We start from the raw sequence: 144,179 nt of genomic DNA, 5'->3' as shown, positions 1-144,179 counted from the left end.
AGTGACGTTCCTGGGACGACTTGATTACATTTGTTCGTCTGTATGTATGTATGTACCACACTACAGGCGCAATTTTCGTTCTTTTAACATTAAAGTTTGAGGATAGAGGCACAGACGTCCGGAATTTTTTATATAGATTTTGACTGCGATCCGACGTAAAATTTCAAAATTAGTGGTTCGAATCTCGCTTTAAATAATAAGCCCTGTCTCATATAGCCTTGCTGCTGATGTAAACTTGTAATCAATCAATCCAAAAAAAAAAAAACTTATGCATTTCGAACAAATCTGGCTTGCAGGATAAATTTGGCTTCAATTTAAGTTTGTTTTAAATATTTTTAGACATGGTGTGTGCAGAGCACAAGGGATCCAAGCACATTTTCAAAAAGATTCATTTTTGCTCAGCAAACGTAGTATCTTCCTAGCCAAGAGTGCGAAATAAGTGAAACAAAAACCACGTGAAAGGGTGTGGTGTGGGCTAGAGTTTCATAGGGCAACCGCTAGACAAGGGCGTTTCTGGAACGTGGGAATAAGAGGGCTAATTCCCCCCTCCTTGCTCATAAATTTAAGATATTAATATTATATTGTGTACGCTGCGGCGTTGGAAAGATTAACAAGTCAACCTCCGACTGCCATAGTCAGTGATGCATAATTACGTTAAATAAATGCAAGGTGTGTCAAAAAGAATACACCGACGGAAAACGTCAGATCTTGTCAACCACGAATCCGAAACGATAGAAAGAAAAACTACGTCATAAGATGCAATCTAGAGTTTTATATAATTGCCACTAGAGAGAGCGTCCATTTAGAGTTCATCCACCATCACCCCTAATCTGAATTTCAGATTTTGGGGACAGTAATGGAGATAAAACCTTTACTGGGCGAAGTCCAATAGAATAAATTTGAAGTTCTTACAACGAATAAATACTATTTTGATCAGTTACAATTAATTCCCATTGGCCGCAAGGAGCTACATTGCTATATTGCCTATATTGCTCTTTTGAATACTTTTGGTCCTAGGATTCCAAAGGTGGCTCTACTTTCGAGTTTCGGGTCTGCTTATGATTCTGGAAATTGGGCCTAAACAAATTTCCAGTTTTGATCATCTGTATTTGCTCCGTATTTATTCGGTGTAAGGTCTTGAAACTTGTTCTGATCGACTTTGCTTATCAAAAGGTTTCTAAATCTGCCTTATTGCCCCCAAAATCTAAAATTCAGGGTGGGGGTAAGGGTGGCTGCCCTCTTCCCCCCACTGACCACCCAGTGTAGCGGCTGTCATATGAAACTAGCCTACGACCGTTCACGTGGTTTTAATTCTATTTATTTTGGACTCTTGACTGTGAAGATATTATTTTTTGAAGTACAATTCATTTGCTGAGCAACACTGAACCTCATTGAAAATTGACTTCGATGCATTTTGTTCTCAATGCCCCAAATATTACTTTTCTTCAATAAAATGATTGACTTAAAAAGCAACTAACATGTAGGCTTGCAGAAAATATTCTAAACAGTAGAAGCATAAAATATGTTTCAAAAAGTAGTTCTCGAAAATGTATTAATTAAAATAATTTTATTCGCATCAGTGTTCCGAAATAGCAATCAAAATTTTCAACTAAAATTTCACCCGTCTCCAAGTAACCAATTGAGTAAAAATTTTGCACATGTGTGTACAATTCCGGTAACAATACAATTACTTGAACCAAATGCCGCAAAAAATGTCATGTTAATTTCAATGGTTATTCGAAAGTTATTTTGCAAAACACTGATGCTTCACAAATGAAATTAGGTAAAAAAGAAAAACGTGCGTTATCAGTAATAGCTTACAGCATTTTGAATCCGATAAGGACACTCAAAAGTCATTTTCAAAATCGCGCCTGCTACGCATACGAAATTTGGTGTATTAAGGTGCATTATCACTAGTGGACTACGAAAATATTAAACTTTTTTTTTTAGAAAATCATCTTGAATGCAATATGGCCAACAAAACTTCATTTGAAGCAACTATATAAAAAACATTTTTTAGTCAAATGGTTTTATTTCCAGGTCCGCCCCCCCCCCCTTTGAGACCAGAAATGAAAAAAAAGGAAGGAAAAAACAAAATGAAATGAGGAAAAGATGGATCAGTGTTAAAAATAATATTAAAAAAACTGCAGGAAGTTTTTGGTTACTCTTTCTTATGAGGAGATTTGTATTAGTTACAATACATGGTGGTTAGGTGAGCGAGATATCCTGGAAAGAGTCAGGAAATTTCTCAGAATTTCTGCTACTAGTCAGGGTGATTTCAAGCTTCCGAAAGCATAGTGCCGTTGTGTAACTGCGTGGACATTTTTTATCTAATTTTTCGTCATCGATCCTTGCAGTATCAAACATGTTATTTCAAATATAATTTACTACTGCTCCTTTAACCTGTCATTTGGAACAGACAGTAGTTGACGGAACAATAAAAAGAAAAAATTATGTGGAAAGAATGTTCTCTTAACATTTGATTCAACAGAGATAGGAAAGTAGATTTTGTAAAATATTTTACAAGACCTAATTGAGTATATACTTTTTTATAATATTCAATGTGTACTTTTTTTTATAATAGTTGAGGTCATAATGAAAGGAAAATTGTTATATTTGAATAAACAGAGGAAGGATGTAAATATTGTAAAATCTTCTTCAAACCTTTATTTTTTATTTATTTTTATTTATTTATTTATTATTATTATTTTTGTATTTTACTCGAGATTTCTTCATAGTTTGTTATTAAAATACTTGATAGTAAAGTAGTTTAGATTGACCAAGCTCCTGAGCCTTCAGAATTTTGTCAGGCCCCCCTTCCCCCACCCGGTAATGAAATCCTGGCTAAACGAACCAATATATGTTGCAGTAAAATAGTTTAGAAAAATCGAGCCCCTGGTGTGATGACCAGAGCATTTCATGTCACGGACCACCTCCCTTAACGAAATCCTGGCTACGTGCCTGTACTTCTGTTATCAATGTCGCACTAATCGGTATATATAGGATGAATCTGTAATATCGGTTGCAAGTAAAGAGCAAAAAGTTTTAACAAATGTTATTATATGATTTTGAATATATGATTAAAATCATGTTTTCAAGCTGTTCAAAATGTTTAAAACATGTTTCTTTTTGTATGTGTTTTAAAACATGTTTAAAACATTTCGAACATCTTTTTCATGTTTTAAACAGATGTTTTATTCTTTCTTTTTTTTAAAAAAAATGTTTTACCAACCCTATTTCAAAGTCAGACGTACTCGCCAATCCAAAAACGATGGTAGCCAGTATCACTCAGGTACAAATTATGAAATCTCTCCCCTTACTCCCTACGGCCCTCGGTTTGACCAAGAAAGATTACGTAAGGGCATAAAATTTCAAAACCAGACAACTAGTTTAAGGATAATCAATTTTGAATTGGGTAATTCACATACATACTTTTTTTTTTTTTTTTTTTTAACCTTAAGACTTCACGTTTGGGTAACACCTCTCTGCACTGAAGTACCAGCTGTCGATTGCAGTTTTCGGATCAAAGTTCTTAAGTGAAGGACTATTGATGGAAGTTGTCAGCAAATCATCCAGTGTGTCAGTCTTCATTGAAGTTCTGTAGGCAGTCTTTTGAGACTGCTGAAGCCTCTCTCACATGAAGCAGTACTCACAGCAAAAACTCTACAAAATGTAACAATTGGAAGCAAATTTGGGAATCTCGTAATGAAGTTTTCGATTGAGGGTGGAAACGGAGGAGCAAATTAAAACCTTGTGAGGATGTCACTTTGCATGTCCGTTGTGAAGATTTCACATTCCTTGTTTTCTCTGACTCAGTGACAATTATTTTCGTGCGAAATAGAAACTGCGTATTCCTGTGAGTTTAGGCAGAAACCATTTTTACTGAACACTGATCACAAGCTCTAAATTTCTAGTCGCCGATGGCGACCGGGAATTTTGCAACCATATATATTTTTGGCATTCAGAACAAAATATCCGGTCGGATATGCATAGGGCGCAAAATTTCCGGTCGCTATCGGATATATATGGATATCTTACTCAAGGTGGGTGGGAGGGGGTTAAAACCAGCGACGGTTATTTCATGTATGTAAGGTAAGCGGTGCATACCCAAATATAAAGCTCACATACTTAATATTTATTTAATTTATTTTGTTCCCAGTGATTTTCAAGATAGCCATTTTGCTTTCTTTCCTTGATATTGGTACTATTGCTGCGAGTTCCTTATACTATCACTAATAGTAGCACAATAGCACAGACCATAAGCAAGTCTTCTAGCGCCATTCTATGGCATTCTTGAGGATCTAGATGTAATTATCTGTATTGCTTACCCGTGCCGAAATTGGAAACAGAAAGATGAAAAAGTGTCCATCCTTGTGTTACAATTGGACAAAATTTATACCTAAATTAGTAAAAAAAAAAAAAAAGGTAATCCTTTAAAAATTATATTGACATATGCTTGTCTTACTGGAATATTCGGTGTTTTTATTAGTTTAATGATATACTTGAATTTTATACAACATATGGGAGGAAGGTATGCAGTAGCTCTGTCTGATTATTGAAATGGAAGTGAGAAGCTTGTGAAAAGGAGCTAGAGCTGGAACCTAGGGGTAATTTGTGATATTCGCCAATTTAATTTTACTTCTCCAGCATTCGAAAACAAACAAATAAAAAAGAAAAGAAAAAGGAAATTGTGTGGAATGGTCGTCCAATTCCTTCATTAAAATGAAAAGTGTTTGAAATTTTAATATTAATTTACGTGTCAATAATTCATGGTTATGTGGATGTTGTTCTACTATATATATATATATATATATATATATATATATATATATATATATATATATATATATATATATATATATATATATATATATATATATATATATATATATATATATTTTGTTGGAAGTCTGGTGCTGGGTTAAAACCCCTCTTGATCAAGGTATTATGGAAAAATAAACAATTACCATATTAATATTTTTGTAGTAAAATATTGTCCTGAAAAGATTGAGATAGTGTGCTTCAATCCACCTTTGATAACATTCTGGGTACACGACTGACTGTTATCATTGTCCACTACTTTTTTCAAGTTTTAAGAATACACTATGTGGAACAATGAAAGATAGAATGACATCAGTAATGTAAGTCAGAAACAACATTAAATATAGGTTGGAGCTATAATTTCTTCCAACCTATACTTAATATTGTTTCTGACTTACATGCGGCTTAAAAAAAAAAAGAACAGTCTTTCTCAATGTCATCTACAAGCGATAACTATGAAAAAAAAAAAAAAACACTTCTGGAAGATCCAGGATTGTATATATGCATCACGAAAAAGGAAAGCGATCAGCAAAACTAGACATGTACGCAAGAATCTACGTATTTCAGAAGGAGTTAAAAGCTTTTTTTTGGTGGGTCCAAATTCAATATGAAGATACATTGTATTAAACTTTATAAATAATCCCTAAGATTAGACTACATTTACAGAAAAGTCTGATTTACCAGAGTCCACCACTACGTACGTCCCTGAACAACACAATCAGCGCGTTCATAAACACAGAGACATTATGAAACGTTTCATTGATGTTTGTTATTTCCTGGACAAACAAAAACAGGTTTTCCGGGATCACAATAAGAGTATAGATTCCTCAAACAGAGGAAATTACGTAAAACTGGTAAACGTTCATTATAGCTTTGCAAATATTTAACATGTGTTAATGAAACAAAAGCACTATATATGTTATTATCACTTGTGTAACTGTTTCGCCAACGTAACATCGCCTTCCTAACACACGTTATAGAAACTAGATCAAGTGATTACAGATTAGCTGGTATCAGTAACTGTTAAATGTTTTTAGAAGTTGGAGAAAAGAGAATACGAAGTTCCATACCATTCCGAGGCGGCTCGTGAGAGGAATCACACTGATAAAAAGTAAAGTTTTACCTTTTAAAAACTATTGTAATAAAGGTTAACTAATGTGTTAATTACTGTTTGTAACAATTACTACATTAATAAAGTTTTCTACTCTTAGTTTCAAGAAAAAAAACTTAATTTTTAACGGTATGACGTCCTTCACGGGTAGCTTGCTTCACGTCACCATTGCTTATGCACAGTAAAATTTCACCACACGCCACTGGTTAGATCCCAAACACCCCCTTGCATACGCCACTGGTTGAAGTATTTTAAATTCTTCGGAAAGATTTTTTTTCCAGAAATCATCCAATAGACTGTTGTTAACTGTCGAGAGACAGCAAAAGATTATTGCTGAACGTGTTGTCAAAACCATAAATTAAAAAAAAAAAAAAAGTTAAAAAACAAGCCTGGGAAAGGTTTCAAATATTTTCACGTTGTCACTTTGTGGTTTTGTTGTAATCGTTGTTCCCAACGAACTTTTCGAGTGGCGGTGGTGATGTTCGCCTTTTATGTGTGACCTCTCGGCTATGGTTGGATGAACGCAACAGGATATAGCAGATATATGATTTTTATATATATATCGTCCACTGGGTGAAGTGAAAAGTTGTTTGCCGCAATACATCACTGACTTTCACATATCGACAAACTAGGATTTTGAATCCGAAAACAAAGCTTCGATTTACGTTAGTCCATATAGAATCAACTTTTTATGTGTTCAAATTGTTTTGCAAGACAAATCTCATGAATTGAAATGCACATAATAGAAATTACAGTTCAACCTGTTTGATACATACAACAAATATGCCTTATTTTAGTGATTCCCAACTTTCTTTTTCTTTTTTCTTTTCTTTTCTTTATTCTTTTTCCTTTTCTTATTTTTACTGATTACACGCTTTATAGAACCTTGATGACATCGTGACACACTTAAGCACATGTATGTATGTGTGGGTGTGTTTTTAAATATATATTCGTATGTTGGTAATGGGAGTGGAAAGTATCCCAGTGAGCACTGGCGCGAATCCCGGGAGGATGAGGGGTCCATGTTCCCTCCAATGTTGGAACTGGGGAGACCCTCCACCCAATAATCCGATTTGAAATATGTTTTTGGGGAGAAATGTGGTGATTTGTGTCCAATTGCTACGAAGGAAAGTGAGATGAAATTGATGTTCCCCCCACAATAAGCCTCAAGTCTGCCCGCCTCCCAGTGTTGAAGACAACTCTGCTTCCCTTCTCCTTCACAGCATTGTTTTTCAACTTCGTAATATTTTGAACATCGCTTAAAAAAAAAAAAAATGGAACGATCTTACCCGTTTCCTCCAATGTTGAAGACAGATTTGTCCCGCTGCCAGTGAATATGAAATATATTGAACATGAATAGGCACCAATACACTAATTAGCTAGTTTCAAGTGACTCACCATATATTTACTGTAAAAGTAAGACAAGTAATCAAATAAAAAAATATGAAACGTATCTAACTTAATCATGAAGTCTTCAAAGATGATTTCGGACATAGAAATCTTCAGATTTTTGGAAATGAAATACTGCTACCTTCTTCTTCCACTTATAATCAAATTTATTTATTTATCAAGTATATTTATTTATGAAATATTAACAATGTTTTCGGAAAATTCGTTTGAATAAAATTCAGTCTCAAAAATAAACTACCGTTAGTGGACTTTTAAATGACAGATAACTATCACGCATTAAGGTTATTTATGTTGCATTTGTTTATGAGATATAAACAAAATAGCAGGAGTAAATTTGAGGATATAGTAAGTAATATTAATAATAAAATGGAAACTAGCCTTGTAAACATTTTCCTGATAAGTGATTTGGGCAACATTGTAGAGTTATTAATGACAATGAACAAAATTGTCTGTCTGTCTTTTTAAGCAAAATTCGACTCCAGAAATAAACAGTTTCTTGTGATTTTTTCAGGGCAAATGAGTTATGCCATATTTTAAGGTTATTTACAAAACATCTATTAACGAAATATAAACAAAGTAACCTTAGTTGTGGCACCTATTCGGGTGGTGAAGTGCACCGAATGGCAGATCTGTTTTTGAAATGAAGCCTCACACCTCTCCCATCCAAGTCCGACTTCGCCTTCAAGTGGTGGTGCTGTTAACCCTTACCGGAGGCAGGGTATAAAACCTCTGTGGTAAAAATCCCTGTGGAAAGTAAGGGGACGGAAGAAGTCGGGCCTGGTCCTCCAGGTTGGGGGTTGGGCGTCAGGCCGACAACTTGGCCCCGGAAAAAAAAACTACTGTTAGAAGACCGGAAGAATCGCCTCGAAATGGACGGATTAAGGGAAAGCCGGACCGGAAACGAAAAAAGGACAAAGAACTGGTACTTGGAACGTGGAATGTTAGAACACTACATAGACCGGGGGCCCTGCAAGAACTAACAAACGAAATTCAGAAATATAACATAGACATATGTGGCATACAAGAGATGAGATGGGACAACAAAGGCATTCACCAAAGACAAAAGGAAACCATCTATTTCAGTGGAAACAACAAAAAGAAATAATTTGGAACGGGATTCATAGTCAGGGGTCAAATACGTAGTAAAATAATTAGCTTCACGCCAGTCAGCGTCAGGATATGTAAAATCAGAGTAAGAGCAAATCCATACAACATAACCATTATCACAGCCCACGCACCAACCGAAGAAAAGGATGATAGAGTCAAGGACGAGTTCTATAACCAGCTGGAAAAAGCATATGACGAATGTCCGAAGTATGATATGAAAGTAATAGTAGGTGACATGAATGCAAAAATCGGTAAAGAAAGCTGCTTCTACCCAGTGATAGGGAAATATAGCGCGCATGAAACAACAAACGGCAACGGCATAAGGTTAATTGACTTTGCAGCTTCCAAGAACATGGCCATGTAATGCACTCCTTCCACAGTACAACACAGTTTTGTTGACATTTAAATGAAGTTAGTGTATGAACCTTTTAATAACTGATAATGTTGCTGTCAGCTTTTACACGTCGACGTAAAACATATGGTATTCTGGATCCAGTAATTCTCTGACAGTACAACAATAAAACGTTACAGTTCTTAGGTTAAGTTATTTTAATTGTGGGCTCGGTTTCTGCAACAGGACATTTCCTAACAGGAACTGAGCCGAAGTTTGGCCCGGCGTCAACGGAGTCGCCACCCTCACACATAATGGTTCGGGAAATCAATCAGAAGAAAACAGACTCGACGACATGTGGAGCAAAAACCTGGGAACTTATCCGAAACACAAATAATATGGAAACAGAATATAGATTTGATATATATAACTAAATTTGCAATATTACCATCGATTGAAATATCATTAACATTCTGAATTCAACATTTTAATACATACAGTATAGAATATTACAACAGGTAAGTGATTTGTTTCATTACATTGAATCTTTGATAATACGTTGTTACTAATACATATATATTTCTTTGTTTGACTTTGTTAGATTAGGTTAACTTCTTAGTAGATTATAGTTTAGATTTCATATAAAATATTTATATGTAGATGTTCCTGCGTGTATATATATATTCGATGCTTTTTTTTCATATTTCAGCTTCGGCGCAAGTATATTTATATAATTTGTTCAGGAAACAATATTAAACAGCGGGAATAACATCAAACACGAGGTAAGTATTCAACCTTTAACTTTCCTTTTAATAATTAAAATACGTCGTAAACATATGCATGTAATATTTGCAATATTTTATTTATCTCTCTTCTTCTCATATAAAATTATTTTCGTCTATCTTTTCTTCTCATTATATTAAAATACATTATTCTTTATTTATTTATTAATTAATTATTATTATTATATTTTTACAGGTACGCTGAGTCATCCGCTGCAACCACAACTGTTAGTTCCCAAATAATCACAAACGTCAAGCTACTCTTTGCATTGTCTCAAAAGAACCATTCGTCTGGTATTTAAAATATTAAATAAATTGGTGCGCCAGAATTCCACATTTCTACAGAACATCTACAACTGTATTATTAAATTCAAATTCCAACTATTCATGTACCATGTGATTAAGTTTCATAACATATAATAAATTTATCGCACAAGTTTGATTACTCAAAATATGGACACGTAGTAAATACTGAAGAGTTTAATGTGAAGCTTAAGATTTTGACTATTTTAATCATATTTTACTTTAAATCATGTCATCCTAAAATAATGGCAGATTATAATAAGGGGAGAGAGAAGTGAAATCTCTCCCGAACAAACGTAACACTAGCTATTCATAGCTAATTCTTTTCTCACCTTTTTAAAACTTCCGACATTTTCATTTTATCTTATCTCATTTTATATCCAAATTATTTATTTACGATTCGAAAACATTAATTACTTTTCCTAAATTTATATCATACGGTGCGGATTGGAATCCTTATCACCACTTTATAAATATGTAATGCGCTGAGGTATAGATTTGGAATAGCGGCGCATTACAGACTCCCCGGTGTCTAAACAAAAATTTTATCACTTGATAAAATTTTTCGAAATTGAATATTCACATTTTCTCTAGAGTTTTGTGACTAAATAAGGACCAACTCATATGAAACAAATTTTATACATTTCCCAACAGTCATCATTTTCTTGTAAAATAACGTAATCACAGTAACAACAACCAGTTTACTTAAAACTTAATGGCATTATTAATGGTTTTCAAATTGAACAGGACACTAAATATCAGAACACTAAATAACATTAACACATAATATCAAAACAGACATACCAAAATATAACATCTTTGGAAGTTTAGGGTTAGCTTAGGATGATTCAACCTGTATCGAATACAAATCCTTGCAGTCTTATCCGAAACCATGCTTTACTAGTATCTGTTATATTTTTTATTTTTCTGTGTTCTTTGTTAATTTCCAAATCTTTCTTTGCTTTATGTCTGTCATGTTTCCAATCTGTTTTTGACTTCCTCCTTCCCATTTTCTTTTTTCCTTTCTGACTTCGACCACTCTTCTTCAGTATCGCTTCTTTTCTTCCTTTCTCTTTGCGACTTGTCTTTTTCAGTATAGTTTATTTTCTTGTTTTCTCTTCGCGACTTTTCTTCTTCAGTATCGTTTCTTTTCTTTTCTCTTTTCGACTTCTCTTCATTTTTCTTCGAGTCTCTCTTACATTTTGCGGAATCATTTCCGATAATTGTCGTCTCTTTCTTCTCTTCTTTGTGTCTATGCTTCATCTTTTCTTTCTCCTTTGATTCACTCTCACGATTATATTTATGTTCTCTTTTAATTTCTTCTTCTTTATCATAACTTTTATGTTTTCTCTTCTTATTATCTTCTTTATTACTTTCACTTTTGTTTGATTTCTTCTTTTCCTTTATATATTTTGCATTATCTTTTACTATTTTCTTCTCCTTTTTCTCTATATCTTTTAATTTGATTCTTTCTTTTTCTTCTTGGTGTTTACGTTTTTTATCTTCTTTATCATCGTCTTCAGAATTCTTATATTTACTAATATTACGAACAATTGCCATTATTTTCTTCTGATTATAGCTCGGAAGATCTTCATCTTCTTCCCCTTTTCATATCTGCCATTTTTTCTTTTTTTTTTCAAAATATTCAAATTTATTTTCCCAGGTTACTACCACATTGTTCCTATTTTCCACAACGTTGTTGTCACAATCCAATCCTGGCTGGGTCGCCATTTTACTGTAATGCACTCCTTCCACAGTACAACACAGTTTTGTTGACATTTAAATGAAGTTAGTGTATGAACCTTTTAATAACTGATAATGTTGCTGTCAGCTTTTACACGTCGACGTAAAACATATGGTATTCTGGATCCAGTAATTCTCTGACAGTACAACAATAAAACGTTACAGTTCTTAGGTTAAGTTATTTTAATTGTGGGCTCGGTTTCTGCAACAGGACATTTCCTAACAGGAACTGAGCCGAAGTTTGGCCCGGCGTCAACGGAGTCGCCACCCTCACACATAATGGTTCGGGAAATCAATCAGAAGAAAACAGACTCGACGACATGTGGAGCAAAAACCTGGGAACTTATCCGAAACACAAATAATATGGAAACAGAATATAGATTTGATATATATAACTAAATTTGCAATATTACCATCGATTGAAATATCATTAACATTCTGAATTCAACATTTTAATACATACAGTATAGAATATTACAACAGGTAAGTGATTTGTTTCATTACATTGAATCTTTGATAATACGTTGTTACTAATACATATATATTTCTTTGTTTGACTTTGTTAGATTAGGTTAACTTCTTAGTAGATTATAGTTTAGATTTCATATAAAATATTTATATGTAGATGTTCCTGCGTGTATATATATATTCGATGCTTTTTTTTCATATTTCAGCTTCGGCGCAAGTATATTTATATAATTTGTTCAGGAAACAATATTAAACAGCGGGAATAACATCAAACACGAGGTAAGTATTCAACCTTTAACTTTCCTTTTAATAATTAAAATACGTCGTAAACATATGCATGTAATATTTGCAATATTTTATTTATCTCTCTTCTTCTCATATAAAATTATTTTCGTCTATCTTTTCTTCTCATTATATTAAAATACATTATTCTTTATTTATTTATTAATTAATTATTATTATTATATTTTTACAGGTACGCTGAGTCATCCGCTGCAACCACAACTGTTAGTTCCCAAATAATCACAAACGTCAAGCTACTCTTTGCATTGTCTCAAAAGAACCATTCGTCTGGTATTTAAAATATTAAATAAATTGGTGCGCCAGAATTCCACATTTCTACAGAACATCTACAACTGTATTATTAAATTCAAATTCCAACTATTCATGTACCATGTGATTAAGTTTCATAACATATAATAAATTTATCGCACAAGTTTGATTACTCAAAATATGGACACGTAGTAAATACTGAAGAGTTTAATGTGAAGCTTAAGATTTTGACTATTTTAATCATATTTTACTTTAAATCATGTCATCCTAAAATAATGGCAGATTATAATAAGGGGAGAGAGAAGTGAAATCTCTCCCGAACAAACGTAACACTAGCTATTCATAGCTAATTCTTTTCTCACCTTTTTAAAACTTCCGACATTTTCATTTTATCTTATCTCATTTTATATCCAAATTATTTATTTACGATTCGAAAACATTAATTACTTTTCCTAAATTTATATCATACGGTGCGGATTGGAATCCTTATCACCACTTTATAAATATGTAATGCGCTGAGGTATAGATTTGGAATAGCGGCGCATTACAGCCATATCTAGCACATGGTTCCCACATAAAAGAATACACAAGGTAACATGGAGATCACCGGACGGGAAGACCGAAAATCAGATTGACCATGTTGTAGTAGACAGCAGACACAGTTGCAATATACAAGACGTGAAAACAAGGAGGGGAGCTAACATAGACTCCGATCACTATTTGGTAGTAACCCGTATCTACACAAAAATAAGCACACAACGGAAGCCCAACATGCCCCAAGTCAAGAAATGGGACATAGAGAAATTAAGGGACGGACAAAGAGTCAACGAATATAGGAGCAAAATCACTCAATATATGGAGGAAACACAATGGACAGGAAAACAAAACGTCAACGATACATGGACATCAATAAAAGACAACATAGTTAGAGCAGCAGAAGAAACAATAGGAGAAAGGAACAAACCTCAACGGAACGACTGGTTTGACAGCGAGTGCGAGATAGCAATAAAGGAACGGAATATAGCTAGGAACAACATGCTAACTCACAGAACAAGGGAAAGACAAGAAATTTACAATGAAGCCAGGAGTAAAGCCAAAAAACTACTCCGACAAAAGAAAAAATCTAGTATACAGAGCAAAATAGCAGAACTTGAGAACGTACGATATAGAGGGGAAACAAGGTTCTTTTACAAGGAAGTTAAGCAACTAAAAAGAGGGTTTAAGCCATACTGCACTGCAATTAGGGATGAAGGCAACAGCATACTAAATTCCAAGGAAGAGATACTGAACCGGTGGTCTAGATACTACGAAAGAACTTTCCACGACGAACCAGATGAAACAGATCAGACAAATTTCGAAAACAAAGAAACTAGAGAGATGCAAACAGAGACCCCCAACACTTCAAGAGGTTAAAGAAGCAATAAAAAATCTAAAAACAACAAAGCACCGGGAATTGACACAATAGCGGCAGAGCTACTTAAGAAAGGAGGAGAGGAAATAGTGATTGCTCTACACAAACTGATCTGCAAAATTTGGAATGACCCGAGAGACATACCTGAAGAATTGAAAACAGGGATAATAAACCCCATACATAAAAAAGGAGACCAACTATCATGCGATAACTATAGAGCAATCACATTACTCACAACAGCATATAAAATATTTACAACCATCATACGCAATAGACTGGAAGCATATTACGAAGCACTGGTAGGAGAATATCAGGGTGGCTTTAGAAAAGGACGATCAACCACGGACCAAATATTCACAATCCGACAGACACTTGAAAAATTCTGGGAAAAAAACATAACCACGTGTCACTTATTCATAGACTTCAGAACAGCATACGACAAGATAAATAGGAAGCAAATGTGGAATGCACTCCAGGAATTAGGGATACCCGGAAAGCTAGTTCAGTTATGTAAAATCAGTACAAAGGAATCGAAAGCCCAAGTAAAAATAGGAAGCGATATGTCAGAAGCGTTCCCAGTGCAGAAAGGTGTCAGACAGGGAGATGGACTAGCCCCCATACTATTTAACCTGGTACTAGAAGCAGCAGTAAGACGATCAGGCATAAAAAGAACAGGGACCCTAACGACCAATAGCCATAAAATTCTAGGGTATGCAGACGATATTAACATCATTGGAAGAAGTCTGAAAGCAGTAAAAGAAGCGTTTATAGACCTGGAGAAAGAAGCGAAACAAGTAGGACTTGAAATAAATGAAGGAAAAACCAAACTTCTAGTCGTATCTAAGAACACAGGACATCTGAAAAGAATCGGGACACACATAAATATAGAATCACACTACTTCGAAATAGTGAATGAATTTATCTACCTAGGAACAACAATTACATCAAATAATGACCAAAGTGAGGAAGTCAAAAGAAGAATCACCACTGCGAACAGAGCATATTTTGCACTGCTGCCCCTTCTAAAATCAAATCTCATCTCTTAAATTACAAAAACCAGGATATACAGAACATTAATCAGGCCCGTAGTAACATATGGATCAGAATGCTGGACTATACGGAAAGAGGAAATGCAACTACTAGGGAACTTTGAAAGGAAGATTTTAAGGAAAATATATGGAGGTGTGAAGGTAGACCAAAATACATACCGAATAAGATATAATAATGAACTCTACAATAAGTACGACGACGTAGACATAGTAACGCACATCAAACTTAGCCGTTTGCAATGGGTGGGACATATTGTCAGAATGGGGGAAGAAAGAGTAGTGAAAAAAATCTTCTTCGCTAACATCGAAGGAAAGAGAACGAGGGGAAGACCAAGGAGGAGATGGTGGGACACGGTCCTAGAGGACATGAAAAAAATGGGAATACGGAACTGGAAGGCGAGTGCGGCAGACCGAAAGAAGTGGAGGCAGATTCTGACGGAGGCGAAGGCTCGTCAAAGAGCTGTAGTGCCATGAAGAAGAAGAAGAACCTTAGTTGTATTTAAGAAAGCTGTCAAGGAAAAACTCACTCTGAATAATAACTAATCCCTGTGGATTTTTTCGAGACAAATGAGTTATGTCACATTATCAGGTTATTAATGACATACTTATTTACAAATATGATCAAAATCGCCTGTGTCATTTTTGGGAAAATAGTCCGGGAAATATCCTAAGGATAAACTATCCGTTCTGGATTCTTCCTACAAAAATGACTGGAATATTGGTTTATGAAATATGAATGAAATCGTTTGAAATGTTTTTGAGAAAATCGTAAATTTTAATTTTTACCTTTCAGTAAATTACTCTTATTTTTAGGGGTAGGAAGAAAATTGAAGAAACGCCTTTAGATAATCATTTAAAAATTTTAAGTTTTTAATTTGGACTCGATACGTTGAACGGTAATATGGCCCCTAGGTGAATGAACCTCCTTACATCGGGACGAACGGACAGACGAACCAATCCAAAAGTCCGGTTTTCGACATGCAGAAGGCCTAAAATGTGAGAACCAACTGAAATCAAGAATTCGATTTTTTTTTTTCGATCATCATACTTTCTTCTCTCCCATCGTTGCTTGAAGGTAAAAATGGTAAAAATAAGAGAAAAATCAAAGCAAAGACAAGATCACTCTCAGTCAGTTATGTTATAGCCTACCAGACTGATAAAATACTACAGTGTGCATCCAGTTAGGTAAATGAGAGTAACAAAGTTAATGATGAATTAGTAGTCTATCAATGGTGTAGGCAGGAGGCTAACTCGGCTCAAGTTTTTCCCTCCTTAGTACATTGATAGCAAAATGGATTCTATTATCATGCAATACGTTCCATTTGTGACTCATTTAGACATGTTACGACTATTTTATATATATAGATTTGTCACGAATAACAAGTTTCACATAGGCGTGCTTAAAGAAAAAAATATTTCTCATACACAAGAAGCTTATAAAAGATTTAAGCACGTTAGTTATATATTATATTCTTAATCTTTTTCAACTTTTTTATTAACATAGGCATTAAAATTTATCATCTACGAGATCATTAGAAAATAAAGTTGGAATTTAAATTTACTATTATTATTATTATTATTATTATTATTATTATTATTATTATTATTATTATTATTATTATTATTATTATTATTATTATTATTATTATTATTATTATTATTAAATAATATTATTATTATTATTATTATTATTATTATTATTATTATTATTATTATTATTATTATTATTATTATTATTATTTTGATCCGGTTTAGCTGGCATAAGCGACCTCGGTGAGCATAGTCCCTAGTTCTACTCTCGTTGGTAGTACTAAAATCTTCTAATATTGGCCCAGCATCATGAAGCAATTGGGGAACTGTCTGTATTAAGAAATGTCGAACTTAGATCTAGAAATCCATAAATGATGGCCTCCAGGAACCGATGTACTGTCACTCCGCCACTCATCACCGAGTTGAACGTGAGCCATCAGACTGTCATAGTCTTTCATGGCTGTAGCGTCAGGAAGTTTAACTTATTAGTTCTTAGCAAATGTCATCAATATTTCAATACTGCGAAACTAAAGAAAACCGAAAACAATTTAACTTCTTTCTTATCTGTCTTAAAGTTCGTCAGTTGGTGGTTAATGAGTGCTGAAAATATTTGTTTGATATACTCCCACAATGAATTGCCACAAGATACTAGATCGGGACTTCTGAGAGGCCGGTCCAGAGGTGCTGTGGAGAATCCTGGCCAATCCAACTGTCGGGAAACGCTTCATTGAGATATTCATTCATGACAAGTAAGTAACATGCTGGTACTAGATCTTGCTGAAACCATACCTGATTGATAAGACCTCGATCTCGCAGTTCAGGGATAAACCAGTCTTGTAACATGTTTGATTATGTTGCGGAATTAACAACACCGTCTAGTAAATGTGAGCTGAACAAAGTTGTTACAGACATTGCAGCCCAATCATCACATGGGGAGTTCTGTTCCAACTCTTCAAAGAAGTGGAGATTTTCTTTGTTCCATAGGTAAATTTTCTTTCCACAGGTAAATTACGGGGTTATCTGAAAAACATTGACCAATCACTCACATTGAATACACCAAATGAACTAAATACAAATGCAATGGAATAGTATCCTTGTACCTGCAATGAAACATACCGCAATTATATTACTATCCACAATAAAACGCTTGCACTTATACAGGATATTTAGAAACAACACCGACAACGTTTGGGAGATGATTCCTGACATCAAGATAAGACAAAAAGTATAGACCAACCTGGGTGCACAAATGCTTGCTTTTGGAGTTATAGGCTGCCGAAAACATGATCAAATGAATTCCATAGTTTCAATACTATGGGACCTACCGTAGTCGGGTCAATACTTTATTTAGGAACTAGTATGTGCCCTATCCAAATGTCCATGTTTTAGAATACGCTGGTACTTCCGCAACAATTTTTGTAGAGGTAGTTGATCAGTACTTCAAATTATATGCCAAAGTGCCTCTATAAATTTGTTGCGTGAGTACCTTAAGATTCTGAAACATGTATTTTTGGATAGCGCACAAAAATGCAACTGAATCAATGCTAAGTAACAAAAGTACATCCTCAAAATTGGATGACAAATCTTTGAATCATTCTGATATAGGAATGAAGCTTGAGGAACTCTGTACTGTGCTCAAATAGCTCAATTAACAGCTAGTGTTCAATTTATGCCTAATCAACACGACGAATTGTTGAAGAAACTTGAACTAGAGATTAAGGGTAATATTCAACGGGATAAGGATATAGCCAAGCTGAAAGCAGAAAACATAGAATTGAAAAAGCAATTCAAATTACAGGATGTAGAAATAAATTATCTTAATCAGTATGGACGTAATAAAAATATTGAAATACATGGTATTCAGGAGCGTACTGGTGAAAATTTAAAGGAAGTTGTAATCGACATGGCTCAGAAATTAAGAATAAAATGTGGAGAGGAGGACATTGATGTTGTTCACCGATTATCAAACGGTAAAAATAACCAAAAGCAATAAATGTACAATTTACAACGCCCGCGGTGAGAGAAAGGTACTTGACTAGAAGGAATACGAAAAAAAAATGAAATCTTTGAGTTTTAGGTCCCACGGTTATGCCGGTTATGCTAAAGGAGACGGTGATGATGAGAGATGAGTGAAATGGTGGAATGAAGAAACTGGGAGGAAACGGGAGAACCCCGAGAAAACCCATGATCACGGTGTTTGTCCACCACAAAGTTCACTTGGCGGGGGCTGGGATCGAACCCGGGACCCCAAGCACCAGAGGTGAACGCTCTACCACTGAGCCACCGCGCCCCCGTTAGAAGGAATACGAGTTTAGTAAGTAACAATTTAGTATTTGGAAGTAATGATAGTAGAATATTTGTGAATGTAAATTTAACCCCTAAAAATAAGGAATTATTTTGGAAGGCTAGAACAGCTGCAAGAAATACACAGCATAAATATTGTTGGGTAAATCGCAATAGACAAATTTTAATTAGAAAAAACGAAAATAGCCCGGTTATGATTATTAAAACTGAAGAAGATGTACAAGGATTTCCAAATTCTGTCCCAGTGTAATCTTGAAATATGTAGGCTATAATTTAAGATAGCAGTAGTTAACAGTACGTTTGATATATATTACCAGAATGTTAATGGGTTAAAAACAAAAAATAACGAATTTTACCTAAGCTCTACCATGTTTAATTTTGATAGTGTTGCCATTACTGAATCATGGCTAAGAGATGAAATATTTAATAATGAGTTATTTGACGATAAATATTTGGTCTATAGAAAAGATCACAACTTAGAGCGTAGTAATACGAAAGATGGAGATGGTGTTCTCTTAGCTGTTTCCAATAATTATATCTCTGAAAGAATAACAAAATTTGAATTGCCAGATAATGAGGATGTGTGGGTTAAATTTCAATTATCAGATTTAACATGTATATATGTTTGTATAGTGTACTTCCCGCTACATAGTTCAGAAGAATTATATTTAATTTGTTTTTAATATTGAACTAACATTATCTCAAACTGTTTTTATTATGGGAGATTTGAATTTGGCGCGTTTAACAGATTATTTGGATGGTAATTATTTTTTAAATTTGCCTAATTTGGAGAACAATGTCTTACATAAAGTATTTTTTTTTTTAATTTCTCACAAATCAATAAAGTAAGAAATCTAAACAATAGAATTTTAGATGTTGTATTTACTAATGTATTACACGTTGACGTTCTTGAATCTGATGTTCATTTTGTTCGACCAGATCGTCATCACCCACGTTTGAATATTAGTATTCCGATTTATAAAAGCTGTAAGACACGAAATGAAATGGACGACGTAGTCTACAACTTTTGTAAGTGTGATTTTTTTAAACTTTATAAGTTATTGAGATGTAAGAAATGGGATTCCTTGTATGAGATTAAGGATATTGATAATAGTGTAGAGTTTTCCTATTCTGAATTATATGGAGTTTTAAATGAATGTACACCTAAAATTATAAAGAGGAAACGTTCATATCCAACATCGTTTACTCCTGAAATAATAAGAAACTTAAAGAAGAAAGAACGTTATAGGAAGAAATTTAAAAAATCAAGACTTTACTCAGATTACATGCAATTTGTTACACTAAGGACACAAGTAAAAAATAGTATTGAAATAGATATTCGTGATTATAATAACGCAATGGAAGAGCAAATCGTAAGGGAACCTAGGAAATTTTGGAACTATATTAATAAGAAAAAAAATCTTCAAACATAAATCAATCAATACTTGAATATAACAAATAAAAAATTGTTGACAATATATTGAAATGCGAAGGTTTTGCTAAGCACTTTCAATCAGTATATAGTTCTGAACTACCTAATATTAAACTATCTGATATTTTTCTGAATGATGTTTCTTCGATTGTAGATACAATGTCACTGGATAGGATGACTGAAACAAAAGTAATCGAAGCTATTGACAAAATGAAAGGTAAAAGGTCAATTAGTAATGATGGCATACCATCTTACATTTTTAAAGGTTGTAAGGAATTTCTTGTTAAGCCATTGACCTATATATTTAATCTGTCTATTTCTCTGTGTTATTTTCCTACAAAATTTAAAATATCAGCAGTATGTCCAGTTCCCAAAATTAATCCTGTAAACTTAATACAAGACCATAGGCCGATAAGTTTGATTTCTTCTCAGCTGAAATATTCGAATCAATAATTTGCAAACACCCGTTTAATCACATTTCACGATATCTTTCTGATTCACAGTGTGGTTTTAGGCATAATAGATCAACAGTAACAAATTTGTTGAATATAAGTCAAGCAACTAGTGAAGCTCTTAACGTAAGGTCTCAAATTGATGTAGTGTATACAGATTTTAAGCGAGCCTTTGATTTGATTAATCATGAGATAGTTCTTTAAAAGATTAAAGGATTTGGTATTTCAAATGAATTAATCCGACTATTTTAGTCATATTTAAGCATCAGAATCCAATATGTAATAGATATAACAATTGTAAATCTAAACAATACTCTGTCGAGTACCCAAAGGATCCAATTTAGGTCCTTTACTATTTTTAATTATGATAAACGATTTACCTGAAGAGTTCCAATATTCGTCATGAATAATGTTTGCTGATGATACTAAATTATACAAATTGCTACAAGAGATGATTGTGAAAAATTACAAAGAGATCTGGTGAGGTTGGGTGAATGGTGTGAAAGAAACAAATTTGAATTCAATATTTCAAAATGCAATGTTGTAACGTTTTCGATCACAAAGAAACCTGATATATTTAAATATATTATAGGGAAACAAGTACTGGAAAGGAAAGAAGTTGTCAGGAATCTGGGAGTATAGTTTGATGCAAATCTTAAGTTTACATATCATATGAATATCAAAACAAATGAGGCGTCTAAAATGCTTGGATTTATTAAACGATCGTGCTGTCATTTTAAAAACATAAAAACAATATTAACATTATATAACTCTTTTGTTAGAACAAAATTAGAGTATGCTTCTATAATTGGGGAACCATTCTACCAGAAACCAAAGCAACAAATAGAAAAGGTACAAAAGAAAATGTTAAAATATATTAGTTATAAAATTGATAATATACTAACTAGTTGTGTATCTTACAATATACTTCTCAGGAGATTTCAGCTTTTGTCACTGGAGGATAGAAGGTTCATTCAAGGTGTGTTGCACTTGAAAAAACTTATTGATAACCAAGACTTTCCTAGGTAAATTACCATTCTATTGCCCTCGTCAAAATCTGTGACTCAGACAAAGGTTTTATATGCCTGATAATAAAACGAATTTAGCTAAAAACTCTCCGTTGTATAGGATATGTGATAGAGGTAAAAAATACATTCTATAGGTCTGGATATATTTCAATTGAAACGTTCAATATTTAAACAAAAATGCGTCCAAATGTTACTTAATAAAGTGTAAAGATTATTATTATATCTTGTACTTATTAACTGCAAGTGAACAAAATATAAGTAATGGTTAGTTGTTGGAATTACTTTTCAGGTAACACATTCTCCACCATTATAAAATTAACAATTTGTACTTTCTAATTGTCTTCGGGTGTTAAGTACAAATAAATAAATAAATGAATAAATATTATTATTATTATTATTATTATTATTATTATTATTATTATTATTATTATTATTATTATTATTATTCACGTATTAGTTCGTTAGTGAAGTCTTGACCCGACTATAGTAGGTTCCATGGTTTTGCAGCTATGGACCATTAAACTTCATTTTCTCATGTTTTCTGCAGCCTATAACTCCAAAAGGAAGCATTTATGCACCCAGGTTGGTCGGTACTTTTTGTCTCATCTTGTTGTCAGGAATCACCTCCCTAACGTTGTAGGTGTTGTTTTGAAACACCCTGTATTTCACATAGATAGGGGGTAATTCGACTCACTCTTTAAAGACCGGGAACAATTTCGTTGGCCAGGAGCACTAGAAAGATACTTCTGGCATAGGCTTAGATACAAGATAGCACTGTCCCATAAATAAAACATTTTTTTTTATATGTGGTCACAAGAGAAATATTTATTTTCTGGTATCTCGATTCGGCTTCTTGGCTTGTGTGTTCATATTCTTATTAGTTCAAATTAACAGTTGTACTGTACATCTTTTTATTTTCTTACACACAAATAAGTTCAACAGACCAATATACGAAAATGAAGATGAGTCGATTTTTTTTATTATTATTATTTTAGAACCTTTTATTGTTTTTAAGTCAGAACATTTAAATATTTTGGATTTCTGGCGTCTCCGAACATTCACCTGAACAATGTAATTTCTCCTATTGACCTAAGAACACAATGCATCATTTTGAAATGGAAAGTAGAAACGCAACCGTTGTAACCTTGAAACATGGAGAACTTGTGCCACAAGCAATGCAGGTATTATAATTTCTCACGCTCACGTAATACATTTCGTAACGAAGGCGTCTTTCAATTAGCACAAATGAATCATGTTTGTTCTACATAATGTGGCATCTATGACATCTACAGCAAATAGCCTACGGAATTGAAATAATTTCTGAATAAGAATAAAATGAATTCAAATTAATACGGACATAACAGACGTAGGCTATGATATAAAGTGTATTAGACCGCATAGGTATAGTATTATAGGTATTGAAGCGTCTTCCAAGTATCCAAGACTCCTTATGTAATGATGACCATATATTGCTTAAATTACTTACTGTTAATTTTTACCATTGCATTTTACATTGGGCATAGAAGAACCTGGAATTACTACTCTAAGCTCCTGTATTTTATATTTATTTTCTCTCTACGGAGTAACAAATACGTAGTACTGTGCCTTTGCGACATATTTTTGCCAGCGGTTCTTCATTTTTCATAAGCTTATTTTGTAAAAGTCTGCAATTTGGCTTTGAAACTACAGTTCAGCCTCAGAAATGTGAAAACTTCATTTCTGGGAAGAGGAACAAGTCACTTGGTGCTAGGTCCGATGAGTATGGCAAGGTATGGTCCAGGAAATATTTTATATCCTAATTCCACTGCCTTCATCATTAATGCATGGGCAGAATGAGTTGGTGCATTGCTTGCCAAACAGTAGCGCCCCTTTTGCGACCAATCCCCGACGTTTATCTTCAGTTTCTCTAATAACTTAGGGGATTGGAAGTAGAGATCTGCACGGGCCAACTCGGTTATTTCTTTGGACCGGGTCGGGCTTGGGGCCGATTATTTACGATTCTTTAATAATTATTGACTTTCGTTAAACGATAATCGGAATAAAGCCAAACGTTGAAGAAGTGTGCCCGTGAAAAACGTTACAAAAAATGCAATAGCTATGTACAGTTTGTGTTGCTTAGCGGCTCCACTTTCACTATAGAGGATTGCAGATATTGCGCGGTAAATTGAGCTCTGACCTTGACCTTCATTCAACCCAAAATATGACAAGAAGGGGTGGGAAAGTTTTTCCTGTCTCTAAACTGTATTGCCATCTTCACTTTATGCTAAATATCAATTAAGTTAGATTTTTCTTACAGGAAATAGAGTTTTTGTTCTTTCGATAACAGGTAAAGTTCTAGGAGGCAATGGTACCATTCGGGAGGCAAGCGTCAGGTTGTGAACCAGAGTTTAGAAAATGTTTCTGAGGGTTAGGTCAAGTTTAATACTAAATTTTGAGAAAGATTGGGGCTTGAGCTATTAAAAAAAAACTATCGGGTCGGGGTCGGGCCAAAAACTTTTAAAATTTATTGGGCCCGGGCCGGGCATGGGCCAAAAATTTTAAGAAACTTATCGGGCCGGGACGGGCTCCGGCCGAAAATCTCCAAAACTTCTCGGGTCCAAGCTGGGCCGGGCTTAGGTACATTCGGGCTGGATTGGACTCGGGCCGAAAAAATCGGCCCGTGAAGGTCTCTAACGGGAAGTAATAGTTTGCCCCGGTGGTAGGTAATCTATAATGATGACCCTTTCATAGTCCCAGAAAACGGAAAGCATCGCCTTGGCGGCAGACTTCTGCAATTGCACCTTCTTAAGGGTGGGGGAGAATGAGTGTTTCCATTGTTTCTACATTTTCTTTGTTTGTAGGCCAGAAAAATAAAGCCAACTTTCATCCATTGTTACTAGTCTGCCAAAATAGTTCTCTCCATCCACCTCACAGCGATGCAACATTTCTCTTACAGCGTCCTCACGATTTCTCTTCTGGAAAGGTGTAAGCAGTCGTGGCACCAACTGCGCTGATACTTTCTGAAAATGCAGCTGGTTATGAATGACATTCCAGGCAGATACATAACTCATACCTATTGCAGAATATTAATTTCAATGGTTATCCTCCTGTTTTTCATCATGATCCTCTCAACTTTCTCCGTCAAGGGGGCATCATCAGTGAAAGATAGTCTTCCAGATCCAGAGGCGTCCGCAATGGTCATATCTGAAGTTTGGAATTGCCATTTCCACTTGGATATCATCCAGGGGCGTCATTTCAGACTTTGCTTGGGGGGGGGGGGCAAGAGCACCACCGACATAAGAATTTAACGTTTTGTACTAGTATATTAGTAGGCATCGACTAAAATATATGCATTCCTCAAACTCTTTGGGGGGGGGGCAATTGCCCCCTCCTGCCCTCCCTAAATGACGCTCCTGGTATCATCTCATAGGATGGGTTTTTACTCCCATACACTTCTTTCATGTCTTAGTGGATCTGTTTTGCTGATTTTTCTTGAAGACAGAGGAATTTAATGACGCTTCTTGCCTCAAACTTGTCAATCACCACATCTTCAGTGATTTACCTGCAAAGCGGATTCGTAGTTTGTCATCTTCAGGTGATTGCACGAACTTTTTGGTATCTCTTCATATCATTGTCAAAGAGCACAAAATACAAGAACGATACAAAAAGTCTTGCCTTATCTCAGTATTTAAACATCAGGGTAGGGTAATTTTTCTAGCAATGACTTCGATAGAACATTACCTATAGCTCAACAATATTCTAGAGGGACAACAGTCTTCTACGGGAGCAGGAGTCTAGTTCCGTTAGTTACTTCTATGCTGTACAGCCGATCTAAGCTTGAAGTAAAAAAAAAAAAAAAAAAACTTGGATTCAGTGTTTCTTCCAGACATGGTTTTTTGGGGTACTGCCCCCCGGAGCTCTGAAAGTGCCCTCCCCCCGGACGAGACCAAAATAATACGACTTCAATATAATAATAAATAAAATATTACCAGCACTGTCCCCCTGGAGTACTACGTGTGCCCCCCGGAACATTTTTTCTGAAAGAACGACTGCTTGGATTTACAGTTTTTTCTTTCTTTCTCCAACATTGGACAAATAAGGGTAAGTGTAAATTTAAAAACAAATAAGAGCCGTATATCCATACAATGTACTTTTTCTTCTAACAAAAAGTAAGTTGAGGATTTTTAAGCTAACCATCATTATCAATATAAGCATTCTGCACTACAATCCCAGTTCTTTAAAGTATATCAACCTAGCTTATGCACTGAACAAAGTCAAACAATTCTCTTCTACGGAAACTATTTTCGTTAAGACTTTCTGCATTTCTGACGAGTATCAGGCAGTTCCTCCACCGAATTGGCAAAGCTGCTTTCCCTTGCAAATTTCGTTTTCGTTAAAAAAAGAAAAAGAAAAAAAGAAAGAAAAAAGAAAACTGTCTAGTCTGCCGGTAAATAGTGCAGTTCCTGTTTTATTGCGCTTCATGCATATTAAGTAGTTACCAAGACCTTGATGACTGCAAAAGCGTGTTTAAGTAGTTGGTGAAATTACGCAAACCAAACCATATATTTTTCATACCTGAATATTACTATTGGTCGGCAAGATATTAAAGGGAAAAATTAAATGAAAAAATGAATTTTAGCAACCTCCTATTAATATAAAATTGTGTGGGAATACATAGAAAGAATTCGAAAGAACTGCTTGTTATGTTGTAAATAACTATGGACACTTTTCCACGTTTTAATTTTTGGTAAAATTACTTTAACTGTCTGCAGTTTCTCGTACTTATAGAAGGCAGTAAACTGAGTAAGGAAATACTAAATTAATTAAACCATATATATATATATATATATATATATATATATATATATATATATATATATATATATATATATATATATATACGAAGGAAGGAAAAAAGTTCCCGGAATTTTGTTGCAGCTCACCACCACATTATAAGTATACATGTGCTTATTCGTCTTTAAAGTAGGCATCTTCGATTGCATTGATGCTCTGACAAGCTGGTAGAACTTTGCAGTGCACGATGCCGCGATCACCGTTGTTGCCATTACTGGAAACACCGACAAAAGTCTTCTTTTGACATATTTCGAAGTTCAACCGTAGTATTGATTTTGATCTACGGTGACGAAACGGGTACCATTGAAACTCCTTTTGAGTTTTGGGAACAGCCAAAAATCCAACAGTGCTTCTCAGGGGCGTCATTTAGGTAGGGCAGGAGGGGGCAATTGCCCCCCCCAAGAGTTTGAGGAATACATATACTTTAGTTGATTGTCTACTAATATACTAGTACAAAACGTGAAATTCTTATGTCGGTGGGGTTCTTGCCCCCCCAAGCAAAGTCTGAAATGACGCCCCTGGCTTAGAGCCGTAGCTAGAGATTTCGGCGTCCGGGGCGAAGTAGAATTCGGCGCGACCCCCCACATACTCATAAGACCAAGCTTTTCCTCCCATTTTCTTTCTTTTTTTCTTTTTTCTTCTTTTCTTTTGCATATAAGAGAAGCAACTTCTGTCGTTATACTATGTTGATTTATTTATCAAACTGCTTGGACAAACCATTGCAACAACCAAAAGCGATCATCTATTCTTTTATAAATGAAACCTGTTTTCAAGAGGTGTATTTTGAACTTTTAGTTGAAATTGACAAAACTACCTTTGGTTGGTATATAGATGCACTTGGTGATCAGTTATGGACATTTACAGTACAACTGTCAAAGTAACAAAGAAACTTATGTTGCTTTTTGTGGAGGTCTGTTCAATTGGCCCTCACACCGTGAGTTAAATGTGAATGGAGATAAGGCGGTCACTTGTTGGTATGAGTATATCCAACATACTACCTGGTTGTGGCAGTTCAGTTGCGCCGTGAATACCAAATTTATAATGGATGTTATGCATTTCTTTTATGTTGGCATAATCAATGGAAATTAACTACTTAGTGTACGAAGACTTCTTTCGTCCAACACAAGGGTAATGTTCTACCGCAGTGTATACTATTTGTAAGTAAGCATCTCTTATTTTAGTATGACATTTAACATCGAAGCGAATGAGAATGTCGACTGATTTTGCTTTTTTTTCTGGTTCTTTGTCAAAAACAAAGAAGATAAACAGATAAAGGGCAGAGATTAAAAGGAACGTTCAGATGGTGAGGTCAATGCATGCACATTACAGATTTCGATTAATTAGATCTTGCTGTACTACAAAGAAAAACGAGCCTGGAGCTTTTTACTCGGAACGCAGACTATTGCAATATACGGTATTCTGCAGTTGGTAACTGTTGTTGAGAGATGTTTCTGTAGTAGTTTCACTTGTAGCCACTATCAACTCACCGTATGTCGACCTATAGCAGTATCACTCTTTGTGGAGGGGCCACTAGGGGGGCCAAGAATTTGAGTAAGGGGACCTGGCCCCCAGGCCCCCCTTGGCTCCGCCACTCCATCTACTTACAATTTTACTTGCATAAAGACTTGACTCAGAGCTACCAACTGCTGTTAGTGCCGAGAAAAGTTACGTGTAAGTTGGGTTGTATCTGTCTAGGCGTTCTCACAACTGCAAATGACCTGGACCCCAAGTAATGGAATTAGAGCACTTAGGGGGGAAGATACTTTTGTGAGTGGCTGTACCAAATAGTAACCGGTGGCCAATAGTTATATCTGCATTTTCAGTATATATACAGTGATAGAAAATGACAGCTCAAGATATCTAATTCAATAGATCTCCTAATACGCAGGTTCCAAATATGTATTATCTATTAAATTTAATCAAATAATTAAATATACAATTTCATATAAATTTCGAAAAGATTTTCTTTTTAAGTTCGTTTTGGCAATGCTCACGGAGCATTCTCAACTGGTTAAATTCTAAAATTTCGCCACATACCTTACGGGGACTGTGACACAATGTGTCACGATACATCGGTTGAGAACGACTATATCTCAATGAAGAAAAAAAGACGCTACCTGCTTACTGTAACCGGGGCCGCGGTCGCTCAGTGGTAGAGCGTTCACCTCTGGTGTTTGGGGTCCCGGGTTCAAACCCTGCTCCTGCCAAGTGAACTTTGTGGTGGACAAACACCGTGTGCGTGGGTTTTCTCGGGGTTCTCCTGTTTCCTCCCACTTTCTTCATTTCATTCATCTCATCATCACCGTGTCCTTTAGCCTAACCGGCATAAACGTTGGACGTAAAACTCAAAAATTTCATTTCATTTTTGCTTTCTGTAACCAACCAGTCATTCGATCAAGGAAATATGGATATCAGTATTTTCAGAGTGCATTTTTTTTCACTCTCAGCATATTGAACTTTCCTGGAGAAAAATCTGGAATCAGAATTTGTCATTACCAATTGGAACATTTTGTCTATGATTGGCTGGTTAAAAACGTCACAATGCAAGTCTATATGTTTACTGTAGCGTAAGAAAGTAGGACAAATTAAATTTGCTCCGCATTTTCGCGCGTTTTTTCTTTCTTTTTTAATCATCTACCGAACAGAATAAAATAGTTAAGTATTTTTATCAGTAACACTTTAAATAACAACGTGGACTTACGAAAAATGGCCATTTACGTCAGTTTTGTATGCGTACGTATCGCAGATCCTCATCAGCTGACAGTCAGCAGACGATACATAGTAACTCTCGACATCTAGCGGTAACATTTATAAAATAGTATTGGATGTGTGCAAAATGCTATTCATTTGTTTCCGAGCATGACACAAGAGCTAAGAGGGAAAGGAGGTAGATTATTTTACTCGTAACGAAGTGAATAATGTTTACATTAAAAACATAACACGAATGATGTACAGAAAATGTTTCTACTTTAGTTCTTATGTTGTGTAATACAATAATCAACAATTGAAGAAAATGATGCTGTATTTAATAGTGTGAACTTACAATGTAGTTTGAATGTGTGCATAACAGAATACGCGACGTTCGACACGGGAGTTAAATAAATGTTACAAGTGTGCTTTCAGTGCGTTCAGACAAGTGTGATACATGTGGAGTTGAAGGATATAAATATATATTTATTTCTACCCGTATTTTGTGATGTTGATTAATTATTGGTACATAAACTTACTTGTTCTCTTAGAATTGTGAGAAATATTTTGTCAAACTGACGTTCAAAATCGCATTTTTGTTTGTATTTCTGGGCCTTGCCTGTCATTCTTGGATTGGAGGAATTAGTTTGCTCTCGTTAGGCGATGCAATACAGATTATTTTTAACAGTTTCTTCCCAGATGTGAATTCTGTTGGTTATAACAGTAGGGAAAAGTTAACCGAGTCTGCTTTCAAAATGGATAATTTAAGGTAAGTACGGTATTAGATATTTGCAATTTTAAGGGAAGAGTTTGGTATGTGGTAATTTATTTGAGAAAGTCGTACTACAGAGAGAATGCGTTTCATATGGGAAAGTTCTAGAACACAGATCTCCCCATATAGGTTAGTAGCTAGGTTGGTTCCTTTCTGTACCGAAGTTTAATATTTAATTTACATAGTATTGCCGAGCAAGCGACAGCGAGTGAAGGCCGATTAGAGCACCGTAGGGCACGTTGTTTTCTGTCTTTATTATAATTAAAAGGGAAGGGGGACCTGTGTTCTAGAACCTTGCCGTTTCGTATATTGCCATGTTCAGTTCTAAAATTCACCTATTATTAGTTTCGTATTAGTTTACTTTTGGCGCACCACTAGAAAGAATTGTTGAAAAATTATATTTCTTTCACAAATTTCCCTCCCCCTAAAAGTTATATTTTGGGTGACAAGGAAATATGTCACTTGACATAGATAAATTTCAAGAGGGCGACCAGAATTACCGGTAAATGTTGAAAATTTAAAAATGCGGCTTCCGGATGTGTGGCACAAAAACACAAAGCAAACTGTGCCAGGTGGTCACTGAAAAGTACGAATGCTATGTAATCTAGTCAGGGCAGGGTGAAGCTGGATTGCCTTCGCGATAGCGCGTTCGAAGAAAACGTGTCAGGGATGGTGGGTACGTGCGTAAGCAAGAGTAGTGAGAAAAATGGCAATGATATAAGTTTCAACTGCACTTCTCATGGTTTTGTACTAGCAACGCTCCATTTGTAAACATACAATTGCTACTGGTTCTGTATACTGTACAGAAATATACCGCCGGTGGAAAATATCATCTAATAGAGCCATCTTTCGTATGTGCTCACTTATTTTATCCGTTGTAGAGCACTTGTAATGTTTTTACACTAGTAACCCTACACTTGTAAACCTAAAATTCAGCTGTGTTACTTTGTATTTAATTCTTTCTCCAGCAGAATTTTGTCCCTTATAAACATGTCTATTCATGTAAAGTATTGAGTTTTAGTTCCTGTAAATCTTCCTAAACGTGGTGCTCCAAAACTACACCAGCACCGCTAGCTTACCTATTAACCAATGTTTATTTGATGAGGGCCAACCTTTTCTTCGATCGAATAAATGGTACATTTTCACTAATTTCTGTTAATATTAGGTTAGATTAGTTTTGGCCCCTTCATCGACACGCTAACCATGGTCCTAATTGAAAATGACAAACCTAACCTAATATTAACAGAAATTAACGATATTGTAAGATTTTTCGATTCGAAGGGAACTCTGCCCCCCATAAACATTGGCCACGACTTGTGTTGGATGGCCACTAAAAGCGAGTATGCTATGCTATCCAGTCGAGTTAGAGCAGGATAGCTGGCGCGGGAGTGCGTTCTGGTTAAGCTGGCACGTTATGGATGGAGGATATGCTCATAAACGAGGATAGTGCAAACAACAATTCATATCGCGTAAAATCACATAGGTTAGGAGATTTGTAATGGTTTCGCATACTTTCACACTGGTAACTCTTACATTTGTAAAATACAGGTTTCTTACATCGTGTAACATTACACTTATAAACATAGAATGCTGGTTTCCTACGTTGTGTAAAAATGCTCCGACAATATAAATTAATATCCTAGACAACTGTTTCTGGTGTGCACTCGGTCATTTTAACCATAAAATTGCCGTTTTTATGACATGTTCTGCATCGCCACTCCTCCATAAGTAATCCATTATGTAGCGTATGGAAAGGTAAAGCCAGTGTGTGAAGTAATGAAGCGGAACCATAGTAACTTAGTATCACTGAAGAAAGTACGTGTATACTGACGATTATACATTGTGTTGATGTGATTGTAATGGTGGAACAGATATTGTGTACAAGAGTGGTAAATCTGCAAGTTAGTACAAGTAAGTTTTCTTATGGTTCGTAAGTGAAGGTGTATATGAAGACACCCGACATATGTTTTTATCGCAAATGAAGTATTTTCCATTATCCTCTTTTACACGTATACCCATCATCGTTTCACCCAGAAGGAGTGAATGTTTAAGATACAAAGAGTAGATTTAATGAAAAAGTAAATATGCTTTGAATGTATGTATGGATCTCTATTGTAAATGTGTACCGTTTTTTTACTTGATAATAGCATTAGTATGAAGTAAGTGTATGATAGTAGACCAAGATGCTAAAGTTCTACTCCATTGCTTGAATATTCGTGCTCATAAAGTATGCCGGCGATTGTAATTAGTGATTCTTTTTTTTTATTATCCTATAGCTGCGCGGTTACGTTCCTTTAAGTAGGCCTATATTAATTTAAAGTTAATATACTTAATACTAAAACATTAGGTATTCAAAAGTGGTCCAGACCTAATGTGCCCCGACCTAAATTATTAACCTAACGTACGGCATTCTATTTTTACCTACCTTTTAAGTCGTGTTCATTTCAACTACTTTTGTGAGACTTGTGGTAAAACATGTAATAGGCCTAATAATTTTTCTTAGGTGGATTACTTCCTATTAAGCTAAGCTCTTCTTAATTGTTAATTTGATTGACTGCAACGGAGTGAGAAATATTGTTCAATTAATATAGTGCAAGGTACATTGTGTTAAAGCTTCTGTTTTAGTAAAATGCGGGTGCTATAGGAGTAGATAAGAATCCGTTGACGTTTGTAATGAATTTGGCGTATATTGCACCGTACGTATTTGTGTAGATCTTTAAAATATAAAGTGAATTAGATGTCACGACTGTAGTACTTAGGTTTAATATATTATTAAACAGGGCGGGATAATAAAAAAATGAATTTGATTTGCGAATGAAACGTAAGCGTAATACCTAAGTATTACTGTGGTGAAGAAAATTCGTCAAATGATTTCACAGGCAAGGGCGCCCATCAGGGGGGCAAGGTGGGGCGCTTTCTCCCCCTCCCCCCTAAAAGGAAATTGTGCTTGGGAATACCGAAAACCCAATAGAATTTTTACATTAGTTACAGCAAAATTTGAAACTATATTTGAAACGTTGCTTATACTTGCCCCCTCTTGGAAACCACAACATGGGCGCCCTTGTTCACAGGTCTACAAAAATAAAACATTGTTAAGCTGTTTCGGTTTAGTTAACTGATTCGTATATATTGGGGTGCGCTAAATCCAGGAATGACAACCGTTTTGTCCTGGAACGTCTGGGTTTTGAACAATCGGGTGGTCATTTGTTGAACAAAAATTTGAACACAAATATGCGATTTACAGAAACACCACTAACAGCGTAACACAAATTAATGTACAAAAACACGCACACATGTGAAAACAAAAAAAAAAAGTAATACCACCCTCGATCAGATTGCTTGTGAAATCGTCTTCTTTTAAAGGTCAAACTTCGTTTGGAACTTGTCCTTTTCTAGCTGGCTGCCGGAAGGTCCCTAAACAACATCCAGCAGTAGTCTGCCATCATCGTAACACTCCAGTTCCCCTGATACCGTCGTTCCATTTCTCTGATATCTTGATGGTAACGATCCCCCTGCTATTCACTCACTACTCCCACATTGTCAGGAAAGTAATCAAGGTAGGAGTTGAAGAAAATGAACTTTTGAACTCATGGAGCAACCAAGCTTTCGGAACGCGTACAACATTTTTTCCATCATTTCCTTGTACTGTGGGTCCTTTCGGTTTTCCAAAACCGTTTTGATGACCACAGTAAAGACAACCCAAGCCTCGTTTTGAGTTGGAGTCATTGAACTGATGAAGTCTTTGTCGGATATGAGTTTTCTAATATCAGGGCCAACAAAAACCCGCGTACTCGTAGTATTTGAGCAACAAACAGTGTAGCCAGAACTACTCACCAACGTTTTACAAATCTGAGATGTAATCTTACTAAATTTGTTTTATGTTGTTGGTGTGATTATGATTGGCAGATTTATTGTTGTTGGTTTTTCTTTGTAATCTCGTATTCTCATTCATGGCACATTACGATATGTCAGTGATCCCCATCCGGACCAATATTACATGCTCATGAACATGAGTATTCATGTTTCGGGGCGCACGAATGCATTTAATCTTCCATGTTCATTTTTGTTTTCGTGTGATACATTTGCAATTTATCGATTTCCAGCTACCTGTTTGACCACGTTCCATTTCGATTGTGCAAGAACTTGACGTCCCAGGAAGAAACGGGTATCATTTTCGACTTCGGTGCACCCAGAATCGTAAAAATCTTCTAAACTTATGCAAGCAGCTTTTTGGTTGCAGAACTGTGCTATCAGTATTTTGATCACACTTCTCGAATGTTCATCCTCGGATGATTTTAAAGCTTAAATCATTTACGTAGCTAGCTGGCCAAATGTTATGATGTTGCTCTTCAGCAGCAATAAAGTAATTACAAGGACCTAGATGATTTTAGATGGATCTACTTAGTGGCTGTGTTGTTTGTAGAATTATGATACATTTTACGTATATGAAATTTTTATACGTAGTTTTAAGATCAGTAAATAGACTATAAAAAATAATCATTGACTATAAATAGAGCACTATTCTATCATCAGTATGATAGAACTATTTATTTGTCTTACCTGATTTTGATCATTTGTATTTTAGTTGGTGTTGCCTTTTTAAATTTGCTTGAACGTAAAGTTCTGCCACCTATAACCAGGGCTTGAAAGATCTTGCTTGCAAGTACTAGCCAGCCAAAAAATCTGCTAATACTGCATTGCAGTATTACGTTTCTTTTTATTTGTTATGTGGAATAAAATAAGTTTATAATTGACCGAACTTTACTCGCCAAATGCAAAAAAGTACTCGCCACTGGTGAGCATGCGAGTGGATTTTTCAAACCTTGCCTATAAAAGAGCTCTTGCTCCTTTTACAATAGGCATTAAATATATAAGGATGAACTTAACATTATAAATAAGTACAAGATGATACATAATAATAATAATAATAATAAAGCAAGCTAAAGGAACTCTGGCTATACTCTGAAACTCTTACTATAATAAAGTATAGTAAGGAACTCTGGGAAATAAGGGTACTTGAAATAAGTGTGTAATAATAACACATTCTATAAGCAATTTTCCTTAGTGTATTTACATACTGGTATCAATACTGTCATATTAAATAACAGGATTTGTCGAATTACTAGTGTACATGGAACGCAATAATCTGTGATAATTTAGACTATGTTTTTAGTCATTCGAACGTGTTGATTTCAAAATTGACTGTAGACATTACTGGATTCATCCAACTGTATTGTGCTTAAAGCAGCTCGTACTTACGTACATTTTTCTAACTATTTTCAGTGCGAAAAACAGAAATTTTAATTACAAATCGACGGTACTTTGCAGCTACCTCGTATCTCGAACACAAAACACAACTTTACAGACGAACAAAAAGTTTAAAAAGTTGAAGATTAGGTGAAAGTCAGCAACTTTTCTGGTGGAGAAGTCAATTACGATAACAAATTGACTTCTCCATCAGAAAAGTCGTCGACATTTTAACTAATTTCAACTTTTTCGAACTTTTTTTTCTCTTCTTCTGTAAAGTTATGTTTTTTATATATACAAGGTAGTTTCAAAGTACCGTCGAAATGCTATTTTGTAAAATTCAAGATCTCACTTTGGTTTGAAGATAGGATCCATGTTGTGAGATGTTACAGTTGTTAAAGTATTCCTTCCAAATGTGAGAGCTATATGTTCAGGTAAAAGCTCACACTCGCGATCATTAAAAAATAAATAAAAAATAAAAGGAAGTTGGATATCTTTTATATGAATTCTGCATGATAATCTTCAGAACTTACATGAAAGAACTTGTAATCCGGTTACGTAAGTAAAAAGTGCAACAAGTGTACTAAATTTCCTTTGAAAGGCGTTGTACTCTTATTTAATACGTGGGATTATGCCTTATAGTATGTGTTAATATCTGAATCATGTCGAATGAACTACATTCTGACTTAGGAGCAATCCTCAGAAGAAATGCAGGAAGAGTTGCCATATTATCTGACATTGCAGCAGTATTGTTCGATCAAAATAATATATATATATAAAATAGTAATTAATCATGCTGCAGTTTTATTCCATCTTAAAGGACACAATTTCTTAGTTTAAAGACATTATGCAAACATTTTCCGTTTGTTTGCAAATTAACATGATTTTTGGACACATAGGTTATGTGAGCTGTACCAGTACGTCTATAGTTATGGTGAAATCCAAACCATTGCGAATACGCTCAAAGCTCTTCGGCCAGGAATCCAACCTGGAACCTAGTAAACCAAAGGCGCAAGCACTCTCCACTACGTCAGTGGGGAGAAACATGCAAATGTGTGAAGTAGCTTAGGGCCATATGCATAGTCGACCACGTAGGGGTCCCCTAGACGAACCGTACCTGTGGGCTTCCTCAACCATACCCTTGACTGTGCAATGCATAAAGCTTCCAAAGTGATCCCTCAGGTACGGTTAACACTGAGGGCTGATTGGTCTAGTCACACCTCGAGCGAGGCTAAAATTTTGTCAAAAAAAGTTGAAGGTAAAACTCCGGAGCTCAATTCTACTATGATAAAGAGTTAACATCGAAACAGTAACTGCATGGATACAACGTATGTGATATCAAAAAATGAAATAAATGTTCTGAACTTTGTTCTTGCAAAGGCGGAAAAATAACGGTGTAGATTATGAATGCAGTTCTTTTTTTAATTTTCAGATAAAGTCTGTTAATTTGCAAATAGTTATAAAGTGATATAGAAAAGCGGAAAAATATCGGTGTAGATTAGCATTACATTTCTTTTTTTAATTTTTAGGTAAAGTCTGTTAACTCGCAAAAAGAAATAAGAAGGATATGTAGCTAGAAAACGTGTGAGGCTGTAGCTTTATAATAGAGATCCCACTAGAAATAAATTACGTATACACTATTTTTTTTTTTTTTTTGACAAAATCAGGCAATAGTGTTTTTGAGAATGTATTTTCTAAACAATTTGCTAGTAAAAGTTAACCTTAGGAGAGCATAAATGTTATGTCTATAAATACAGTATTTTTGGGGGGGAGGGGAATTCCATGCAAATAACGTGAAACTTCTTATCTACTTATTCCCAGAGTGTTATCATCCAATTGCGTACAATTGTATAAGACATCCTACATGCATATAGTGGAAGCCACAGGTCTCAAAACCACGCACCAAACTTTGCAAGCTGCTTATTACAAGCGATTTTTGTATCTATTACGGTTTATGCCAAGGTGAAGCTGGAGGGCTATAGGCGAGGTACGTCCGTAGGGAACGGGCGAGTTAGCGATGGTGGTTATACGTGTAAGCGAATTAGGGGTTCACTCGAGCAGGCACTTCAACGAAATAGAAAATTTATAGGTAAAATACGATGTGAATCCCTACATTTTTCGTGAAGGAATGAGAGTAAATAAAATTAATTACTATCAATGGCAGCATATTGAAATGAATTTTAAGTGATAATGAAAGTATTGTATGTGTAAGTGTGCTCTTCGATTATCCTTGTATATACGTATACTCCCCATCGCTGACTCGCCTGCTCCGTATGAACGCACCCGCTCACTATCACTTGGGGCCCCCTGATGCGCTCCTACCATAACTCAGTTAGGTAGCATTCGTGCTTTTAGCCACACAAATTGATTTGTATCTTATGCACTGTAGTTTTTATGCCATATGCCCACACTGTATTTATACTGAGCCCCCCTGAAGTCAATCTGCAAGTAGTAATGCAGCTTTTCATATAGTGCATGCTTTGCTAAAAGAAATACAAAGCTCTAACCTATCCTGAAAATGTAAGAAATATGTCAAAATTTGGTAGAACTGTTTGCTTGAATAATGATCAAATTAGTATAAAAAAATATGCATCAATCTGTAGTAGATGGTCACAGGCAGTGGCGGCGGTTGGACGTTAAAAGTGAGGGGGCAAGACATGATCTGAATATTTGTATATAAATGTTAGTTTTCCTGGTTGTTTCTAACATTTTGTTTCATGAAAGGTTGTATAACTAATAGGATACTATATTTTCAGTTAAAATACCGTATATCGTATATAATAGTTTATTAAGTAAATTGAGAAGAACAACGCAAGTAGATACTAGCCCTTTGTACTCTTAAACAACGAAAGTGTAAGAAGAGATTTGATTCCTTGCTCATGAACATCTTAAATTTCTGTCTGGAAAATTGTGTGATCAGATTACTTAATAAATTTGCAAAACAAATAAATAGAAAGGATAATATTAATCATAGTAATGAATAATGATGCTTGTTTTGCAAAAGTTATATTGAAACTGAGGATTAATGAAAAACTTAATATTTAATTCCACACATGCTATTAAATGTATGTTATTACTCTTAGAAAATGAAAGACAGTAAATACTACAAGCATACGCTACGACATTTAAAGAAATATTTGCTTTTGCAACTTCTTGAAATATGTTCGTTGCCATTAGGTGCAGATTTCACTTTCTTGGAACACATCAAAACACAACAATACTTACAATCCACACTTCAGTTATACAAAATAAACTTAAAACCTAGAATTATGTTCAATTTACTAAATTTTATTGTATATACACTCGTACATCCTTAAACACAACACTTCACTCGTATATTACACTACAAAACAATGGAAAAGGTAGAAGTTGTTTCTTATCACGCTCTTTTTAATCGATATTCCTTACTTTAGAAAGAAGAAAAGACATTTTAGGAACTGTCATTTTTTGTGCAATTAAAGAATAACTTGTGAAATAGGCCCTACTTTTTTGCATAATGTTCTTTCGATTAGCTTCAAAGCGGCTCACTATCATATCGAGCCCTTGTAAGAAGAAATGAAAGTATGCTGAAATTGTGCTCCAATAGGTTATTTTTTGGGGTTATTTTCTGTGGCGATTAAAACGCAATTACTGTATCTTTCTTTACTCCACGGGAAGACAACCAATACGTATTGACGCAACAGCAAATATTATATGGCAGCATTTTTTCCTATTAATCAGTAACACATACAAAATCGTTACATTTCCAAATGAAACTATATACATTAATTGGGTACTTAAAAAAAGTGCGGGGGCAACTGCCCCCCTTTGCCCCCCCTAATCGCCGCCCATGGTCACAGGTACATGTGAACCGATGCATACTTGAGCAATTACAGCACCAAACTGGAGGTCGATGATTCCCACTTGTCTTTCCTTATATACATACCACCATCGCTAATGTGCCTGCTTCCGCGGACAAAATCACGCGTTATCCCTCAAATTGTTCCCAGCTTGAAATCGGAATATTAAATGCAAACTTAGCTTGTGTTGGGCATGGTTTTTCGCACTTGTTTGTTTAGAACATATACGTTTGCAAGCATATTATAAATGTGTACGCAGCTGGTGGTCAGGTAAGAAACCAAGAATGCAGAAGACGATAGATCATAAGTGGAAAAAAGGGATGGTAGCGCTCCTCAACTTTACGATGAAATATGTATAACTGTTGAATCAATTTTTCCCATCAGTGATGATTCCAGTTTTTTTTTTCTTTTTCTTGGTGGTGCTGGCGATTTCAATATACTGCGGAATACTGAGAATTCACATTGAGCACGATAGGTTATGTGGTCCTGAGGGAATGTCATGGTTCTCGGTGAGAAATTCCCCCCGCCCGATCCTTGAAGCCCCCACTGGTACCCTAAAATCAATTCTTAAGCTAATCTAAAATCTACTACAGTACCAATATTGTAACAACAAGTATCTCTCGCTTATTTTATTTCAGGTAGAAGTTGTTAGTCCACCCTTTGATCTTGTATTCAATATTTGTACGAGCGAAAGCAAAATATCCTGCAATCTTCTTTCAGGAATTGGTATATATTTTTAAAATTGGTTGCCATCAAAATATGTCATTTATTATTTTATTATTGCTTAATCAGCTCAAAGAATGCGGTAAACTCATTAACATACTCAAATATTTTGTCAGCACGGAGAATATGCATTTTATACAACAACAGAAAGAGCTACGGGCTAGCAAAGGGTGCGTTGAAGCACCCCTAGCCATTTCCTTGACTTACGGGGAGGTTGCGGGCTTGTTTGACCCTGCGGGAGAACTCTGCAACGCAAATTATCACGTGTTCCGTACGTAGCCCCTAAGTAACCCGCAGAATAACTATGCATACGGCCCTTAATGATACTATAACATACATGTCTGGCTAGCTCTGAAAAGGCGAAAGGGCAATGATAGTTCTCGATTCATACAGTGTACTTTCAGGCAGGCCATATAATTAGGCTACAACTGGAATAAGAATAGTTGATCAGTTTTACAGTTTAACTTCCCTTTTCAACTATGAAGCTACGGGAGACGCAGGTCTCGCTTACTAAGAGGAGCTCTCTAGTAATTTTTGTATACATACATGCTGGGAAAGGCATACGTCTTTGAGGGGAAAAAAGTTGGTTTTTTGCCGTTAAAAATCGTAGCAGCTGATGAGAGAATGTAAACGTTCCATAACCAGGTAGTGTCATTATATATAAAAATAAGACTGGGTTTTAAATCAGAATTTCAATTTAAAATTTACAAAACAGAAGCGTTTCGTGGAAGGAAACAAACACTTGTCCAAAAACCTACAAACTTATTTTGTTTTTAAAAAAAAAGTGTCCAACCATATCACTTTGAATATTTGTACTACTTCCAGAAAGATTTGTTCCAAAGGCTCTTTTCTTTTATATATTTTGCATTTTTACAATACCGTCATTAATAAGCGAGTAATTGGTTAAATTTCTTCTAATTTGGGCTTTTCTTGCTTTCTATTCAACACATTGATGGGGATTAAAAATTTCCTAGGAAATCATTACTCCCCGTCCGGTTTTAGTTACTTCAAAGGCAGTGTTAAATTAGGGATGGTATCGAGACGAGACGAGACGAGACTTTGTACAGTCTCGGTCTCGTCTCGGTTTAAAAATAGCTGTCTCGGTCTCGGTCTCGTCTCGAGTCAAAAATCGCCGTCTCGGTCTCGGTCTCGTCTCGGTCAACAAATGCTTGTCTCGATCTCGGTCTCGGTCTCGAGGGCCAAATCTCGGTCTCGTCTCGGTCTCGTCTCGAAAGTCTCGAAATAAATAGGTGAAATTAAAATTGTAAAAGTATTATTATTGTAAAGTCTGTCATTTCTGCTTCTTATTTTTGGCCTTATTCTTGACTTAGAATTATAGTATGGTGTACTTCTTCAGAACTAATTTGCTAGCGCTGATGCCTTCCATGCGTGTGTTCCAGTTTCAATCATCAGTGGGTATATCATATCTAATAATAACCCATATTTCACTTTCAGCAAAAGACTTTCTCATATGGCCTCAGTACTGCCTATATAATTAAACTCTATTAAATTAACTTCAGTACTATACAGTAGTTTATTTCCTTCCTTAGAATAAGAATTGTTCAATACATTCTAACTTATAACGCAACACATAGCAGCATGAATGTATTTAATCGTACCGAAATTGAAATTTTACAATTTCTCATTTATTGTCCAATACATTTTGTTTTAACTGTCATTTTAAAAGCATAATATAACGTTCATTATCTGAACAAATAGGGTAAATTATTACTACAATATATTTTGTTTAAAATTGATCAAATGCTTTATTACCGTTTCACATCTACGTGTTTAATTGACACCTTATAACACGAAATACCTGAACTTTGTGATGGGAGCTACGGCACTCATCTTTGCTATGTGTGGCCTCGGGTTGCATCACGAAATAAGTTAGATTCAAAGTCAGATGTTTCGCATAGTTCGCTTCTAAATTTAAGTACATTCTGTTTCTTATACAAGTTCCCAAATTTGTAATGCATTACATACGCATACGTATATCCACTGTCGTAACATAGATTAAGCTTATTCCTGAGCTCTTAGCGGTGCATGTGATCTTTATTCGAGAAAACCAATTGTGCGTTCATTACGTTGAAATTTTATATTGATTGAAAATTACTTGCGAAACATAAACATACATATTATATAAGTATATAGGTAATTCGAGCTAGCTGTATCTATTTTTTCTCTCTCGCCAAAACAAGTGATTATTAACTTTCTAGTTTTCTTTTGTATTCATTTTCTTAGTTTTGCAGCAACATGAAGTATTAAATAGTCAAAAATATATTTTTTTTCGCTGTATGACTTTCGTTAAATTTTGGATCCAATTTTATCCCGCCTTACCTAGTAAATTTACACAGTGTATATATATATATATATATATATATATATATATATAGATATAGATATAGATATATATATATATATATATATATATAGATAGATAGATAGATAGATAGATAGATAGATAGATAGATATAAACATTAATGGTAGACTATGTTAAGTCACTTTTTGGTCAAATTGAGTTAGAATATTTTTTTAATAGACTGTGTTCTTTCTAGTGGTGTAATAATGTAAGCCTAAAGCCACCTTACTACTTTGTAACTACTTAGTATAGTTTGAAAAACAGTATTATAGATCTTAGTTAAGGAACCGGTTTTTCGCTTCTCCTGTAAAATTACGAAATTATGACTTGGTTTAGTTTACCTCTCAGGTCTTGATATAAAATCATCACCATCACCATAATCAAGCATTATCAATCCACTGCTGGATGAAGTCTTCCCAAGTTTTCTCTACAACTATCTAACTTGGGTAATTCTGTTCCAGGTTACTCCCGTATGCGGACATTTCCTAGGCTGTTTTTGTCACGTGGTATACAATCTAAAATTGTTTTTGTCTATCGATCATAATTTCGTCTTGCAATACGTCCATAAGATTTTCCGATCTATTTTAAACATTATTTCATTAGTACCAGTCATTAGTTGCCAAATAATTCATTTCTATATATTTGGGCTACAAATAGTTCATATCCTCTACTTTTGGAGCACAGACACGCTACTTTTTGATCTTCGGATCTGGCAACACGGACTCAATTATTTAAATCAACACAATGTAAGAACCCCCATTTACTATAATGGCTAGTACGCTTGATTTTGGTTCGCATGGTCCCGAGTTCGATTCCCGGTGGCGGTAATGTTCAACGACCAAAGTTTTTCGGATTCCCCTATGATCAGTAACTCCACGTCTCCTTTAGCCGCCCTAGCATAATCGTGAGACGTTAAACTAAAACAAAACAAACCAAAAATCAACACAATGTGTATTACTAACTGTAAGTCTTTGAATAATTGCATATAGCTATATGATATGGATCGAGTTTGAGGTGGTTGGTGGTCAAACTATAACAAATGAAATGCAGTTAGGGCGTAATTAAAATTTTAATAAATAAGTTTTTTAATCTAAAAAAAATACACCAGGCCTAAGGCTTAGGGAGAACAACTAGTGCTACTGAAAAGTTGTCAGTTACGTTTAATTTCAGTTACAATTTGATTTTACATGTATTGCTGGAACGAAAACTTTGACATTAACATTATAAGTAGCCCAAAGACTATGAAAAACATCGTGTTTTGAAAACATTCTTGCATCATAAAACAAATTACGAGTAATTTAAAAATATTTTGCACTTTAGCTACGTTATTTGCACTATATTTATAATAATATTTAGCAATTTATTTAAGTTCGCAACACTGCTTAAAATGATGTAACTGCGACTTGTTGTAATTAAAACTACTGAACACTAATGTTATAATGTTCCTGCCGTTTGAGTTATTAGAGATCTCCAAAATGTTGATGTTAGTGATATGTATTGTCCTTTGTTACACTGAATAAGATATGTGCTTTTGTGGTTTAATTTAATATCTAAATTAGAAATATGTAGAGCTCTTTCGCGGCTAAGCAGTTAGCCTATGGCGTGAGAGAGCCGGGTTAGATTCCCGGCGGGAGCTCATGTGGTTTAAATTCAACGTTAATCAGTAGATTCAGTCTCATATAACCTCGCTGCTGAAAGAGGCGTTAAACTCAATTAAAAATGAAATGAAATTTTTGAGTTTTACGTCCCACGGTTATTCCGGTTAGGCTAAAGGAGACTGTGATGATGAGAGATGAATGAAATGGTGGAATGAAGAAAGTGGGAGGTAACGGGAGAACCCCGAGAAAACTAAACTAAATTAACTGAACAGAAATATGTAATATCAAACGTAGTGCAATTTGAGAAATTACAACTTTATGTTGCGTTGGCAACATTGCTTGTTTATCTAGTGGTATTGCAGAGTATCTGGAAGAATTTCCCCTTCCATATTTCACACAGTATGTTAAAAAAAATCAGCATTTTTAATATTTATGACTATTACTAGATGAAATACTCATTTTTCGCATGGGACCAGTATTTGGAAGTCAAGGCCTGTGGGAGTACCACTATCTCAGCAACCGCGAAAACTACTGTATGTATTTGACACTAATATCGGTCATTTTGTATTATTTTTACATGTCTGGGTACCCCCTCCCCAGCAGGTGAACCCCGACCCGCATGCACTGGTAGCTGAATTTGAAAGTCATCGCTAATGGAAGTGACACCATTGATCTCAGCGACCGCAAAAACTATACATTTGACACTAATATCGGCCATTTTGGATTACTTTTACATGTCTCGGTATCCCTCCTGTGAACTCCGGCCCGCAGCTGAATGGGGTGAATTTGGAGGTTAACGCGATCGGAGTTCCACCATTGATCTCAGAAAATGCGAAAACTATTTGACACTAATATCGGTCATTTTGTATTATTTTTACGTCTCGGTACTCCCCTCCCCCGCAAGTGAACTTCGGCTCGCATGCACTGGTAGCTGAATTTGAAAGTCATCGCTAGTGGAAGTATCATCATTGATCTCAGCGACTGCGAAAACTATGTATTCGACATTAATATCGGTCATTTTCTACCCTCCCGATTTAAAAAAAAAAAAAAGCTTCTTCTTGGTCTGAGGCCTGGGACATAATACTTGTCACTCAAATTTCGTAACTCTTGGACTCTCGTCTGGTCCCCAGGCCGCACACAGGCAATCAGAAAGACAGGCATGCAGACACACAGACAAACAAACTCTTCCTTTTACTTATATTAGATATCTATACAGGCGAGGATCCAAGGGATTATACGCACTGGATAAAATGTCAAACTATGGTTTAGCCCCTCCCTCGATCATATCCTTGATCCGCTAGTATATATATATATATATATATATATAAAAGTGTGTTTGTGTGTGTGTTGAGAGAGGGAGAGAGAGAGATGACTATACACATCAGCAGTGGATTTTGTTTTGGGAGAGGCTTGAGAACGATTAAGAAATATTTGTGTTGTACGTGCAATGCGAAAAAATGATTACAAATCTATTTCGGGAGGGGTTTCAATCCGATAGCCATCCCCTAAATACGCCACTGAACATTAGTCAACCGTTCCCATATTACCTAATACAGCAACGAAAGGAATTTTGAGTAAAGGTCAATCTTAATAGTTGTCTATATCAATATTCGAGACGAGACCGAGACTTTCGAGACTGACCTAAGTCTCGTCTCGGTCTCGTCTCGATTTATAGAGGCCCGTCTCGGTCTCGGTCTCGTCTCGGTAGATAAAAGGCCGTCTCGGTCTCGGTCTCGTCTCGGTATATAAAAGGCCGTCTCGGTCTCGTCTCGATAATTCGAGACGATACCGAGACGAGACCGAGACTAGTCTCGGTCTCGGTACCATCCCTATGTTAAATGTTACCATACCAAGCAATATCATCACATATTTTCTATTAGAACATGCTCTTTCTTTCGTCCTCCTGCTTCCTATCCGAATGTGTGACCTCCTACCAGCTTTTGATGACAATTCGATGTTCCGATATTAATTAGTACCATTTAATAGTATCTCTTAGAAGACGCATTCACTTTAACTCCGTCACCTTTTTATCAGATACAAAACACAGGAGCAGTAAGACATCTCACAAAGGATAATATCGAATGATATTAATTAATATCGTAACACTTATTTTTGTCTTTGAAGTAACCGGAATCCGACAAGGGGGTAAAATTTTCCAAAGGTTAAAAAAAAAAAAAAAAAAAATGACACTCAGGGCTGGTCCGAGGGAAAACCCTGAGAGATGAAAGAGTATGACGTGACGCCTTCCTTCTCTCTGTAAAGAATAAGACCAAAATTTCTCAGCGAGTGGGCATGCCGGAATTTACATACAGGAATGTAAAGTTGTTACTATGATTTTATATTTGTTCAAACATTTCTGATATCGAATTAATGGGTATCTGAAACTAATGAAAAAAAAAAACTTTGAAAAAAAACTCTATCGTCATGCTCATATGAAAAATGTTTCTTATGCTTTTCGTTGTCTTACTTAAACTCATCCGAGAATTCTGGACTGATTTCCAATTTCTCTGTCAGTTCCCTTTCTTTAGCTATGACGTTGCTCAGACCTTTCTCCGATCTCAACCTTCCAAGGTATTTTTTACACTGACATTAGGTCTAAGGCTATTTGTAAGTTCAAAGCACTTTTGAAGGAATATACTTGCTAAATTTATTCTGAACAATATCCCGTACCATGTCAACAAACAATACAAAAATGAGAAGTCTTTCAGCTTCTTCCGAATACAACTATGTCTTTCCTAAAAGCGTCAATTTTTGGATCAGTTGTGGCTTCCTATACTTCATCATATATTGTATCTTAGGGGGTCGAGAGCATATTGTGCTTTCCCAAGAGTGTCATTTTGTAACATTATTCGTTAGATTCCTACCTATGTGTTGAACGTAAGTAGAAATAATAATAATAATAATAATATAAATTTTCATGGGAAACTGAACACGACATAGCAGCATCATTCACACCATGTCATTTTATGAGTGGCTCCCACATTGCACATAAATGCTCGTGGATTGAGGTCAAAAATTCTTTTTTGAACACCAGTATTTTTGTCTTTTATGTTTGAACCTTCATCGAACCATTTGTTGCACATGTTTTCAAAGATATATTCATTTTCGCAAGTTGATTTAACAAAGTTAGTCAATTCCTCACAGGCAGTATCTCTTACTTCAACAAATTCATTTTATTTCACTACGACTTCTTGGCCTGCGTCTCTATATTGGGAATAAACCTGACTATCGCCTCCTGTATCGTCGACGGCGCCCTTTACTTCGGCGTTCGATGCCGCCACATCTTTCACATGGTGATTGAGCCGACCCTAGTGACACTGGCACCCTTTTTTTTTCTTAAAAAGGAAAAAAATATTCTTCAGTATGTTCCGTTTGTCTCCTAATATTTTCATTTGGTACTTTTTCATACATCTACCGATAATTTATATCCTGTACCAAATTTCACATAAGTAAATCCCCACGTTAAGCGGGTTTGCATATCCAGGCTCCTAACTATGAAAATATTTACGATCACTCCAACCCCAAACATTTCACAGATTCAACCTGTTGTATATAAGTTATTAGGACGTAAAATTGAATGTAATTTATACGAAAAACCCTTTTATGCATTGCAAGACCTGTAACGTCCAAATATTCACCACAAACTTATAGTTGTATCGACATAAACAAACAAACAAAAAAAAAAGTGTGGAGCAGGAAACCACTTTACACAAAAGTCAAAAGAGGTCATTGAAGACATACGAACTGGTCGAGCGGTTTGTGTCACTAGTCTATCAATCAGAAGTTTCTGTGTTCAAACCCTGTAGAAAATATTCGGTTTTTTTTTCTGAAACGTGTGTTCCTATTTTCATCAGAGGACTGAGAACATTTCTTTGAATAAATCTTTGGAAACTACTTTTCTCTCAAATTCGATTAGAAGCGAACATTATATGAATTGCTAATCTAAAATCCACAGCTGAGAACAAAATATTAAGTATGTTCAATATGTCATTATTATCATTTGATTTGTAATTAAAAACTAATTATAAGCATTGACGATTTCAGAAGATTCTCCCCGGTAATGGTCAAGATATGAATGAGAAAAAACTGATAAAACATTATTAGTCTACTTTGAGTATGATCGAAAATAACTTATGGCCACGAAGGGTAAATTTATGTCGACAGGGTCTCAAATTCTCCGACGGGTCATGACCTAAAATTATCATTGTTTGAAAGGTTTCCTTAACAAATAGAATATTACATTTATTTCTCGTTCTACGTTTTGAAATGGAAAAATCATAATTTTAAATAGAATTATAATACGATAAGCATAAAGATTTATACAACTAATGAAGTAAATATTTTTGTGTAAGCTATCGATTTCTATTCGGATTAAAACTCGAATACTCGTTTGCATCACACTTTAAAGTAATTCCTCTCTATATATATATTTCCTACTGGAAAGCATGTTTAACTCCAATTACTTAATCAATATTTTTAATAATATATTTTTATTGTAATACTCTTACTATTCAATGTTGTATGCACTTAATTTCTCAAAGCAAAACCTCACAAATGTATAATTGACTAGTAAATATTATCAAATAAATTATCATTTAGTTTACGTAAACATTGCATCGCCTGATTTGAAACTTCGTATTTTAAATAATAATAATAATAATAATAATAATAATAATAATAGTAGTAGTAGTAGTAGTAGTAGTAGTAGTAGTAGTAATAAAATCATAGCCATATCTTTATCAGAATTTCAGGCTTAGTCAATAAATGAATTCAACATAGTCTCTATTCGAAGCTCTATTTAATCGAATCAGATAGAAATACGAAGATGAACTTCGAGAACAGGTAAAAGAAAAATGTTACTTTGGTGGGTTTGGAAGTAACTTTTAAGTTTTTTTTTTTTTTTTTTTTTTTTTTTTTTTTTTTTTTTTTACAAATTACAGACAAATGCCTTGGACACTTTTTTCTTTTCTTTAAGTTAACTGATTCACCGAACGTATCTGACATATGAGTAACTTGTCTCTATTTTCTACTCGGTTATACACGTTTTACACTCTTTTCCATTAACCTTGAACGACAAGAACACGAACACAAAAACATCCACATAGGTATGACAGTTAAAATTCCTAACTTTCCCCACGGGGAATCGAACCCGGGACCACATATACCTGAGGCGCACGTGTAATAATAATAATAATAATAATAATAATAATAATAATAATAATAATAATCCCAGGAATTTATATTTATTTCCAGCAAGACTTTTGCATACCCTCCTAGTGCAATATGATGTTTTTGTAAAACGGCAATTATAAAATTGTCAAGCTGAATTTGAAAGTCATAATAAGTAGTGCTTTATTTATTTATTGCACAATTCTTTTATGCCAGTAGGTTTCCCCACCTTACTCGCTCTTCATGCTTACTCTGGAGGAAGCTGCGGGTCCCTAGGTTGGGAACTACTGCTTTCCACCAAGGAATTCAGACATCCTGTTAGAAATTTGTGTTCTGACCAACATCAGAAAGTTGTGTTCTTCTGTTTTTACTGCGCATGCACCAGTGAATTTCCATGGAAGATCATGAATAATTCTGATAATTTATATAATATTTATGGCCGAATATGTAATAAAACCTATATCAATAATATATATCATTCCTCAAAGTAACGAACACGGTAAACATTAAAAAATCAATAGACATACTACAACAGGGTGAAATAGCTATCAACTTCAGACACTACAAAATACATTTCATTTGCTCTTCCCGCTGGTCTAGTGGCTAGCACGTGCGCCTCAGGTGTATGTGGTCCCGGGTTCGATTCCCCGTGGGAGAAGTTAGGAATTTTAACTGTCATACCTATGTGGATGTTTTTGTGTTCGTGTTCTTGTCGTTCAAGGTTAATGGAAAAGAGTGTAAAACGTGTATAACCGAGTAGAAAATAGAGACAAGTTACTCATATGTCAGATACGTTCGGTGAATCAGTTAACTTAAAGAAAAGAAAAAAGTGTCCAAGGCATTTGTCTGTAATTTGTAAAAAAAAAAAAAAAAAAAAAAAAACTCTTAAAAGTTACTTCCAAACCCACCAAAGTAACATTTTTCTTTTACCTGTTCTCGAAGTTCATCTTCGTATTTCTATCTGATTCGATTAAATAGAGCTTCGAATAGAGACTATGTTGAATTCATTTATTGACTAAGCCTGAAATTCTGATAAAGATATGACTATGATTTTATTACTATTATTATTATTATTATTATTATTATTATTATTATTATTATTATTATTATTATTATTTAAAATACGAAGTTTCAAATCAGGCGATGCAATGTTTACGTAAACTAAATGATAATTTGTTTGATAATATTTACTAGTCAATTATACATTTGTGAGGTTTTGCTTTGAGAAATTAAGTGCATACAACATTGAATAGTAAGAGTATTACAATAAAAATATATTATTAAAAATATTGATTAAGTAATTGGAGTTAAACATACTTTCCAGTAGGAAATATATATATATAGAGAGGAATTACTTTAAAGTGTGATGCAAACGAGTATTCGAGTTTTAATCCGAATAGAAATCGATAGCTTACACAAAAATATTTACTTCATTAGTTGTATAAATCTTTATGCTTATCGTATTATAATTCTATTTAAAATTATGATTTTTCCATTTCAAAACGTAGAACGAGAAATAAATGTAATATTCTATTTGTTAAGGAAACCTTTCAAACAGTTAAGATTTTAGGGCATGACCTGTCGGAGAATTTGAGACCCTGTCGACATACATTTCCCCTTCATGGCCATAAGTTATCTTCGATCATGCTCAAATGGACTAATAATGTTTTATCAGTTTTTTCTCATTCATATATTGACCATTACCGAGGGAGAATCTTCTGAAATTGTCAATGCTTATAATTAGTTTTTCACTACAAATCAAAGGATAATAATGACATATTGAACATACTTAATATTTTGTTCTCAGCTGTGGATGTTAGATTTTCAATTCATATAATGTTCGCTTCTAATCGAATTTGAGAGAAAAGTAGTTTCCAAAGATTTATTCAAAGAAATGTTCTCAGTCCTCTGATGAAAATAGGAACACACGTTTCAGAAAAAAAAACCGAATATTTTCTACAGGGTTTGAACACAGAAACTTCTGATTGATAGACTAGTGACACAAACCGCTCGACCAGTTCGTATGTCTTCAATGACCTCTTTTGACTTTTGTGTAAAGTGGTTTCCTGCTCCACACTTTTTTTTTTGTTTGTTTGTTTGTTTATGTCGATACAACTATAAGTTTGTGGTGAATATTTGGACGTTACAGGTCTTGCAATGCATAAAAGGGTTTTTCGTATAAATTACATTCAATTTTACGTCCTAATAACTTATATACAAAAGGTTGAATCTGTGAAATGATTGGGGTTGGAGTGATCGTAAATATTTTCATAGTTAGGAGCCTGGATATGCAAACCCGCTTAGCGTGGGGATTTACTTATGTGAAATTTGGTACCTACCACCACATTTCGAAGGCTTTCGATGTCCATTTTTATCTTCTCGAAGTAAAGAAAAAAAATCCCTAAATTATGTTACAGTTCTGCAAGAAAGTGCTTTAAAAAATTATAAAATGTGTAGTAATGTGCGTCTGTAAATTAATTGTTATCATCTGTTGTAACATTGTATTAAAAGTTTATTATTATTATTATTATTATTATTATTATTATTATTATTATTATTATTATTATTATTATTATTATTATTATTATTATTATTCCCAATAAAAGAAAGGGGAAACAAGTTACAGTTCTTGATAAAAATTATTTCCATGACTACTGAAGTTCTCTTGAAAAGTATCACGGGTTCTTAGGAAGGATTTTTCATCTTCTGTGGCCTCGAGTTGCGGTGGAAGGAACTCTTTGTCCTTGGAAGATGAGAATTGGTTTTGTACAGCAATATGCCAGATGTCTTTTTTTTTTTGTTTGTTTGTTTGTTTGTTAAACAATGCAAGGCAGAATTCTATTGAAGTCTTGTTGCGTGCATTTTCTATATTAAATAGAAATGAAAACGCATGTATTAATTTCAGTTTGAATTGCAATTAATCAAGTTGTGTCAGACTTACTCGGAAGGCCATGAATGTAGTCTTTTTGTATTCGTGGTTCTAATTATTTATCTACTTAGTACCCCATTCTAATCAGATCACAATAAACATACGCCACGTTATGTTTCGTCAGCATGTTGAGAACAACGATGTTGTGTTGATTCTATAATGATCTTGTCGAAACAGTTGGGGCGCAGTGGCTGAGTCGTAGAATGCTCACCTGTGGTTCGATTCTAGGCCATGTAAATTGGTGGACAACATCATGTTCGTGGATTTTTTCGGAGTCCTTCTGTGTCTTTCACATTCTCATTTCACCATTAGGGACCGCGGTAGCTCAATGTTAGAGCGTTCACCTCTGGCGTTTGGGGTCCCTGGTTCGATCCCAGCTCGCACCAAGTGAAATTTATGGTGGACAAATACCGTGTGCATGGGTTACCTCGGAGTTCTTCCGTTTCCTCTCACTTTCTTTATTCCACCATTTCGTTATTTCTCGTCATCACCGTCTCCTTTAGCCTAACCGGCATAAGCATGGGACATAGAACTCAAAAGATTTCATTTCACCATTGCTTTAACATTCATTCAGATTGATTAATCATTCGCAGTGGCGTCTTCCTTAACATGATTGACTTGGTGAGTTACCACATTTTTTAAACCGAAGTAGTTGTCGATGTAGTCACTAAATTGTCATATTTTATGAATTTTAAATCATATTATACTTTTCATTTTGTTTTTCTCGGTGCATAAAATCAACTATTTTCACGTTACTGGCACAACTGATTTTCCAGGAAATTCCGAGTGGCAACCTCGCTATTTCTTCTTTCGTAGGATAGCGATTCCATTCAGATGTTACGCGGAATTGGTAAGTCTGAGTGGCGTCACTATGGTTACTATACCAGGTTGAAATGCTGCTTAAGTTTGTTGGTTTACGATTCTGCAGTTCGGGTAACGTCACAAAAACTTCTCTGAACTTAAAAACACAGTGTCGCACACCGCCATAACTGGCGCAGCAAGCGTTAATATTTGGACCCCCAAGAAAAATATGAAGTTCGATCCCTAGGAATATATGAAATATTAAATTTTGGCTTTCTAGTATTTAAAACGTTAATAACAATTTTTATTACTTCTAGAGGCCCCATTTTTTTTCTAAACTAAGGCCCAGATTACATTTATATTTATCTTAGTGGGAAATATTTTGTTCAAATGATGGGGCACGAGCACCACCTTGAATTATTTTCAATTTATTAAAAGTGGTATGGTGGGCCCACTTCAAAATTCACAGTTAAAGTTGAGACACAATATTTGATACAACTTACAGCCTTAAGAGATATATGAGGCACATGTGATTAAAAGACATGCTATTAAAGAGCAAGAAAATGATAGGAGAAGAAATTTATTATGTTAAATATGTAAGTATATATACCTTGGCTATTTTATGACTGAGTCACTATGAACCTCCAGACATCTCTGTTAGCGTGGCACAAGCTTCCGTATATCCCCTGTGTAAAAATCTGCCGCTTGAGAGTGCAGCCAGTTTAGAACTGATATCTTGAGCACTTCACCTCTTGAAACCCTTTGATGCAAGCAACCTTTTCAGGCAAAGAAAGAAATCGCTGGGAACAAGGTCGGGGTTGTAAGAGGGATGATTGAATAGGTCCCATATATTGAATAATTCCCATCCAAATCCTTTAATTGTCTCAACAATATGAGAAAGTTAGGATTTAGATTTCTGGGCGTTCGGCATCTAAGGCCATTTAGCCCGTCACGTTTGAGGGATGACGTCCCTCGGTAAGCACGCTATCCGGGGAAAGGGAAGGAAGAAAGTATTGGAGAAGGAAGGAAGCGGTCTGGGACCCATAAGTTAGGTATCACCCCGGCATTTGCCTGGTGTGAATGAGGAAAACCTCATTCAGTAAGTCGTGAACTAAACTTAAAAATAAAAAAAAATCGCATTAAAAATTTCATTAGCTATCCGCGTTTCGTGGGACAACTGAAAATTCCTCTAGTTTCCCTCAAAGTACGCCAGGCAAATCCTGGGATAGTACAAGTTCAGCAGTCAGAGATATATATAAAAAAACGACTTATTAAATGAACGCGTACTTTAAAATAAGAAGACAGTTTTTAATTTTTTTAAAATCTGAAATGTTGGATTTTTTATATATTTTTTTATTTTATTTCTTAGTTCCAATTGTTAGTTGAGAATACGGAAGTATATCTTTAGTAATTTCCTCCTTTAAATGAAGCGTTTTTAGTTTGTAATTAACGGACACATAGAGAAAGATCCTTTATTATTTGTTTGTACTAGTATGCCAGTATGTACTGCAAAAACAAAGGGAAAAATCGCATTGCTTTTTCTTCCAGACTAGCTCAAATGTCTGTTCTTTGCACGGAGAGAAATACAGGGTGTGATTGAAAAGTACCGGAACTTTTCTCGCCGCGCGGCTCCCTGGCGTTCGAAAAATGTGAAGGGTGGAGGAAAATGTGCGCGGGACCTTCCTCTTTCAAGCGAAACTTGGCCCAGTGCGCTGCGAGCAGCGGTTGAGAAAGCATCGCTGTCCGCGCGAACGTCGTTTTGGTCGTCGGTCACGTTTTTTGAACGCCGAAAATGGAGTCAAAGATTGACCAACGCTACGCCATCAAGTTCACCGAGGGGTCGTACTCGTAGCACCATGTTTCATCACCACTGATCACACTGTCTAATAACTCTTCGTCGGCTACCACACAATCCAGCACTTCACGATTCATTTTCACTCGCAGTTCTTTTTGCTCCTCGGTCAACACCTTGGGGACCAGTTTGGCGCACACCTTCCGCATGTTCAATTCTTCAGTCACAATTTTTTGCACTGCATAGTATGTCAAATTAAGTTCTTCGCTGATCTCCCGGAGGGTTGTCCGACGGTCCAGGTTCAGGTATTCGCGAACTCGGTCGACGTTTTCATCGGTTTTCGACGTCGACGGCCTCCCAAAGCGTGGTTCGTCATCGATCATCATCGTCCTCCCGGCCTTCCCTGAAGGCCTTGTGCCACTCAAAGATCCGAGTACGGGACATCACATCTTCCCCAAAGGCTTCCTTGAGCAGGTCCTGGTTTCGGTGAACGTCTTTTTTTAGTTTGACACAAAACTTGATGGCGTAGCGTTGGTCAATCTTTGACTCCATTTTCGGCGCTCAAGAAACGTGACCGACGACCAAAACGACGTTCGCGCGGACAGCGATGCTTTCTCAATCGCTGCTCGCAGCGCACTGGGCCAAGTTCCGCTTGAAAGAGGAAGGTCCCGCGCACATTTTCCCCCACCTCTCACATTTTTCGAACGCCAGGGAGCCGCGCAGCGGGAAAAGTTCCGGTACTTTTCAATCATGCCCTGTAGGTTCATTGAAATGTTTGAAGCCTTCTCTCTCTCTTAGCGTATATGCCGAAAATATTGTATTTTTGACGGACATTTTAAACTCCCTTCTCCCTTGCTCTTTAAGAGAAGTTATATGGTAAAATTCAGCTTGAGGTAGGCACTAACTATTTTCAAAAACTCATATTTTTGAACTGTTCAGTTGTTTCCCAGTGATGCGATCACAAACAATAGGCAACGTCGATTTAAATGTGAAGAAAGAAATTAAGAAACGTACAGGAAATGTTCTCTTCCCCTTTAAACGAAATTTTCAAAAATGAGGAGAGGCATGTCCCCTGATTTTTAATAGGAAGTTTATATACACCAAGTTTCATCTTCCTAACTTGACGAGCTCATGAAATACTTCTTATATTTCTGTCGAAATTTTGGACTCCCTTTACTTCCATTAGGATGCACCCTTTAATCAAAGTAACATACTAAAGACTCAGCTCAAGGTAGCTATTTATGTTCCAAAATTCATTTCAAACTGTTCAACCTTTTTCCGTGATGCAATCAGAAACGACAAGGAACATCGCTTTCAATGTGAAGAGAGGAATTAAAGAAAGTCCTCTTGAAACATTTTTTTTTTTTTTTTTTTTAAATGCTGGAACACGTGTTCACTTATTGTTAATGTAGAGTTTATGTACCGAGTTTCATCTTCCTAAATTGGTAGGCTTGTGACTTACTGTATTATTTTTACATACTTTGAAACTTCTCTATCCGAATCAAAGTAATATGATAAAAGACCATCTCAAAGTACATATTAACTGTGTGCCGGAATTCATTTTAAACTGTCCAACCGTTTCCCTGTGATGCAATCACAAACAACAGGCAACACCGCTTTTAATGTAAATAAAGAAATTATGGAAAATGTCCTCCTTTCCTCTCTTAAAATGGGAATTTCAAACAAAAGTCCACTTATTTTTAATGAGTTTATATACCAACTTTCATCTTCGTAACGTGACAGAATCCTGAGATATTATATTTTTCGCATAGATTTTGACCTTTCGCTTTCCCTGATAGATTTGAATAGATGATTAGAAATGATAGTAATGATTAGAATGACGCATTTTAATTAAAGTAACATTGAAAAACAATACGCGATAACTACATCCAAAAATTAGTTTCAAAAAGTTGATCCATTTCCTCGTGATGCGATCACAAACAAAATCCTTTTCTCATTTTTATATAATACATTATAGTTAAGCAATGTTACAGCGAATTTGATCGAGCGCAAACAAAATTTGTTATGCATGATTCCCAAACTTCTTTTCAATGGTATTTTGTTCTGATGGTGATCTTTTGATAAATACATATTTTAAGCCAATTCTGAAAATAGGGGTGTACTAAGAATCACGATTGAAAAAGTAAGTACATCACATTAAGGCTACTATTTCAATTCAAATTTTGAAGTAGTGGGCGTTATTGCGTCTTATTCTATCCCCCCCACCCAAAAAAACCCGGGATTTTTGTGCTTGAGAGAATTCCAACAATCCCTGTTTTTATCCGTACAAGATTAACATTTCCTTCCATTTATGGATGTGATCATGAATCGATTGTTTTCATAGCACAGGAGCAGCTGCAACGTTGATTATTATTATTATTATTATTATTATTATTATTATTATTATTATTATTATTATTATTATTATTATTATTATTATTATTATTATTATTATTATTATTCTCGGTTCTTGTGCCATCCATTTGTCCATTTCTAGTTTCTCCAAATGCAGTGCTACGGTCGAATAAACAGCGCTGAGTTTCTCTGCAACCTCTTCTGTCGTTTCCGCGGATTTGCTTCGGCGACCACGTTCAATTCATCATCATCAACAGCGGTGTCCGTCACCTTCTCTACCTCTAAATATATGTCACCACAATAGAATATTCGGAGCCAACTTTACATTGTATATTCGCTCACACTGCTCACAGTTCATTAATGTTTCGAGCTGTGTAGGCGTTTCTTTCGCGAAAATCGTGTTCTGGCGTTCTATTCTTCAGTCCTGAAAATAGACGAAACTAGGGATATTATTTTCTACCTATATATCCAGTGAATACAGAACTTAAGTCTTCATCCCGGCGAAATTAAAATATCGCTAATTTTGCAGTAATTTTGTGATATCTTCAAATAGATAAAAGATAATCGAAATGTGGAACAAGAGCGTCCTAGACAATTTACTTGAAATACCGTTATCACGACTCACTTATCTGCTTTCGATTTCGAGCCATTTTGATAATCTGCATTTATTTTCGCGTTCCTAAGCGGCTGAAAACGGAAAGCCACTGAGTGACTTGTGATAACGGTACCTCACGCAAAATTATATTGTCTAGTGCGCTCTTGTTCCACATTTCAATTATCTTTCGTCTATTTGAAGATATCACATAATTACTGTAAAATTAGCGGGAATGAGGCCTAATTTTAATTTCGCCGAGATGAGGCCTCTCAAACTTTCGAATGATACATAACAAGTAGTATACAGACAGTGCTTACAACCGTGTGCAAGAGTGAAAATAGCCGAAATCCTACATCAACCCAATAAATGATGTTATCCTATTAGCTATGCAATCCATCAGAAAATCATATAGTAGTTGGAAGTATCCAGGAAAGTAGTCACATTGTTTTGTGTTGCGCGAGTCATGCTATATTTCGTCAGGAGCCGTTACTGATCATCCGCCTCCTCTAGCTTAGAGGGATGATCATGGGAATAGATAAAATGAAGAAATAGAAATTTAGATTCAAAATTCTTGGTAATTCGTTTTTTAAAAAATATTTTCATTTCTATTAGAAATTCATGGTGTTCTTACAAAGTAACTAAACCTGTTCTAGATCTCTAAATTTTATACTATACATGCTTGAAGTGAGCGGAAAATGGATTTTTTTTTAAAAAATAGTTGAGTTGGATCGATAGCGAGTTTAAACAAAAGAACAGGCCGGTAGCCAGCCCAAAAAATTAGGGGGGGCCCGATCCAACAATATTATAGTTCATTTGCAATCCTACCGTGAAAATTTTAGGGGGGAAGCAAAAATTTAGGGGAGGCAGGCCCCCTAGACCCCCCTGGATACGGGCGTGCAAAAGAATCGGCTGGATTTGTTTGTAGGATTTCTCTAGTTCATACACTTGATACATTTATAGATTAATAGAAATATATTTGACATTTTCAGATTCTTTTTCAGTTTTGTGGGACTCAGGAATATATTTGTGCGAAGGCTTTTTTCTTTTTTTCTTTTTTTTTTTATTTTTTTTATTGAAGGCATAAATATTACTGCGACAACAATAGTGTGCATACCTTCGTGCAGCTAAGATAATGTCTCATAGTTTTCTTCTTCCTTTTTATCACATAACAGTGATGACACGATACGGTTTTCTTTTAATCATATGATCCAGATCACGTGTTGGTAGTTTAAATTGAAGATAGAGCATAACTTCCTTTCTTTCTCCTTTATCCCCTTTCCGCTTGAAGCCAGTACGTGTGACAGCACACAACATTGAATTGAAATGAAATCTTTAAGTTTTACGTCTCTCGGTTATGCCAACATTGAATTGATGGTAGCAGGTTCGCTGTTTGCAGTTTTCATGTTTTTGTAGTGCATTTACTTTTGAACTGTGTATCAGTCCCATATTATCGTCGTACATTGAAAAGAAAAAGCTGTTGAAAGAATAATGTTTTACAGAATGCTTTAGATTTGCTGAGCTGTGCTCTGAAATACTGAATTAGCAAATATTTGAGTGTGACAAGGCTAATTTACATTTCAAGTCAGCTTATTTAGTTAACAAATGTTTTATCAGTAGGTGCTCAGTAGTAACGTTTTACATAACTAAATAACCCTTAATCTTCGTATTTCTACAGTTATGACTGTGTATTCCAACAGTTGTTTTAATAACAAGCTGTAATTTTACGTGGTATCAACATTCCAGAAAGACTGAAGTCTTCATCCCGGCGAAATTAAAATACCGCTAATTTTACAGTAATTATGTGATATCTTCAAATAGATAAAAGATAATCGAAATGTGAAACAAGAGCGCCCTAGACAATATTATTTTACATGAGATACCGTTATCACGACTCACTTAGGCCTATCTGCTTTCGATTTCGAGCCATTTTGAAAATCGGCATTTATTTTCGCGTTTCTAAACAGCTGAAAACGGAAAGTCACTAGGTGACTTGTGATAACGGTACCGTACGCAAAATAATATTGTCTAGGGCGCTCTTGTTCCATATTTCAATTATCTTTTATCTATTTGAAGATATCACACAATTACTGTAAAATTAGCGGTATTTTAATTTCGCCGGGATGAAGACTTAAAAAGGAGCGCAATAGCTCAGTAGTAGAAGTAGCGGCCAGGTTCGATCCGAGAGCACATGATTTGCTGCTGGATCCCCTTTTCTTGTTGTTCTCTCGTTTCTTTCTACATCCTTATTTCGCCAATTCTTTTACGATCATTCACTTTCATTAATCATCTGTCTGCTTTATGGCGAAATAGTGTTCGTTCTTGTCTTTGGTGTGAGTTTACGAAAAAGTTTTATATATATATATATATATATATATATATATATGTGTGTGTGTGTGTGTGTGTGTTTACACTGTTTGTCCGTGCGTCTGCTTGGAAATCTCAAGAAATCTTTATATATATTTTCGTAATACAAAAATAACTCACGTGTCTTGTAAACTTTTGTTGGTAGGCCTAATAAGTTTTGAAAGCACTTAGAAGGTTGATGAACTTGCAGTTACAGCCGGTGCACCGCAGCTATCTTCTGTAATCAACATCAAACTAAAACAGCACTTTTGTGTGAAGTATCTATATTTCAAAATTATGTCTTATAGGTAAAATCAAATGTGAATACAGACATAATGAGATGTGGATAGCAACATAAAATATAAATTACATAATATCCCCCTCTCTGATCAATCGGTATGACGCATTCCCAATATCTGTACCACCGCCCTTTCCATAGAACCAGTCCACCTTTTTGGTTGATGCAGTGAAATTCCAACTATATGCGCCACTACACTTATGAGATACCAACGCCAAAGAAGTATTAGCTAAAGTTTCTCACTTTCCTCTAATCTCTCTTCATGTCTGTACTTGCTTTTTAGAACATTTCCTGAAGCGGAATGAAATGGCGGAACATCTGCAGGAAAATAGCTTCACTGAAGCAGGAGTAGAGCACAGAGTGCTGCACGGACAAGGAATGTTTTATTTGTCTGTGATAGAGAGCGTACGGTTGGATAAGTTAGTTATATAGTATATCAGTTAAAGAAAGTGAAGTTCTTCCTCTCCGGAAACGCATGTCAGATTACTGTCAATCCACAGCGTCATTCAAGTTGTGCAGTCATCGAGCCATCATCGACACACTTATGCACTCTACAATTACATGTCGCTGCACTGTGCAATGTGTTTGTAATTGCGAGCTTGTGTATTGTGTTTTTCTGTGCATAAGCTTAGTAATTATATTTGTATGTTAAATTAGGGATTAATATTTTGTTCGAAACACACAAACCTATATTCTATTTTGCATTAGATTTCTAAAATAACGAAATACATTAATAACCTATTTAAAATGTTAAATACGGAATTGTTTTTAAGTAAGTGTTTTAAATAATCCATTAGATACAAGCCCCAGCGCTAGAAAATAGAATATATTTTAATCGGCCGACAATATGAATGACTCGGTTAGAACAGTTATTCGGCACACATCAGCCTGGAACTTCCGCAATCAACATTTCCTTAGTAATGACCCTGCCTGCAACCCCCTTTGCTACACCACTGGTGGCTGATAACAATCCTTCTATAGGCTATATAACACTTTCGATATACCAACTTGAACTTGTGAAATTATTGATAACGAAGCGAGAACTCTAACCGCTTCATTTAATAGGAATTTTAGAGCATGTACTCCCACCAAAGGTTGAACTCGGCACGAAAGGCATTAAGAGGCCCTTGAGGCGACAAAGATAGTTGTATATGTGTATATTTCGTTCTTCTGCTTAATTGAACGTAAAATTTCTCATAGATAAATAATGCAAAAAAAAAAAAAAAAAATAGAAAGAAAGAAAGAAAAAGAAAAAAAGAAAAGAAAAGAAAAAGTTACGCAAGATTTTCTTTCGACATAACCTTGACCAAAGTTCCACAACCAAATAAATTATTTTCTACTGGAAAGTTGCATTATTATGATGCTATATCTTGCTTTGTGGACGCAGAAATATATTACGTAAAAGAATTGTGAAATGAGAATGGAAGTTTATGTCCGTAGAATTATAAGTGGCGCTCTATATTCTGATTGCGTCAAAAGTCAAACCTTTAAAGGTGGATTTCGAGGTCATTAATACTATATTCACTTTATCATGCTTGGTTTATTTATATTTCTATACTGCCATGTGTTTCAGCTTATCACGAATTTATGAGATAAATCTTTTGTTAATCTACGGCTGGCATATTTAATTATCTATGACACTTCAGTCTCAAAGAAACTGCTACAAACTACAGAAACTACACTCAAATGGTGTGGACTTATAGATATTGTTCATTAAAGTTGTCAAAATCTAACAACTGTGCTATTCTTATGTACGTAAGGGACAGCCTACAAAACTTTAACTGTTTTCTGTAATCTTTGACGCGGAAAAGTACGAGCAAACAGAATGTATAAAGATAAGTAAATAAATAATAATGCTGTTCTTGCACAATGACAAAGACCCAATATCTTCTATACGTTTATGAAAATGAAAAAGAATTGAATGCTGCCACTTACTGAGAAAACTGTAGAACCGTTTGAAATGAATTTATGAACATGCTTAGCATAATTATCGAATCACGTGTTTATTATGTCATTTTGATTAAAATGCGTATCCTTAGGAAAGGAGAGGGAGTCAAAATTTATGGCAAAAACAGACTGTCTCATGAGCAGCTCAAGTTAGGAAAGGATCTCTCTGCATGTAATTTCCAATGTTTTTATTTATTAGATGCTCAAAACAACTGAAGAATTTCAGATTAATATTTTTCAAATATTTTCCATAAACCTTATTCCCATGCGAAAAACGTGTGTTTATGCTAATCATACATATAACACAGTATATATATATATATATATATATATATATATATATATATATATATATATATATATATATATATATATATATATATATATATATATATATATGTGTGTGTGTGTGTGTGTGTGTGTGTGTGTTTTGTAGTGGCCGAAAAGTAGGTATACAGTCCCGTACTGATCAGTCATGACATTTTATATAATTTACTTATTGTTTTCCACACAGGTATTGACTTAGTTTCTTCCTTATCTATTCTTAATTTATTTTCACTTACCTTAAGCTCGGAACAAACCAACGCCAATAAATTCATTATCTTAATAAATTAAAATGTCATACTTGATCGATGCTGGTCTGTATACCTACTTTTGGGCCACCCTATATATATATATATCATAGGTGTTGTATGAATGATTATGTCATACCTAGTTATTTGATAAATACCGTCAGAGGTTTGGAAATGAAACACAGATACATTGTTGATGATATAATGATATCCCTTTGCAAGATTTTACATGGAGATGTGGAGTTTGAATAGCACCAATCACTTTTCAAAATGTCCATCCTGATCCTTGATGCAGACTCTGAATCTGGCGGGCCACTCATCAATGGAATTACGAACAGTATTGAATGGGAAGTGGCGTGCCACCTTCACCAGGGGGCGCTTCAGGGAGTCCACATTAGGCCTTTCTCTGCAGGCCATTGATCGAGGCACTGATCACAGTTTACATTTAAGCGAGTTCAGATCCAAGCTGTTTCAGGGCCAGTCGGATGTAGAAATGACTTCTGGAATGTTGGCCCGTAGCCACACCTATGTTAACCATGCCCTGTGTGCGAGAGAATAATTCTGTTGGAAGGTCCATTGTTAGTTGGGAACATAGTGATCCTCAGTGGTTTCACCGTAAGTTTCAACGCTTTGGTTTGATACACGGTAGTTGATGTCTTCACCTTGTATTCCTAAAACTGAGTTGTGTTGTGCCGTTGAAGCTCACAACCCATCAAATCATGACTGATGCTGAGTGGTGGGACCTTTACACCCTGGAAACACGTTTAGCAGCTTGCACTGATGATAATGCGTACACAGGTCATTTTGAGCATTAAAGGACTGCTCAACTGTGAACGGCTTCTTGTTGGAAAAGAGAATTGTCCTGTAACCATTTATGCGTAAGTTATGAGGAGACATTTGGCTTTCACTACTCTCTGCTGGTGTAACGCATGTCAAGAAGTTTATAGGGTCTGAGTCGCATGTCCTGATTAAGCACTTGTGACGTAGGTGATCTCGAAATGGATATCTCTCGGAATATCACGGATTGAGTCTTGACGGGATTTCACCGAATCTTTGCCCTGTGGTGTCTTCATTGTGCGCGGTCTGCCACTACGGTGCCGGTCATTGACACTTCCGGTTTCATTGTAACACTGGATGGTGCGATCGACAAATCGTTCACTGTTTCTGAGGGGTTTCAGAATGTCGAAGATCCGTGGTAATGGCATGCCTACCTTGTGTAGCCTTATGACTGCAATACGATTCTCGTAATCGGCTGTCGTAATTTGTGAAGCAACATTGCATTATATTGGTGAAACAACACAATTTAACAACTCTGAATGGTTGGGTAGCTCGTGGATGGAGCTCGAATTGCAGCTACCTCCAATTGTGGTGACATCTGGATCATTTTAGCAAAAATAATTTTCGAAAGGGGCGAAAATGCAAGCTAATGGTTTCATATCTAAATTGAATATATAAAATCACTCTCTAGGTCAGTTGAATAAAAAAATGGTCTATGGCATGGGAGGATTTCCTGAACCAAATCATTAGTGAGGATGAAACGTGAGTAGGCCTATACCAGTACTTCTCAGAGCCAAAAGCACAATCTTGTATGGAAGCATCTAGAATTCCCAATAATCAAAAAGCCTAAGGCATCACCTAGCACTAGCAAATTGATAACGATCTTTTGGGATTCCATGATGTGTTCCTGATGGATTTTTTTTTTTTTTTTTTTTTTTTTGCCCTATTGACACGGTGAATGCTGCAGCGTACCTAGAAACACTGTGCCCCTATATAAAGCTAATGCAACAGTGAGGCTGGGAAATTCGTTTGCATTCACCGTACAGCCTGAATCTGGTCACGTCCGATTTCCATCTCCCCCCCCCCCCCAACAAACACCTCAACAGAGAAAATGGTTAAGTCGAAAAATAATGGTAGGATGTATCTTCGTTGTCCTATAAATATTTCTCTTTATATCTAGTATCAAAATATACCTGAATTGGGAACCTTACTTTCTGACTTTCCTCGTACATGTTTTGAAGCATTGAAATTGCCGTAAAGGTTCTACATTTGATGTCTGATGCTTTTTTTTTTTTTTTTTTAATAATAATAATTCTTCGAGAATACGAATCTTTCATTCGCTTGCATGAATTCAGTAGAAAATACGGGAGCAGGTGCCGATTTTGTCTCGAGGTAACACAGGGCATGAATATTGTTTGAATATAATTTAAGCGTACAATCTCTTCGTTTATAATTAATCTCCAGGTAATATCTGGAACAACGAGAGCTTTAGTCTAAGGGCGGTTATTATTGTTACTCACTGTACTGTATTTAGAAAATAGCAATAGGTTTGCCAATTCACATTCTTGAAAACAATCAAATAAAGGCAGTAAATAACACGTATCCATGTATAAATCTAAATACTGTATAAATCGAGTCGAGTTTTTGCTTACGATATGTCGATGTTAACTATGAAGAATGGAGGATGCAATGACTCAGTGGTAGAGCTCTCACCTCTGGTCAACAGATCATCCCTGGCTGGATCCTAGGCCATGTGTGACTTAATGGTGAACAACATCGTGTCCGTGGTTTTCTCCGGGTTCTCCCGTTTCTTCCCATATTTTAATTCCATCAATTTTACTTTCATTAATCATCCATCTTCTTTAGCCTACAGAACATAAACGTGATACGTTAGACTGAAAAATCTCATTTTTTTTTCGCAGGCAGGTACTATGTAAAAATTATCGTATTTATTAGCTTTTTTAAATTACTAACTTTATCACACAAAATTGGAGATGGAAACAGATTAGCTGTCGAAACGTGAGTTGGTGTTAGATATTCCTTTTATGAATATTAATTTTTATGCATTTTTAAAAATCGTATGTTACAGTGTCGCTGGAATCTAGGTACTTGTGTGTCAATATCTGGATATTTTTCAGTTTTCGGTCCACGAAATCTTCGTTGTGAATGTGCCTTCATTTTAATGTTCAATAATGTTCTTATTATTTTGGATTTGGTATAAAAGTTATTATTTTGAACTTGGTCACCCACCGATGTTTTACAACCTCAAACCTTGCTGGAAGTACATTGCCTCTAATTACAAGCCTAAAGAGTAATTCTGGTGTTGTTCTTCATGACCTTTGTATTCAGGGAGTGGACTGGAAGGAATGTCCTCAGAGCTCCGTCCCTCTTCACACCATACAGGGTGACCCAAAAGTAGGTATACAGTCCCTTACTGATGAACTCATTGCTTTTTATATCATTTCTTATTGTTATCCATCGGTATAAGGTTTTTATTATTATTATTATTTGTTCTCAATGTCTTTGTACTTATATCTTAAACTCGGAACAGCGAAAGCAAATAAACCTATAAGCTAGAATGTTATAATGCTCAAAGGCGGTTACCAATATTTTTACAATATTACGTTTCACTCAGTAGCATCATTTCAGATTTTGCCAAGAAGGGGCGAACAAGATGCTCACGTTTTTTCACGTTTTTTTTTATTACTATATTAGTATATAGTCAATTAAAATGTATGAACTTCTCAAACCCAAGAGGGGGCAATCGCCTCGCCCTACCTTCCTCAGATGTCTCTGTCTTCATTTCCGTGTGTTGTAATTCCCTCACTCTGGGGGAAATCTAAATTAACCACTGTCTGATAAGAGACCAGGGTGTCTATCGGTCACGAAAGTCACGAATGTCACGAAATAGTCACGAAATCAGAAAATAGTCATGAAAGTCACGAAATTTAGCTTTAGGGTCACGATTTTTTTTTTTAATTGTTCAAATGTAAGTATAGATTGGAAAATTTTGTTCTATAAAACGTCAAAGTTCACCACCAAAAATGTCTATGGTCGGCTTTAGACGCTACCAACACGCAAGCAAAGTACGTTTTAATCGCACAGATTAAAATTCGGCCTAATTCTCACCAACATTCGCTCTTGAAAATATTAGGAAATTTTACGATTTGGTAAAGGAAAAGTCACGAAATTTCATTTTGGAATTGTAGTAGACACCCTGGAGACGCAAAGCAGAATCATGAATCATAGAAAGTCAAGGGGAACGTTTTTGGAGCCAAGTGTGTTAGCACCCGCCGAGTACTTCTGCAGTATTGCCGATTTGGAATAAAAGTCGCTAGATCTAGGGAATTTGGCCCCCAAAATAGCCAGAAGAAATTATTTTACCGATGGGCGGTTTTTAAATTACGATTTGCGACTTACGTATAGATCTAGCGACTTTTGTGCTACTAACATCTTGTCCTTCTGTAATAAGGAACTATTCGAAGCAATTTTGATATGTTTGTTTTTCTTTCCTTTTATTGTGTTAATCAGCGCAAGCAACGACGAGTTGTGGAAGTGAACAACTCCTACACAATCTCACCTTCTTTTCTGTTACCAGGTGGCGCGGTGTCTCAGCGGTAGAGCGTTCACCTCCGGTGCTTGGCGTCCCTGCTTCGATCCCAGCTTGCGCCGTGTGGACTTTGTGGTAGACAAACACCGTGCTCGTGGGTTTTCTTGGGGTTCTCCCGTTAACCGGCATAACCATGGGACATAAAACTAAAGATTTCATTTCATTTTCTTTTATCACTTTTGTAACGAACAACAACTCCAGCCTTCAATCTCTAGTTCGCAGATCTTCTGTTAACTCTTTGGGGATCCTATGGTACAGTTTGTACCATACGCATTTTTCATGGTACATTGCATTATTTCTCTTCTATTTGAGCTCTTTCGTCCGTTTTTTTTTTTCAAGTCCAGAGACATTGTATGGTTTCAGACCTTCCTGCGTCCAGACATAGGAGGTGATGACGTCATAAGTCAAAAATTTATTTTTGCATTTACTAAGCCTATGTTCAATATTTTTTGGCGGGCTTATTTTTGCACGTAGAAGATTGAAATTTTGCACAAACATTCAGTCCACCGAGTAGTATTTACCAGATTTTTTTTTCAGATTTGTAAGTTGAAACAGGGGGGGGGGGAGAACCAGAGGGGCAAAGGGGTGAAAAAAAGGGATATTTTTACCCCCAAAATCCCGTTTTTCAGGATTTTCCCGCCTCACATACATGATGGGGACACGTGAGTCTCACCGTCTGAAAGGCAGTTCCATTCTGAAGAGAATGACGGTCGAATCACTATCCTAGGGTAATTAGGGACGCCTCAGGGATTTTTTGAAAAATATACTTCTATATAGGGAAAAATGGGACATGGTCGGTATATATATATATGTATATATATATATATATATATATATATATATATATATATATATATATATATATATATATTTTTTTTTTTTGGCGGGCTTACTTTTGCACCTAGAAGATTGAAATTGTGCACATTCAGCCCACCTAGTAGTACTTATCAGATTTTTTTCAGATCTCTGCATTAAAACAGGGGGGTCCAGAGGGGGAAAAAATTGAAAAAGGGATTTTTAGACATAAAAATCCCGTTTTTCACGATTTTCTCGCCTCACATACATGATGGAGACACGTGAGTCATACCGTCTGAAAGGCAGTTCCATTCTGAAGAGAATGACAGTCGAATCATTATTCTAGGGTAATTAGGGACGTCTCAGCGAATTTTTTTCAAAATATACTTCTGTATAGGGTAACATGGGACATTTTCTGAATTTTATTTTTTGGCGGGCTTATTTTTGCACCTAGAAGATTGAAATTGTGCACAAACATTCAGACCACCGAGTAGTATTTAACAATTTTTTTTTTTCAGATTTCTGCGTTAAAACAGGTAAAAGTTGAAAAAAGGGAAATTAGATCCAAAAAATCCCTTTTTTTGGGAATTTCCCGCCTTAGATACATGATAGAGACATGTGAATGGTACCGACTGAAAGGCAGTTCTATTCAGAAGAGAATATGGGCGACACATGACCCTAGGGTAATTAGGGATGTTTCAGGAAATTTTTCCCCTGAGATCATAGTGTTTTATGGTAATTTGGGGCATTGTGGGAATTCTTGATAAAATTTCTCCCGCCCTTACTATTCAAGATAGAAACTTGAAATTTGGCACACGCATTCAGTATACCAAGTACTATTTATCAGATTTTTTTAGATGGCTACGTTCACACAGGGGGGGTCCAGGGGGAGTCCAGGGGGAGCCAAAGTTCGAGAAAAAAATTTTTCCTCCGAAATTTTCACTTTGACATCATTTTTTCCCGCCTTTTGGTATATGGTATGAGCATGTAAGTGCTACCATTTGAAAGCCAGCTCTATTCTGAAGAGAATGAGGTATGAACCATGATCCTAGGATAAATAGTGACGATGCAGTAGCTGCTTGACTGAAAGTCTAAAAAATAGCCCAAAAAGCCGGGATCCGGAAGGAACACATAACAGCATTACCGATAGTAGGCCTAAGGAGATTAGGTGTTGAAACTTAAAGTGAAGTTGCTGTTAGATGTTCCGTTTATGAATATTAATTTTTATACATTTTAAAAATCTTATTTTACAGTGTTTATTTTGTTGGACATATTATTGTTCCAATTTTTAGCGATTTTTCGTCCAAAATTGAGGTCATATCTCTCAGTTAGGAACTTTTGGTATCAACGTTGTGGTAACACTGAAGCTGTGGCAAGCGTGATCAAATTCAGAACCAAACGAGTAAAGATATAAAGCTTTAGAAATATTTTGACTCTATGGCAGGACCCCGATCGGGAACAAACCGGGCATATTGTATTTGCTATAATATTGATAAGTGTTTTGGAATTTTCAAGTAATCGTGATAGCTTAGTGGTGGTGAGCTCACCTGTGGTGCATGGGGTTCCTGGTCCGATATCAGCTCGCGCCAGGTGAGCGTTGTGGTGGACAAGAACAGTATGCATGGGTTTCTTGGGGTTCTCCCGTTTCTTTCTGCTTGCTTTATTCAGCAATGTTCATTCATCACCATCCTCTTTGCCTGCATAAGATTTAAAAAAAAAAATACATGATTGTTGTTTTAAAATGCTGATAATGCTGTATATGAAGCATTAATGAGGAGTTTTTTTTCTTCCTTTCGTGTATCAGTTACAAATATTTGAAAGTAGGAAATTCACTCTTACCATCAGTACCAGTTCCATGGCAGATTGTGTAACACATATGCAGTGGATCATGACGTAGTTAACATCTTCAGATAGTGTATGTTTTCATGTATTAAGTGCTTGTTAAATTGTGGGATTTTTTACAACAATAGCATGTTCTAACTTGTGTTTGACTTCTACAATACGAAAGAAAATAGAATTAAAGTTTGTTAAAAAAAAAAAAAAGCTAGAATTGATAGTACAGTGCACAAATGTTATTCATTGCTGTATGTGTGAATCATGGATTATGCTTCCATGTATGTGAGAGGTTGTGATATATGTGTTGTGTGTAATGGGAGGTTATCTAAACACGAGAGCCATGAGAAAACACTTACAACGTTTCTCTATTACAGTCGTGGACGTCTTTTAAGGTAGGTGACTCCAGTTCATATGTTTAATATAAGACAATGGTTCCCAACCTTTCTTGGCTGACGATACATTTTACTGAACACACGCGACATCGCGACTCATTTGTAACTTGTTTGATTTTTATTACTAATAGTGTAAATTCTAATAATGTAAGCTTATAAGTTTATATAAAATATTAACTTTGTATAGTACTGAATATTGTTGCTGTCACTGGAGACGTTGACTGGTACAGTCTATCGCAAAATATGTTCTAACTTATTATTAAATAATGCATGATTTTTACATTTTAAAATTTCCTAATACTATGGACTGTGCGACGCACTTGTTGGGATTAACTTTTTTTTTTTTTTTGTAAAGGGGGACCCAATTTTTCCCGCCATTTTTTTGAGTGAACTGCTTGTGTAAAGGAACTGACGTTTAATTTTCCTTTTTTCATCTGTCTGATGGGATAGCAATAGTCACTGTCCGTAAGAGATTATACTTAATGCTATCACTGTTTGGTATTTCTCGAATTTCAGCGAAAATAATTATGTTTGGACTGAATGTAGTTTTATATATAAGAGAAGTTATTTAAAAGAAGCAGGTGAACAACTTATGATTTCTAAGTTGACAGTTAGTGGCGGCTTTTGAGGGAAGTCACATCAGTAAAACATAAAATTGTACCGTTGCTGGGTACGGAAATCTTATCTATCGTTCTAATTTTTGAACACAGAAATTAAAACAAGATTTCTTCCTTTTCTATAGCGATGAAATTTTTTTGCCATGTGATTTCCCTTGAGAACCGCCATTAGTTATAATAAGTATAATGTATTGTTTGACGAAAAATTTGAATTTTTTAAATGAAAGACAGAAAGAAAAGTGAACAACTATGAATATTGCCTTAGGCTAAGAAAAGTAAAGAACATGCATACTTATTGCAAAATATTGCTCCCAGTTGGAAGTTACCAGCATTTAATATATATAGTGAAAGTTGTAGATTACTGTGTAAAGGATGCTGGTTACGTAACTCTTGAATTATAATTATTGTGAACATTACTTTTTCCTTGTGTAAGCACGTAAAATAACTACTGACAATAAAGAAAGTAATTTTCCACATGTACGGCAAGCGAATTTAATCATTATCTTCATGTTGATGAGTTGTGTGAAAGTTTACCCTTCAGAAAAGGAAAAATTACTATCAGCAGTAAACAACAACAAAAAAGTGTTTAATTTGGTAGCACTTGAAACTGCTAACACGATAAAGAAACATACGTACTGTAAAGAATTTTTACCTTATGAGAGATCATTTGCCTGATTTTTTCAGATCTATTTGAAGTTTAAAGAGAAGGTCTTGCTTTGGCTAGCCTCGGGTTTGAATTCTGTCTAATATATGAGTCATCCTATTCCAAATCTCTTCCATTGTTTGGGAATGTGTTTTTTTTTTTATTAGTTAATACTTAATTTCACCTTATTTACCCCATTTAATATGTTCAGACATTTATTTTACATTTTACAAAACTTATTTAGTTTATTTCAAATGTAGGTAATAATAATAATAATAATAATAATAATAATAATAATAATAATAATAATAATAGTAATTTTCCAAAAGTTTTGTAAAATGAATGAAACGTTTCGGAAGCGGGCAACGCAGATTATTATAATTTCAACATTACTATATATTTATCATCGTCTGTAACCCTTTTCAAATCACGGAGTTTTAAATAAATTATTACCTTCCTTTTAGGAAGCTGTTGCTCATACCCTTATTACCTTAGATTGGGTTGGGTTTAAGTTTAGCGTCCTTCTCAGCAGCGAGGCTGTGTGACATGTAACCTACCGCTTAACGTGAAAGCTGAAGTACCGGTACAGTCGCGAAAGAAATAAGTCAGCCGGGTAAAAGGGGAAAATATTTCAAATCCTGTTGACGTGAGTTAACTTCTCCGAGAGACTTGCTGCTTTTACGTGAGGTCTGTAAGCAAGCGACTTCTGTCAAACAAATGTAGTGTCTTCTGAAAAACAATCTTCTTTTCGAGACTAAGCTTAGTGCTTTCAGACAGAGAGGAGAAACAATGTTTGAATTTCTTTTTGACGAAAACAAATAATAATAATAATTTATACACAGTAGTTTACAAGTGCCAGGGTACTTATAATTAATCTAGAAATCTAAATACTCATGATCTGCTCACAAGTAATTAGGTGTGAACAGTGAAGACTGATTTTGGAAATTCAAGACTCAATTATTGATCTAATACTATGAAATGAAACGAAAATTTTAACATCGCCCGATTATGTTCTGAAAGCTAAAGGAAACGGACAATGAGATGAAGAAAATGAATAATGAAAGAAATTGATGAATGAATTGGAAGTTAGAAAAGAACCCTTAGAAACCAACGAACACGATACTGTTCAACACAACCTTCTTGGCATAGCCTGGAATCGAATCTATGACTTTGAAACCAGAGGTGAGAACTCTATCATTGAGCCACCATACAGGGAAAGGCGCTTCCAAGTCAGACTTCAATTGGTTGGTTAGTGGGTTGATGTGGAGTTTAGTCTCTTGTTCAGCGCCGAGGCTATTTATTTAAGTCGTGGACCTACATCTTAACGTGGAATCCGAACCACATAATCTTCAAACACATGGTGTCTACTGATACTGGAAATACTTGAATTATACTAGAATTTAATTTTGATACTGGAAATACTGGAAATATACTGGAATTTTAATGCGCATACTGGAAAAATCATGAAACTGGTAATTTGTCAACAATACTTTTTTGTAATTGTTTTAATAGTCTTAGAAACAATTTTGTATCCATTGAGATTGTAAATTTTTCCAAAGCAAGAGTTGTATTCATTTTGTAATTAGACATTTAAAGCAATGGGTGGAGTGGAGGGCTGTGAAGGGAGTTGGGAGGTCCTTTAAAAAATGTTAAAAACTCATTGTATTTTTAAAAAATCAAGGTTAACTAAATTTATTAAAAATAAAATATTATTTTGATGGTAAAACAATTACAAACCTGAAATCATCAAGAGTGTGATTATTCATAAAGAACTTTAAAAAATCAATGTATTAGGTACAGGAATTTTGCTATTTGCTAATAGCTATACAGAATATACTGGAATTATGAAAATGAAACTCAGACACCCTGCACCAGGAATCGATCCCAGGTCTCCCGTGCCGAAGATGAGTACGCTAAGTATATAGTTACGAGGGAATTCCCTCGGCCACGACGTAAACTTTGGGATTTTTCTAGTGTTGTTTACGTAAATGAGATTTCGGTCTCTCTCGTCTCGTGAAGTATCGTCAACATTCAACATAGTATTTAAAAAGGTTTACCTATTTCTACTGGACGACGTCGTTTTGTCTCGTTTCCTCGCCATAATACTTTCTGCACACAATAACACACACACAAGGATAAATAGCATGTGTATGAGTTCAATATGGGGCTTTGTTTACTTGTCATACATTTCAATTAAAAGATCATAGTTATAGCATCTCTATTATCGTAATTTTGTATAGGTTAAATATCCTAATCATCTATTGCGTAATTGCTGCTTGTGAAATTTTCAGCAATACTGTTTCAAGCGTTTAATTCAACAAGTTTCATTATTTCCGTTTGTGAAGGGGAGTTTGGACCACAAATTCTTTATACCTGAAAGTGAGATTAAGTCTCGATGGAAGCAGTAAAATAAATAAATAAATAAATAAATAAAATGTAGTTGAATATACTGTATGCTGCTCACACAATAAACGATAAGTATTATTTTGCAACATTTCAGGTGGAGAATGTCCCAGACGTGTTTATCTTCCATTAAATAATCAAGAATCAGATCTCATATAAAACTGTACAACAAAACTGTTGGTTGAAAGTGTTGCGAAACAACATATATTTCATCCACTGTATGTTCGATAGGGACACTCGGTCGAAAAGGTGTAACGGCTTTTTCAGGCTAGCCATTCTGAGTGAGACTTTTCTTCGGTTTATCTCATTCATACCAGGCAAATACCGGAGTGATACCTAATACATATTCCAGGCCGCTTCCTTCCCCCTTCCCAGAAATGTATGCTCTTCGAGAGACGTCATTCCTCGTATGTGACGGGCTAAAAGGCCATAGGTGCTAGTAATGTCCAAAAATATGTATAAATAAATAAATAAATAAATAAATAAATCATCCACTGTGTGGCCATCCTTATCACTTGGCTGGCCTTCGCACGAGAGACTCGGGTTCGATTCTTGGTTGAAACTTACATGGTTCGGATCCCACGTTAGCTGTAGATCCACGTCTCATATAGCCAGTTCTGAACGGGACGCTAAACTCCAAATCAACTAACTAACCATATAAAATAGAATCTACAGGTTAACAAGCAGCGCACATTAAGATGTCTCTTTGCAGCAGTCATTATAGAAGCAAGGATATACAATGATCAAATTGGGCCAGTACGGCATACTGGTAGTAAATTAAGATGTCAAATATCATACCAGCTAAGAAAAAATTACAATAAGATGTAAGCTCTACTATGTTGAAGTATACTTAAGACAGGTCTATGTATACAAGTAAAACGGTAGTAATTTATTTCCAGTTCGACCACTGTAGATATGTTGTTGACTTGTTCGAGAGAGCTTTTAGTGCACTACCAAACTTTATCCTATTAATCTTGACACATTCACCAAGAAAAGGTGGAGTAATGTAACGTCACGTGGATTGCTTCAATTTGCTGATATTACCGCAAAAGGTGTTAGTCTTTGCGTTGGACTTATTGTGAGTTAATACAGCGAAGGTAGCTATAGCTTAATAGGATACCATGCCTTATACTTCAGAAGTAACAAGAGGCTGTATAGTTTGCATGTGGGAGTGTGGTCGTAGTGCTTTTTATATTGCTATTACGGTTAATCGGACCATATTGTGTGTTCAATACTGGATCCGACGCTATCAAGATGAGGGCGAAGAAGGGCTACAAAACCACCCAAAATCAGGAAGACGTAGAAAAACTACAGCAGAGGAAGATAATGCACTCTGTCTGCTAGTCGGAAAAATCCCTTTCAACCTGCTTCCACTCTTGGACAAGACCTGCACTTGAACATAGCAGTTACAGTAAGGAAACGATTACATGAAGCGGGAATCCATCACAGAATTCCTGCCGTAAAAGAAGAATTGACTGTAGAACACCGTGCCCCAAGAATGTCGTTTTCGTTGCAGTATCTGCCAGCTACGAAAGAGTTCTGGGATACTGTGATTTGGACAGGCGAGAAAGTGTTTTCTTCCGCCCAAGATAGAAGACTCTCTGTGGCGCCCCAATTGCATTCATTATTCACCAGAACATATCCTAAAGAGGGCAAGAAGTGGAAAAATTAGCGTTGCTTTCTAGGGTTGGATATCAGCAGCAGGAGTTGGAAAATTGGTAGACATATCACCTAGGATGGATTCGGAAGAATATGTGGAAATATTAGAACGATATATGTTACCAACCGTCAGGGCCGTATATCCGGAAGACGAAATGCCTGTCATTAATTACGTCCAAGATAACAGCAGTGTCCATACTTCGAGAATAACTAAACAGTGGTTCCAGAGACATCTTGACATTTCATTCCTCGATTGGCCATCTAAATCTAAAAATATATGGGCATTAATGGTGCAGAATTGGGAGCCGAGACGGGAGAAAACTGTTGAAGCTCTGAAGAACCATGTTCAAGAAGTCTGGGAAAGCTTCCGTAGAAGACTGACTTTTGTTCGCCACTAATTGATTCCACTCCTCTTCGAATCAATGCGGTGATAGATAATCATGGTGCGTGGACACGCTATTAGATTTAAAATTATAAGATGTTTATTTTTACTGTAGAGTATTTTGTTCAAGACGAATATTAGTTTGAAGATATGAAATGTTCATGAGCAAAAGGAAAAAGAAAAACAAACATTTACACTCTAAGCATTTGGAATTGCCAAGACACACTGAATATATTTTATTTTTTTGTTTAATAAATATAATTATATTTTTCTTTTTCTATGGGAATTAACAGTACTCATTATGCCTTTATTTTTCTATGAGAATTAGAAGAAGAAAAACATTCTGAACAATTTTGAAGCAGTCAACGCCAAGACGTAGATAAATATACTATTTTATTTCTTTATCTGTGTGATATATGATATATGTTTTTCTTTCTTTCTTATTATATATGAGAATTAACGTTTCCCTTGATTCTTCTATGAAAATTAGAAAATGGATATTCAAAACAGCATTGGTTTTCAAACACTTAATGTCAAGGAGCAGATAGACTATTTGATTTTCTGACTTTGGAGAAAACCATTAACCGGTTTCGGTGAAAACCGAACCGGTTTCAGTGAAAAGCCGGACCGGTTTTTGTAGAAAATCGAAAGTTTTTTTATTTTTTCAAAAACCAGTGTCGGTTTTTCTAAAAACCGAAAACCGGTTTTTGTGCCCACCACTAATACCTACATTCTGAACATTGTTGGGAGTCATTTTTTTCACTTTCATGCTTTCATGAAAAAATATATATCTTCGCTTCTGTACATGAGCTTGTAAGGGAATCAAGGGTCTTCCGCGCCAAATGTACACTCATGTCCAAAATTATTGTCGCATGTCTATAAATATGTTGTTGTAGGAATATAATTTGATAACGAATTCGCCCGGTATTTCTTATAATGTTAGTATGTTTATAATCGGCAAAGTCATGTATGTGGCAAATTTCTTGTCAAAAGAGCAGTAAATAAGAACAATAAAACGAAAATAAACCTTTCTTGTCTATTTAGCAACATTTTGTTTTACTCATTCTAATTTTCGTATTTATAATTCTTGTCCTATGAAACTTACCACAAATATACATTTCCCGATTATACACATAGTATTAGTATTGAAAGTACGCTGCAAAATCATTATCAAATTATATTCTTACAGGAAGACAGTTATAGATATGCGACAATCATTTTGGACATGAGTGTACGTACGCTAACCATATAGCCACGAGGGAGCTCCCTAATTACATTGGATTAATGGTTGTTACATCATTCCCGTCAGAATAAATGAGGCTTTCGAATAATATCTTACGCATGTGTTGCGATTTGTAAATTTGGAAGATTTTTCCGGTTTACTTTTTTTTTTTTTTTAAATTTGGGTACCTCTAACGGGATTCCAGGCTTTGTGGCTGTACAAAGGATACAGAGAAAAGTGCATTGTTGAGTTTAATTGAAATACGGTTGATAGAGAAGTATAAAGATTTTTAAAAAATCGAACAATATTGAGCCAGTTTGAAAAAGCAGGAAAATATAAAGGTAAAAAGACTTCGTATTCTAATTACATTAAAGTCATTATTCATATATTAATCCTAGGAATCTGAAGGCAGCTTGCACCCGTAAGGTAGTTTTTGTTTTTTAAAAAACGTTATCAGTCAGTTAATCTTCTTTAGTTATTTGTTTTGTTACAGTTACTTAGACAGTTTGTCATAGTGAAATAAAAAGTTTGTAAGTAGCTTAGAAAATAGGATAATGGGTTCGAGAAGCCCCTCCCCCTCCGTTGGGGTTACCTGGAACCATTTCATTTGAAGATCATTAACATATTTAATTTAAGTACCAGACTGTTGTCTGGCCAGAATCAGAGTTGGCGTGGGTCAATGAAAACTTGACCCACGACCCACTGACCCACCACCCACCGTGACCCACTCTGACCCATGACTCGCCATGACCCACCACCCACGGTGTCCCACTCTGACCCACCACCCACGGTGACCCACTCTGACCCACCACCCACGGTGACCCACTCTGACCCACCACCCACGGTGACCCACTCTGACCCACCACCCACGGTGACCCACTCTGACCCACCACCCACCATGAACCACTCTCATCCACTTTGATCTACTCTGACTCACCAAAATCCATCATCATCAATTCTGAACACGATCCACGGCCTCTTCTGAACTGACTAAAGAGTTTACACTTGTAATAAAACAAGACTGTGAAATTGTCACTAATCGGAGTTTGAATTTCTAGTCAATCGCTCAAGCACCACTTTGTTACAATAACGGTGGATCTGACCTTTACGATATAAAATGGTAAAGTGTTTGTCAGTGAGGAAATTGAAACAGTTCGAGGTGGGGGGAAATTAGTGTGTGCCTAAAATATACTTGTACTAAGACAGTATTCTTTCAAGTGTTAATTTCTGAACGCATTCCACAAGAAACTTCTATTCGCAGGAAATACCCCTATACAATATGGAAAAGTTTATAGTTTCTCAGTTCACAGTATTTTTCTCACAAAAGACTTGAAAAATCAGTTGTTCATAGGGTATAAAGGTGCTCGGATACCATCTGTGAGAGCATCTCCATAAAGTATGCTCATAATTGTAATTTGTGTAATCACTAAAACACCACGTTAAATTTAAGTTACAGATATGCATAATTGCAATTATTATGAATATTTATTCAAAGTAGTTTACCTAAAGCAAAGAAGAGACTTACTAAAAATTAGGTACAAAGTTGAATAACACAAATAAGCCATTAGCAATAGAAGTATACATTTTCCGTAACTCGTAATTTTCCACCTTAAAACAAATCTGAAATCGGATTTATTTCCTGTTGGTAACTTTTTGGCGGTAAATCATCCGCAGTGGAATGATGTCCATCCCTCAGCCAAGAAATAACTAGCTCGTCTACTTTGAGCTTGTCTAGCGGTGGGCCATTAACATTGATGAGCAACAAGTCAGACGGGTGCAACAGACTTGCGCACACTTGAGATCCAAGATTGCGCACACTTTTCAGTTATACAGATCAAGATCCAAAAATCCAGCTTTGCGCACAGTTTTTTTACAACGTTGCCAAATTTAGTTGTTTACAAGGTGTCCCAAAAGTAGGTATACAGTATCGTACTGATCAGGCTCATTGCATTTTATATCATTTCTTATTGTTATCTTTCAGATAGGCTTAGTTTCTTTATTATTTGTTTTTAATGTGTTTTTACTTACATCTTAAGCTAGGAAGAGCCGAAGCAAATAAACATATAAACTAGAATGTTATACTTGATCAATGCAAGGGTGTATACCTACTTTTGGGCCACCCTGTATTATTTATGAAAATGAAAAACTAACTTTGTGTTAACCAGATCAAAGCAGCATAGTTAATGTGCAAAAAATTTACTTTACTTTCTCTGGCAAGTATGAACTACTATTTGAGACTAGACATCCACGAAAACAGACTTTTCTCCTTTCGCCGTAATAACATCTTGGATCTCTGCCATCTGTATAATAGCTTGGAAAGTGCATATGGGCCGAGTAGGGGCTACTTTATTTCGACAATTATACAACTCCTCATATCTTTATTAGGGATGGGCATGAGCGAGTTCGAGCGAGTTTTCTTTGAAATTCGACTCGACTCGAAACTGACATGTTTGAACTCGACTCGAATTTAGCCAATTCGTCCTAATGCTGTGTGTAGTTCCAAGTACTCTCTTCAAGTATCCTACATAGATAATATAATTATCAATGGTACCACTACTGCATTTATTATTATTATTATTATTATTATTATTATTATTATTATTATTATTATTATTATTATTATTATTATTATTATTAAAGTAATCTTTAAATTATACGCGGTTTGTATCTGAATAGTAAAAGCTAATTTACTGTCGATCTCGTGAAGTCTTCAGAAGGCAAGGACATCGGTCACGAGGTTCTGGGTTTGAGTTCCGGAGGAGCAAGTATTCGAGCTCCAGCCAAAATTTGCTAAAAGTTATAGGGCACCTGCCAAACATGTTCAAAACTGTTCGACCCGGGTTTAGGGTCATCAACGGCTCGAGCGGATCGGTCCACAGCTCATTCACTGTCGAGTCGAACCGAGAAGTGAGACGAGCTAACAGCTCACTCAACCGAGCCGAACCGAACCGAGCTGACTACTCACCCCAACCGAGCCGGTTCGAGCTATTGGTTGATTAATTTTGAGTTTAACGTCCCTTTCAGCAGCGAGGCTATCTGAGACGGGACCTACTGATTAACGTGGAATCCAAACTACACGAGCTCCCGCCGGGAATCCAACCCGGGTCTCAAACGCCAAAGACGCGTACGCTAACCGCTTAACCACGAAGGAGCTCGTTGAGCCATTGGCTCAGTTGAGCTGAGTCAAACCAAGTTGATGGACTCGCTTCAAGAGAGCTGGCTAAAGCTGATGGCTCACATGATCCGAGTTGGTGGCTCATCCCAGCCAAGCCGGCTCGATTGATCTGAGCAGATGGCTCTTCATCCCAACCGAGCTGTTCACTGAGTTGAACCGAGCAGAGCCGGTTGACATCACTATCCGAGACAATCCGAGAAAACGAGACGACAATAGATCTTTATAACGAGACATTGTATATACTGTAAATGTATACAGGGTGTTTCAGATAAAACGCCCAGTGCTTATAAATCAGAAACGGCTGGGAATAAAAAGATGAAACAAAAACTGACATAGGAAAATGTCATAGGACACATCTCATGGTGTTGTTGTGGTGACCCCAGGGCCCTCCTTAAAGGGGGTCCAGGGATTAACTTCAATTTTTCAAGTAAGAACATGTATTGAATCATACCTCATTCGGTAGTCTTTATAAAACTAAATAATTTTTGTAGGAAACAATTTTTAATTTCGGCCACCGTTTTCAAAATGGCCGCAAAAAGTAGGTTCTGTGGATCCATGTTATGTTCCCTATGACAATTTCCTATCTCAGTTTTTATTTCATCGTTTGTTCTCAGCCGTTTTTGATTTATAAGCACTGGACGTTTTGTCTGATACACGAACCACTTTTTACGGCCATTTTGAAAACGGTGGCCCAAACCGAAAATTGTTTCCTACAAAAGTTGTTTCGTTATTCAAGGACTACCGAATGAGGTATGATAGAATACATGTTTCCATTTGAACATTTAAAGTTGGCCTGTAGGCCCCCTTCAAGGAGGGCCCTGGGGGTCACCACAACAACACCATGTGATGTGCCCTATGACATTTTCCTGCCTCAGTTTTTGTTTCATCTTTTTATTCCCAGCCGTTTCTGATTTATAAGCACTGGATGTTTTATCTGAAACACCCTGTATATATATACAGTATATACAATGTCTCGTTATAAAGATCTATTGTTGTCTCGTTTTCGAGACGAGACTAAATGCACTAAAAGTACCCCACGAGATACACTAAAAGTAAGAGATGAAATGCACCCCTGTAAAAAGCATCACTAAAAGTATTCCACGTTACTGCTTACATATGGCTTTCGCTTTCCAATCTAATCAGGCCATGATATCAAAACGAGCTAAAACGAGCTAAACGAGCGAGCCATTTATCAAACTCGACTCGAGAAAATTACCTTTGACTCGACTCGTGCCCATCTCGAATCTTTATGGGTAAATTGTACACAATCATCTTTGAAAGCTCCTGCCTGATAATCTTATTAGGTCTCTCACTAACATATTCCACTGCTTTTCTCTTACATGCTTCGTTTAGAATATGCTTCTGAAGGTCAAGTCCAATAGTAACTTCCGAATATGCTTCTGAAGTAACTATTGGACTTGAACATTTTACGAAATTATTGATCTGCTTTTAGATTTTGAAAACTGGGGGAAGCCGAAAAATATTACAATTGAATTATTTAGAATAATATTGATTCCTGATATCCTGAAATTTGTCTTTGCAAATAAAAGTAGGTAGTGGTGTTTCCCTTCCAAGCACGAATAACTAGTATTTCAGATTTAGCATCCAGAAATCTCATTTTCTTTTCTTCATTAGATGTTGTGCACAATTCAGTTTTTATCACCTGGCAACGTCGATTCCCGATCCTGTGCGCAATCCTGGCCAAAGATATTGTCAATCAACCTCTTATCTGGCATTTGCTGATAAAGAAGATAAGTGTGCGCAAGTCTGTGACTCCCAGTCAGACAATGTTTGAGCACTTAGTGTATTTCTAATATTAGTCATCTGTAAATTCATAAGGGGAAATCCCCGTTCGCACTCTGTCGTGGAAATTGATAATATTTCTACCCGATTTCTGCAACTTCTCATCGACAATCTACTTATTAGACTTAAGTCTGATAACGATTTTTATTGGTCAGTTTTGAAATACTCAGCAAGAAGTATCATCTCTCTATCGCTATACAACATCTTTTCCATATCGACCATGTCAGTTGGCAATGTCGACCCATGTAGAACAGAAACTTCATCTATCACGCCTTTGATAGGGAATCTTGTGAATAAATTATCAATTAAAGCCTGATAAACTGATGATTTCTTATTTGTTTATAAATTTAATTTTTATAATTACACATGAAGGTTTGATACCATTACCAAGTTCCCTCCCCCGTCTAGAAAGCGAAAGGGAACGAGGTTTCTGGAAAGTGTTCAGAGTTGAATGGGAATTTCCCTCCTCCTTCAGCTTCAATTACCACACTGCTGTTTGCCATGGGCCAAATTACGATGAATTTCAATTAAATTATCATAGTATAATTATTTCCTTGTTGAAGTATCAATACTTTTCAGTGGAAAAAAGGATGAAATTTCAAAGTTCCAAATCAAAGTAAGTAGACCAACGTAAAGGGAGAAAAAGTGTAAAATTTTCCATACAATTATGCGTACAATCCAAACTTCAAATTTCCGTGTAATTAAGCTTACAGTACAAATTTTATGCCTATTTTTCTGACAACTTTATGGGTTGATTGCCCTGTGCTGTAAGCGCTCCATATAATAAACATTAGCTTCAGCAATTATTATAGCAGAAAGCAATGGATATATGAAGCCAAGCACTGTATTTTTTGTTTCTAATTTTTTTCTTAAATAACATCGATCGTTTTCGATAATTTTTACAAACCAACTCACTACCAATTTTCCATATATAGAAAGTGCCCCCCCCCCCCAAAAAGGAGAATTTTAAAAAAATGCTAGGACACACTGTTTATTTTCAATAAAGAGTTAATACACTGAATTTCATCTCCGTAAGCTTAACGGCTTGCGAGGCACTCATTTTTTTTTTTTCGCAAAAATTCGGATCCTCACTACCTCCTTAGGATATTATGCATTATAATAAAAGCAATATAACATCCCAATTTGGATTAAGGCCTAACTATATACCAAAAGCAATTTCATTTGACTTTGCAATTTGACCGTGATGATCAGGCACACATAGTTACATTCATTTTTTTAAATATAATAATTTATATATTACCGTGATTCAAAAATGTATTTTTTCCAGTAGTTAGCTCTAAAAACTCACAGGTCTCGAAAGCCAAGTAGTAGTGTAAGTCCTATTGCTATTATTACTATTAAAAATATCAATATCCAAAAGTGCGTGAAGTTCTTTTTTCACTTGGTTAGATGTACTCACCTCAGGTAAGTAGACAGAAACAAGTGGAAAAGAAAGGGAAGTGAAGGTCTTGAAAGTAAAACGGAGACAAATTTACCAGTGCTCAGAAGATACTGTCTACAATGCAGTGAGCAGAGAAGGTCGGTAGATCATACTGAGTTGGTGGGTCGCAGTGGGTCATGGTGGGTGGTGGGTCGCAGTGGGTCACGGTGGGTGGTGGGTCACAGTGGGTCACATGCTGTTGACCCACGACCCACTGACCCATCCAGAAAACGACCCACTTGACCCACTGACCCACTCCATCTCTGGCCAGAATACCAAAGGCAATTTTATCTTCGAATTAAATAAAGTGTGCATGTGACTAGTGGCGGAACCAGGATATGATCAAGGGAGGGGCTGAGCCATAGTTTGCCATTTTATCCAGTGTAAAGCAGGATTGAAGCCCATTTTATCCAGTGTATACCTGAGCGTCAAGGGGGAGGGGCTATAGCCCCTATAGCCCCCCTTAGATCCGCCACTGCATGCGATCATACTGGCCAACCAGGAAACAGTTTTGTACTATTGACGGCAGTTATGTTTGTTTTTATGAGCCATGGCAGTTAACAATGGATATTGTAGCTTCCTGTTAAGAAAATGAAATGAATCTTGCTCTGCCATGCCATGAAAAAATGAGCACCCGGGGCGAGAGTATACGATTGTGCCCCCATACTTATATTCCAACGAATTTTTCCTCCGTTTTTCTCCCAATTTTGCACCCCTTCGGCGCCCGGGGCGGTTGCCCGCTCGCCTCCCTCCTTCCCGACACGATACTGGAATCTTGTGTGTTTTATGTACGAGAGTATATGCACGCTTATGGGCTATAGAAAATTTTAATAATCTTTTTTACCTTTAGTTATATTTTATACAGAAAATGTTTTTTTCCCGATTTTCTCAAAAACTACACATGAAGATTTATAGTCACCCATATTATTTTGCTTAGCTCATTGAGATCCATCGATTGGTATCATTTTTGGACTACTTCTTCGTACTATTTCTTCCTTTTGTAGCTCTCCCATGGCTCCTAATTCTCGGTACCCTAGAAATTCCAAGGGAAAGGTCTCCTTGAACCTATAAGGTAGTTCAAAAAATCTAACAAATATAATAAGCATTTTTTTTAAAAAAAAGCTATTTGTAAGTTGCAGTTACTTAGACAATTTTCATAGTGATAGAAGAAATTAGTATTAGTTCATAAGAGCTTAGAAAATAAAATAATGGGTCCAAGAAGCTCACCCCCCCCCCTCTCCGCTGGGGTTACCTGGAACTATTTCATTTGAAGATCATAACATCTTTAAGTACCAAACGGTTGTCTGGCCAGAATATCAAAGGCAGTTTATCTTCGAATTAAATAAAGTGTGCATCTGATCATACTGGCCAACCAGGCAACAGTTTTGTACTATTGGTGGAAGCTGTGTCTGTTTTTATGAGTCATACTAGTTAACAAAGAATACTGCAGCTTACTGTAGAGAAAACGAAACAATTCTTACATATTTTATATACGAGAGTACATGTACGCTTAGGGGGTAACACAATTTAAAACAACAACTTTAATTATATATAAAAAAACTAAGTGGGTTTGAGAAGCTTCCCCCTTCCCCCTGGTTTGACCTGTTACCTAAAATAACTTAGGAGTCCTAAGGTCAGTATTCTTAGAATGAACCAATCTTTCGAGTGACACCATACGCATGTATCACGATTTGTAAATTTGGGAGAAATTTGGAAAAGGCTTCCCGAATTTTCCTTGAAAAAGTATTTTCTATTAAAGTTGAACATCTATGTGGGTCCAGATTCTGATAGCTGTATGAAAGATACAGGGGCGTCATTTGGGAAATGAATGAGGGCAAATGCCTTTCCCCTGGGTTTGAGAAACACATGCTTTCTAATATACTAATAAAAAAAATCTAAAACTTTTTATGCCGGTGGGCATCTTGCCCTCCCCCTGGCAAAACCTGAAATGACATTACTTGAAAGATATATGTCCTAGGCTGTATATTTGCCGTTTTAGTTTTATTGAAATAAAACATGAAGATAACAAAAATTAGATATTCACTTAGGAATCTGGTGCTTGTATCCACGGCCAGTCTTAGGAGTTGCGGGACCCTAGGTTCCCAGCCAACTTGCACCAATGTCTGTAGATTTATAGGATGTTACTGTACCCACAAACTAAAAGGTGATTCCTTACATCAAAATAAGAAAACATTCATATGGGTCTGTGGGGAAAAGTGCACAGTTTCAGAGTCAGGGTTGTCCAAAACTTATTTATTTTATAATAACTTTTGTAAGTTATTACAAAATATATACAAATGTGATTTAAAATGTGGTTAACAAGGAACCCAGACAACATGATAAGTCATCAATTACCGTTGAGTTCATTTTTCTGGCCGCTGCCTTAACCTAGATTTTTGGGTAATTCAAATTTTGGTCACACTGTGATTTCAATGGATGGCAACTCTGAAAATTCTTCGGGTTAGTATTATCAGGTGTATAATAACATTATCTATTATTGTGGTAAGTTACATTTCATTATCTCTTTTCACTTACGAAAAACGAGCAAAAGAATAAGTGTTAGCTTTTGAAAAATATTTAGTAGTCTACCTCCTTAATTCATCCTCCTCTAATTTGCAATTGAGCAACGTGTATCGTGTACCTAGCGTAGACATTTCGATCTTAAAATCCGTATGATATGATTATGAATACCTATGTGGTGTCAATATTTTGAATTTATTCCCTTCACTCGTTTATTTATCTGTTTTTGAACCAAATACTAGTAATTAATAGCCAAATCATATATCGAGCAGAAGTTAAATCTGTTGAAAAGAAAGTTATACTGTGTTTGCAATTATAATTTTTTCATTCATTTACTTGATTTTTTTCTCTCCAAAGCAAACTGTGCCCGCGTCAAGTGAGCTTTGTGGTGGACAAACACCGTGTGCGTGAGTTTTCTCGGGGTTCTCCCGTTTCCTCCCACTTTCTTCATTTCACCAATTCATTTCTCATCATCAGCGTCTCCTTTAGCTTAACCGGTATAACTTGGGACGCAAAAGTTAAAGATTTCATTTTCCAAAATAGACTGTGCAAAATCAAGCTTTATTCTTAAACTTAAGACAATAAAATGCTTTCATTCCCTTGAAGTAGCAATATTCTTATATATGTCTACCCTCAATATAGCCCTACGTGTCATACCTGTATCATTATTTTTGTTGATTAATTGTATAGTAATACATTTTGTATACTGAATATGTGTTTTATTTGTAGGATTTATATAGTGACGTGGAATGTTGCAACACGAGCACCAGATGAGGATTTTCATGCCATGTTAGGTCTCGAAGGCCAAAGGTCGCCGACACAGCTTCCAGACTTCTATGTGATAGGGTAAGCCATGTAGATTATCGTTATCTAGGGTTAATGTTCTTTTAGTCTCTTCAGAGTTAAATGAACATGTTTTTGTGTGTGTTTTAAGTCTGTGTTGAGAATAAACAAGTTACTAAAAAGAATGATTATGAGATTCTCTGTCAGTTTTGTATAACACAAGAAGTCAGTTTTTTTTTTAATTATTATTATTGTACATTTTATTTTATTTAAAGAAAACATACTTGCTGTGGAAGAGTAAGACCATTCGGGAGATAATTCTTTGTCAAATGAAATAATAACAGTAAAACTAATAAACGCGTGTTAAAAAACTCTCTATTCTCCCTTGCAGAAATTTAAACTGCGGAAATTTTGAAAAATCAAACCTCCGCGCTCATCTAATGGCTAGTGGTCGTACTTTGGTGCACGAGGTCCCGCGTTCTCTTTCTGTGAGAGAGTGTCGAATGCAGTGCAGTGTTTCACATTCTTCTTTCAACTGTAGCTCTCGCCCTGCTATAGACAAAGAACGTCAATTAAAATCAGTCAATTGGAAAACCAGTTTTCAAGCGCCCTAGCTTGAAAAGTATGGGACATAGCTCATTTTTTTTTTATATTATACAGAAGAGTACATAATACAGAAAGCCCACGTTATTTTGTTTGCGACCCGTACCTTCTATACACAACACGTTTTAGAATGTATGGCCTGATGTCCAAAGGTATTTGTCGATTACTTAGCTTTTCGTCTGTCATTGTTACATATGGAACAAATTGCAACTATAATATTAGTTGCTACATAATTTTGTGAACCATTTTTCTAAATCTATTATGTACCTGAGCCTGAGCGAATACATGAGAAAAATATGGTATGTTCTCATTTGTGATGATGAAAAAAGAGAGAGAGAGAGAAAAACAAACAGAAAATTGAATTTAGGAAAGTGGGAGATAACTTTCATTAATACATTTTCTAATATGAATATAAATACAGTTTACAATCTATACCTCGTTTGAATTGCAGTTAGATGGGCTTTTTTTTATATGTTATGTTTGGACACAACATCGAAAAAAAAAGTAATAAAGGGATATTTTAAAATTTCCTGAAAAATCCTCGCGTTTATAATTTATTCGATTATTTCTTTGGAACTCTGTCTCTGAGACGTGTAAGAACATTAAAGTATACTTTATTATACCACCAAGAAATTGTGCAAGTTCCAAAATTGTGCAATCTAAATTATTTTCTACTTCACTAAATTCAATTTTCTACATTTTCATATAAGTGAGGAAATACTGTACTTTTTTCTCAGGTACTATTGGATCAGTGAACACAACATTTATAAAGTATCTTTGAAATAAGGTAAAGTATGCCTTAAAAAATTTTTGCTTGTCTCCAAGTCACTGTTAATAAATCGTAACCGGATAAAATAAGAAGACGAATACTTGTAGTTGTGAAATGTTCAAAACTTCCCTCTGTTGTTTTCCTGTTCGGAGAATTGTTCAAACTAGACTTACGCCGAAGAAAAAGTCAATAGCAATTCAAATCAGGTATAATACATGTTTCTTCTTTAATTAGAATTTGAGTTATGTGCGTCTTAGTAAAAGTCTACAGTTTAGCCAGATGATAAAAACTTTATAAAAGGCGGAAGTCTTAAATACATTTTTTCTGCCAAAGCAATGGCTGTTGAATTGGGAGAATTTGTATGAACATTTATTTTGACATAGTGAATATAATCAAAGAAAAAAAGAATAAGTTTTATCCCATCCTCCCATCTAAATGTTTGTAAGTCAATAGCGAATAATAACATTTATAAATATGTATATGTTGATACGAACAACAGTCCGTAACGTATGACAGCATTTTCTCCTACGGCCAGACCTGAACATTTGTTAAGTTTGTGGCCAGACATGTGTAAACATGTTTTTCTATACAGTTGAAATATAATACGCAAAGAAGTCATTAATAGTAGATGTATTCTTAATTATAAAGAAGGAATTGTGTAAAAATAGAAAGGTAAATGCAGAAAATCTTCAGTTTAAATATATTCTATTTTATGTATTATCACTGAAACTTAGTGAGTAAACTGCGTTTTAATTAGTTCCAGAAATTTTGAAATAACGAACTTAGGGCAACATAGATAAATATACACTATAATGCAGTAAATTCAGCATTTTTAGTTTAAAATGAGTCACGCTCCCCCCTTTTTTAAGTTTGTTGTCTGCTCTTTTGTCAGGTCTTGTTTTGCGGGTTCTAAGTATGTAATATTTAATACAGTGACAGATGAGATATTGAAATGAAATTATTATTATTATTATTGTTATTATTATTATTTGTAATTCTGGTTATCATATATTTACAGTCTTCAGGAAGTAAAATCGCAGCCACAAAATATGCTGATGGACGCTCTTTTTGATGATCCTTGGACAAATTCCATCAGGTAGGTTATCCTTAACTTAATGTGCAATTTTTGAGTAAGTTCGATAGAGTATAAAAGTTGGTAAAAGGGAACGAATCGAGATACAGTGTTTAAAATTTCATTCCTCCGTTATATTACTACATTTCACGAAATTATAAATTGACTATATGGCAGAGGTAAGTATTTGTCGTTTTACGATCCACAAATACTTCTGGAATTCGGTGATAGTGCGAAGCGGTTACATCTGTACTTAGGTATATATAAAATTGAAAATCACTATGTTTGTGACTCTTAATCTCTTGAACCACGAGACCGACCTACATCAAATTTTTGACCTATACATTGTTCAGCGTAAGCTCTAAACTTCGATAAACAAAATATTTGTATCCTTCCGCTTGTCATAAATACGATTGGCTAGTGATGTATCACTCCCACTCCCCACGGGGAGGAGCAAATTATACAGTGCATTTTGACAATACTGTCTCGTGTTGTCCAGATACTTACAGCAGCAGCAGAAAAGAAAGAAAAGAAACTCGAAAGATTAAAAAGAAAAAAAAAAAGTATTTGAATTTCGCTCTAAACAATTGTTGCTTAGTGAGTAACGGTTTGCCTTGTTGGTGTTTCACTTCATCACCCGCGGAACCGGGATTCATGCCAGTCATCTTTCAGACTTTAAAAGCAGAACACCCGTCCACAGTTGAGTTGGCGCCATAATTACTGCGCATGCGTAGTGTTTATTTCTATTGTTTCATTAGCCACACTCGATTGCAGTATTATTAGATAATACATATTATATTTTTGTCATTTATAATTAAATAGCAGTTTTATATGAAGCTTCATCGTAAAAGTAATAATGCAATCACATGAACTATTTTGCGGAGTAGTACAAGCGTCGGTAGGACAACAGCAAATCAGCGAGATTTAGTTTCACGTGGCTTTGTTTATCGCAGTTTAGAGCTTACGCCGAACAATGTATAGATGCGGTTCTGGCCTGGGAGTGCTTTTAGCTATTCGCTTTGACGGTAGAGTTTAGAGGAGAGGAAGGAGGGGGAATTATAAAAAAAATAAATAAAACTTAATATCTCTTGAACCAAACAACCGATCTCCATCAAACTTTCAACATAGATAAGGTTCAGGCCTAGGATGTTTTTATCATTTCACTTTTACGGTGCAACGTAGGGGCGGAGGAGATATACTAATATATATATATATAAAGTGACTATGTTCGTTAGCTAATAACTCTTGAACCACCTAATCGATCTCAAATTTTCAACATAGATGAAGTTCGAACCTGGGAAGTTTTTTATCATTTCACTTTGACGATAGATCGTAGGGGAGAGGAAGGAGAGGAGGGGAAATATATGGAAATGAATAAAATTTAATAACTCTTGAACCACCCGACCGATCTCGATCAAACTTTCAACATTGATGAGGTTCGGGCCTGACATGTTTTCGTCATTTCACTTTTACGGTACAATGTAGGGAGGGGAAGGAGGGAGATATATGTTAGAACAATAAAAATAAAAGTGACTGTCTTTGTGACTTCATCACGCTTAAACCACCCGACCGATCTTAACCAAATTTTCAACACAGATGAGGCTCGGGCCTGGATTTTTTTTATATATATTTTCACTTTGACGGTAGAATCTAGGGGAGGGGAACATTTATATATAAAAATAAATAAAACTTAACTCTTGAACCACTCAACCATCTTTATCAAATTTTCAATATAGATGACATTTGGGTCTGAGATAATTTTTGTCATTTAACTTGAACGGTGTAACGTAGAGGAAGGGGAGGGGGAGATATATGTAAAAAATAAAAATGAAAGTGACTGTCTTCGTGACTTCATCACTCTTGAACCACCCGACCATTCTTGATCAAATTTTCAACATAGATGAATTCGGGCCTGGGATGGTACCGTATTCATCTATTCACTTTGACGATAGGACTTATGGGAGGGAAAGGGAGGAGTTAAAAAGTAAATAAAACTTAATAACTCTTGAACCCAACGATCAATCTCGATCATATTTTTAACAGAGATGAGGTTCGGGAATGAGATGTCTTTTATCATTTCACTTTGAAGGTAGAACTTAAGGGAGGGGGAGATATGTAAAAATAAATAAAACTTAAAAACTCTTGAACCACCACCGTACCGATTTCAATCAAATTTACAACCTAGATGAAGTTTAAACCTCAGATAATTTTATCATATCACTTTGACGGTGTAACTTAAAGGTGGGAGGAGAGTTCCTCCATAGCTAAGCGGTTAGCGTACACGCCTTTGGCATGGGAGACCCAGGTTCGCTTCCCGGTTGGAGCTCATGTGGTTCGGATTCCACGTTAATCATAGCCTCGCTGCTGAAAAGGATGTTAAACTCAAAATCATCTCAACTCAACTCATTAAAGGTGAAGAAGGGGAGAGACATTTAAAAATGATCGAAAATGACTGATATTAGTGTCGAATTCATAGTTTTCGGGGTCGCTAAGATGAACAGTGACACTTCTGATGTCGTTTAAATTCAAATTCAGCGCCGCAACATGGGGGAGGGGAAGATATGTAAAAATTATCGAAATGACCAATATCAGTGTCAAATTCATAGTTTTCGGGGTCGCTGAGATGAACAATGACACTTCCGATGCCGTGCCCCGCAACTTGACTAGGGGAGGGGAATATATAAAATTCATCGAAAATGTCCGATATCAAAGAGCGCTTTAGTAATAGTAAAACGTGACTGACTAACGGAATATATTACTATTTTTCCTTAATTTAACCCAGCGAAGTGGGTAATTGATGCTAGTTCTTAATAAACGAAATAGATTCCAAGCTCGTGTCAGTAATGTAAGGAAATGCCATGGCTCACGCCTCGAGTATGAAGTGTTTACGCATGGATAAATTTCTAATTGCGCTTTTCATATTAATTTGAAAATCCTAAATCCAATGAAACTACTTTCAAACATATCCGTTCATAAAATAAAAACATTAAAAAAATATTTTAAAATGTTCGGATCTTTGAAGTACCGCTTATGACAATGGTGAAAGTGCCCACGCTTTGATATATTTCTAATTGCGATTTTTATGCTCAATTCAATATGAGGATTCTCAATCCAATATAACATTTTTTAAACATATGAATTCATTGGGAAGGTAATTTTTCCAATTGATTTGTGACTCCATGGACGAATATGCTGGAAAATAATTTCATTGGATTCAAAATTCTCAGATTAGCATAAAAAGCGCAATTAGAAATGTATCGAAGCGTGGGCACTTTTACTGTTGACATAATCGGTAGCTCAGTGATTCCATTTTTGAGGTAATTTTTCTCGTAACTCCATGGACAGATATATTTAAAAAAAAAAAAATTATTTCATTGGATTCAGCATTGTCAGATTAGTATAAAAAACTTAATTAGAAATGTATCCAAGCGTCGGCACTTTTTACTGTTACATAATCATTTAGGAAGAAAAAGGAATTTAGAGGTTTATTAGGTATGAGAATCTCATTACTTAGTATGAATAAGGAAATTCGATTTTTAGATTTGCAGTTACCAAGAGAAATACTTCGTGAGCAATTAATCCTATTGGAAAACGATACTGTTGCTCAAGCTAAGTTGATGATAATGTCCAATTCGAGTATATTTATATTGCTACTAATGCTTACACCGTGCAAACTTATGACTCCAGAGACAAAGAATTTTGCACAAAATTTTCAAAATGTTGTGGTAGCATAATTATTATTAGCGTAAACAAAGTTGTCCTTAGTTTATAAGTGCAGAGAATTTATTTTATTATATTAACAAAATAGTGCAAGAGTACATTCTGAGAAGTGAGATGTATTGCTAGCAAGTTGCCTGATCTGTTGAGGAAGGTGTCAGGGAACACGGAATAGTACAGTTAATGATAATTAAACATTAGACGCAGTAAATAAAATAGCATTTCTATAAACCAACATAAGCATGCACCGATTCAGGGGCGGATCCAGGGGGGGGAAGCGATCGGGGCGATTGCCCCCGCCCCCAGAAGGAGAAACTTCCTTATTTTATATATATAAATATAAACCTATCCTAGAGTTTGGAGCTCTTAAAAGTAGCTCTAAGTAGCAGTATTACAACCCACCGCCCCCCCCCCACAAGTCCGTCCTGGATCCGCCCCTGCACCGATTCATGTCCTTAGAGTTTATTCTTAATTAAATGAATTAAACTTTCAGTGTTTCATCCGTATATATTTCTTTAACTTACATTTTAAGCTTACTGATTTGGGGAATTGTTGCACAATTATCATATAATTTTAATTGTTACAATTTACAGTGTACAGTATGTGTACAAACTCACTAAGTGTTTTCATGCACTTTCAACTATGAATTGGACAATTGAAACTATTTGGAACATACCGAATATTATCTCTCTCAGTAGGAATCTAACTCTGTTGGGCTAAAACGTCGACATTATGCATATAGTTGGACACATTGGCATAAAACCGAACGAACAAGTGGTTGAATTGGCAAAAAATGCATGTGACAGTGAAAAGCTAGCAAACATCGCACTTCCACCGTACAAATTTTATGAATATTATTCAAAAGATTGTCAATTTTGATTTGGAATGAGAGAACAAAAACAAAACCAGAGATGAAAAATATTACTGCGAAATAAATAAGTTAAATAGAAATCAAAGGAAACTTTGGAAGATGATATAAGTTTTGTCGAGGCCAAAAGTTGAACTATTTTATAGACTTCACTTCAACACAGCACTTATACTTTGTAAATTATTTCAAATAAAATGCAAAGATACACCACTATCTTGGTGCAATGAAGAAGGTGGAATGGAGCACCTAACTTTCCAATGTTCTCAATTACTAAACAATGAAAAACTAATTAATGTAATAATTAGGCAGCAAAGATATGGACAGTATTCTGTAAAACATCATATGGCACTCAATGACCTTGATACTATAAAATGTTTGACAACTTATTATCAAGATATATATATATATATATAAATCATACATGATAGATAAAGATGGACAGTTTTAGAAAATATCTTTCGATGAAAAATATGGGAAAAAATATACAAGTTAACACTTGAACTCAGTTTTCCTCGAAAAAATGAGAAACAAACATACAAATTAATGTACCTATAGCTAAATAACACAGCTTACACAGTTTTAGGATTTAGGTGAGTAGGACTTAGAGGGATCCCGGTGGCTCAGTGGTAGAGCGTTCATCTCTGGTGCAAGGGGTGTGGGGTCTTTGTTCGACTCCAGCTCGCGCCAAGTGAGCTTTGGGTGGACAAACACCGTGTGCGTGGGTTTTCTCGGGGTTCCCGTTTCCTCCCACTTACGTCAATCCACCATTTCATCCATTTCTCATCATCACAGTGTCCTTTAGCCTAGCCGGCATAATTGTGGGACGTAAAACTTAAAAGATTTCATTTTTTTTTTTTTATTTCATTTGTGAATAGAACTTAGGTCTGCATCCCTATAAATAATAAAGATCTGAAATAAGGTGGAGAAGAGGAAACACAGTGTCATTTTTAATCTGCTGCATTCTGCCCCATCTCGTACTTACGTTGTCAAACCTATTCTATTTTATCCTACTCTCTATTTTCAACAAACTTAAAAAGTTCCTTACTGAATTCTCTATGTCTGTCTGTCTCTGTTATTTGGGACTTTTTCAATTTTGAGCCCTCCATTCAATAGAGTGTCAAAATCTACATGAGAAAGTGATGGAATTTTTCGCGTCACTCTTACCGTTCCCGAGATATTGGCCAAAAAGTGGCCAATTTTCAGGCATTTACGGAGCCATATCTCGGAAACCATAAGTCATAGAGAGATCCTATTGATGTTGAGCAATACCTAAGAGAATCGTGAACATTTTGGTACCAAATAATAATCGGTGGCCACTGGTCAACTGGCTACTGGCCAAACTGGCCACCGTTCCCCAGATATTGGCCAAAAAAATTCGAATTTCGGGAGATTTAAGAAGCCATATCTCGGGAACTGTAAATCATAGAGAGATAATCTTTGCGAATTTTTGCGAGAAACAACAAGGTGCGAATAAACAGATTTACTTTTACATGTAGGAACAATCACAGCTATCCTTCCCACCATCTCTCCATTCCTTTTAAGTTCGTTCTGGCAATGCTCTTGGAGCATTCTCAACTGGTTAATATTCTTTCTTTCTTTCTTTCTCTCTCTCTCTCTCTCTCTCTCGATAGAAGTACACAGTGACTGTCTGAAAATTTGATGAAACTAATACTTATGGACTTGTTTCAAGAACATAAAGAAATTATCCTAGTCTTTGCCAGAGCAGAATTTTCTTTCATTATTAAATGGCGTAAGTAAATGAGGGACCGTATTTAGCATTTGTCAAGTGTGGCTCACTTTTGTGGATCGAATGATTTTGTTGTGTTGGTGCGTGTAGGTCGATAAAAGTTTGATAGTTTTAATTATGGATTTTTTTTTTTTTTTCAGAGAAATTTTGGCAGCCAAAGATTATGTTAAAGTGAAAACAATAAGACTACAGGGCATAGTACTGAGTTTATTTTGTTTACGAAAACATCTACTACATTTAAGAGATATTGAAACACAATATACTAGAACAGGGTTTGGTGGAATGTGGGTGAGTATTTTATTTGTGCTCTACGTTTCTTATCTCTTTTCTTTTCTGTTTTATGTGTGTATGTTATGCTTGCTCTTAAAAGAACACGTAAGGTAACTGTAAAATCGTGGAGAGCTGATGTGGTGTTAAAAGAAAACTTAAATGCAGCTAGGAAATCAGTGTTAGAAAATAAAGGAAGAATATTAAGATGGAAATACAGTAAAGCCACGATTATCTGCAAGCGAATGTTCCGCGGTGCGGGTTATCGGCAAGTGCCACGAAAAAACTTTTTAACCTTGCTGCTGTCGCGCTCAAATATATTACAAGTAATCGATGCAGACTGACACTTCGCATGTAAATAAGTACTGTATGTTCTAAAACATAAAAATAAATTGCATTGTAAAAATTAATATTTCCAACAATAATGCACGTTTCGAAGAGCAACTCTACTCTGATAAGCAGAAGCCGATTGTTGTAAAGTATGAAAAACGGAATTGGGAAGAGTGATTTGAGTGTTAGTAAATTACGTTCATTGTTTACTGTGGAGTGAGCAATCACTGGAGTATTAATTACAAACTTTTTAAAAAATGTAAAAAATAAAAAAAAAAATAAAAAATAAAAAAGACAACAACCAGGAAAATGCTAATGTGGAAGTGCGAAGGTCGAAAATTACTGAAAATTGTGCATCGTAATCCTATAGACCCTCTCGGAATTAGTGGATGAGTGGCAGGCTCTTATTCTTTTGTTTTAGTCATAGCTTTCACATTCTCTGATCACTCACCTTGACGACCCGAGCAATACAAACTATGAAACGTAGTTTTTATGCTAAAATACTGTATTTCTTTCGTGTTTGCACCTGATTTTTAGTGTTTTTTCGGGTTATCCGCAGTGCCCTTCCCATCCAATTTCGCGGATAATTGGGCCTTTACTGTAGTTAAATTGAGGGAACATCTGACAATACTGCTAACTATACTGATATTATAGTAAAGATAACTGTGTTTGAGACCACATAGTTCTGTCGTCATATGCAAGGATAATAATAATAATAATAATAATAATAATAATAATAATAATAATAATAATAATAATAATAATAATATAATAATAATATAATAATAATAATAATAATAATAATAATAATAATAATAATAATAATAATAATAATAATAATAATAATAATAAAAACTTATATGTAGGTGTTGATAGTTACCATATTCATCGTAAGAATAGCACACCAAATTTCTATAGGAAAAGTTGAAATCCAAGAAATAAAGAACATCGTAAAACTTTTTGAATGGATTTTAATGATTTGAATTTTCGCTCTGAAATAGCAAAATGAAGTTATCAATTCCTACTACTGTGTATGGTATTGGGGAGGCGATAAACAATGACAAGGTTTAAACTACGTATCTCACAGTTTTGATTATGCCCGTGGTGACGAAGTTTATCTCATTACCGATACCTGTCAGATGTTAGAGGCTTTTTAATGCGTACAGACTGTAAATGCTGTATAGAGGCTTTTTAATGCGTACAGACTGTAAATGCTGTAATGACCCAATGACCTACTCGTATTCAAAAGCTCTTCACTATAAATTCCTTTCGTTGTCAGCATCATCTTGCCATATTTGCACGTTCGGAAAGAAAAATATGAAGGAGATTATATACAATTCTTGATACCCGAAAATAGGATTTAAGACTGTTTTGAACGTGTTTTTTTTTAATAAAGCTTTCTTAGACTGAACCGCTTCTTTGCGCGGTGGAAATTATCTTCTAGATAACGATCGATAAGTTTTAGATTTGAGATTTTTCGCACCTCTGCCTAGAAAGAGAACTACGTATTTCATACCAGATACAGTTACCCTCATTATACTATGATTGATCATTGTTAACACTATCGTGAGACGTTACTCTAATTTACCGTATATTTCTGAATTCCAGATACTTCCCCCATCGTTTTTTATACAAAAGATTACAAAAAATACATCTACAGAAAATACTGGATGTATTTTCAGAACTAACTATAAAAGTACACTAAAAATCAAATCAGGTACAGATTTCCCTTAGTCTTCCTTAGTGAAAGGGTCTGTTCTGCAAACATTCAATGCTAAAGTGGTGAGCAAGGAAGAAGGTAAAGTTAGAATTTAATGAAAGCTCGTGATTCTGTTCAACAAAGAAAAAAATTCACATGTGGCGCAAAGCAAGACGATCCAACGTTTTTCAGATACTTGTAGTATAAAAAAAAAAAAAAAAAAAAAAAAAAAACGTTATGGGTTCGGAAATATAGTTATTTCCGCTTTATATTTTTTTCCTTCGCCTCTCTCTTTAACATAAGATTTCCTAGCTATATCAAAAGTTTTCTTCCGAAATCACATTTATAACGATACGATCATAATGATGTTATCAATGATCAGAGGCGCAATATCATAATGATGTAATAATATTATCAATCTGTACTTGTTTTATGAATATGATCAGAGGCGCAATAAGTGAGCAGGAATGTATATTGAAAAAGAAAAAGTTTGTTGATTAGGTTGTCATGGATATATAGTAGGTTGTCAAGAAGGTATGATTGTTATGAAGATAGATAGTTGTTGACACGAAGATATATACACCGTATATTCGACAAATATTTTGTGATGTAGTGGATACTTGTAGTCATCTTTCAGAATAAAAGAAGTATAAGCTTCTAATATCTTATAAAAGTCTTGCCGATAATATTATTTAATAATATAGAAATATAGATTTGTATTATCTCGTTGCACATTAGCCCTCGACGATTTTACACAAGTTAATTTATTGTACAACTTTTTTTAAAGGAGCAAGCATAGCTTTTCATTTCATATTAACCTTATTTATTTATTACTTAATTGATTAATAGGATGCATATCGAATAATGAAAAAAGGTTTTGCTTTCCAAAGTATCCGAACGGTAAAAATGGTAATCTTGACCGTATACGTTTCAGCAACAACTTATCTCACTCTTCGGTATGATCCTTTAAGAATCCAGTTTGCTTGTAGAATTACAGTGTCGTTAATATTTCTGCACTGTAAAAACAAATCAAACTGAACTTTCTATAAATCTATTTCTTTACTGTAGAAACATTTGAGAACTATTGAAACATTATTCTAGTTTCCTTTGTTTTACATTACCACTCCCTTCTCCTGGCTGTATTTATCATTGCCTGAACAATTAATTGATAGATTATTTGGCAGCAATAATGTAAACTGAAGGAAACCTAGAACAATGTTTTTACTTACCTTTAAGTGTTATTTCTACATTTAAAAAAAAAAAAAGTCCATTCCTACATTAAAAGCTTAGTTTGATTTGTAACTACAGTACAGGAATGTTGCCAATAATAACTTAAAATTCTTCAAGCAACGTTGATTTCTGAAAGAATTCGTGGTGGAGGAACTGATAAGTCATTGCTGAAAAGTCTATATTTAACACTACCGTTGTTATGGTCTGGGTGTTTTTGACAGTAAAAGCTTCTTTCTTTCTTTCTTTATTTATTTTTTATTGTTTCTAATTATATTCATTTGAAAGCATGTCTTTTTCTCTGTTTTCCTTAAATGCAGGCTCGAACTTATTTTCCCAACGTACTGTAACTAAGTGGGGTCAATAAATGAGGGATAGGGTAGCTAGTCACTTTCGTATTTAATATATAATTTAAAATTAGGAAGTGGTAATCTCAAGGGATAAATTTTCAATTAAGACTAGGGATGCCATAATAAGTTAATTAATGTGTCTCCGATAGAGGACACACTGATTTTTTGTAGAAGAGAAGACAAATCAGTCACAGAGAGATAATAGATAATTTTTTTTACCACCTTCTTTCATACTTAATTGTTAAAAAAAAAAAATGATTTCAAGTTTGTAATTGTCATCCAGTTCGAGTAAATGTTGAGAAAGTAAGTTTACGATGCGATTTAACACTTTGTCTCCGGAGGGTATTTAAATTCTGTAAACCCTGATGACGGCGGTTTTTAAAGCTTTCTATAAAAGGCCATGGATCGTGCGTTTTAAGAGATAATTTAATGAAATTTCACAGATTTTTAGTGAAGGGACTTAGTAAAAAATCTATTCTTAGTAAAAAAAAATTAGTGTCTTACGTTCATGCATGAAAAGTCAGCAGTGTTGCAAACTTGATCTTTTTCAAGCATGTTTTTTACTATATTCCAGTCGCTGTTCGTAGGCATATAGATAAATTATCACAAGACAAACACAAAAATATACTTTATTGATAATTCGAATATCTAAAAAACAAACGTCATTGCCACTTTCCCCGAAACACTTTTGGCGTAAAATCTACTCCCAGTATTTCTCTTTCGAGTGGAATATCTCGAAACACTCCCCAATACACAGAGCTACACCACACTTTGGACACCACACTGTCGTCAGTTTTCTCGCAGGTTCTCCAGTACGGGCACAGTCTTTGCTTCTTTTGTTTGCTACCTGGTGCCTTTGGGGGCAGTTTGTACGCGTAATGGCCCTTACTAATCAACCTTCCCGCAGGAGAGGCGCGCAGGAGAGTTGTGTTGATCCCGAGATTTTTACAGCCAATTCCTCGGCCAGAAGACACAGAAATTGCTGAAGCTTGTATTTTTTATCTGTTCTTTTCTTCTAAACTGAACGTATTCATAAGACATAAATCTACAAAGTGGAAAAAATATCTTCTTCCACCATTTGAATGACTTTCGCCCGAAAGCATTATAGGCAAGTAGCTGATCGGATTTATTCACGCCTATTTTATACGTATTGTATCAGGTTTTCGCACAAGACACATGTGTATTATTATCGCAAAAAAAAAAAAAAAAAAAAAAAGTTTGAGCTCATTCTCCGAAACTTGTTTCCACTTACTGAAAACCGATTTTGCACTAAGAGCCCCCTTTTCAAATCTTTTCCGTATTTGTTCCGCATATTTATTTGTCTCAGTCACTATTTATTGGACATGAAGCACTGGAAGAACTGGATAGGTGTACTATTTCGGGAGAGGTTATAATTTTTGTTGATACCGGGAGAACCACGGAAAACAGGTTTTTGGGATACTTGAACAGGAATTCGCCATCCACTTTAAGAATTATTACTTTTATTTCTTCGTCTCTTTTTGAATGCCGTCTCCAACTTATCCTCTCTTCCCACTAATGTCTTCTTCATTTTCAGAAACCCGCGACATTTCCTCATCGAAATCTGATTCATAAAGATCTAAATCGCTACCGTTCACAATCTCCGAAATTTCCTCCATGGAAAGAACGGCGCGACTTGCAGATGTGCCACTCGTACTCGCAATATTCATTTGTCACACAAAAAGGAAACGAAACATAAAGAAACACGAATAATACGTACAAACCCACGTTCAAGAAGCACCTTCGTTGAATCAAAGCGGAAAAATGAGAACAAATGGCCAAGTTTTCTCTACTGGCTCTTTTCTGAAGAACGCACACACAAAGGCGTGTTAGGAGGTAGACTAAACAATACTTTTTTTTTTTTTTCTTTCTTTCTGATAACCATATGAGGGTTGATACGTAGGTTATAACTCATGATTATATGCCCAACACATGGATAAATGCCATCCAGTTCTCAGTTTCAAGGTCATCTAACACATACTGAAGTTTCGTGTATGCATATGCATACAACCGTCGGCAAGAGGATGGAGTGCTTGGTATTTATATCAATACCGACGGAGGCAATTAAACACTACCACTACAAAAGAGGTACTACTAATTTATACTACTCATAAGTAGTACTAAACACTGTACTGTGGTACTGTTTAGTTACTTTTCTTAATAGGTTACGATTATTAATTATCAAACGAAACATTAGAAAACCCTTTCTGCTGTATAATGGCGTGTGTTCCTTAAGCACCTAATCCGATTCCCGGTGGGAGAGCCTTAAAATTTGAACGCGTAACGGTAGTTCGGATTCCACGTTAAACTGTACTAAAGTCTATGTCTCATGTAGCCAGTAAGTACTCCAGAAATTTTACTTGTGGGGGGGGGGGTCAAAATAAAAGGGGGGTGCTCTCAGAATAGTGATATACATTTTTAAACAAACTCAAAGAAAACATATATTTTGTTACGCAACTATTAGCAAAAGTAACTGGATCCATGTTCTTCCTCCCTCGCAGCTTTCATTTATGGAGCTCAATCTGCTAGGGGGAAAAAAAACTACACTTTGTAATAGATTAATTTCTGTACATTGGATCATTAAAATAAAATTTCATATATACGAATGGGAAACTAAGTTCAAAGATTTCATATTAATACAAAGAGAAAACTAAGTTCAAATCCGTTATTTTCTCCTGCTAAATAACAAACCCGCGAAAAAAAAAATGACTCACCTGATTTTGAGTTATGATATTCCCCATCCCCAATTTGAGTCATCTGCATCTGTCCATCAATCTCTTTTCCCGGAAATGGCCGCGGAGCTCAGGAGGGTAGGTATGAGCGGGTCTGTTTTGTCAATTGTTTTGATCGAAACACCGCCCGAAACAATGAAGTCATATGGTTCTCGAAGCTGTACATGAGAACGGGGTCGCTTCGTATTTTGAAGTGAAATAAATAAATAAGAATATTGCCTTCTTTCCTGAACGCTAGATCTTTTTTAACTTGATGTAATAAATAACCTATATAATACTGATTGATACAATTGGATTTGGGGGAGTATTCCTTTTCCATCCAGGGGGGGTGTAAAGAAATTGGGGGGGGGGGTGTTGGGGGTGTAGATTACTCCCTGCATGTAGCCTCTGTGCTAAAAGAGTTGCCAATCCAACCAACCAAGGCATCAGTAAAATTTTTAATATCTGAATTTAACTGAACGAATTTTCCTTCGTTCCCTGCACCTTTTAGTAAGCGACAAGTCATCATAACCGCATAGACGTTTGCATTCTATCAAGATGTATTTGATACGATTAATATTTTTATTTCTCGTGTATTTATTTATATACTCTTATTATCTGTAGAAAAGTTTATAATTATGTGGGATATAAGTTGTGATGGATTTGAATGTTGAAAGCTAACTAAGTATTTTAATTAATCAATGCTGAGTTGTGATGTATAATATTTATGATTCATTTTGTCATGAATCCTGATTTTATAAATAAAGGCCAAAATTTTAAATTTTTATAAAATATCTCTCCCAAATTTTTGACTTATTTGTAACTGAAAACTAGATTAATGTTTTAAAATTGAGTCTGAATTTGTATATTGAGTAGACTTCATCACGTATAGAATCTAAAATATAATTATGAGATGATGAAAGAATAACAACATACCCAGGTTTACTAATTACGTGTATTGGTTTAATTCAGTTAAACGTGTTAATTTAGCCTTAATGTGGATGGGGCCTACCATTTCCTTTTCTTGCGATGTGTCTTGGAATGGGGCCACATTGTAGCAACTTTATACCTATAGTTTCAGTGTTAAAATCATTTCTCCGAGCATTGTGTACGTGATATTTCTCATGTTTTTGTTTCTTGGAAACGAACCGTCGCACATAAGGCCGAAAAATGAAATTACGGCGCCAAAAACAGAAAAAAATATTGTGATGAAACTAATCAGAAATTCCTTCAAAATAGTCCCTATATACCAGTCCATGATGTACCGTAAGAATTTGTTTTGTGAACGCAACACAATAGCCAGTGTATGTGCGCAAAGTTGGAGTTTATTTCGAACGGCCAGCTGCAGTTAGTTGTGCCTGAGTTGCTGACGGAGAAACAGCTCGTGCTAAATTTTCCCAAAGTGACTGTAACAAGATTTCAATACGAATAATGAAGAGTTAGATATATATATATATATATATATATATATATATATATATATATATATATATATATATATATATATATATATAGTGTACATCTGAAATGACTGTGAACCTAACAAGTGAGCCTAGTGTAAATACAGTACAGGTAGTATGATGGACTAGTGCGGTGTCGAAACAAGGAAGAAATATTTACTATACATAGAGTTATAAAAAAAAATTCCAAAGAGTACCGCGACTATTCTTGGACAATTCGACAATATATCTTATATCGAACATAGAACAGGAATATACACGTCCCCCCTTTTCCCCCTTTCCTGATTGGAGCGTATTGTTTACACACAGTTGTGGCAACGATCTGTGAAGAACATGAAAACTAAGAGAAGAGAACTCTTTATAGTGTTATTTAAAGAGCATTTTTACAATAGGTCTTCATTAAAATGTAATGAATAATTATTACAGTATACATTAAACAAGTGTGGTATCAGTGAACTTGCTGAACAACGTGGAAATAAACTGAAAACTGTAGTGAAAGTATTTGTGTCAAAGGTTTTGGCAAAATGGCGAGCATGTAATTACATGTACGAGTGGCAAATAAGCATACGGAGTGATCAAGATGTAACACTTCCGGTGCTACAACCATTACAGCGTCCCTCAACAACATCACGGCTTTCGGAGCAAATGAGATGAGGAAGATCAAGAAAAGTGTTCGAAGAGAGTTCGCAACGAAGTAAGAAAAGATATGTGAAGGAAATTGTAAAGAATACCAGTTCTGAAAAGCTGTGCTTGTATGTAGAATCAAGTTTGGTGAAATCTGGCAAGAGTACTGCAGCCGAAGTTGTGAAATTAGCGATCTAGTCTCCGCCTAAGAGATTGAAAAATATGAAAGCGATCCATGATATATCATCTGCTACTACATGACCGTGCAGCCCTGACGAAGCTTTAGGCCTTCTAATGGATCTTAGCTTGACAAAGGAAGATTATAAAAGGATGAGACTTGGAGCAAAAGAAAGAGGAGCAGATATTTATCCCTCATATCATGTGCTAGCAGAGACAAAGAAGTGTTATCATGCAAATATTACGGTAACTGAAAACGAGGCTGTGGTCCCACTTCAAGATGAGCTCAATCATACTACACTGCGTTTAGTACAAGTACAGAGTGATGTGATACTGCAGAACATTTCGGAGGACTGTGATATTATCGATATTTATTATAAATGGGGCCTAGATGGTAGCGGTGGCCACACCATATATAAACAAACTTTCTCGAATAATTCCTATTACGTGGATTCCAACATACTTTTATGTACCATTGTGCCATTGTATGTGTGTCAATCTAATTGTAAGAACACAACAGTAATTTGGAATTGCAATTTGCCTCTAAGATAGAAAAAGGAAACGGTTCACAATGTGAAATCAGAGTATGACGAAGTACAAACACAAATATTGCAATTGCAGCTAATAATCGTCTCGGCAATAAGACAATAAAATTTAATCATATTCCGCATATAGGCATATAGGCGTAGTCGTCTCATGGGGATTTCTGAGCAGGATATCCAATAAAATCAACTTTTTTATTTTTGGCGTCGTAACTCGATACTTTAGCCCTATGTGCGTCGTTATGTTTCAAAAGGCTAGAGAATCCAAGATCAATATTTTGTGAATTCTACTGAAGCCAGATAGAAGAGTAAATGACTTGTCAATTACAGGGAAATTTTCTATCTATATAAAGACAGTGATGTTTATTGTCAGATAGATCTGTTATCGGCAAGTGTGTAAGCAATGTGCTGCTATTCATAAAGAAGTTTTTACACTCATTCGCTGTTACACCTCGCTAAATGATGGTCGAGACCAGACGACCATGTGAATTTATGGGACTGTGTGTGTGTACTCTTAGTTTTTCTCTTGCATTAATCATTTTCTCTTGTAGAACGCATTTGCATGGAAACATCAACAAGTGGCTAACATATTGATTGCAAAATGTATACCTAATTTTATCTTTCTCAGCGAAACGGATTACCTGTTGTTGGGATATTTGAATGTTGAATCTATGCAGGCGTGTGTAACAAAGTAAGGGATAGATATTATATTACATACTTTTTTTTCAAGAAAACTGTTTATCATGTGCATTAATTAATATCAATAGCAAAATATGATCAGATTTAAAGATTACCAAGTTTTACTGTAGAGTAGTAGTCGACTTACGAGTTTTCATTTATTTATTTGTTAAACGTGAAGTGGTGTTCACTCGGAATAAGACTCCTGCTCATAGCGATCATTTTTGGTTTTTAATTTTTGACTAAAGATTAAGAAAATTTTCCACAGAATATTTTCTAGCAGTAAATACAACACTAAGTGATTTTTAGTAATTTTACTCCATTATGTAAAACATATTTTGTGAGATCTTCCTTTGTATAGATGGTTTGTTAAGAATTTGACCTAATACTCCTTGTTCTTCAATATTATAGGGTAACAAAGGAGCTGTGAGTATACGTCTGGGAATCTATGGATGTTCTATGTGCCTAGTCAACTGCCATTTAACTCCTCATGATAATTTTGTACAAGAACGTATTAATGACTATAATGCAATACTCAATAGTCAGGTTTTCCAAGTGAAGGAAACAAGCAATATCTTTTTCCATGAGTAAGTTTTCACTTCCATTACTAATAAGTGCAATGACTCTTAAATTTTCAAATAAATTATAATCGATTATTTGAAAAAATGGAATGAATCGTCATATTTCTGTACACTATAGGTGCAAATTCCATAATAATTCAGGGAGTTAAAAAGTGTGAGGCTGACAAGGGAATGAAGGGAGAATTGATATCGAGTTGTAACGTTGTGTATACATCAATCGAAAGCACTAATGATGCTGATTAAGAATCTGTAATAAAAAGTTTCCACATAAATGTATTGAAGGAGTTATGTCGATTTGTCACTTTTCACAGTTTTCGCACTTTTTCACGTTATTTCAATTCCAATCGCTACCAAACTAATACAAACGACTAATTCACGCACTAGAAATCGTTTGGAAGTGTTTTCGTTACTCATATTTGAGGTAACATAACGTTTGGAGCATAACACAATCAATGTATTAGTTGACATAAGATGTGCAGTAATGATATTTCAGCACATACTCAGGGTTATCAACAAGATAATGGTTCAAGAAAAAAATGTCTTTGCACCAAGAGCAACGGATTCTCGCAAGTTTCTCACAATGCTTACAGTTGGCTACACCAAACCTGAAACCAAATTTGCTTGGCGAATCAAAAGCAGGATATTCACCAGTCTTATAACCAGCTTTAATAAATACATATTGATACAACACAATGTATCTTGGTGAACTCATCTGATTGGGTAGAATCGAAGCAAATATAATGCGCTGATCTCGTTCAAATATTTTATACCCGTCAAGTTCGAGTTTCACATAGTGTTAAAGTTTTTTTCAAATAATGTTTCCAAACAACAAACCCATAAAAGTCTAACGGCTGACAGAATAGCGTGCAGTTTTTTGGGATATTCTCAACCTTCACCATTGCGCCATTGGGCAAACACGCTGTAAACAGACCCCAATGGTCAAGTAGAACGATATTTTCTTCGTTCGGTGAAATCGCTGCAGACAGCAAGTCTTTAACATACTTGTCGCGGCCGTCACATGTCATGATGCCACTTTTCGATGCATCAGGCACTAGATTTTCGGATTTCATTGTTTTTTACATCCTTGGTCCAAATTTTCCTCTAGAATCTCGGAGTGTTACCATCATTTTGTCATGAACAACTCCGCTCATCGCAATTATTGGCAACATAGTGAAAGAGTGGGTTGTAGCACTTGTTGACTGCACAACTTTTTCAACTCTATCTTGTCCTTTGAACGCCAGAGTGCGATTTCCTGTCATTTCATATTGAACACCACTCTGATCGGCGTTCAAAACGTTTGCGGCAGCGATGCGTTTTTCATTGATTGTGTTGCTGATGCGGGTCGCAAATTTGTCTGATTCCGTTTTCAAAAGCTCCTGATCTTCGAAGCAGGACTTCGTCACGCGACTCGTGATTCGGCGGCAGGTAATTCCACGGGCATTTTTAAACTGCTGTACCCACCAAGACGAAGCCTCGAACGAATGAGCGAAATCAAGTTTGGCTGCATTTTTCATCGCCCAGATTCGTATGTCGTCGTCGTGAATTGGATGCCCAGCCGCAGCAGTTGCGTTGAAATAGGCAAACGTGTCGCCACTTATTTGCTTCAGCTTCAATTCTCTATTGCCACCAGATGCGAATTGCCTTTTCCACGCACGAATGACAAGCCAGTCTGGTGGTGCCCAAGAGTGTTTCTTACGGATGGCAGTGATTTTTCTGAATTTGCCTCGCGGGGTCCATGCACAGTCAAGAACCATCCTCATCTCGTCGTCTGCATATTTCCGAGTGTCTGAATTTTTCGGACAACCTGCTGATGTCGATGGTTCATAATCAGGGTCTTCATCCAAAATCGAACAGCTCCTTCGTGATGTATGTAAATGTGCCACTGGTGTATCACCGTCAATCATGCGAAAGTCTGTCAAAACCAAAGTTTCTGAAATGGCATTGCCTTTTTCATATCCTTTAATAATCATGTCGCTAATGGCGAATGCGAAGTCAATTTCAGTTGACATTTGTTCAGCAGACTTGATCCGATTCCGCTGGATACAGTCGCTGACTTGTTCAGTTACAATTGCCAAGACGTTGGCAATATTCATTTGCGGCATTTTGCACCTTGACGTAACAAATGAACAACATTTGAGTACACATCAAAACAACCACCTTGTTACCTCGGCGAGAGCACACTGACAACTGTTCGCGTGTGTTTACAGTCCGAAGCTAGGCATGGGAGAATCGAAGTTATTGCGCACTTCACCGCATAGATGGCAGTACCACACAGGGACTTTATTATGCGTGCAATATGGCTTATGATGCTTTCTCACTATGCATTTCACATAGATGATTAGCTTTGGAAGGTAGCAAGCTCTGTGAGTTGAGTTCATCGTTTTGTTTTCACCTACTTAACTAATTTCAAAACAACAAAATCTCGCAAAATGTGAAAAGTGACAAATCGACATAACTCCTTCAATACATTTATGTGGAAACTTTTTATTACAGATTCTTAATCAGCATCATTAGTGCTTTCGATTGATGTATGCACAACGTTCCAACTCGATATCAATTCTCCCTTCATTCCCTTGTGAGCTGGAAATCAGTCCCAGATCTTCAGGAAATAGATTGCTTCCTTCCATTTTCTCATATAATACAGTAACTGTAATACTTCTGTAAACTTTTACGTAAACGAATTTGTAAATTGCGTATGTGTATAAATAATAGCAAAATTATGCACGTACCATGCCTTGCGTATATACATTTCTTGTAAGACTATAGCTCAAGTGGTAGAGCGTTGGCTTCGGATTCGGAAGGTCGTGGGTTCGATTCCCGCTGCCGACCATCCTGACTGGAGTTTTCAAGTGTTTTCCTCAGTCTTACCAGGCGAATGCCGGGATGGCACCTACAAGGGGCGGGTCTAAGGGGGGCTATAGCCCCTCCCTGAAGCTCAGGTATACAGTGGATAAAACAGACTTCAATCCTGTTTTACACTGAATAAAGCGGCAAACTGTGGTTTAGCCCCTCCCTTGATCATCTCCTGGATCCGCCACTGGTATCTACTAAGCAGATCCTGGCCGATACCTTCCCAATTCCTTTCCATTGTTATTATTATTATTGTTAGATATCCAGTATAAATGGCCTCTGAGTTGTATGTGGTGATTGTTAAATAAATAAAACAAAATAGATTTCAACACCTGTGAGAATTTCTAGTGCCTTTTACAAGTCACTTTATCTTGGAGTTGAAAATCCTAGTTGTCACCTACATTTTGGGTTATTCTAGTGAGCTAACTTGCACTGTAACAATGTCACACTAAACTATTAACGGATTACATATATATACTGGTTCTTGCATAGATTCCATCAAAAACTACGGAATTCAAAGATGAAGGCTTATTTAGTAACGAACAGCGAGTAATCCAACTCCCTTCACACTTTTGACTCAGTGTTTGTAAGCCTACTGTTGATTTTTCATTTTCACAATGACTGAAAAATATACCAGGAAAATATCAACGTAAGTTTACCGTCCCTGATTCAAATAGTATTATAACGACCTCCTTCGTGGCTAAGCGGTCCCGGCGGAAGCTCATATGGTTCGGTTTCCACGTTAATCAGTAGGTACCATCTCATATAGCCTCGCTGCTGAAAGGAGCGTTTAAAATCTACATCAACATCGAATAGTATTATAGAGAGTTGGATTAATCACTGTTCGTTACTAAACAAGCCTTCATCTTCCGTAGTTTTCGATGGAATCTATGCAAGAACCAGTGTATATATAATCCCTTAATAGTGTAAAGTGACATTGTTACAGTGCAAGTTAGCTCCGAAGAATTCAGAATAGAGTTGTTTTCTCTAATTTTAAAATAGTAATTTCGAATTCGATACTCTGTGATTTTGCACTGTGTGTTCAGTAAACTCTAGGCAGACACAAGAAATAGATAAGAAGCCTGGCTTGAATAAAGTCATTGGTGACAATCAAACGAGAACATCGGTGACGCACTCGATGGATTCACCATTTGTGGATCCATGACTACTTGTATTGCTCCCGACACTTCTCTTTTCCATTCTCCTGTCTGGCCTCTTTCCTCCTTTCCGTACCTGTTTCTCAGTTGCTGCTCCAAGCGTAAAAGTGTACTTGACGTCATAAAGTGGCTAGTTGCAAGTTACTGCTTTAGAACAAAATCTAGTGACTTTGGGACGACCTCTTTTGGCATTAAAATTTATATAAGCTTATATAATTCAAGTCCATGATTAGGAAGAGGAAGTTTGTTCCTCGATTACTTTGAATTGCAAATGTTGTTATATCGAAGTTACGTTTAAGTTTTATTGCAATCGAAGAATCACTTTGTAAGCATCGATATTTTATGAATAACCGTTCGGTTTCAACAGGTAACTTCCGTTAATACGGATATTGTCTGGCACATTTTGTTAAGATTGACTAACATCCACCTACAATGTGCTTTAGAAGTCCGAAAGGGATTCTTATATTTCTAGTATAATTTTGTCAGTTAACTTATTGCTGATTTTAGTGCTTTGTGTGGAAAAAAGATTAAGTTGAATAAAGTGTAAAACGTATTTGTGAAGCTGAAGTTCTTCATTACTGACTAGCCGTCGAGGGCAACAGGATTATAGTAACTAACTAACTAACTAACTCTATGGCCTATGGAACCCGGAGGTTCAGTGCCGCGTTCACAAAAGCTCTCCACTGACTTCTATCCTTAGCCAACTGGATCCAGTTTCTACTTTGTATTCCTATCTCTGCGAGATCCATCTTAATATTATCCTTCCATCTGCGCCTAGGTCTTCCTAATGGTCGTTTTCCTATGGGTCTACCAGTCAAGACTTTGAAAGCGTTTCTACTTTCTTCCATTCTAGCTACATGACCTGCCCACCTAAGCCTCCTAGACTTGACGACCCTAACAATGTTGGATAAACCGTATAAACTATGTAGTTCCTCGTTATGAAGCTTCCGCCATTCCCCATTCTCGTTCCTCTTGGGTCCGAATATTCTTCTCAGGATCCTGTTCTCAAATACTTTCAGTCTATGTTCTTCCCTCAAAGTAAGCGACCATGTTTCGCAACCATACAGAACAACAGGCATGATTATCGTTTTATATATTTTAAGCTTCAAATTCCTCGACAGAATTCGCGACGACAAGAGATTTTGAACCGAATAGTAACACGAATTCCCTGCTTTTAGTCGACATTTAATTTCTTCGTGAATATGATTTTCGTCTGTTAATATTGATCCTAAATATTTGAAAGTATCCACTTTATCAAAAGTATTATTTAATATTTTAACGCCTCCACAATTTGCCGTATTACGGTCCCGACGCACTTCCATGTATTTAGTTTTCTCTGCATTTACTTCTAAACCCATGTCCCTGCAAGCGTTTAATAAGATCTCTGCATTTATTTCTACTGTTCTCCTATCATCCCCTATTAAATTTACATCATCAGCATATGCCATAACCTGGTGAATGCCGTTCAACTGTAGGCCCTGGTTGCTATCTTTGATTTTCCTTATGGCGTATTCCAGCACAAAGTTAAATAATAATGGCGACAACGCATCTCCTTGTTTCAGGCCATTTTCGACGTGGAAGCTCGTGGACAAAAATTTTCCTACCCGGACTTTACTTTGGGATTCACTTAAACATATCTTAATTAATCTAATTAGCTTTCTCGGTATTCCAAGCTCTGTAAGAACGTTGTATAATGTTTCTCTCCTAACCGAGTCGTAAGCCTTTCTAAAATCAATAAATAGTTGATGTACCGGGGTATTGTATTCCCACTTCTTTTCGAGTATTTGGCGAATGGTAAATATTTGGTCGATAGTTGATCGATTTCGTCTAAATCCGCACTGATAATCTCCAATAATTTCATCTGCGTATGGGGTCAATCTTGCTAACAGAATATTTGAAAGGATTTTATAGGATGTTGACAGAAGAGAAATGCCTCGATAATTATTACAGTCAGTTTTGTCGCCTTTCTTGTGAATTGGAACAATGATTGACTCTTTCCACTCTTGTAGCAATTCTTCCTTGTTCCAGATAAGGAGAATGAGTTTGTGTATCTTGTTCCATAATTTTTCGCCTCCAGCTAAAATTAACTCAGCCGGAATTTCATCTACACCCGGAGATTTGTGTTTCTTTAATTTCTTTATAGCGGCTTCCACTTCTATTCGATTGGGTTCTGGAATATACGGTTCTGCGGTGTGTATCTCCTTTTCTCCACGCACATTAGTTTTTGGCTGCGTGTTCAGCAAATCGTCAAAGAAATCTTTCCATCTATTTAAGAGGCTATCCGTATCAGTGAGAACTGTTCTGTCAGATTTCTTTAATATATAAGCACGAGGTTGATAGCCTTTCTTAAATTCGCTGATCCCCTTATACATGTCCCGAATATTTTTATTTTTACTATTATCTTCAAGTTCCTTAATTTTAGCTTTCAAAAAATCGCGTTTCTTTGTTGTAAAAGTTTTGGAAGTTTCCCGCCTGATATCTGCGAAATTTTGTGTAGTTATTTCATTCGGATTTTGTAGCCACCGTAATTTTGCCTGTTTTCTCTTCTCTACTAGTTTAATGCATTCTTGGTCGAACCATGGTTTGTTCCTACGTATTTCCGCGTGTCCCAGTTTTTCTATTGCTGAACTTTTAATGCTATCTCTAATTTCAATCCAAGTATCCTCAACACTAGTGCACTCCGAGTCTTCTAAAACCGAGAATCTATTCGAAACTTCAATCTGGTATTCCTCTCTTACCTGGCTCTCTTCTAATTTCTTTAAATTAAATCTCTCCGTTTTCGGACATTGAGTATTACCTTTATTCAACGATAATCTCTCCCGTATTATCGCTGCTACCAGGTAGTGATCAGTGTCACAATCAGCCCCTCTAAACGACCGGACGTCAATTATGCTAGATTGTCTTCTTCTATCTACTAAAACGTGATCAATTTGATTATGTGTTTTTCCGTCTGGTGATGTCCAAGTGTATTTATGAACGTCGCGATGTGGGAATTTTGTACTCTTCACGATTAGGTTTTTGGATGTTGCAAAGTTCACGAGTCTAACACCGTTGTCATTACTTTCCTTATGCAAACTTTCGTTCCCTATAATCGGTTTGAAAATATCCTCTCGTCCTACCTTCGCATTGAAATCCCCTAATAGAATCTTCATATGGTATCGCGGGAGTTGTTCAAATATCCGTTCCACTTCTTCGTAAAAACTATCTTTTATATCGTCACCCTTATCTTCAGTTGGAGCATGTACATTTAAAACAATAATATCACACCACCGTCCCTTAAGAGTAATAAAAGAAAGTCTGTCAGTAACAAATTCAACCCGTTTAATTGCTGGTAATATTCGTTTGTGAACGAAAAACCCTGTTCCTAACTGGTGACTTTTATTTCCTTCCCCGTAAAAGAACGTAAAATTTCCGGAATTCTCAGATCCATTTCCTTCCCACCTAACTTCCTGAACTCCTACTAAGTCCATCCTGTATTTCTCTAACTCACTCGTTACAGATTTTAACGCGCCTGCCCTATAAAGACTTCTAATATTCCATGTTCCAAATCTCATTTCCATTTTCTTTTGCTGATGTCGTGCCAAGTTATCAGTCCTTGTCCGAGGCTTTTGTGAAGGTTTCTGAACAAGTAACTTTTTTTACAGGATGAGGGTGTTAGCCTTACCCAAACCCCCAAGCTGGAGGACCACTCCTAGTCATCTGTCCGCGACTGCTTATTCAGTATATTCGCAGCTAACCTCTATATCTAGAGGCCTTCTCCTCGATCCGCAACCTGAGGACGCGCCATGCCGTGGTGACAGGAACAGGATTATAGTAGGTGTAGAAATTTTACTAGGATGTAGAAGTCCTTTTAGGCCCTCTAGGACACATTATGAGTAAAATGTGTATACACGTTGTACAAATAAAGAAAATGAAAATATTAGGTGTATACGAGGAGGTATCTAAAGTATATACTTTCTCTTGTCTTAGTTCCTTTAAAACTAATCCGACAGTAGTTCCTTTAAAGAGTATTTAATATAGTACAGTTAATTAGAAAAAATCTACAATTACAAGGAAAATCTTCGATTATAATTTATGTATGCGTCGTTTTGTCCTTTGAGTATTTCAGTCTTGTTGACATATTTGATTTATGTGTCTGAAGTAAAATTTTGAATTCGTTTCAGCTATGTGTTCTGGCTCGGCGACTTAAACTTCCGACTCGATGAAGGTTATACGTCTGAAGAAGTCCTGAAATTGATTCATGAAGGAGAGTTGACGCAGCTAATGGAAAAGGACCAATTACGGAGAGTAATGGCAACCGGAGAGGCCTTCAGTGAATTACAGGAAAAATTTCCAAATTTTCCACCAAGTTACAAGTTCGATTTTCATTCTTCCAATTATGATCTCAAGTGAGTCAAGCGATCTTATGATGCACAGTGCAACTTTCTTAGTTTGATATTTCAACGAAAGTAATTGAACCATGTAACATTACTGATTCTTATTTTAACCCAAAGAGCTATTGTTTTTAACATTCTTATTTGTATTTGAGAAATAAAAAGATTTTCTATATCGCTTCAGGTGTAGGTAACTGTACAGGATGTCCAAAAAGTTCGGTTTTGTAGTGAAAACGAGACAAATGGTAATGTAGTAATGGTTTCGGTTGCCCGTATACCGGCGATGAAATTCATTTTTTTCATTAGAAAGAAACCTGAGGCGTTCAAAACGTTGTCTTCTTCTGTACACTCTTTTCGTCCGGTAAGCCGGAGATCTCTTCAGGCGCACAGTTTTCACTATTTAGAGTACAGAGGACATGGCATAAAAGTGATTGTTTGTTCTCGTATTTCTCAACATATATAACATTGAAGTGTCATAGTCGTTCGATTTAGCCATTTTCCAAGCTCAACATACAACGTTGTAATGTTCACGTGCTCTGAATAATTAGTCTTCTCCGCTGGTTTAGGGCTGTACACTCCTTTGGTGTATCGGATCTCGGTGGGAGAGCCTTGAGATTTGAATACATTGCGGTGATTCGAATTCCACCTTAAATTGTAAATCCATATCTTATAAAATATAACCTCGGTGCTGGAAAACGACTTCAAGCCAACCAACGTGACCTTTTTGGCTGCATGATCAGTCAGAGCAAGTTGGTTGCACATTTTCATTCTTTCAACTTTATTACAAGATGACAAGTCAAGAATTCATGAATTGCATCAGCGGGATTCATACACAAGAGAAGATCGAAAAGTAATACGCACTATTTTTTCCTACCAGAATATATAGAATGAAACTACATGTTTTGTCTAATTTTCAACATAAAAACCGAAAGGCTCGAGATATTTGTTTCGTTGTAACACTAATATTAGTATACTTTGTTCTTTCTAAGCGGGTAACCACCTGAAGACAACTTCGTGAACTTTTTCATTCAAGTCGAATCGTAGACGGCCCATATATCATTTCAAGGAACCAACGTTGAAATTCAAGAGGAGCTAAGTCCGGACTGTGAAGTGAATCATTGCGAATTAGCTCCTCAATGGCCCTGACAGTAGCTAATGTTGAAGTGGTTTTAGGTTAACTGGAACGAAGGGAATCAGTAAAGCTTACGTAGTCTTCAAAAACTGCTGCAATCCGTGCATTCATCAGCCTTACACTTCCATCATTTCTTTGTGAACTTAAGTCGGTTTCCAGTTAGCTCACGAAATTCTTACTAACAAGTTATTGCCCTACTCCTTTATATAAGAATAATACGATACAAAATCTGGTAGAAATCATAGTATTAAGAAGAAAAAAACTAGAAAATAAATTAGAAGTACTTACAAGAAACATGAAAAAATTTAAATAAAGATGAAAGTTAATCCTGGAATACATAGACACTTTCTGCTCCTTTTAATATGCAGGTGGGGTGGTGCTGAACCCCAACTACAAACTTCATATTTTATGACTAAATTTAGCAGTTTTTAAATTTCAATTTTAGCATATTTAGAGATTAATCAAATATACAGTATAATTACGGAACATTGTATTGTGAACTCAATTTCAGCGTTCTTCAACTTCACTTAGCTCTTCAAAATTGTCACACTCACTCATTCCTCCCATCAATAATATTACGTATAGCGTCTCCAAAGTCACTGTCAGTTAGATGCAAGCGATTCACAACGGGCTATTTCTAAAGCAATTATTACAAAATTTTAAATTAAAATAAATAAATAAATAGATAAATAAAAACTCAGCAATACATATATGGGGTACTAGCGAACTCCAAAGTAAATATACACCATGGAAAATCAATTAAAAGTTCAACTCGACAAAATCAGCATAATAAAAGATTATAACTTCAACTAAGAATATCTTTGTCACCTCTATCCCCGCAAAAAGCATCAGAACGTTGTTCAGCGCGACTTTTGTAGGTTTAAAAAGAAGATGCTGTTGTTTGTATTCCAAGGCTAAATATGCTAAAGTATAATTCCTAAAAACTTACAAACGAATCAAATACTAAAACAATGCACTACAAAGGGTTGGACTTCAAAATTGGTAATAGGAGAATTTAAATTATATTACGTAAATTTTATATGTAAGTTCTATTTTGTCTTTATATCGTATATCAATCAAGAGAAAGAAATGAATGTAAAAAAATGAACTGCCTCTTATAGACTAAGAGGGACCAGCTTATGAAGTATTATGTATATGAACCTTTACAAAAATGTACACTCATGTCCAAAATGATAGTCCCATATCTATAACTGTCTTGTAAGAATATAATTTGATCGTGGTTTTGCAGGGTACTTTTAATACTGATACTATGTGTATAATCGGAAAATGTATATGTGTGGTAAATTTCATAGGAAGAGAATTATAATTACGAAAATTAGAATGAGTAAAACAAAATGTTGCTAAATGGACAAGAAAGTTTTTTTTTTTTTCGTTTTATTATTCTTATTTACTGCTCTTTTGGTATGAAATTTGCCACATACATGTCTTTGCCGATTATACACATACTAACATTATAAGAAATACCGGGCAAATTCGTTATCAAATTATATTCCTACAACACATTTATAGACAGGCGACAATAATTTTGGACACGAGTGTACATTACACCAAAATACGCAACCTCTTTGTGATATTAACAAAGTTAACAGAGAACCAATAACACGAATCTCCAGCGTGAACTTTAAACTAGTTTTTTAATACATACATGCTGTTGTAATTCACCTGAAAATCCCCTGTATTTCCTTCCTTTTGGCTTTCCCCAGGAGCCTTGTTCACGATGAATAAAAACAGGAAGAAAAATTACCAGTCATATAAATATTAAGAAACTAAAAATATGTGGGAACCGCAGTGGATCAGTGGTAGAACACTCATCTCTGGTGTTTGGGATCCCTAGTTCGATCCCAACCCCTTCCAAGGGGACTTTGTGATGAACAAACATCGTGTGTTTTTCTCGGAGTTCTCCCATTTTCTTCACACATGTCATTATCACTGTCTTCCTTAGTCTCGGAGCATAATCATGAGACGTTAAACAAAACAAAATAGACAAAAAAAAAAAAAAAAAAGTAACTGAAAGCAAAATCTTTCATCGTCGTTCCTATTAAAAGTAATACTATGTTCGATAAAGGGGAAAATATAGAATATAGGCTGATCATTTTTAGAAAGTAAATATTCAGAAAACATACCAGCATAATATATCGGAATAGGAGAATATATGTGTAACCAAGAGTTTTTCATTTTTCAGGCCTCTCAAATCATTTATAAAACTGCAGTTATGTAATTCACAATGTGAAAATAATAAACCATTCAGTCCTTTTTAAGAGGAAAACAAACTAAATTTGAGAATAATTTATATGAAAATATTACCTATTAATTATGGGTAGGTAACCATCAGTGTTTCACTTAGACCTGGTCATTTTCTCTGAAAGAAAAAGAAGTAAAATACTCTCAGTCATCGTGAATATTCGTGTTATGCGAGACAACACGCATTAAGTTTCTACCATGTTCTACTGTTAGATACGTTTTAATCGCTCCCGTGCTGATGAGGATGTATTTTTGCCTAATTAAATCGATTTATAATGTTATGTTGAAAAGTGATTGAGGTCTTGTTTTAATTTGATCATTTGTTGCACTTCAGTCCTGGAATATACAGTATATATATATATAGTATTGTTGTGATTCTATAGTTATGTCCTAAAATAGAGAACGTTTCTGAGTTTCAGATATAGAATTACTCATTGTATATTTATAAGATGTTTATTGGTTTCAGGAGGAGGCCATCGTGGACAGATAGAATATTGTATCGCGTTAATGCGCATGCATATGAGAACTTAACATTAAGTGCAGAACAGATTTCTTACCGTAGCCATGAACAGTATATACAGAGTGACCATAAACCAGTCTCCGGGGAATTCATTGTAAAGGTTTGTGTATTTGTTAAATGTTTTTGGAGTTATCTTGCATATGTATTATTTTGCAAAAAATCATCTTAATTTTTGTGTAGCATGATTTTGTAATTGTGTCGGTTTATCAATATAGTAGTAGCTGTATTGCTGTTAGAATTCTCATCAGTGAAGAGAAACATGTCTGCAAATTGAAACGTTACAGATTAAGACACGAACATGTCAATAAATGAAAGGAAACTAAAAAACAAATAAATTGTTAGTGTAGTTATATGAAGTTTTTTTTTTCTTTACACTAAGTATGTCATTTAAAGTCTTGCAGCATATCTGTATATATATATATATATACGGCTGAGAATAAAAAGATGAAACAAAAACTGAGATAGGAAAATGTCATAGGGCGCATCACATGGTACTTCAAGGGGGCCCAGGGGCCAACTTCAAATTTTCAAATAGGAACATGTATTGAATCATACCTCATTCAATAGTACTTGAAAAACGAAACAACTTTTGTAGGAAACAATTTTCGATTTGGGCCACCGTTTTTAAATGGCCGCAAAAAGTGGGTCCTATATCAGATAAAACATCCAGTGCTTATAAATCCGAAATGGCTGAGAATAAAAAGATGAAACAAAAACTGAGATAGGAAAATGTCATAGGGCGCATCACATGGTGTTGTGGTGACCCACAGGGCACTCCTTCAAGGGGGCCCAGGGGCCAACTTCAAATTTTCAAATGGGAACATGTATTGAATCATACCTCATTCAATAGTTCTTGAAATACAAAACAACTTTTGTAGGAAACAATTTTCGATTTGGGGCACCGTTTTCAAAATGACCGCAAAAAGTCCTGTATCAGTTTGAAGTTGGCACCTGGGCCCCCTTCACGGAGTTGCCTGAGGGTCACCACAACACCACCACTTTATATGCTTTATCATCGTTTCTATCTCAGTTTTTGTTTCATCTCTCTATTCTCAGCCGTTTCTGATTTAGGACTATAAGCACTGGACGTTTTATCTGATACAGGACCCACTTTTTGCGGCCATTTTGAAAACGGTGGCCCAAATTGAAAATTGTTTCCTACAAAAGTTGTTTCGATTTTCAAGTACTATTGAATGAGGTATGATTCAATACGTGTTCCCATTTGAAAATTTGAAGTTGGCCCCTGGGCCCCCTTGAAGGAAGGCCCTGGGGGTCTCCACAACAACACCATGTGATGTGCCCTATGACATTTTCCTATCTCAGTTTTTGTTTCATCTTTTTATTCTCAGCCATTTCGGATTTATAAGCACTGGACCTTCTATCTGAAACACCCTGTATATATATATATATATATATATATATATATATATATATATATATATATATATATATATATATATATATATATATGTAGCCGCGGATCCAGGATATGATCAAGGGAGGGGCTAAACCATACTTTGCCGCTTTATCCAGTGTAAAGAAAGTAGGATTGAAGCCCATTTTATCCAGTGTATACTTGAGCGTCAGGGGGGGGGGGGCTATAGCCTTCCCGTTGGATCCGCGCCTTTATATATAAAATCTTAGTTAATTCCAAGTTGCTTTGTAATTTTGACCAAAAAGAACATTGCCTACGGAACTGCAACTGCCTAACTATCAAGACATAAAATTAGTTATTGTTACCCTTGTGAAAGATATAAATAAAATTTTTGTGTAGTTGCATTATATTCCGTTATTAGGGACATGCATCATTAATTAGTTTCAATATCGTAACTTTCTATCGGTGCGCCAGTGATTTCGTCGCGCTTAAAAATGGCTGATTATATGTATAAGCTTTGGCAAACTCGAGAGATAATTCTTTGTGATTAATGAGAAAAATTCAAGCGTGGGTTGAAAAGCTTTTCCTTTCAGATGTTCAAACTGTTGAAAATTCGACACCTCCTTAGGTTAGAAGCTATGGAACCTTTCTCACTCAGTTCCAAAAATTATAGAGAAAATAATATAAGTTCAATCTAAATATCTGTATTCGCGGACTGTACTGTACCTAGACAACGGATTGTAGAAGATGTGACAGGTAACAGTAGTTACTGATCTTTTTTCTAAAATCAATTGTGTAAGTACAATGTAATTCTATTTAAACACGTATATGTACATAAAAACTATTTCTAAAATATCGATAACTTTTTAAACTGCTTGGAACCCGTATATATACAAGTGAATTGCTACAGTCTTTATGTTGTGGTAGTTCTCATAGTTCGAGAAATTCTATCTAGATCCCAGTTTTTATTGGTTCTGTAAATTAATACTTCTTCAGCCATAATGTTGGAGGTTTCTAGTAATGAGCATACGTGCATAGTTTACTTCTTCTGACCTCCATAAACGGAATAACAAACCGCAGACTGGGTTTACTTTCCAAAGTATTGGCCGAGATTAGTTTTCCGCATCCTGACAACGAAAGACCTATGCAGACCTATGAAGAACTGCCAGATATCTAGACAAGGTAATAAACAGTATAACAATCCAGCTACGGGCAATGTTGCTAAGCATATGATAGATATTGATTCAGCTCTGCGGAATATTTCTGCCGCACCCTGCATAATAACGATATAAATAACGGAAAAACAAAGTAAAACATCAATTCATAGTTCTTTCTTAGTACTAAATCCATACAAAGCCCAATGTTTTATAGTATGTGCAAAGTGGCAGAACACGATTTCAGTTTAATAAGAAAATTAAAACTACAAAATATTTAATAAGTGAGCGTTTCAATGGATTCGCGTTTATTATTATGTACAAGGTCTGTTCCGAAAGTTCATTGTTTGTGATGACTATTCGGAGTCTGAGTTAGTAGGGGGTTGATTTATGTTTCCTTTTCGAAATAGTCCTACACACTGTAAGCAGCAATGCAGTAGCTTCTCAAACACTTGTTGAAGACCTTTTCTGAGAGTTTGTGTAAAGTAGTGGGTGTGGCATCTTTCACTTCCTAGTACTGATAAACTTCCTTCCGCGTAAATCCTTAAGTGTTGCAAAAGACCAAAAATTGCAGGCTGCGAGGTAGGTTGTATGGATGATGGTCTAGAGACTGCCTACTAATTTTCTCCATAGGCTATCGTGCCACGTGTGGTCTAGCTTAATCCTGCAGCAGAAACCATTCTTCAAGAAACTTTTTTATTTAATTGCTCCCTTCAAATTCAGTTGCAAAACATTAGCATAATAATCTCTATTTACAATGTGATTATCTGAAACCTAATGCTGCAGTACTGTTCCACGGATATCAAAAAACAAAATCAACATTAACTTCTTTGAGCTACTAGAAACTCGAAATTTTTGGGAAGACGGTGAGTCACTATGTTTCCATACGCTGGACTGCTGCTTTGATTCCAGATTGTAATGTCTGGTCCAGGTCTCGTCAGTAGTGATTATTCTGTTAAGAATTAAAGATTGGTAACACTGAGCGTGACGAAGTTTGTTCTTTACTAAGCGATCGTGGCACCCATCTTTCACAAACACGAAACATTTTCATGTGTTCTTGATTTCGTAACATATCGCTACACCAATTAAGCTGCCAATTCACAAATCGATACACATCTATCTTCCTTCTACAATGTGCCTGCTTGTACGGTGTGTTCATCGTTCACTGATGTTGATGGATGCTCACTTCTCACTTTATCTTGCACATTGGTTTGCCTTTCTTAACGTGCTTCCACCACTTGATTACGGCGATCTGCCCATTTAGCTCCCGTGCACTTGTTTGATCATCTTAAGGGTTTCCTTTCCACTTTTGCGTGACTTCACACTGAATTCAATAGCGAGCCTTTGTCTGGTAATTAACGGTACGGCCAGTGTAATACGTACTGTAGTTTGACTTTTACAGGGAGCAAATAAACGAAATCTGCATGGGCAGTCTACATTAACTAAGCAGGCCACAGGCTATCTTCATGTGCGACAAGTACAGACTAGCTTGCATACAATCGGCGCAGTATTGCCAGTCCATGAACTTTCGGAACACTCTTGCTATGATTGTTGTTTACAAATTTCATTAATTATTATCTGTGAGAAGAATTAGTTTCGCTTTAGCTGAGTTAACACCTTCTTTGTGAAAAATGTACGCCGGGAGTTACAACAATCTTAATACATTAGGAAGAGTTTTTTTTAAGTTTTTATTTTTGTATAAATTCCATAGTTAATAGATTCGATTTGCGGCATGATAGTAATTGAAACCATGATGTTTAAATATGTGTTTTTTATCAGCCACTAATTCATATGCCTCCTCTAATTTGAGATGATCCGATTGCCATAAGTAGTGAGTATTCCTGTAGTAGTTAAAGTAGCTTACATTGTAATTAGTTAATCAATTTAGTTTGTAGTTAAGTTTATTTGTGCGCAGCTGTATGTTCGCCCTGTAGTTGAAAGTGTGTAGTTTCCAGTGACTTCGCCAGTTTTATTATTATTATTATTTTCAAAAATTAAAAGGTTTAAGCGCTTCCAATCTGTCAGAAAGGAAAATACATGTAGAATACCAGATATATTCATTAAACAAAGCAATCTACTTCTAAAATTCTTTTTAATTTCCTTACTTCTAAATTAGAAGTTAATGGTGAATACAGGGTACTCGAGAAGTCCCTAATCCATTTCTGGGAAGAAGCAGTTGAATTCAAGTGAAGTGTTTATAATATGAAAGAAGATACCGTAAGTCAACGAAATCAACAGTTCGATATGACCGTCCTCTACAGTATATCCAAACAGAATTGCCATCTCTCCGCTGTGCACCTGAACGCACGCTGCAACATTGCTGGGTTAATTGTACGCACCTGCGTGTACGCATTTCGTCATCTGTACGTACCTCATCAATGTTTCAGCGTGTGTTCAAGTGCATAGCGGAGAGATGGCAACTCTGTTTGGATATAGAGGATAGTCATGTCGAACTGTTGTGATTTCGTTGACTTGTGGTGTCTTTGATATTATAAACACCATTTGAATTCAAGTGCTTCTCCTGAGAAATTCTTAGGGACTTACTGGGCACCCTCTGTATTCATTTTGTTGCAAATAAGTAAAAATAATAATTGAAATCTTGGCCTCATTTAGAAAATCAGTTGAACTCTGAAGGTAAGATAAATTTATAAATCCTCAACTAAGCATAATATATAAAGGCGTTATCGTTCTATCCTCATATTTATTTGGATATAAATAAAGCTCAGTAATTATAATTTTATAGTATTATTTGTATACAAGTATCCATTCTGTGAATATTCCCTGCTCTGAATAATGACCTATCCAGATTAAAATCAGAAATAATGCTTCTTACATACGAATGTATTATCCGTTCGGTTTTTCATGAACCTCTATTATGACTGCTGAGATTATTATTATTATTTATCGTTAATTAGTTAAACAGTGCGATACCCACTTAAAATATTGCATTTTTCTTAATGCCAGATAATCTTGTGATTAACGAACTTAAAAAGTTCATTACTGAATTCTCTATGTCTGTGTGTGTTTTTGTTTGTTATTTGCGATCTTTTCAATTTTGAGTCCTCCATTCGATAGAGCATCAAAAACTATCTGAGAAAGTGATGAAATTTTTCATGACACACTTACCGTTCCTGAGATATTAGCCAAAAAATGGCCAATTTCTGGAAATTTAAGGAGCCGTATCTCGGGAACCGTAAGTCATAAAGACATCATGTTGGTTTTGATTAATACCTAGGTGGATGGTGAATATTTTGGTACTAAATACTAACCGGTGGCCACTGGCCACCGTTCTCCAGATATTGGCCAAATGAATTCGAGTTCCAGGAGATTTAAGGAACCAATGTTGGGAACCGTAAATTATAGAGAGATGATATTTTGCGATTTTTTGCGAGAAACAGAAGAAGGTGCCGATAAAAAGATTTACTTTTACATGTAGGAACAATCACAGTTATCCTTCCCGTTACATATCTCCATTCTTTTTAAGTTCGTTCTGGCAATGCTCTTGGAGCATTCTCAACTGGTTTTATCCTCCCATCTCTGAATTGATATTTTGGAGACGCCACTATTTGTTTGCGTTATTCTGTTTGATTGTAGTTTATTATTTCATTAAGATTATATATATATAAATGCATGCTTAAATAATTTTGATTTTAATGGATAATTCTTTCTTCCTTTTCAATTACTTTCTTTAATTCATATTGTCAAGTAGTTTTTTTAATAGTAAATCCTTTAAATCTTCACGATGCGCCATTCCTAAACATATTTCTTAGATTCATAAAATGATAATATATTTAAATTTTTTTTCCTCTTAGATTCAATAAAATAGAAAAAGAATAGTATTCAGATAAGTACAATCCATTATTCTTACAACATAGTATCGATGTGTGAAAACGAAACCTCCAGCATAGAATATGAAACTAATACAAAGCTAATAAAAATGATAATTGAATACTTATCATTTTTATTTCCGAGATTATTTAATTCCTCTCCGTCAAAAAAAAAAAAAAAAAAAAAAAAACACTAAAATTAATTAGGAATTTATTGTTTAATGCTTCTATAACATTGACACTACGCGTATAATACGAAGCTGAGATGTAAAGTTGTATATCAATGCCAACAAATAAGAATTAATGAAAGTAAAATTATGTTAATTCTCATGTGTTCCAGTGATATCTTTTTTTGACATTCCATCCTCATAACATACTTTGTAATCAGGTCTTAATATTACCTGGGGAAAAAATCTTGAGGTGATAGTTGTAGAATACCCAATACTCGTTGATTATTATTTATTAAACCGTACAGTACTCAACGTAAAATGTGACAATTTTCTTAATACTAAGTAACTCTGAGATTTAGTCTTCCTTCAGTAAACAGTTTCCGGACACGCAACTAGTGTTTAGTATTACTCTATTTGATTATGCTTGTGCATGTAAATATTAATATACATTTTCCCACCACAAAACATTAATGTTTCAGATTTTCTGCATATAGACGCTATCTTTAACGTTTACTAATACTTTGGTTTGTGTTTTTCTAGGTGTTTAGTGATTACTACGAACGTGTGATTGAATTCCAACAGTTGCCTACGTGGTACCTAGAGGAAGAAAATGTTGCTACATACACCGTTCCTACGGATGTCCAGCCTACTGCGTGGGACTGGATTGGGATCTTTAAGGTAAACAATGACGATGCCTTTGTTACACTCTAACAGTACTTCGGGGCCGCGGTGGCTCAGTGGTAGAGCGTTCACCTCTGGTGCACGGGGCCCCGGGTTCAAACCCTGCTCCCGCCAACTGAACTTTATGGTGGACAAACACCATGTGCGTGGGTTTTCTCGGGGTTCTCCCGTTTCCTCCCACTTTCTTCATTCCACCATTTCATTCATTTCTCATCATCACCGTCTCCTTTAGCCTAACCGGTAACCGTGGGACGTAAAACTCAAAGATTTCATTTCTAACAGTACTTCAGTTTTATTATGCGAGAAAGCAGATTATCTACACAGAAAGTTATTTTAGCTTGACAACGTTTAAAGTTGTCTGGGTTTTCATAAGGATATTAAAAGTGATAGATTTGTGTAAAATCAAATTGGTAAATGTATAGTTATGTCTATTCTATCAGGCCTTGTTTTCATATTATCAAACTAAACACAGCAACACAGTGAGCAAGGCTATGTGTCTGATAGAATAGACACAATAGAATAAGATATATAAAAGCACAAACGCGTAATGATTTCAACACACTAACTGTGTCTTCGTATAAGTATAAGATTGCTATTTTACATGTGTGGAAATCTGATGAAGACAGTTAGTGTGTTGAGACTGTTATGTTTATGTTTATGTATATTTTTATCACATAGACTTGCTCAGTGTGTTGTGTTGAATTGTATAGTAGTTCATAACATTGGGAAAATTCAGTACTTACCTGTTTTCGGCGCGCTGTATTTCTTGCCGCTTTCTACTAATGAGTTTTTTGTTGTAGCCAATGTACGAAATAGTTACGGAAATCTTTGTTGTTTCGAACATCCCTTCTAATACTAGATCATTCCGGTTTAATTTCGGTGTACTTTCGGAATTTATTTGATTATGAAAGTGGAAGAGACATGGGTGCCCACACAAGGGAGTGAGGTGAGGTTCTTGTCTTAGCAGATGGGTGCAACGGTTGGGACCCCCTCTGGATTTTGGGTGAGGTTAGATTTCGATTGAAGTTGCACTACCCGATCATGACGTAATGTCACGTGGTATTATCATGGAGGTAAAGGTGGAATAAAATGAGCCCTGCGGGGCTTCTAACCCCCCTTGCTCACTGACGCTCGCTCAGCTATGTTTCGTAACGTAAGGAAATCACTTTTTTATCAATAAAATTGCATATGCAAAGTGGGCTAAATACCACGTGACATTACGTCACGATCGGGTGGGGCAACTTCAATGTAAATTTAACCTCACCTCTGAATTTTGACAGGTGGACGCCCTTGCGGAGAGAGTTTATGTAATTTACCAGTGTATAAATGTAGATGACACGGTGTCTCAGTGGTAGAGCGTTCGCTTCTGGTGCGTGGGATCCTTGATTTGATTCCTGCTCGCGCCAAGTGAACTTTGTGGTGGACAAACATCGTGTGCGGGGACAAACATCTCTGGATTCTCTCGTTTCCTTTATTCATTCCACCATTTCATTCATTTCTCATCATCACCGTCTCCTTCAGCCTAACCGGCCGGTTAAAATTTGCCAAAATATTTATACTGTATATATATATATATATATAGAATATTAGTGAATGCTCTTTAAATTTGAATGATTTTGCTTATTACCAATCATGGTTATAAAATTGTCAAAAGTAACACTTGTTATTTGGCTGGAAAAAATCAATTAGGATGAGACGCGAATTTTAAATGTTGTGCTTAACGTTCACTAAGATAGATTGTAACATATAACCATATAAATAAATACAAGGTCCAATTTTCTTTCATTAAACGTGAGTACCTTGAGATTGGGAAAAGTACATTTGACCTATCTTTAAATTTTGGAATTGTCAAAAATAAATAAAAATTCATAATTACTCTCTAAGATTTTGATAATTTGGATGATCCAACTTGTGTCCTTCCATGGATTAAAAAATTACCAAAATTCGCAATTGAGGTTATTGGCCTAATATCATCTGATGACTTATATATAACACATGTCTTATAGAAAAATGCAAGTTTACAAAAATGAGGCGAATTTAGAGGAAAGTAGCCTATTTAACACATTTTATTGTCGTTCGGGTACTACGTTGAACTGTAGGTCCACTTCTTATGTAGCCTTGTTACTGGAAATAGACGTAAAATTGTATCCGAAACAGTATCTAATGAAGAAAATGAATTTTGTCAAATTTTGTATTATAAGTTGTGCTAAACTGTCGTTCAGTTACTGTGAATTGTGTATAACGTTCGTAATTTTGTCTTTCAGGCTGACTTCAGCAGTTTGGATGACTACATTTCCTACGTGTATGTTCCGCGTCAGGAGCTGCAGTCATCGCGATCTGTTCGAGTCGTCTTTCCGGAAACAGCAATCCGAACACCGGGTACGTATCGACTATTGTACTTCAGCCAGAACTCCGGAAGTGTCTTAGGGATGAGTGATCCCTTTCACATCTTAAACAGGGAAGGGAACTTTCAGATGAGATTTTAAGAAGAATTACTTTCATAGGAAGTGTAAAATTAATTGCTTTGTTTTTTTAAAAAAAAGAAAGAAAGCTGTGATTGCATTATTAATTCTATAATTAGTGTTCTTTCTTCGTAGAACCTACTCAGGAAATAAGAACCAAGACATGTACACTGAAGTCTAGAGAAATTTATGACTAAACTAGTTCTCGCTTTTCTTCTGGTTCCGGGTATTGTTTGTTTTTGTATAACGTGCAGTGCTTTTTTTAAAAATATTACGTAGTTGTTGAAAAAAATCATGAGATCCAGTTTCCTGCTGATTATTTCTGTATTGTACACTATATTTTGCTCATAAAGTGAAATTAATTTATCCAAGTAATTTTTACACATAAAAATGCATTATTTGGGCTTAGAGACCATGTGTCTCTGAAATTTCAAATTATTGAAAACTATCAGCCAAAAGCTGGTTTCAAAGTAGAATAGTACTTTTTTAATAACGGGAGTAACAAGTTTGAGATGAAATTGAATATTCCTTTTGTATTTTTCCTTTCTATAGTGATATATAAACAGAAATAGCGGCATTTCAAAAATTGCAGTCAGACAGACTTACTATACAATACTTAGGTGTATATTATAAGTGTAAATTGTATAGATATGTAGATAAAAAAGAGATCGTATAAAAATGCGTGTAAACGGTACTAGCAAATGTGCAATAGTGTTTATATACTTTAGGAGTTGTTTTTTCGATCCATTTTCGTACCTCTTATATGTAAATATATATATATATATATATATATTAAATGAAAAATGCCTATTTTTAGTACAGCGTAATCATTCCAACTTTAACGAAAACAAAATGTAGAATTCTTCAAATACATGATGTGTCTGTAGATCAACGTTATTTAGAAGGTAGTAATTTTAATAACATAGTGATACTTATGATTATGGGGTGGATATAAGTGGTCATTTGTTCATAATATTCGTGAATGTTGAAGGATTCTTGAGGATCAAACAATACACGTGTTAATAGGTAGTGTTAAATGACTTAATGTATTTGCTTCGTTATTCAAGATGGAAAAACAATTTAGAGTTAGTATCGTTAATGTACATATCTTTCCAATATGTAAAAAAAATCATGTTGAATGGACCTGTTTCGGAAATTCGTGTAGAACTGGACCTGTTTGTAACATATTATGTAGTAATAATTCTTTCACCTTTTGGAGTTTATGTTTGACAAAATGTCTTTTTTAATTATTTTTTAAATAAATAAATTTAAAATAGGTCATTACAAAATGACGCAATATAAAAGCATATTCAGGATGTCTTATTAGTCACGAAAAAGTCACGAAATCAGCATACGGTCATGAAAGTCAAGAATAAGTCACGAAATGTAGCTTTTGGGTCACGATTTTTTTTTTAATCTGTACACATATAAGTACAGACTGAAAAATTGTATTCTCTAAAACTTCAAAATTCACCACCAAAAATATCTGTGGTCGGCTTTAGACGCTACCAAATCGCAAGCAAAGCACGCTTCTATCGCATGCATGAAAATTCGGCCTAATTCGTACCCAAGTTCGCTCTTCAGAATGTTACAAAATTTTATGGTTTGGTAAAGAAAAGATCACGAAAAAGTCACGAAATTTCATTTTGGAATTTTAGTAGACACACTGAATTGCCCCTTACATGAATAATGTCAAACAGTATCATGGAGTAGAATTTTGTTTGTTTTACTGTGTAATTATAGCAGCATTCAGTTACTCGAAAACCGATGTATACTGCCCGTTATTCTGTCCTCGGAACAAGTTGAACGTGTCCTCGCAACTGTAGTTGCTGTGTTTGAATCCGTTTACGTATTATTTCTGGAAACCCTCAAGATTTGTGTGTTACAATATATATATTGACAGCCATTGTGAATAAATCTTTGAAGAGATAGTAGCTAGGTAATAAATGCTTCAGTAGGCGTTTGTAAAGAAGAATACAAAGACGTGTGGTAAGATTAAAAATTTTGAGGGGTATGTCGTTTGAAACACTTAAGATATTCACATTTTAAAAGCACATGCGACATTTTGTAATGACCCAATTTTAAACTTACTGCAATCAAGATAATCAACGAATAGGTGTACAACAATTATCCGATCTTTTATAGAAATAATTACTTTAATATTAAAGAATAATGGTTCTTCAAAAACACAGAATATAAATCATGTTGGATTACGCCTTAAATTATGTAATCAATTGCCTCGGGAAGTTGAAGGAAATTAATTAAGAGCCAGTAATATAAATTTTGCTTTGGGGAAGAGTGTAGAGTGTTTTGTTTAATTTGTTCCTTATAATAATAATAATAATAATAATAATAATGTTTTGTATATAATTATATATTTTTCTTTGTATAATATTTATTTTGGAAGTAATATAATTTGGGCTTTTTTTTAACCATGATTATGAAGGTCTGTGCTACTAATTTGTCCTGTCGAAATGTTTTCTTAAATGCTAAGAGCATACACATTCCGTTAGTGAGATACTTGCCCTTTTACAACTAGTAAAGTACTTTGAAATATGCGTTGTTTACTATATTTTATTATTTAATTTATCAAGAAAGTTCTTTTTAGAAATAATAAATATAATTATTAAAAGAACATTTGGTGTAATGTTACTTCGTATATGGGACTTTTGTACTTTTTTTTGTTTATAAGTGTCGGTAGTGCTGTATTTAGGAATGTACTATTTCTTAGTTTCATGATAAATAATAAAAATGCTAGATATGAAAGAAATACGTACCATAAGTACGTATTTACAGTATAAGTAAAGTGTAGTCTAGAATTGGGCGCCAAGAGATAAGCTCTAAGTTGTAACATGTGGAGGAAAAATACACGAAGTTGCCAAATTTATAGACTGATAGTTTGCAGAAGTTTTGATTGTACGATATTCTCATAGCTTGGATGCGCAGGCGTAATAGCAAAGATTGTTAATGACAATATACTTTCAAATAATTTGCTCATTGTTAGCCGAATAATATGATTCGGTTCTCTTTCATATGCTGTTTCTTAGAGCTCAGTTCTGGTCAGCTCGATTGTATTGCTAACACCTAAGAACGTGGTGTCCCGTTTAATGTTTTTGGCCAGTATAACGCTAAAAAGCGAAGAGATTATCAGTCATACGTATCAGTCATTAGATACAACAGATCATGGATTCTAACAAGGGAAAGGTAAAAAGGTCGAAATACCGAACTTAAATAAACGAGAGATAATTGTGGCTTAACTCGTGTATTTCCGACCAATAACAAGAGAAAAAAAAAAGATTATTTTTTTGTTATATCCAAACTTTGCCTGTGAAGGAGCAGATGTAAATGTATTGTTAGCTGTTCTCGTCGTCGTTTGAAATTTAAATGTAATTTTTATAGGCAGCTAATGTAGGTGATTGCCATACAGTCTCTTACTATTAACAGGCAGCTATTTTTGAGACAAATCGTGCTGGCGTAATCAAAAATTACGATATATGTTTTGTTTTCCATTTGGTTTGCTTGTTGTTTCTTTGAGAGTTCCTTAAATATAAGAAGCAGGTATAAAAGGGTTGATCCATTAGTCTGCAAGTATGTAGTACTTAAAAAAAAAATAGAAAAGAAAGAAGTGTTCCTCTCGTGCTGTTTGAATTCCGTAAGATATCAATCATGATAATGAATCCCAACTTCTTTTGACTGGCAACACACCGCCCGCAAGATCTCAGCACACTTAGGTGGTCTCAAAATCGATTGTAACTTCTTATTCAAGGCTTCATGGTATAATTTAAATGTGCCGTATACAGTCTAGACTTACAGGTCATCTGTACGGCATGAAATATATTTTTAAAGTGTGAAATTTCGCGACGCATCTGTCGGGAATTACTGCATTATAATATAGCCGCTTGAATAGCAGTGTTATCTGAGTGCCCCTCATTGTAGTTTTGGAACTCATTTAACTTAAATGAAAATACAATCACTCATTATTATTGAACTGGCCTGCAGCTTTGGCAATATATTGTTGTCTTCATTAGATAATGTGTTTGATCAAGGTAATGGTACTTCCGAAAGTATAACATAGATTAGCAATAATACATGTTCGCTTTGGTCATATTTTATTTTAATTTAAGCAATCTTCTAAATAAACCCAATACTTGCTCTCTGTCTGTTACGAATTTTTGCTGAGAGCTGTCAGCATTATCAGCATTGTCAAGACAGTTAAGAAGAAACGTTTTAGTGGGAACAGGATTATGGACATTAATTACATAAGATTATTATTATTATTTCTTATGTAATTAATTCCTATATATTCTATTTCCATTAAAACCTTTCTTCGTACCTATGTCTTGATAGTGCTGACAACTGACAGTAAAAACTTAAAATATGATAGTAGAGAGCAAGGTTTAACGCTTACCTCTGGTGCGTAGGGTACCTGGTTCGAACCCGGGCAAGGAAGTTTGTGGTGGACAACATCTTGTATGTGGATTTTCTCGGGATATTCCCGTTCCCTCCCACTTTTCATTCCACGAATTCTTACATCATCATTCACTTTAATCATCATCCCCCTTAGCCTAAAGGGCATAATCATGGGACGTTAAACTAAATGAGCAAGGTTTATTCCTTTTGAATTGAAAGATATGTTTCATATTCCATAGGTAAAATTACCTACTTTTTTTTTTTTTTTTTTTTTTTTTTTTAATATATAACGGAATATGTATGCATAATTTTAAGTTTTCTTTTCTTTCTTTCCAAATTATATACTCTTTTATGTTACTGAGACATAGGGACTTGTTAAAGCGTTATTGTATTTCAGAACACGGTGATAAACTTCCTAAATGTGTACAATAATATGTGTTGTTGTTGTAAGCAGGCTTTGTGATACATGTATGTATGTATATATTAATGTTGATAAGTCTTACAGCATATAATTATCACTGTATTCTGGTATTCTGCAGGTTGTGTTGAAAACTTTTTTTTAAATAAAACATTATCACTTTGACCATTGTTCTATATATGTCATTCATTTCTGTGCATAAAATTATAACGTAATTCTTGTCTTAAATCAAGGGACCATGTGCGTAAGTCGCAAACACGCTTTTTCCAGTTCTTTTATTCATCAGATTCAATTTTTATTATTATTATTATTTAATATTTGTACCACATAATGTTTTTATATAACGTGTTCTCTTCCACCCGTCTAATTTGCTGTCATAATTTTGACATTCCAAAGTACTTGACTTTTATTATTTGAATTGATTGCATTATCTATACTCTGATTATTGAATGTCGGCCTATTTGTTGTTACAGAGATAACCAATTGGAATTCGACTAATTAATGTTCCTTGTACTAATATTTTACTACGTTAAATGTATATATCGCATAACTTGTCTTCGTATATAATTGTAAGTTTTTAAGTTCGCGTGTTCGGAGATAAAGAAATTGATCTATTTTTCTAGCCTATGTGATAGATGTATAGGCCTTACTACAATTCATTTTTATTTAATGATTGTATATCTTATGGGATTATTTTAACAAAGAAGATGTATGCCACGTTCGTTTGTTCCCGGAAGTTTGAAGAGAAACTATCGTGTTTTCAAAGATGATTTATTTCTTTTCTGGTGTGCATGGTCCCGACTTCTCTTCCTGTCGGAGATACATTCTCCGTTTGCCATAGAGTAGTAATTTCCAAGTTGGCGGTCTATGACGTCATGGTTTCTTTCCTGTTTTTAGTAAAAATAATGAGCAAATTGAGCACCTTGATGTTTCTAGAAGGCAGTGATGACGGCAGAGAACAGCGATGGCGAATTCAGTGGTTTTGCAAGTACATTACTCGTGGACTCGTAATGCAGTCGGAGCTCGTTCGGGTTCAGGCTTGTTATCCTCACTCATGCTCCCTAATCTCAATGAGACTTACGTTAGCTCAGGTCCGCTATTCTCAATAAGGCCCAGGGGTCATGGGTCAATAAGGCCCAGTGGTAGAGCGCTTGCCTCTTCTGCGTGGAGTCCCTTGTTCGATTTCCTGTCAAATAAGTTTGTGGTGGACAACATCGTGTTCGTGGGTTTTCTCGGAGTACTCTGTTTCGTCCCACATTCTCATTCCACCATAATCGATCACTTGCCTTAATCATCGCTCTCTCTTAGCCTAATGGACATAATCGTGGGACATTAAGGTTAATATAAAGGGACAGGTTTTGCCGATAGATGAGATGTCACTACAGTCTTGGTATCTCTCCCATGTATTTTTTACCTTTCACGAAAATTTACAATTTCTTTTACAAATTTCAACGTAGAGACTTCAAATTTTTAGAGAAGTAACTTCATAACCTATTAAAGGAAACAATCCGTGCCGATTTTTTATTTAGAATTTTCTTCATTGTTGAAACAGTTCCATTGTTAAAGGTTTGGATATCCATTTCAACATTCAAGCCATTTCAACAATGAAGAAAATTCTAAATAAAAAATCGACACGGATTGTTGCCTTCGATACATTATGAAGTTACTTTTCTAAAAATTTGAAGTCTGTAGGTTGAAATTTGTAACAGAAATCGTGAAAGGTAAAAAATACATGAAAGAGATACGAATATTGTACTGCCATCTATCGACAAAACTTGTCCCTTTAAACCAACCTTAAAGAGAAAGATTTCATTTCATTTCTCAGTCAAGTTTGCACTCTCAATCTGACACTCATATACTTCATTAAGGCTTGTGTTTGGCTCTGACCGTGGCTTTGGCTTGCTATCAACTTACTAAGACTCGGGCTCACGCTCCATTATTGAGCTCGAGCTTAACAACAGGCTCGTGAATTAGGACAATTCTCCTCATGGATCCATGACTACACGTTTCCCTGCCTCACCTCTTCTTTCTTTGGCTCTTACTGTTTCTGCGTGTTACTGCTTCGAGGCTAAATGCATGCTCTGACGTCATACATCGGTCAGTTGGAAACTACTGTTTTTCACAAGTATATGCAATGGACATTTAACTGAAAGAAACAATCTTTTTCTTTACTAACGCCTATATTTTAAACGAAACTCTTAATTTCAACTCTGTGTTTCTCTGTGAATGTATATAACTATAGAAGAAAAGATGGAAGTTTACTATGTGGTGCAGATACTATGACGACACTTAATTAAGTGACGTAGCGTGTAAAAATGGATTCTCTGTCCAACTAAATTCGTATTCACTAGTTCCGGTTCTAATTCCGAAGGTAGACCTCATCCTTAATGTCTATAATAAATTCTTCATACTTTGAAAATCCCAAAATTTCAGTTCCTGTTAATAAAATTAGGAAAAACAGAGAAGGTAAAAAAGAAAAAAAATCAGCTATCAAGAAGTCATTTTCATTTCAGGGTTCAAATTCTGGATTACCAGTTTAGAATCAGAAATCAGGGGGAAAAATTTCTTTTTAATATTTGGTAGTATTGTACTGTACCACGTAGCTATTTATTCCATTTTTTCTGCACTTTTGTGTAGTCTGTTCATGGGTATATCATATATATTTGTGACCAAGGTATGTTGGTGGTAAAAGAGGTTCATTTTCTTGAATGTAATACAATTCATTCACTGATTAATTGACTTCAAGTTTTCTTTTCTGGAAGAAAGGAAAGTGCGAATTGGCATTTTTATTTATTTTTTTTTATTATTTTATTTTTGTAATTACCTAAAACCTATACGCTTTTAGAATATCCTGCGTATTTTAGTCAATGTACGAAAAATTCGATTATAAGTTGCTTCAAGTCTTTGACATACCATGACATTAAATAATGTGTCTTATAACATATAGAACATATTATTTTATTGTTTATTTATTTTTTTAAGAAAGACTAATCTTAGATGCAACTGACTTATTCTTCACAACAAACTCTTCATAACAGTTAAAATTACAATATAATTTCAAGATTTGCATATCGTATATTTTCTAGTTATAAAATTAAAATCGTGATAATATACTATTTAGGTAGTATTATTAATTGGAGAAAGTACAAGCAAATACTTTGAAAAATACTTATTATTTCTCAGACACTTACGTTAAATTATGAGCATTATAAAATCTTGAAATACAAAGTTGAAGCTTTTGATCATGATTCTGCAAATTCTGTGTCCACTGAATCGAAAGTTTACAAACCTGTAGTTGTATTTGTAACGTTTTTTTTTTTTTTCTTTCTTTCTTATTACGTACAAGCCTAGAACACAACGTAGCTTCTAGGCAAACACATTGTATGAAGATTATCGTGTTACATTCAAGAAAACAGTTCCTCATGTGAAAATATATCTCTGGATAATGTTTACGTTTTGTATAATTAAATGTTGTTCCTGTATGTGTTACGTTTCTTTTTTATATCAATATAAAATTTTAAAAATCACAGAGCTATTCTTGTGAAAGAATTGCATTGATAATCACAAGAAGCCGATGGCAATCAACAACATTTTTTTTTAAGTTACCAAATTGTGTGGTTTGTTCTTTCTTCTTCCACATGTCTCCCCCGGACTGTTGCTCAGGATATTTTGTAAGAAAATCCTTGTACTGTCTCAAAAAGAAAGAAAACACCTCGCTTAAGTAAAATATTATGGCAACTATTTAAAAAAAAATACATGGTAGAAACGTTTGAAGCACGAACATTTTGTTATATGTTGTATAGTAAATTGTGACATAGTCATTATCATTCAGCTTTTACCGTAAGATGCGTTAAGATCTAAACTGACCATACTGTCAAAATTACAGATTTCTCTTTGAAATCTCTATGATGAGTAGATTAAATTATATCCAAAGATTAGGCTGAAACATTGAAACCTTTCCCATTTTTTGTGTAAAGCTTAAAAGAATTTCTTTTTAACATTTCAAAATTCTGCTGTTTACTACATGCTTTGTCCAGAATTCCAGCGATCACGTGCTGATTAAATATTTTCAAGCATCTTTGATTTTCACACAAACACAATGTCGTACGACCAAACTCAAACCACTTAGCGTAACGGTCCGATTTGTGGGCTCGAGCTGCTCCACGCCATCTGTTAGTGACTGGTGGAACTACGTCCTGCCTAGCAACGAACGCGTGATCAGTCGAATATTGAGGAAGCACCAACCGGGAATCGAACCCGGGACCACGCTGATGTGAATCCAACTCACAAATCACTAGACTATGGTGTCTCCTACTATGTTGTACGAGTTCAACCGAACTAATCCGATCTGGTTCAAACCTGATACGCTAGTAGACTTTGACCTGCTATACAAGCGTGTAAAATTTTATGATATACAGGCTTTTAGTTTCGGAATTTTGGACCATCAAAATAGAACTTTGGATTTAGTAAAATTCGCTATGCGATCAATGAAACTGATCCGATCTTAACTAAACTTGGCATGGTGGTAAATTTTGACAAACTTAATAGACATACAAATCATTATACTGTGCATGCCTCTGATTTCCGACTTATGGGCCATTAAAATTGGAATATGGACTTAGTCAAATTCTCGAAAGAATAAATCTATGATTGCTTAGAACTAAAATATGTACAATAAACCTGTTAAACATTAACTTGAAGTTTAACAAAATAAGTAATGAGAGAGTGAATAGGTATGTTATAAATATAGTGAGTACTTATAATAAAGATTCGGTTTTTTCCGCAATGAGGAAATTTAAAAGTTCAATGAAAAATATTTTTCATTTTGCGTTGTGAAAAAATAAATAAATAAGTATCATTTTGATATTTGTTTCCACAATTGATATAAGTCGAACTGTTGATCTGTTTCATTATTGACTAAGTGGTGACCATTAACGTTAAACCCCAAATAAGTAGCGATATTACATAAACAAAGGGAGAACATCGTTAAAATGGATAATATACATTTTTGACTTGTGGGCTGGTTTTGTTCTCAAAATTATTTACTAACAGTGTCAGCTAGCTCTTGAGTCCTATAAAGGATATAACTCTGCGTGGGAACGCTTGAGCCACGAGAAAGGAAAAGCTAATTCCAAGGTAACAAGAATTTTGTTTCTGGCTAAATTGTTAGCAATCATGGTTGTAGTGTCAGATATCTTATGGGAGTGTAAATGTGGTTTACATTCCTCTTAAACTGTAAGGCTACATACATATATTTTCAGTGGTGGAAATGAAATTTAAGTCCTAATCAAAATACGTTATGTTACACAAGAAAGAAATACTTATGCACTATGAACTCACTTTCTATTCTATATCACTCACACAATATTCTGTATAATTTCAATGTTGCTCATACTTTTAGTGCTGTTTTTGATCTTTTACCTTCACCAAACCAATTACAGAGGATGAATGGGTTAGGAAATTGTAGGTGTTAAGAGTAGGAAAGTTGACAAAAGAAAAGATTGTTGCTACGCTCTGACCTTATTTTTCTTGGCAGTTTTTGCTTAAAGATCATTTATGTTGTTGATTTCCTTACCTAATTAATCGGCAGAAAAGTGGTAGAGCGTTCACCTCTCTTGCATGGAGTCCTTGGTTCAATTCCAGTTCGCGCCAAGTGAACCTTGTGATTGACAAACACTGTGTACGTGGGTTTTCTCGGGGTTCTCCCGTTTCTTCCCGCTTTCTTCATTTCTCATCATCACCGTCTCCTTTAGCCTAGCCAGCAGAACTATGGGACGGGATGTAAAACTTTAAAGATTTTATTTTCATTTTCAATCATCAGAGATTGCGACAGAAAAATGTATTGTACACTACAATCAGTGTTAAAATGCAGCTAAGTATTTATCCTTATAGCTGAGAGCTAAACAGAAATTAGAATTTAAATTAATGACAATTTTAAGCTATATATCATTATCTGTACAATATACTATCGTCTTGCTAGCATCATAATGAAAGCTTTAACTAGTGTGTATATCAGTATCAGTTTCATTTCAGTAAGTGGCATGGTTCTCGTCTAGCATAAATTTTTGTACTTACAGATTAATTGTTCTTTTCTCCATTTTCTCTAAAACCACTCGTGAGTTTTTACACTCACGTATATAATTTTGTTTGGCTCAATAAGAGCTATCACTTGCTCTTTTTTGAGTTACTCATAAATATGATACAATAAACCAGCACTTGACGTACCGCACTTCAGTGATGTGTAATGAATATGTTCTACAAAAAATTATTTGCTTGAATATTTAAGGGGCCGCGGTGGCTCAGTGGTAGAGCGTTCACCTCTGGTGCTTGGGGTCCCGGGTTTGATCCCAGGCCCCGCCAAGTGAACTTTGTGGTGGACAAACATCGTATGCGTGGGTTTCCTCGGGGTTCTCCCGTTTCCTCCCACTTTCTTCATTCCACCATTTTCATTCATCACAGTCTCCTTTAGCCCAACCGCCATAACCGTGGGACGTAAAACTCAAAGATTTCATTTCATTTCATTTCATTTGAATATTTAAGTAAAGATCAGCAGGCCATTGAAGTAAATGTTGCTGATTTACCAAAGCTTTCTTGTAGCGAATTGATTTTATTCTGAATTGTATTAGTTCTAGGTTGATTTTAAACACACACTAACACGTTATTAACTAATTAAAATTCATATATTACATCGTACATAGCACTTCGAAGTATTATTGTTTATTTGAAAAAGTTTTCGCTAACTTAACGGTTAGAGTGTTCGACTGCGGTGAGTGAGATCATGAAAGTATGTATGATTTAAATCCAACATTACATTGTAATTTTTCGACTCACATGACCTCGATGCGGATATATATACATATTTTACACTAATCAAATCCAATAGAGGAGAATGTTATTCCGTATTTGGATGAATCGAGGACAGAAAACTTTATAAATGTTGCAGAAGATACCAATAATAATAATTGTATTGATGTCATCGATTCATTGAAATATAGGATAAAATTCTTCTCTGTTGGATTTGGTTAAAGTGTAATATATATATATATACATATATATATATATATATATATATATATATATATATATATATATATATATATATATATATATATATCCGGTATCGAGGGCATATGACTCGTAAGTTTATAATTTTAATTAGTGCACTGTTCACGTTAAAATACTAAATTCCACAATAGGAAATCTTAAACGTCGGCTGAATTTGCACAGCTGTGCCTATACCACAAAATAAAAGTTAAATTCGAACATTGCAGACTTTTCATTATAGCTTTAGAGTATAAAATCAATATTCGATCTCTGAATATTTCAAATGTAAGTTTTTTTTCGTTTGTCTTTGGGATGTATTTTCTAAAATGAAATTTCTACTGTGTTCGGTGTCACTTGATTTTTCTTGTAGATAAAATTACCCTGACCAATTGATATGTTTTACAAAATGGTATTCAATGAAGGTAGCATATGAAGCAAATCATAGACATCATTGGCTTGGCCTACTTCTAGGTAGACCAAGGGAAGGGAAGGGAAGAGAAGGTAACTGTAGGAAAGAGATCGTTTTCCTTACTTTTTTATTCCCAACCAACGCCAGGTACTTTAGCTAGTAGTAAATAAAAGGAAACGTAGTACTACACCGTGTACGTACAAAACTTAGTTTCACCCAAACGTTTATTTGAATTTTAATATTGGCATTGGGTAATTTCATTGAATTTCGACAATATTAACGTTAATGAGGATTGAATTTAAAGAAATATGCACGATTGCCAACAACTGAGTTATGTAGCCTTTCCACATATGATACTGGCTAGAATGTGTGGTAGCGTAAGTGGAGTGAAATACGCAAAGTCTCGTTTTGTACAGAGAATTTGTCACCTTAAACTAGCGAAGACCCCGATCAGTTGTGTAAGATTCAATCAACCCAGTAAAAACTAAAATATTCTTTATATATATGTAAATTATTTATTGTTTTTAATTCGTGTAACAACGCAAAGAAGAAACCACGCTATGTACTCCCCAAAAATCTTATCTTATCTTGACCCTACAAAGACAAAGACGAAGTAAGACATGTGTTCCTGGAAGCAATAACCTATCTCCAATGCTCGGGACAACTATAGATCCCAGCGGTTGTAAAACCCAGTGAAACTGAATAATGAAGTCGTTTATTGCGTGGTTTATCTCATCTAAATTTGACTAATGAGTAAAACTAATAATAATTCGACTGACAAGCTGCAAGTTCACAGTTGCATTGTCAGGTGGCAACAGTTCGTGATGCATGATATCTTGAGCAGTTTACCGAACACAGATTATAACCTTCGTCGCTGCAGTGATGGTTTTTGTTGGAAAGAAGGTTCGTGGTGCCAGTCCAAGGATGATGGCGTCTTGGAAAACTCATTTCTTATGATACGTCAGCACTTTTGTCGTCTTTGATGAGACAACAAAGAATCACATTTGCTTGCGTCGCTTTCAGTCAACTCATATTACATTTTGTGATGCTTTCTACGCTGGGTAAGTATTGATGAATGGTTTTTGCACTGCAGCTAAAATTTCTTCAAATGCCTCACATATTTGGCCATTTCTAGTCTCAATTGCCACCTAGCGAGTTCCATCTTCTATGACTTACTGATACAATGTACGTGGAGAAATTCATTTACAGTTCCTAAAGTTATTAAACCATTGTTATACTGTCTGCTCATGTGCCACATTCCTGCCAAATGCCAAGTATATTTTTCTTCCTGTTTCACTAGCGTTTGTTCTCATTTTAAACTGTTAAACTATACAGGTCCATATAACGCTATTTTAAGTTCCCATGTGATCACAACCAGCAGCTTACAAGAGGAAACACCCAATAACACTTTACCTTCCTCCTCTTTCGACTCGAAACGAAAGATGGGAGCATATGCAGTGCCACTACATAGAAGTTTTTAAGTACCTAATAAGTGCAAAATATTTGATCATCTGATCTCAGAAAATTTTATGGCAGGATACGTGTAGACACTGTATTGTTCTCGAAGAGCGTACATCTCAGAAACACGTCAAGATTACGTGTTATTTTCCCAATATACCTCTAATTGACGTAATCAAAATGTTGAGTAAATATTATTTGAAATAAAGCTATCAAATTTAGACGAATAATTATTTTGCTACTTGAGTAATTATTTGTTGAAACAAATTAATTATTCGAACGACTGTTTGAACAATTGCTTTTTGAATATTTAAAGAACGGCAGTAGGTAATGGTTCTGATGTTAATATTTTATTGAATATGATAGTACGAGGGACCATTAAAAATTACTTCAGTAGGGGAAAAAATGGCGCAATAGCGGAATGATAATGACGTCCTAATAGCTTAACTGTTAGCCGAGAAAAAAAAATGTAAGTTTATATGTACGCCATAATATAAATGTCTTGCCATTTTCTTAACTTAATATCTACCCCATAATCGCTTTGTAGGTTCTTGGGCATAGTACTTGTAAAGTTACTCTATCAATTTTGTGTTTAATTTTCTTTTTTTAAAAAAAAATGTGTTTATTTTTGTAGATTTTTTCTATACATAAGATTAGTGTGCTTTAATAGAAGACTTGTTGAAGATAATAAAAATATATTTGACTGATGTGCAGATGAATAGGTAACATATCTTGTCAAGAAAATAGGTTTATATTCAAAGTTACATGTTGAGCTTTTACCTCATATTAGGATGGAATGTTTTATTGCCGGCCGAATTAAATGTACAATGGCTTGCCGCCGAAAAATATCTCTTTTTAATGTAGGTTATAAGGTGTGTCGTCCAGTTCTTTATTACTGTCATATGTATATTCTTAATATGTATATAAAAGGGTATTTTTTCTTATTTTGAAGTGAAATATTGGTGTTAAATATTACCGGTCTTGCATACTGTTGTGTTGTGCAAATTTTGTATTATAGAGTTCCAGTGGATTGAAGAACGTTGTTAAAGAACATTGATTATACTTTTCTGTATTACCTGAAAAACTTCTATATAAACAGTAATTTAGTATATTTTTTATCTACTATATATAACAAGTTTTGCGTTTTGTTTCTAAACCTATACTATGGGTAGCTTGTTGCTAAAAACTGTATTGTCAAGTTATATATATATATATATATATATATATATATATATATATATATATATATATATATATATATATATATATATATATATATATATATATAAAGTTATTTCTGTAATACAAATAAGTTCTGAATCAGGGTGTCTATCGGTTACGAAGTCAGAAAATGGTCATGAAATTCAAGAAATTTAGCTTTTGGGTCACGATTTTTTTTTTTTTGTTTGTTTGTTTGTTTGTTCAAATAGAAGTACAGACTGGGAAAATTTGTTCTATAAAACGTCAAAATTCGCCACCAAAAATGTCTATGGTCAGCTTTAGACGCTACGAAATAGCAAGGAAAGCGCGCTTCTATCGCATGCATGAAAATTCAGCCTAGTTCGCATCCAAATTTGTTCTTGAGAATGTTACGAAATTTAATGCTTTGGTAAAGAAAATGTCACGGTAAAGTCACGGAATTTTAGTAGACATCCTGTGAATGAATAGGCCTATTTCATTATAGTTAACTATAATGTTTACAACAGGATATTTGACTCTTAACTTGTTAACACATTCAGGAGAAAAAGGGTACTATTTTCATTCTGTTTATTAACAGAAATACAGTGAAACGTGTCAAGTTGGCCACCTGCTTGTCTTGGCCTAGTTCGTCTTGAACCTGCATTTTCCCATAAGACATTCGTTACTTACTATTCTATAAGTTGGCCACCTGTCTATCTTGGAAGTTGGCCACACTGAAGCAGTGTTTACCCTATGATGATAATGATAACTTTACCTGCGTATCTTGGCCACGCAAAATACCGTTTTGTTATTTTTCTTAACTCTCGTATTCCCATATGAGAGGCAGATGTTCTGTATTTGTGACTGGACACAAAGAAGCATAGATTTGTTCTTGGAGGTCAATGGCCAGAACGCTACCCTCATAAAGGGGTGATGAAGGAAGGTGTGAATAAGAAAAAGCACGTACAGGAATTCAGGAAATGGTTGTACGTATTTGTTTACCCTGTCTGTTTTGGTAAAACCATTAGCTATATCAACTCCTCTCATCAGTGGAGAGCTTTAGTAATTCCGGAAAATTCTCAAGGTTAAAACTAACCATCTC

At 35.4% G+C, this 144,179-nt stretch overlaps 1 protein-coding gene across 2 annotated transcripts; it reads left to right on the top strand.

The window, feature by feature from the left end:
• The first annotated feature begins 29,489 nt into the window (after positions 1 to 29,489).
• LOC145694784 (phosphatidylinositol 4,5-bisphosphate 5-phosphatase A-like) lies at positions 29,490 to 133,157 on the top strand. 2 transcript variants are annotated; one of them, XM_081771420.1, is made up of 9 exons: positions 29,490 to 30,124; positions 86,703 to 86,819; positions 89,147 to 89,224; positions 95,673 to 95,820; positions 106,027 to 106,202; positions 114,367 to 114,591; positions 118,437 to 118,590; positions 125,557 to 125,694; positions 127,962 to 133,157. In XM_081771420.1, the coding sequence occupies exons 1-9, from the start codon at positions 30,111 to 30,113 to the stop codon at positions 128,181 to 128,183; spliced, it is 1,272 nt and encodes a 423-aa protein (XP_081627546.1). In that variant the 5' UTR covers positions 29,490 to 30,110; the 3' UTR covers positions 128,184 to 133,157. The 2 variants fall into 2 exon arrangements, with proteins under 2 accessions (XP_081627546.1, XP_081627545.1); XM_081771419.1 differs by lacking the exon at positions 29,490 to 30,124 and adding an exon at positions 69,963 to 70,108.
• Positions 133,158 to 144,179: the final 11,022 nt, after the last annotated feature.

The sequence above is a fragment of the Thermobia domestica genome, chromosome 9 (assembly GCF_964235325.1).
Source record: "Thermobia domestica chromosome 9, izTheDome1.hap1.1, whole genome shotgun sequence".
Lineage (NCBI taxonomy): Eukaryota > Metazoa > Arthropoda > Insecta > Zygentoma > Lepismatidae > Thermobia > Thermobia domestica.
The sequence above is the reverse complement of the archived record's forward strand: the minus strand, read 5'-3'. Positions and strand labels throughout refer to the sequence as shown.

What these genes read in the sequence shown, in the direction of transcription:
- LOC145694784 (XM_081771419.1), top strand. Translation starts at nt 69,978, where the DNA reads ATGGATTATGCTTCCATGTATGTGAGAGGTTGTGATATATGTGTTGTG. An exon ending in AGTCGTGGACGTCTTTTAAG is followed by an intron (nt 70,109 to 86,702) that starts GTAGGTGACTCC and finishes TTTTATTTGTAG; the next exon opens with GATTTATATAGTGACGTGGA. An exon ending in ACTGGATTGGGATCTTTAAG is followed by an intron (nt 125,695 to 127,961) that starts GTAAACAATGAC and finishes TTTGTCTTTCAG; the next exon opens with GCTGACTTCAGCAGTTTGGA.